Raw genomic sequence first — 144,179 nt, 5'->3', positions numbered from 1 at the left:
CGGAAAAGGCGGCGATCGGAGCATGTTATTATGTTGTCGGGAAGGCCATTCCAGAGCACTATGGAGTCGGGAAAAAATGAACTGCTCATTGCGGAGGTGCGGGTTTTAATGCGTGCGATTGGGTTATTGTGGCTTAGGCGGGATGACGTACGTGGGGGTGGCTGCAGCAACAAATGTCTTGGTGAGCGATAAAAGAAAGAGTGAAAGAGGCATAGACGGGAAATAACACGGCGAGTTGCTAGTGTTTGAAGGCCGAGGGATCGTGTTAGTAATTACGCTGGTATTTCTTGAGTACTGCGATGTAATGAAACGGGCGGCGCGATTTTGAATGGCTTCAAGGTCTGAGATGAGATACGATTGTGATGGATGCCAGACAGATGACGCGTACTCCAATTTAGGACGTACGAATGTTATATATGCCAACTTTTTTACTTCAGGTGATGCAGATTTTAGATTTGCTTCAAAACCCCTCGCATCGTTCAGGAAATTAACTAAAACCCACTAATTAACTTTTAATTATCGTAGCTGGGTGGTTAGTTCCAATTGGGAGTTTGATGCCGTGAACAAGACGATGTAATATCAGTTTTTTAAACGAAGAAAAATAAATTTCTAGACACCTGCAGCGTGAAGAAATCCGACGCTTTTTCTCGCACGCGACCAAAACTGAGCTCACGAGGAGCGCCAGAAGTATGGCGTAAGCGAAGAGTCAGCTGCTGACGTGTCGTAATGAATGCAGTGCCCAATTCGAAATGTGTGTGCTAACTTTCTTCGCTAGAGAACCTCGGCGCAGCTTAGACCGCGGCCAGCGTTATCGATTGCTTCGTCGTTCGAAGTAGGGAAAATTATAGGTAAATTGGTTTTTGAGGAAAAGAAATGGCGGAGTATCTGTCTCACATATCTCGGCGGACACCTGAGTCGCACCGTAAGGGAAGGGAGGAAGGTGGGAGTGAAAGATGAAAGAGAGAAAGAGGTGCCGCAGTGGAGGGCTCCGGAATAATTTCGACCTCCTTTTATTCATTTATTCAAAATACCTTACAGGGCCCAGAAGGGCATTGAGTGAGGGGGGCAAAAACAATAGATTAAGCAAATAGGAAGAATAAATTAAAAACAACGCGTGATACAAGGCGAAAATTAAACACAATTATAAATATACAGAGCAAAACGTAACTAAAAGACATACATCACCGCGAGCAACAAAAATTAAAATAGTAGCAAGAATGCATCGCATGTGTCTGGGGATCTTTAACGGGCATCTGGGGATCTTTAACGTTTATTTATTTATTTATTTATTTATTTACAATACCCCTAAGGGCCCTCGTGCGATACATAGGGGGGGGGGGGGGGGGGGGGGCGATACAAGCATAAAAATATGGCACAGGAATTTGAACAAAATACACGTAATAATGAATTAAAACTAGTAATGTACACAAATAATAACAACAAACAACGCAGAATAAAATACTCAGTAAATGCACATAATACAACAAAAATACCAAATCTGTTAGTCCATGCTTTGCTTTAACGAATGCTGAAACGATTGTGGGTTAACCTCAGTAGCTATGTGTGATGGCAAGTTATTCCAATCTATTATAGTGCGAGGAATGAATGATTTCGCGTAGAGCAATGAACGGCATGTGATGCGTTTTATTTTGTTAACGTGGTCATGGCGAGGAAAGACTGCAGGGTGTGGCAAAAAGAAGTCGTCGTGGAGGGTGGGATAGTGATACAGTTTGTGAAGCAAGGTTAGGCGAGCGAAATGGCGTCGACATGATAGCGGTTCCAATTCGGCACGTTGTTTTAATGCTGTGACACTGGTGAAGCGTGATTAATCTGAAAAGATGAAGCGAACAGCACGGTTTTGCAGGGATTCAAGGTTGTTTATGATGTAAGCTTGATGAGGGTCCCATATGGCAGAAGCATACTCAACTTTCGGGCGGATTAGCGTGATGTAAGCAAGTTTTTTTAAATGTGAAGGAGCGTGTTTGAGATTATGCCTAAGAAGGCCGAGTACGCGATTTGCTGATGCTAAGATTGTGTTAATATGGTAATGCCAAGTTAGGTCAGACTGAAAGTGAACTCCTAGGTACTTGTAAGTTGTTGTAAGTTCAACTCTATCGTTATTGAGGAAGTAGGTTGTAGCAATTCGAGTGGAACGGTTAGTAAACGACATTAACTTTGTTTTAGATGCATTTAGAGACATTAGTCAGGAAGAACACCAAGCCGTTACAGCGTCAAGATCAGTTTGAAGTGACTCTGACATCGAACAGCACACGGACGCCTCTTGCGTTTCGCCTCCATTGAAACGCGGCCGCCGCGGTCGGGTTCGAACCCGGGTACTCCAGCTCGGTAGACGAGCGCCTTACCACTGAGCCACCGCGGCGGGTGGAAAAATTATAGCCATCGCGGCGCTCTGCCTGTCTGGTTAACTCCGGACAGAGTTTTTTTATATTTTTACTTTTGCCACCAGCTTCGTGAAAGGGATAAAGGTACTGTTCTCTGACAGTGTACAGATTACTGTTTAACGTTAATTAGTGCCGGTGTATCGACATGCACTGTATTATTTCTGTGAAGCGTCTATTTCTTTTAAGGGGTATCGGCTTCATTGCTACAATAAATGAGAATTACTTCGTAGATGAAAAGATTCCAACTAAAAGATTGCAATTTTAGCACTAAGGTGCTCCGTACCGGCTGACTCAATACGGTTGCCGTGTGCTGGATCAGACACGTCCAGTGCTATAAGAAGTGCTAGTACTTTATCAGGAAAGCTTGTTCGCAGATGTTTAGCACTTTCTAGTTGTATAACAAACAGGAATGTATGAAATTTGCACCTTTTATGGATTTAGTTGGTTGCGGCCCCACTTGGTCACTCCAGGAAAGAACTAGCATATATGACTAAAAGGTTTTCACGTCACGTGTTAAAAATGCTTGCCATCCATTGCGATGCACAGTAGAATGCGGCCTGTGATGGAATTTACGGCAGAAATGAACATCTCTCGGGGAACCTTTTCAACTGATATCTTGATACGCTCCTTCAGGTCTTCGAGGTTCGTAGGCTCCGTACTGAAAACTTCGTTCTTAACGTATCCCCTGAGAAAGGTATCCAGGGGTGGCCATTCAGGTGATCTTGGAGGCCACGCTGTTGTTCACCTCCCCCCCCCCCCCCCCCCCCCTTGCCCAATTCATTGGTTGGGAAAAGTGCTCTCCAGGAATTGCACCGCGGAATGAAAAAAATTCGATGTGGCTTAGCTTGATTAAGCCCGTTAATTGCGAAAGCAATATCCGTACCTACGCCATGGTACAGCTGGTAGTGTAGCTGGTGGTGGTGCTTGTGGTTAGACTTGTGGTGATGCATCGGTTATACAATCCAAACCAATCCAATCCACTCCAATCCACTCCAATCCAATCTAATGTAATCTAATCCAGTCCAGTGCTGTCCAATCCAGTCCAATCCAGTCCAATCCAATTTAATCTAATCCAATCTGATCCAATCTAATGCAATCAAGGTGAAATGAAGGTCAATGGTGGTCACCGCCGCGGCACGATGGTGGTCACCGCCGCTGCACGGCAAAGGCGGGAAAGTGCAAGTAGTATTGCTTTCGCAAATGAAGGTTAATGGTGGTCACCGGCCGCGGCACAGCAAAGGCGTGAAAGTGCAAGTAGTATTGCTTTCGCAATAAAAAATGTGGCGGGGTTCCGTCATGCTGAAACCACATTTTTTTTCAACCAGGAGAGTGGGGTATCTCTGAGAGAAATTCAGGGACGGTGCCTTTTAGGACGCAGCCTGTGTACTTTTCCCCAACGAGGCTTCCGTCGATGAAGTAAGGACCGACGACACGGCCGTCATAAATGCCACACCAAACATCTGCTGACCATCTTACTTGGTGCTTGTGCTGGGGTAGCCAATGTGGGTTCTTGTCGCACCAATTATGCCCATTGCGCAATTTCACATTCGAGTGCCTGCGAAATTGGGCCCCGTCTGTCCAAAGCACTTTGAAAGCACGTCACCAAGTTACGCCATACTTCCGGCGCTCCTTGTACGCTGCAGGGCTCTAGAAAGTTTTTCTTCGTTTCAAAAACTGGTGTTACATCGTCATGTTCATGGCACCAAACTCCCAATTGAGACTACCCACCCTGATACGAGAATTAAAAAGTCAATTAGCGGGTTTTTGTTAATTACCTGGATAATTCGAGGGGTTTTGCAGCATATTTTGTCCTCCGGGGCTGAGACTGTGTTCCTAGGCCTATTTTTTGCTATATTGAACCTAAAATTTTAAGGAATTTTTAAAAGTGTTCGATGAAACAACTGGTATATATTGTTACGAAATAGATGACGAAGAAGCGGGCTGTGGCGCGGGACGGAGCGCCCGCGCTTGGCCCGCAGCCATTAAAATCATATTTCATCAGTCATCATGTCGTTCGGTTCCTTGGCTTGCCGCCACGTATCATTTGGTGGAGGTGCGGGGTCCATATCGTCATCCTGTCCCTGGAGCATTGCCCCCTTCTGATCGACTTGGTCGTCGGCCTAGGGGACATGGACTCCGCCGACCGGCTCCCCAGCTCTACTTGACCAGAACTGACCAGCCGCTTTTCCCCCGCCCCGTCCCCAGCCCCGAACATAAGACACGGCGACCAGGACCAGACCCGATATGACCCGACGGCGACAAGGACCAGACCCGTTATGGCCCGACGACGACAAGAACCAATACAGCACCCCCGCCCAAGCTGCACGGCGAATCTATAAACCTTGACCTTCGGCCCTGGGCGACCGACCGCTGGCCCTGAAGCTCCGGGGGCAACTCTTCATCAGATCATCTCATCCATCGTGGTGGCAAGCCTTTCATCTTCTTCTATCCTTTCTGACCATCCTCACCGTCAGCTCATGCTTCAGTATTCACGCAATCGATCGGGACGATCGCTCGATGGCCCCGGGTATTGTTACGAAGTAGATGACGAAGAAGCGGGCTGTGGCGCGGGACGGAGCGCTCGCGCTAGGACCGCAGCCATTAAAGTCATATTTCATCGGTCATCATGTCGTTCGGTTCCTTGGCTTGCCGCCACGTATCAATATAATCATTAGATAGCTGTTGATGTTGGTCCCGGCTTCTGCTCTCGCATCGATGTAGAAGTTGCGCTGGACGGGAAACGGTTGGGATGTTGCCAAGCATGACAATTAATAAATCCGTGGTAGCTGAATTACAGAGGAGTTCTGTGGACTAAGAAGTTTAGTAGGTGGAGCTTATTCTTCACCTCTTGGTCTCAGCACCGGATCACAACGTGCAGCAACATTAAATTCTGCAAGCATGCAGGACTCATGCATTCAGAAGATCTTTTTTCTTCTTCCGCATCGTTTTGTTGTATGCACTGGAATTGATGTCCTTACAGAAGTTCAGCATGCAAAAAAAAATGAAAGCAGCAGTAATGAGAATGCTGAGAAGAATGCATCGAATGAAAAGGAAGAACAGATTCTAGAATGAGTGCATTTGCGGGACGGACAGTTACTGATATTAGATGTTTTTAGGATATCAGGAGACGTATCAGCGTAGACGTATACTGGATTACCAGACGTACGCCTCCTTCGCACGCGCAGAGACATGTGTGGTGCCAGCCGGGGCCACTTCTCCAGTATGCTAAAAAAGTATATTGAAAGAAAAATTCAAGGCAGGCTGCGATGTTTTCGTCATGCCAGGAGAAAGGTCGAGGAATACAGATTTGAAACATGGTTATGAAGCTTATAGTTTGTGGGAAGAGGTCCCGAAGACGGCCGAGGAAGAGGTGGCATGAGAGGGGAAGGGTTAACTACAGGGTGCAGTATAAAGAGCTTATCAGAAAAGAGTAATCCCATACAAAGATGTGACAAAGCTGTAAAGACGAAGACTGTCCTTTGGACGTGTGTGTCCATCTTTACTTGAAGCCAGCCAGCCAACATGTGCGCCGTTCTGCCCAGCCCTTGCAGAGTAATACCCCTGGCAGACTAGCAAATTTAATGTCATTCTCATCGAATGACGTTGGCTCCTAATGCCATTAATCGGCTGCTACACGGGAACATTTAGTGCCATTAGGTTCGAATGTCATTCGCCATCGAATGAGTTTGGGGAACTCATTCGCATTCGATCTCGAACCGAATGCCTACTCTGGACACCTGATATGCAGCAGAAACAAGCGACGCGAAGAAATAATGAGCGCACTGCCAAAGTTAGAAACTGTATTTATTTAGTTCTGCTAAAAAAACGTTAATTTTGGTGTGAACCTGTTCACACTAGAGGCTCTTGTGGATAGCTATTACTCTCGGTCTCACCTGCAGCCAACCAAGTGGCGAGCGTGAAGCAGGGCCTTTCCCGCGACCGTCGATCATTTTGGGTTCAGTGTTTCTTGCCGGTTGGCGTTCCATGTTCGTTTAGCTCGAATGTGCTTAAAGACGTAACTGAACAGTTCACCTTTTGGAAGCCATTTCCACGTTCCGCGCCCCTGCGCGCGTCACCGGGTCAGCCATTTTGTTTGTTTACATTTATCGAATATGTGGTTGTGCACGTCAATGACGGCGTTTTAGTTTCAGTTCCTTTCATGATGAAGACGATCGACAGATGACACAATCCTTTTCTGTTTCTTGCTTGTTTAGGAGGGTTTAACGTCCCAAAGCGACTGAGGCTATGGGGGATGCCGTAGTGAAGGGCTCCGGAAATTTCGACCACCTGGGGTTCTTTAACGTGCACTGACATCGCACAGTACACGGGCTTCTAGAATTTCCCCTCTATCGAAATTCGACTGCCGCGGCCTGGATCGAACCCGCGTCTTTCGGGTCAGCTGCCGAGTGCCATAACCACTGAGGCGGCGGCTTCTGTTTCTTGCGTTACTGTGGTATTTCATGCGATGCTCCATTGTATGGCGTTATGAACAGCTGCTCTTCTATGGTAGACAACACGATGCTGTTCTTTGGCCTACACAAAAGTGCAATGCAGCGCGACATTTATTTTCTATACGACAAAAACGGTCACTAAGAGAGAAAGGAATGCGCCACAGCGCAAGGAATGTAAAATGCGCAAATTTTGAGCTTTGCTACAATTTGCAATATGAAAATAGGACTCTTTCATGACACCCGTCAGGAGCATTCGCATTATCTTCATACACCCCGAAGCCCCTTCCAGGTATTTACAAGTAGCCGTCCACTGCCTTAGAGTTGTTTTGGTGGCCAACCCTGCCCATCTCAGGGTTTTCATTTTTGCAATGAATGACTTCGTTATTGACAAAACGGTTGCATTACCTGAAGATTCCAATCTAAAGTGCAAACTTTGGTTTCGCTGAAGCACAGGTTTCTACCCTTGTTCCTATGTGCTTCAGCAATAAAGTGTAAAAGAGAAAAACGAATGCTAACAGCAGGAGTCACCGTTGGATATGTTTGCGAGGGAGCCTTGAAAGGCGCTGTCGTATTAGAGGGCGATTGCAGCCAAGCGATGCCATCACGCCGGTGTCGAGCATACTGAAGATGAGCGCACGTACTCGTGAAATGTCCGTTGATCCGACAGCTATGCCACACCATGCATATACGTCATTCGGTGTGTCATCTGGGCACTCTATGCTTTGACAGCAGCGGCAGTCTGTTGCCGCCAAACACTATTTATCTGGGGCAACGCTCTTAACTTCTCGTTCCTTTTAAGCAGCACTCCTTATCTGGAGTGTTTATTGACAGACGCGAGGACCGGTGCTTGAGCGTATTTGCATATGGCGACAGCTGCGGAAATTCAGAATTTACTCGTAAAGCCTGTTTCACATGCGAGCGAAAACGCTAGCGGTTCCAACATCTAATGCGAGCTTCATCCACAGCAGGAATGCCGGGAAAACGACGTTTCGTGCTTGGCTTGGCTAGTGTTCGGCTGAAAGCGTGCATTGTACCTCGAAATTGGAAGTTGCACCGCGATGCTCTCCTCTGTGCGCAGATTAGGTTATTTCAACACTGCCCTTTAAGGCAGAAGCCTTTAATGCCTCATCATTGTCGACAGAAGGTTGTCAGCAGAGGTGTCACGCTTTTCGATTCGTCGAAATAGTTATCACGTCAGAGTGCGCAGATTCGAAGTAATGAGGTCAATCACGGATGCCTGACGCTCCCTTGTGGAGCACACGACAACTAATAAAATAGTTGTCGTCCGCTCCGACAGGGGGTGCAAGGCGTCCGTGAGTGACCACATTGCATACCTCATTACTGCGAACAGAGCCATAGATACAAACGAACTCATCGAAGCAGAGAGAGAGTTGGGCTAAAAAAGCAGTCAAAATGTGTAGTTGTAATGTGTAGTCAAATAAAGCACTAGTACAGCACAAACAGTCTAGCAGTCAATGCCAAGCAGCGCGCCAGGAAACGTTTTCGCCTTGCAGCACTTTAGAGAGCCAATGTGCCCCCTGAATTTTTTCGCTTCTTCAGAGACTTAAACGCGAGTGAAAGTTCGCTGTTAGGCCGCTATGGAAACTTTCGCAGCATTTCTTCGAGGTTTGCCTCGAGAAGAAGTGTATTTTTAGCCGCCGCGGTGGCTCAGTGGCTATGGTGCTCGGCTGCTGACCCCAAAGACGCGGGTTCGATCCCGGCCGGGGCGGCTAGAATTTCTTTGGAGGAGAAATTCTAGAGGCCCGTTTACTGTGCGATGTCAGTGCACGTTAAAGAACCCCAGGTGGTCGAAATTTCCGGAGCCCTCCACTACGGCGTCTCTCATATAGCCTTAGTCGCTTTGGGACGTTAAAATCCACAAAACCAAACCAACCAGAAGTGTATTTTACCGCTGAATCCACGTTTTATGCCAAGCCTATTACGAAACCGCGTCTTCCGACTTTCCTGCGCCCCACCGTGGTGGATGAAATGTAGCGCCGCAAGATTTCCCTCTAGCTATATTGAGAAACTCTATGCCTCTCAATCGTGGTCTGAGTGAACAAAATCAGCTGCTGGCCTGGCTCGGCGGTTGCAGTGGTAGGCCGATATGACGACGGTGGTTGCGGCGCCCGCGCCAGCGAGGCTGAGCGTGTGACCGTGCCAGATGCGCCGAATGCGTCACGCTATCTGACCGCGATAACAGACGACAAGATACAAATGCGACGAGTTTTATTGGTCACTGAGAGGCAAACCAAGACGTGAAGGCCGCATGCTGTTTCTTGTGTACGCCGCATGAGAAGACTCCGCTTTGCTGATTACAACCCTATTGATAATATACGGCTACCGATTATAATGTGTGTTCGAATAGTTAAAGGTGCACTGAAGAGATTTCTAAGCTCGTCTTTTTATCATGGGTACTCGGATCTACGCACTCCGAGCGTTCTTTGAAACTTCGAATTATTGTCCTCTGCGACCGGTTTCCCTGATTTTAATCGGATTAAGCGTCCCGGTTCCCGCCTTTTTTTTAACTCATCGCTGACGGTAGGAGTCAACTAACACGTGGAGTGCGTTTCAACCAGTCGCGTAGCGGCTTCGCTTTCGCTTTTATTTTGTTTTTAAGATTTACGTGAATAATAGTTTCAGACGCAGACAACGCAGCCGCAAATTAAACCCACGGAAATAAGAATACGCGTGGACTTTTTGCATTACATATCACTCCGCCTATGGCAGAGCTGCCAGCCGCCACGCGTCTGGCTGAAAGACACTCCATGTGTTGGTTGACCTCCTCCTGTTTTCGGATGTGAGTAAAAAAAAAGAAGAAGAAAAAAGGCGGGAGCCAGGACGGTTAATTTTAATAGGCATATCGGCCGCACAGGACAATAATCCTAATTTTCTAGGTGGCTAGGTGGCTTCGTAGCCAATCGTAAAACATTTACTTTCAATAACCAAAAAAAAATATCAACGCTGCAGTTTCCTGACCTTGTCCATGAGCAAGATTAGCAGAACTGAAACAGACTACGCGCAAGCTCTTTCGATGCTCTCCTCGTTTGTGCGTCTTTATAAAGCTGCCCACCTCAGTCCGTATCACGTGCATTAACTATGACACCTTGGAATAGATCAAAATAAGAAAAATATGGACAAGAAATTATTATGCAAATTTGTGCCATTGCATAAATTATTATTATGTAATAATTATATAAATACCATATAAAAGGTAGGAACATAAACATGGAATAAAAAAATAATAAAAACAAAATAAACCCGAAGTCTTGTTCCCCACACCGAAAAAAAGGGCCAGGAGTCCTTGTTGAACCAGTAAGAGAATAGAGAAGAGAGAACCAGTAAGAGAATAGAACCAGTAAGAGGAGCTGAATGGAAAGGTTGTTGCACTTCGATAATGCAATTGTCATTCGTGCTGCCGCGCATTCCTTACTTCAGTAAGAGCGGGACAACATACAAAAATAACAGGGGTGGTTGAATCGAAATTCCTTCTCTATAAAGTCCTATGGAAGAAAAGACGATGCTCTTTTCAATGCGATCGGAGGAGGTGACTTTTTATACGAATATATACAAGGCTCCGGCGGTGGTCGCGGCAACAATCCTTTTGGTTTCTCGATTCAAGACGCAAGCTCGCCGCTGACCGACCTCGACACATCCACGGTTGACTGGGCGCCCTACGGCAGACTGGGATTAGCGAGACGATAAAGACGTCACGGGGATCGGCCGCGTAGCCGGTGGTCCACTTGCTCTCGGTTCTCGGTGCCGTTTGCGAGGAGGCATCTATAAATGGGGAGAGTACACGTGGAACCCCCTGACGCAGTTTGCGTGTGTGTGCGTGTGTTAAAGGTGCACTGAAGAGGAATCTGAACTTGTCTTTTTGCCGCGGGAACTCGATCTACACGTTCCTAGCATTCTTAGAAACTGCGACTTATTGCCCTGTATGGCCGATTTCCCAAATTAAATCGAATTAACGGCCGGCTCCCGCCCCTTTTTTTGAATTCTGCCTCCTACGGTGGGCGGAGTCGACCAACGCGTGGAGTGCCTTTCACCCAGTCCCGTGGCCGCTAGCCGCTCTGCCATCGGCGGAGTAATACGTAGTAGTCCGTAGCAGCAAATAGTCCGCGCGTATTTTTATTTCTGCGGGGTTATTTTGCGGCTATATTATCTGCGAATGAAACTATTTATTCATGGAAACTTAAAAAACAAAATAAAGCGAAAGCAAAGCCTCCACTGAGCTGGCTGAAAGGAACTTCATGCGTTGGTCGACTCCGCCCATCGTACGAGGCAGAATTCAAAAAAAAGGGCGGTAGCCGGACGTTAATTCGATTTAATTAGGGAAATCGGCCATACAGGGCAATAAGTTGCAGTTTCTAAGAATGCTTGGAACGTGTAGATCGAGTTCCCGCGGCAAAAAGACAAGTTCAGAATCCTCTTCAGTGCACCTTTAAGCCTTCTACCCTCTACGCTGTAGCGTGTCGCGGAGTCGGGTCTGGCCGCGTCACTGCTGTCTAACCCCGGGAGAACTTCCTCCAGCCATGTATGCGTAAACGCGAATTGATGTCCTTGCCGATCGCAAAACTTCGGTGCGTCACGACCTTGTCTCGCATAGCCTGTAGGAATCGTAAAAGTTCTCCAACTTGCTCCTTTTCAAGCACTCCTGCCAGGTAAATGCGTAAACGTTTATGGCGCTATAGAAATGTGCGCTAAGTCGCGCGACAGTTCAGTGTACGACGCCCGTGGCTTAGTGCACAAACAGGGCCGATCAGGGCGGTTTGTTTTGTGCGTAAAAAAATGCGATTTACGGTATGGGTTGTACGTACGATATTGAAAAGAACTGCTTCGTACAGGTAGTAGTAGTACTTAATACCAATAGTAGCAGTGCAAATAGTAGTAGCAGTAGAATAGCAGTAGTGTCAGCTATAATAACAGTAAGTGCAGTATAGTAGTAGTAGTAGAAAGATAGTAGCAGTGGTAGCAGTGGAAGTAGTAGTAGTAGTAGTAGCGGTAGTAGTAGTAGAAGTATAGTAGTATGGTCAGCTACAATAACAGTAGCTGCAGTAGTAGTAGTAGTAGTAGTAGTAGTAGTAGTAGTAGTAGCAGTAGTAGTATTGTCAGCAACAGAAACAGTAGAAGTACTAGTAGCATAGTAGTTGTTTATTAGAAACAAAAACAAATGAAGGAGGGTAAGAAAACGTGGCCGCGCCCCTACAAATGGCGGATCTCCTAACAGCGCGCTGCACCACTTCTCGCGCTCGGAAAGAGGTCAGCTGCGCGATCTTGGGCACCCGCTGGCATCGCTAGCACTGGGAAATCGCTTGACGAGGTGAACATTGGGTGTTCTTGAGGTTAGCCTTCGGCGTCTTGTACGTACAGTTTGTGCAGCACACCGCTGTCATGAGGTGAAGCCAACCTGACGAAAACGTCAAGGCGGCCCTCGTCTCACGTGCTTCAGTGCTGAAGGGGTGGTAAACAACATTTCCTTAATTATAATGTGACTATTCTACTTGTAGTGTACTGGTAACCGGATTCAACAGCTTAAAAAAGGCAGCGGCCAGTTCCAAAGCAACGTCTGCCGCGGTTTCGATTCGAAGAGATTGCGCCTATAGCAACGACGATAGCGAGAGGCGCGAGTAATCTGGCGGACGGCCCGTTATTGCAATCAGTACGTCACTGTATCATGGGCGCAATTATTGCTAATGAAGCAGAGCAACGGCACAAGGCCAAGGAAAGAAAGGGACAAACACAGCGCTGAGTTTGTCCCTTTCTTCCCTTGGCGTTGTGCCGTTGCGCTGGTTCACTAGATATGTCAGACCAACTCAACCACCAGTTCATGTTGTGCAATTATTGCTGCTTTTTAGGATTTAGATAAACTTACATGTTGCAATTTTTTTACATGCCGAATTACTGATATATTGAACAATTTTGCAATCGCGTTCTAGTTCGATGCTATCCGGGTTCGGCTATGTCTTGTACAGAATTGCCCGCAGTCTCCCTTCCACGGGATCAGCTTTCGAGTGCTAGCCTTACACGTACACGGAAAACTCTATCAATACTATATTTTTAGTTTAAATTCATTGCATGGCTCCCTGCGAGTATGTTGGTACTTCTCGGGGAGCAAAATATGCGTTCATTGGTGAGAAAATTGTATGTAACAGTTTTCCCTCTCTAAGATTCACATTCGTGACGTCAACACCTAAATGGACTCCACTATTCCCGTTGCTAAGTGAATGGCACTGTAACCTTGCCTCTTGGATCAGCGTCGAAAAAGTCTGTCGACGCGCCGCAGTTTACTTGAGAAATCAACCGGTGATGGCGATACCTGTCATTTCACTGTTTTTTTTGCTCTCTCTTTCTCTCTCTCTCTCTATTTCTATCTCTCTCTGAGCGACATTACCCCAAAACTGCGGCGTTTGAAGCCTCGGCGAGTGAAGAGTCCCCCCCTCCGGAAGCGCGCCACCCTCGCATCCACCTACCCATCTACCCATTTCTACCCTCTACAGTCGCGGAACGAAAAAATGACGGCGAAATAAAATTCAAAGGCACAGTTAGAAAGTGATCGACGCAAAGACGAAACGTACTACTATAGCACTACTGTTAATGCAGATTTGGCGCATTACATCATATGATTTCCCTCCAGCTTTCTGGCTCAGAATGTACACTTCGGCTTTCACAGATCCCCCAAATTCCTCAAAAATTCAGACAAGTTACTCCTGAAGTTATCCAACTTACCTGAAAGCGCGATTGAGGTGTCCACTGACTCAGGGAGCCAGTTATGCGCGTCTTAAACTTTTTCATCCTCAATGCTAATTTTCTAAATGTACACCGTCGTCATGCTCCGGTGCCGCGTTTCTGCAGCCATGTTGTCGACGCCAACGCGTATTGATGTAGTGCCGTTGTTCTTCCACTGTGTTGTCCCGCCAACGCATGCAACGCACATCTCTCTCTGTCGCTACTGCCACATACAGCTCAATGCGCGAATGTTAGTTTGATAATAGAATTAGTTGATCAAGAAGACGATGTGTAATCCACAGCGCGACAGTACACGCCAATCCCCCCATGTAGGTATGTGCATTATAAAGAGGATGAAGAAGAAGATCGGCTGCGTGTTCGGCTGCGGCGATTGCCTAGTGTGCTCTCGTGCAGTGGCCAGCGAAGCTGATCTGCTCGCACCGGCGCGGATTCGAATCGCAGTCGCGGCAATGTTTACTTTATTTATTTATTAATGGCTTGCCCAAGGTCATCTTCAAGGTCAAGCAAACCTGTGAACCAAATACAGATACGCCGGTTTTCCCTCGTGAAGTAATGCTTTCGCACTAAAAAGCGCGCAAAAGAACTTCCATATCAATAACTACACGTAACCACGTATATATCCACTTTGCATGCCGTCTTCGCGAAACGGCTTCGTACCAAGAATCCCTTCCTTAGTGTGAGGTCCGTCAATGGTCAAAGCAAACCTGTTCACTTCTTACAAATCCAAAAACGACGCAAAGGATTTTTCGTTCACCTCCTCACCATCTATCCGCTTCTGTTCTGTGCACGGCATGAACGCCAAATCCGGCTTTTAATGCGAATACCGGAGGGTGTGCATAAATTTTTCTTCAACCAGAGCTCGCGCGCTTCACAGGAAGGAACCAAATACAAACACGCCTTGGTGCCTCCGTGTACTGGCTTCAGTGCGCAGCTCGTACGCTTCGCCGAAGTCGTATATAATCTATCAAGAGCGTTTAGGCTTACTCTGGCGGAGAAAGAAAGTGCCGACTTCCAAGGAAAAAAGCAAGACGGGAGGCGGCATGGAACCCAGTATACGGGAACGCGCACACAAACAGGGATTCCCTTATCAGCTATACTTGAGATCGTATAGTCGAAACCGCCAAAGCAAAGTGCCAGATTTACGGCCAATAAAGAACCGCTGCCATCGGCGCAAGATAGGGGAGGTGTGTTTTTTGGCGCCCACGCCTTTTAGTCCTAAACGCGTCGCACTAAATTACCTCGGCTGCAAGGACGGGGTTGCAGCGGAGGCTTGACCGATATCCTCGTAAGCACGAATCAGGGGCGAAGCTTTTTGTTCGCACAACGTTTGCCCTAGTGCAGAGCTCAGTTGAACAATGACTACAGAATCTTCGGCATTACAACAGCGCAAAAACACGGTGGCTTTGATGCTATTGATGTCGTTAATCGATCGTTCCTCCATCAAATTTCCTTGACAACTTCAAGGTGATTCGTTGCTGTACATTATTATCAGTGCTTAAAGTCAGGGGGGTCTCGGGGGACTACGACCTCCACCAACAATTACGAAGGATCGAGACCCCTCGGGCCCGAATGTAGAGAATGCATAAGCCCGAAGCAAGCAACATTTTTGTTATTCTTCTTGTCATTGATTTTCCCGGTCTTCGAGGAAAGTGACTGCCTTAATGTCATTGACTATCGTCCGATTTCAGCGTACCTTTGTAACAGAAAACTGTGTCCATGTTACTGCCAGCTTTTTTTTTTGTGACTCCAAAAAAACGTTTTACGTACCCTAGCTAGGAAACTGAATCAGACACCTTGCCTTAAGCCGCAACTATTTTTGTTTTAAAACTCATGAGAAATACTTTAAACACTATAATACCCTTATATGAGAGTAAAAGGAAGCTGTCCTCTATCAAGTACACTAGAAGACCGCTTACTCATTTTTTTACTACTTTCTGTTTAGAGTGCAGACATGTACATTTCTGTGACAGAAAAAAAAAACCTCTTTCTTTTCCTGACGAGATCCATAATAGGCGGCAAGCTCATAGTTGACTACACATAGTTGTCTTCATGCGTAGCGCACAGAGCACCAAAACAACTTCATGGCGGCCGGTCATACATCCTGGTTTCTCTTGCACGACGGCCAGGCCAGCGCATCGCGAGCGAGGAGATTGAATCCGCTTCAGGTAGCTTTCTCACCGTTCACTTTGGAGAAAAACGGGGCGGGGATTCTGTGGTCAGCGTGCCGGTGTCAGCGTATGTCAGACGCTAGAGTGATCACCGGGGCTTCTTCTCCACGTCTTTGCTGTTTGTAGTTGTGTCGTTCAGCTAGAGTGATCGCCCAAGAGCGCGCGCACAACCGGGCTTATGCCTCCCCACCCGTGTTAGGCCTAACGTGGCTACCCCCGCATCCGCTGCTCCAATCAACAGTGCTCCATAGCCGCGCCCGCCGCTATCCGCTCTCCTTGACCTTGTTCGGGGCTACCTGCACACTTACACGTTCTTTATGCTGTTTATGCTCTTTCTAGATGTCTGAGCAAAAGAACTACTGTATATATTTCAATATAGCTCGGCCGCAATTAAGGGACAACCCACTGGCTTAGGAGGAAAAAGAAGTTGTTTTAGTACAAGTCTGCTGCTATGTTTCTGAGGACAGACTAGAATCTGGACACGGAAAAGCTATTTTTGGTGCGCCGAACATCAGAATTGAGCTCCTCAAGCGATATCTTAGTACACACGTATGTACTAACTGCAACTGAGAATTCTGTAGATAATTTCGCATTAACACATGCCGTCGTCGGAAGAAAAACACAACCCTCGAGCGACCTTTCAGTTTGGTCGGTTGAACCCTGGCCTATTTCTGTTAGCGTTCGCAGAAAAGAGAGAAGATGAAGCTTACACCCCTGTCACATGTGTGAATTTAGTGTCAGTTTTAAATACACACCATTACGTGTCAGAAGACTATTGTCATGTAGAGCGGAATTTTCGTGATATTCGCCGCAGAACGCACTAGCCTGGAAAGAGTGACTCGGCCCGAAGCACACTTAAACCGCTGAGCATGCTCAGCCTCCAGGAATTTAAATAAACCTGCCTGTAAAAGAGGCCCGGCGCAGATGTGTTATAAACGTATTAAAAAACTCTTATGACAATAATAGCGCTGGGCGCGGGAATATCCTGCTATTCTTTTTGACAGGACATCGGATATAGCTCACGCATGTTTCAACTTGTGATATATCTCAGTGAAGTATAGCGGAAACTGTTTTTATTGATAAAAAGCGGCTTTATGGGTGTACCCTTGTTACAGATAAAATAATCCCAGTCCGAAATTAGCGTACGCTTCTAAGAATTTTGTACGCGTATTGGGCTTAACAGCTGTTTGGGCGTATTGGGCTTAACAGCTGTTCGGAATCACACTCTAGTCATTAGTTTCGAATGCAATCATCAAAAAGCGAGCAATAGCTCTCAAATGATGCATGCGTTTTTTGTGGTGTGTATTATGGTAACATGACATGCCAAGTGCGTGGGTAGAGTTTCAGTGTGTAACATATGCACGAATGTGTCCAATAGTGTTATTAGTTGCGTCTTATAGCTTGTAATATGTCTCCATGTACGCCTATGAATAGTGAGCTTGACTGCGTCCAATGAGAGTGTCTACAACTTATGTAAAAGTGATCTCTGCTTTTAATCGAGACATCTATAATTGTTTCTAGGAGAAGCTGTAAACGCCAATCAACATGTCAAATATAGGGGCAACAACCTTCATCAAGCTTCTAATCAGCAGCTTTTTGTTGCTTGCCCTTTCATTTTTTTACTCTTGTAAAAAATATGAAATAAATTGAATTGCAAATTAGACTGATATGACGGGAAGCTGGAGCCCTAGATCATGTCAAAAAAGAGCTCACCGCATTGCTACTAGCCGATGTTCTTTAATTTTCGTGATCACTGTCATTCTGTTCCTTTTCTGTTGGTTTGTATGTACGTATATCCGTTCACAAAATGAATATGTAGAGTGCAGTTGTGCTATGTGTGTATTGTGGCTGTGTAATGTGTATTATATACAAGTGCAATATGTGTGTACTTATGTAAATTCGGTACTATTGCCGTTTATATGTATTTCCTTCTGGTATCACTGCTGTCGAAACTGTTTACTGTAGGGAGCTGGGACCTTTCGTCAGGTACTAGGTAGTACCTTTAGCCCCAGTCTCCACTCGCGATGACGAGAAATAAAGTTCAAGTTAAAAAATTGCCACCACTAAAAGCAAACCGTCTTTCTTTTTTACAACAACCGAAACAGGTTTAGTCACGATAATGTTCAAAACCCAAGTTTTGAAGAACGTTGGGTAAGAAAATAAATTTGCAGCGCCATTAGTTCTTTGCATTCCGTTCCATCTTAGTCGCACTTCTCGGTGCAGCTGCTGTAGAACTGCATTCTGATCAGTGTTGCAGGCGTTACCGAAAAAAAGTAACTAAATACGTTACTCCTTACGCTAAACAAAAAAGAACGCGTTACCGCCCGACGTTATTTACAAAAAAAGGTAACGCGTTACCGTTACCGTTACCGAAAAAAAAGTATCGCGCGTTACTTTGCCGTTACTCCATGGCCATAAATTTTAATCAGTGCGTCTTTGCTGTAACTGTAACCTGTAACTCGTCTTCTCTGCAAGGCTTCTCTTCCAAACAAATGTTCTCAAACCCTGAAGACACGCTCATATTCTTCAACCGAATGAAAACTCTGGATGGTCGCACTCTGCTTGTAACAGAGTCTAGGCAGGAAAAGGAGGGAGGCCGTCCTTTGTCACAGTGCTTTGGGGAGTGGGTTGTTCCTTGTTTCTGGCTAGGGGAGAAAGGGAGGGGGGGGGGGTATGACTATGAAGGGAGAAAGTTCGAGCGACAGTGATGTTGAGGAGAACGTTTTTATAAAGTTTAGTATGAAGCAACTCACTACTGTCCGCACATGAAAAAAGGCGCATTTCCTTCTTTCCCTCTACTTCGGTGCTACAGCCTAATGACTGCAATCCCCTTTTCTGTGCTGTACCATTGTACTCTTTCGACAGCTCTCTTGGGGCCATCTTGAAGTAAACGGGCGACATTCCTGAGTTTACTCAGAAGAGGGAACTGCTTCCACAAAGAATGCCAGAGTGTCGCCTGGGAACGAGACCATTTGGTTGAAAAACAAGCTTACGGAAAAGCTGACTTACATATTTCTGCAAATGGTCCATTGGTGGCTCGGCATGCGTCCACTCTTTACAGAGTTGTGTGTGTGAGTAGTTTGGGGGGGGGGGGGGGGGGGTGAATGCGTGTTCGTGCATTTTTTTTTGGTTGAGTGCGTCGTCATGGGCAGGTGTTTTCTGGCATGCCAGCGAGCCGCAACAAGTGTCGTCAAGAGCATCTGTAGATTTTTTTTGCAACATCATTTTCGGCATTTTTTTTTCTGAAAAAGAGGTGGAGGGGGATAATTGAAATAAAAAGTAACTAGTAACGTGACACCTCACGTTACCGGAAAATTTTAACGGAAGTACGTTAGCCATTCCAGTTCCGAAATGGTAACGAGTACGTAACTAAGTTACCGAAAAAAGTAACGCGTTACCGGTAAGCCGTTACTTGTAGCGTGTTACAGACAACACTGATTCTCATCAACTGCGCTTGACATTGACAAAAATTGCCGCACCTTTGTTCAGCTCGCAAATCTCTAGCAGTAGGAGACCGCGTTGCTTGTTCAGGCCAGGTCGTGCAAGGCCGGGCCTTGGGCCGCGCAAGAGCTCTTGGCATCGTGAATGCTTCACGATACAAAGACGTCCACCTCAGTTGTTATTCTCCCCAGGTTCTGTCTATCTGTCGGCAAGTGTAGGAAGCTTCCCAGACAAGCATCGGGTTACAGGTTGAAATTTATTCGTTCATATCGCCATCGGAATCAAAAGTCCCCCTTCATCCTTACACGCTACGCGGTTAATTGCCCTTCGAAGCTGAGCCTCGGGGCGGCGACACCTGCCCTCAAGCAATGTTCCTTCTTTCTGTCGGTGATGGCTGCAAATCAACATCGGACATGCACCCTCGCCACACAGGTGCCACCATCGCACAGCTGGTCCTCATCTCCGCCTTCTCCAATTCTGGGAAGAGCCGTCTTGCCGTCGCTGCTGTCATTACCGCCGGCGGCCCCTCTGACTTCTCCCCCAAGGTCGGGAGCGAACCTTCGTGTATCGCACCCGCGCAAAAACGTCATTGCTGGAGTCTTGACCAATTTCCGCCACATGGCGCAACCCGGGAGTAGCACAACCGTCAAGCCAACGACCTTCACGCATGATATTCGACCCGCGCCCCCGCCCGGCACACAAGGGGAGGGGGGGGGGGGGGGTCACAGAACTGCGCGACACCAGCGCTAATCCCTTTAGACTCCGGCGACGGCTCGCCACTGCGCACTTCACCCCACCACGTGTAAGTGGCTCGTCCCTGCCTCCGAACGCTGCTGCTGCTGCTCACACGAGCGCTCCTCGCCGCCTCGTCCTGCGCTGACCGGCCGTACCCGCGGGGGAACGTTCTTCCACTGAACCAAGGTTGGCTCGATGAAACCGCTCATTTCCGGTCCTCAGGCGACCTCGCGGTAGGCGCCCAGCATAACAGCCTGGTGGTTGTGGTTTGTTTTTTTAAAAAGAAACTCCTTTTTTAGGGTTAAGATCCATCCACCCCTTTATTCTGCTCTTCCTCTTCTTGTCTTGAGATCTCGCACAGGATTACACGTATTCTAACGAGGCTGTCTTCTCCTTCTTGCCCTGTTAGTTCTTCGCCTTCTTCTAAACCGGCCTGGATGACATTAAAAATCCGTCCTCCTTCCTACGCGGCTATTAGTGCAGTTTTAGCTTTATTTTACCATGTACTATACAGCGCGTTTACGCTGACAAAACAAAGGGCTTTGGTACTGGAGAAGGAAGCATAGGCTCGGATTGTCATCAAGCCAAGCTGTGGAACACGCAAAATCGCGTCCTCAAAAATGTGACCTGCAATCTCTATAACGCACCTCTTCATTGAAAACATCGGGATATATTCGAACAAAAACGGTGCTACGCTGTCTTTTACGTACAATTGTCGCCGCTACAGAGGGCAAAACGCATGTCTAGAACACGTTCTGAGCGTGTTTAGGGCTTAGCACGCGATAACTAGCGATAAGATTTAGATAAAAATGGTCTGGATGTAAACATGTGCAGTTAAACTCATAGAATTTCATCGTCATTTTTTGCCTTCTTGGTCGCAGCGGCTTTAGGAGCTGTGGAACACATAGTTTGGTTCTTCTAGGCATTTGTTTTTCCCTCTGTACATCCTCCTCTGTTGTATAGACACTGAAAGTCCCGAACTGGCTTAGTCCACCGCTTCGTGCTCATCACCATCGGGCTCTCTGGTCATCGCTACTTTCTTTGGCGCAATTTCCTGAACAAACCCGCGCGTAGTACACAAGGACTAAGGTGCATTCGGAGATATTTTTCCATTAGGCCGGGCATCCGCGACCCGACTTTCTTTGGCCAACGCCGCGCGCACAGTTCTGACGCCCCAATTTCGCCCCTGCGTGCGCCATTATTTCGGAAGCACGCACTTGGCTTGGCTACACAAGGCTGCACTCGGCTCGTCCAGTCAATCGTCAAAATTGAATGCGCGTCTCGAGCGGATGACACGAAAATTGAACGGGGGGCGTGGGAGAGCGATTATGCGTGCGTGCCTAGCGCGGAAGCGGCACGGCGGTTGGCAAAGTTTGTTCCGAGATTGCACGAGGTTGTTGCTTTTACATAGGCATTCTAGCGACAACTCGGGAGCATTAGCCAGCAATTGCACTCTCTATAGGCTGGCATCTTTCAGAGCTTCGGGCGGTGAGATAAATGATGGCGCGGGAAGTTGTCAGGGTTAGTAAATACGGAGCGACGGGTCTTTAAGAATGGTGGGCCCAGAAAAAGGAGCCTTTTGCCTTAGCTGGAATTTGCCGCACTTTTTGCAGCCATACCAGCTCTAAATTACGAGAGACGAAACTTGAAATGCGCTTTTTCAAACGATGCGCATTCGCCAGTATATAGAGACGCCTCGGTCTGTCTTTTACACTACATGACTACACCCAAAAGCGTTGGAGAGCAACGTAGCTAACGCGAAATGAAATCTTTTTTTTTTAACTTTTGCACCTTTGCTTCTGTGTGCCCCTTCAGCAATCAATGCAGGAATCACAGGTGGAATTAGAAGAAGGGGGAGGGGGGGGGGGGGGAGAGCACGGCATCTCCTAAACGGATAGTTTTTCTGAAGAAAGCCCAATAGATCAATTCATTTTTTTTTTTTGCGACGAAAACAAGTTCAAGAATGCGTTGTGGAAGTGGGACCTTAAAAGACAAACTTCAAGAGCTGCCCAAAACTGCTCGCCTAAGAAAGCCCATGTTGTGATGAATTCTTTGAGTTTGTTCCTCCCTATCCGTCTTTCTTAATCGTCTTTGTCTTCGCGTTTGTCGTCATTCATTCATTCATTCATTCATTCATTCATTCATTCATTCATTCATTCATTCATTCATTCATTCAATTGTTCGTTCTTTCGTTATTTCGTTCAGTAAGTCAGTCAGTCAACTTCAAACAATTAGATGCTTAATACCGCATCGATAATGGCGGCGTGTGGACTTGACAAGGTCGATGGGATAATGCTACATGCCAGATTAACGCTCATGCTAATGCTGCATGAAAGTTAGCAACCGATTAATGGTGCTTAGAAACCTAACATACCGATGCACGACATTGCAAATGTTAACCTGCAATTACCGTTTATTCCATTAACCGCCAACTCATTGGCTGTACAAGCGTTCGTCGGTGTAATGAAGGACGCGTAGCAGCGACTGCGTCGCCTGGAGGTCGGCAGTGCCAAAGAGATGCCGCTGCGGCAGGCGCAGTCAGAGGCAGGCATGCATGATGAGGCGAAAACCTTCGTGTCTCCGCAGGAGTCCCTCGTTCCAGCTTCAGCCTGCTACAGCTGTCCGTGGACCAAGAACAACCGGAGACACGCCGGAGACTCAGCGGTCACGACTGACCACAACGACGCGGGGTGCCTCCGGGTAGCGAGGCTTCCATCCTGCTGGCCGGTCGGCGGCAGCGGCCAGTCGAAATTGGACATTGCGCCGGTTCGTCGAAAAACGAAAGGAAGAAACAAGAAAGACGAATGATGGCCGAGAGCCGCTATCGATGGCAGGCGCCGGCGCGCGATGGGCTTTGACAAGGCGCCACCCGTGAAAGGACCTGACGCGGCTGTAGCTGGCAGCGTCCCTTTCTGGCGCGATGATAATGCCAATGTGCTCAAACACACCTGCACTCGCAAGATGCTGGTTTCAATCATAGTTCTGTGCAGTATAGCGAAAGAACGAAGAGTATGACTTTGCACAACGCCAGCCTGCTGCATGTAGCATGATGACCTTGTTTACGCCTGACTTGAGTGGTTGCTGCTGCGGTACTGCACCTTTACAAAAATGGTATACAGACTTTCTATAGACACCATTTAGACTATATAGCCTTCGTATAGATATTTCCTTTTGTCTATTAATAGCCTATATAGTGTCTATAGAAAAAGTGTGCTGAGAGTGTAAGGCCATAAATCTGTAGTTTACGGACAGTCTATAGGATTATAGGAGTTGCCTTTAGAAAGTTTGTAGGCACAAAAGTTCACGGACGATAGAGGCTCTCTAAAGAAATATTTGTAAAGGTGATGTGAAGTTCGCTGAAACTTGATTACTTTCGTATTTTGTAAATAGTGTACAAAGCTCTACCCTGTCCTTTCTTGCTGTCGCTCCCCTCTATACTTCTCCTCACTATCCTCTCCCTTTCCCTTTCATTTCCGCCGGCTGCAGCTCGGGTGCTTAAGATATTACATAGCAATTGCCGCGGCCGGCAACACTCTTTTGCTTCACTTTTTTATTTATTTATTTATTTTTAAATAAACCACTACCACCACCACCATCCAGACTCCAGCACAGAGTGTACGGAGCGAGACTTTGAGATGTGCACCTGTCCCGGTCGAAGTGTTACCAAATAGACCTTTCCACAAATTCCGCCGCGCCACCAAGCGGCCGCGCAAAGCACTCTGGGAAAACGGAGCGCCGCGGCGCCCGCGGCGCCGCGCTCGCGTCTTTTCGTCCGTCTCTCCGACTGCGCCTGCTCACCGGAGAGCCTTCCTCTGCCATCTCGTCGCCATCGCTGTTTCTTATACCTGTGCTACATGGGAACGTTCGAATGACATTCGAGAACTGGAATGACATTCGGACTCGACGGACGCGCGCGGACGAAGCCTTCCAAGCGCATTCGAAAGCCTCAGCTCGTTTTCAGTGTACAACGATGACGACGGCGGTGGTCACACTGCTCCGACAACGACACTATCACGGTCAACAGCAGCATGTGATTGTAGTGAAATATCTAGTTTACTATAATATGATTGCAGTGGGATGGGACACGCTTTTCACGCCAACGACACCGACGAATCCGATCGGCGGACGGTCAGCCTTGTCGGCAGCTGAGCGAAAGCACGGTGATGAGGCGGCGGTGCAAATATGTTCGCGCTTCTAAATGAGCGAAACGAACGGCCATATTTCACATGTGCAAACCTGAACAGTCACCAGCGATAAGCGCTCGCCAAATTAATTTCAGTCGACGATGACTCCCTTCCCTTCCGCGACGACTAGGCCTAGCGAGTCCGTAGGATATGATCTGTGATTGCGGCGGTCGTGATGAGCGAATCACTAGCTTTAGCGAATGAAAATGGTCACCGAGTGTAGCTTTGGCAATAGTGACCTGAAATTAATTATTGCTTACATCGCTGGGCACGCATATGATGAACGTGAAACGCCGGTGTGACCGAGACTGCCGAGCCGTGCTTTACGGCCAGCAGCAGTCGTCGCCGTCGCTAGCTTGTGGATTACAAGTTAGGCCGTTTCAATTAAAGCGAACGGTCGCCAAACATACTTCTGCATAAAGTAGTTTAAAATAAAGTACTGGTCACGTCGGAGGAAGCCGGGACAAAAAACGAGAAGCGCCGGTCCTGCGCGATGTCAACAGCCCGCGGTTGTTAAGTGTTTCTCAGGCGTGCGATCGCATCATCGCTTCCCACACATTATCGCACTGCGTAAACAAGCACGGCTACAGCCGGTAAAAAAGAAAACAGGTTGATTAATAGAACTAAAGCGCCGATTGCGTTTTATGTCATGAGACCGAGTACTAACTGTTCGTACGCAACCATGCAAACAACAGTATGAGTGCAGTTGTCCTCATCGCCGCACTCCTGGGTAAATTTCATGCTGACGCGGTAAATGTTCACTGCTGTAATATATAATCTTCAAGCACTCCCTTAGATAGAACACGAGCTATTTGCTAATCATGACACAGTTGGTTGACACAGTAAGCGTGACACAGTCGGATGTTGCGTGGGACTGGCGGACTGGCGCACATGGCGGACTGGCGCACATGGGACTGGCGGCGGCGCGCGCGTCCCTGTCAGGAAGGCGGGGGATGCCCGACAGCTCCCGCTGTGCTGCGCGCGCCGTCCCAAAGCAGTTTTGGGCGTCCTTACCGAGCAAAAAATGGCACATGACAGCAGCAGGACACATTGCTGTGTTGTAGGATGCAATAATACATATATAAATTCGCCTCATACAAGGTTTTATGGATTTACAACGCGACACTGGGAGACGGCCCACCCTTCGCGACGGGCAATACGCGCGCGCGGTTTCTGGCCAAACAATGGTCAAACCCGTGCGGAAGACGCTTACTTGACTCATGCATTACCTCCTAGACAGGTTTTTTACCCATGGCAAATTCAGCAGACTCGGAGGAATGGCAATGGCTCTCTGGGAACCCTTCCCTCTTCTTGCACCCACGTTTTCCGGTCATTGACTTGGCTGTCAACGATATGTGGGCTTAAAAAGCCACGCCGAAACTCGCCCGTAGTCACACCTTAGGAAGGAGCCCAAATTTTGCGCTGCAAATAATCGTTTACCTTAGTTCCAGCTATGTGCAGAATCCTTGCTCGCTTCCACTGCGCCTTGACGTCCAGCGTCTTTATCGACAGTAAAGGCACGTTTTCAGGGGCAACGGCAACACGCTCCTGATAAATCTTTGCCTCCACGTCTGAACGACTGGGTGATAATTTAGTACAATAATCATACATCCTAATGTCGAAGAGTCAGGGCACTTGTACTAAATGCGTAGAAATTAAACAAACCTTGCAATGAAATTCCACTTTCTGAGCACAAGCTTTCTGCAAGAATCCTGCATGAAACAGCCGGGATACTCCTTTTTTCCAGAATCCCGGTCAAGAAGTTTTATGTTTTCGGCAGGAGTTTCAGTGCGCACAGGCGCTTCGCCGCAGCTTGCATTCTCTTCTGCTTGCAAAAGCTCATTCATTGGACATCTCATATCACCAAAATACTGACGCACGTGTTGTAGCGATAATGGCCTGGCAGTTGCCGAAAAAAGAGAAAATATGAGTGGCAGATTACGCAATGGGCACATCATTTCAAGGCGTAGTTTTAACAGTATATTCAACATCGAACACCGAAGGTGCGGCAAACGAGAATGTTATGAAGTCAAGTTTTCGCCGTTCGCTCAGAAACTGGAGTTTTCTAATTACCTTCAATGTTATACCGCCTGGCCGTCTTTGAAAGTTCAGGGTAAGCCTTCATAAAGGCAGGAACACCCCAGGCTTGCGGGTGGCTCGTTTTGGAGAGCGTTTCACACCGCTCCAAAAACACGGTAACGGCAGCAGCTTGTTTACATTTGCCTGCCTTGCAACTGCAGCTCGCGGCTGCAAGCTGTCTACTGGAAGATAGCTACATAAAAAAAAAAATGAATGAGAGTGCAGCGCTGAAAGGCATTAGATAGAAATATTTCTTAGCGTTAATTTGATCGTTTTCGGTGGCGCAGTGATGCTTGTCTGCGCAATGCACCGGGCTGCTACTTCGCTCCGTCGCACGACACCGCCTCTTTCGCATTGTGTACATGGCCTGCTTCAAAAAGCTTCGTTCCTTTCCTGACGTTCGCTCCTCGAAATAGTTTTGCAGCCTCATGAATGAATAGGTCGAAATCCCGCCTCGACGAACAGCGGCAGCCGCTAGCAGACGCCATCCCTTCGAAGTGGCGGGGCGAGCCTTCCTGACAGGGACGAGAAACTGGCCGCACGGGGGAGCTGAACGCAGCCTCGACGGTGGCGGTGCCTGGCGGGTGCAGGGTGCCCCTCGCCGCTCATGTGCCCATGGTGGTGGTGAATAACTTTATTCATAAAAGCCCCCCCCCCCCAAAAAAAAAAAAAAACGAAAATTATGCAGCACCATTACGGGCGGCCTTCAGGCTGCCGGTTGTGGCGTCCTGGCCGTACCTAGTCGCGACGCCCTCTGCCCCGGTCACCAGCCGAAGTTGGAGATTCGCATGTGCCCATTGCTCTGCGTAATCACAACAGGCGTCCGTTCCGCATACACTCGGTGTGGAAAGATCATGGAGAGACGATCCATGTATCCCTTGCGCCCGCTAGTGTTGAAATGCGTACCACATATTTTGTGGTGTTTCAAAGGCTTCCACAAGGTAAATCGCCCTTGCGAACCTTGCCGATTTATCCTGCGCATTCATTCTAGCTTCAGCTTCTTGTCCTTGGGGAATACGTGGTATGAAATGTTGATGCCCTTTCTCGTGTTGTTACTACAGCCGGGCACGCAGCACCTTTGACCGCCACCGCGATTCTAATCTGCAGACATGTCGAATGTCTAAAAAAATCCCCACATAATTGCAGAAAGACTAAGAGATAACCACCACAGCAGTGCGCTGCAACATTTACAACGCGCGTGAGAAGACGCACAACGCCTGAACACGGCGGAACAACACAGCAACACGCTTGACAGCAGACGACGCGAACGGCGACCGCTCCTTTCTCCCATCATGCTTTGCGCGGATCCGCTAGGGGATGCCGCGGCGCTGCAATTTGTGGAAAGGTCTATTCGTGGAACCGCGAACACACGACGGAGGCTCAGTGGCTGCTCTATTGTTGCCGGCGGCACCGCCGGCAGAGCGCTCGGTCTCCGTCGTGCCTCCCTACCACAGATACTTTCTAGCGCGCAGCTTTCTGCAGTCGTCGTCTTTGCGGCCAGTGGATGTTTTTTTTTAACCTTCTCGTTTCCCTGCTTGTCATTCATTCGCTCTGCTCATGTACATAGCTTACTGTGAGGACGCATGTGTACGGTGGCCGATCGGTGCCGCCGGCAGAGCGCTCGGTCTCCGTCGTGCCTCCCTACCACAGATACTTTCTAGCGCGCAGCTTTCTGCAGTCGTCGTCTTTGCGGCCAGTGGATGTTTTTTTTAACCTTCTCGTTTCCCTGCTTGTCATTCATTCGTTCTGCTCATGTACATAGCTTACTGTGAGGACGCATGTGTACGGTGGCCGATCGGTACGCGATGCGGGGCCAATTGGTCTATGACTCAGAAGAGCTGTCGTCGCCACTGGGCGCTTGACCGCTCAGCGACAGCTTTCTTTCTTTTTTTGTAAAGAACCTGGAGTGATTGTTCGCGAGGCATACGTGTGCCCCGTATGCACGTGTGCGGAAAGGAAACGTAGAGGAAGGCAGATGTTCGGAATGCAGTGAATTCTGTGCTGTTGTATGTGTGCTCGGAACCTCTCCGTTCCCTAGTATTTGATTAGCTGATATCCTTTCCCCAGTCTTTAATTAGGTGACGGAAGCTTTATTTTCCTTTCCCTAACCATCGATTGGTAAGAAGCATCGCCTGTTTTATTATTGGTTGCTGTCCCCGCCAAGGGCGGAGACAGAAAGCTTAAAACTCAGCGCCCTCGGTTAAGCGGGGGCGGATTTCGTCTAATCAACGGTTCAGTCATGTTGTAAATAGTTTTCCCTTGCTCGTTTCTTCTAGTTTAATCATGTGTAAATAAATAGTTAACCTTCTTTTCCCTCCATCGAGTAATGTGAATGTTTGCGAGTCCGAACCATAAATGCATCAAGAAACCCGATTTCATCATCATCAAGTGTTTCCTCGGGTCGCCACGTGAATGGGATCTATACTGGCGCAATCCAGACAGGATTGCAACTGGCGCAGCCGTGAAGGGGGAACTTAACTGGTGAAAAGGAAGAATTTTCAATGGGTGCTCTTATCTGCCTTCGTGAATTGTTTCTAAGACATTATTTATTCACAAAGGAAAATTGGGTCACTGACCAAGTCAAAAATGAAAAATGACGTTTCGGGTCCCATACGGGGCCCTTGTTCACAATAAGGCTGTCACAGAAGAAGGGATGGTTATATACGCTTCAGAATCTTCTGCAAACTTTTCACGTAGATATGATGTAGCGTGCCCTGATTCTTGTTTAGCGTGTTTGCCGTTGTCTGGATGATTAGGGATTCTAGATGTAGTCTTGCAGATAGGTTTCTTTCCGTCGCCAGGATTTCCACCTCATCCCAGCCTATCTCGTGGCCAGTGGATAGCACGTGCTCTGCGACTGCATTTTTTTTTTTTTTGTAGCGCGCTTGTTTCTGACTACAGAAGAAGGGATGGTTATATACGCTTCAGAATCTTCTGCAAACTTTTCACGTAGATATGATGTAGCGTGCCCTGATTCTTGTTTAGCGTGTTGGCCGTTGTCTGGATGATTAGGGATTCTAGATGTCAGAAACAAGCGCGCTACAAAAAATCTCTGTAATCAATTTTTACCGAGAACAATAGTTTGACGTAGTCATCCTCAATGTCTTTTTAAAGATATACGCGCGAAGTAAAGAACGGGTGAAAGTAAAAATTGAAAATAAAGAAATAAAGTAAATAGGAACACACTGCATTCTTCTCATTAGCTATCGGTCTTGGGCACCTACCTGTCAAGTCTTTTCTTTATTTTTTAAAACAAAATAAGATTATGTAAACTTCCAGGGCTGGAACTAGCAACGATAGGGCTCGTTGAACACTGCGGGTGATTTGCTAAGCAAAGAATTTTCGTCAGAAAATAACATTGGCAGCCATTTTTTTTTTCAAAGAAGAACTAAAAGAAATATACAGTACAAATAAAACTCTCCTCCTCCTCATTTAGCCCGCCCCCTCCAACTACACTTCCAAGACACGTCCTTAAATCCGCCCCTGTTGCCATCAGTTCCGATGCTGCAACATCGGACCCTCATCTCTCAAGACTCAATATTCGCACTGCGCGGAATTGTTGACACAAGGTGCGGGAAAAGAGGGTCAGCAATTGCCAGGCAAGAGTGAAGGGTAAAAAAGAAACAAGACGGGGAACAAACGAAGAGACGAAAGCGAACCAGCCGTAGATGAAAGACGAAAGACAGAAGAAAAGAAAGGAATGAAGAAATAAAGAATCAGCCGTAGGTGAAAGAAAGAAAGAAAGAAAGGAAGAAAGGAAGAAAGAAAGAAAGAAAGAAAGAAAGGAAGAAAGAAGGAAAGAAAGAAAGAAAGAAAGAAAGAAAGAAAGAAAGAAAGAAAGAAAGAAAGAAAGAAAGAAAGAAAGAAAGAAAGAAAGAAAGAAAGAAAGAACATGCAAGGCCAAGGCGGCGAGCCGTCGGAACTCCCCGCGTTCGCCCAGTCCGGCGCAAGCTACCTGGTGCGCGAGCGATGGAGAACGGCGCGGACAATTGATGGGCATGTCATGCTCGCGGTGGTTCATCTCGGCACAAAGGCGCCGACCGTGGTCGACGGCGCCATCACGCACGGCGCTCGGCATAATATTTTAGAAGAGCCGGGGTTTCAGACAAATGACCGAGCGAGAGCATCGAGCGGGAATGAGAAATGGACGCTCAATAGCTCCCCGGAAAAGAGGCGTGCGAAGGATATTCACGTCGTCACTTCGTTTTGCTACGCAATCTGTGCCGGAAAGGACTAAAAGGGGTGTATATTCTAAGCCAAGAATGGAGTAAAAAATTCAGGGGGGCACTTTGTTGACCTAAAGTGCGGCGAGGCGAAAGCCTTTAGCGCGGTGTTGCACTGATGTGTGGTTAAGATGTTAATTAAGTACACAATTGTTTGTGAATCTTAAATGATGGAGACACTGTAGGGCGTTTGGGAGGCATCCGTCTGATTCGACGTCTTTCTGCAAACACTCTCCAGCGTCCTAGACAAGGAGAACTACATACGCGTTGGCAGGAAGTAGCGTATCTATTAGCACGCTCGGCTGCGGAACGGAAGGATGGTGGTTCGAATCCCACCGTGCACAAAGCTTTCCTTTCTGGTCTGACTAGAAAAAGCGTGACACCTCTGCTGACAACCTTCTGCTGACAACCTTCTGTCGACTGTGATAAAGCATTAAAGGCTTTCGCCGAACTTCAACCCTTCACTCAAATCCCGCGCCATTCCCCGCGAGTACCCTCGAATACCCTTCCCCTTCGCCTCTCCCGAGTGGGGTCGGGGGAATGGCGGGACACGCGAGGAGGCTATTTAAGGAGAGCCCGACCGTCGAGGCAGCCGCTTTTTTTCTGTCACGACGACCCCTGACTTCCATCGTGCCCCTGAACCACTGCCACGACGCCCACCATGTGAGTGTAAACCCCTTTATTCTCATACGACCTGGCACGAGTCTCAGTCTGTGCGTCCTCGCGCAGAGGAATCGCCCACAAACAGCGGCTCTCAACATGGAGCTTTAATTAGCACCGATGTGGACGATTTATCTGCCGATTTTGGAGCGTGCAGCCAGACTCGTGGCAGGCGCTCTTTGTTTGGGACCACGCCGAACCGCTATGGTTAGCGCGTAGATCAGGCGAAATTTTCGCGGGGTAGTGACTTGTAGAATGTTTTAAATTTTATTAGCGGTTTCATGTTTCTATAGTCTTCGAGCGCTTTCTGTTGTATATTTTGTGTGTTTGTAGAAAAGACTGTGTATGAATGCCTTTGTCTGTTTGGTTGCCGCCGTGTGTCGTTAGCCTTTGAGACCGGACATCTGACGCGGGCTTGAAACAGTCGCGCGTACGGTACACTCTCGCCTCCACGAGTACATACGCGCAATGCAGGAGCTCTGCAAGAAGGTATATCCGACGGTAACCGACCAAGATCAGATTGCGCGTGTGATTAGGCAGTGCCATCACGCTTCAAGCCGCATTTGCGGGACCGTGGTTTTAAAAAACCTCGAGGTCTAAGCACAGGAGACGAAGGCCGTGCAGGCGGATTTACTTGCCGAACTGCGCTACCAGCCACACCCGAGGCCGGCCGAATCGCTAGAACAGGGATGAGCACCTGAGATAAAAGCCGAGGCTCCGTAATGAGGGGCCGGGGCGCAGAGGTAATGGCCGTGCAAAGAGGCAGGCGGAATTCCCTGCTATCCCTCGCGCGCTTGAACCGTAAGCGTTCGAGCAGCGGTGTCGCGCGGTCCTCAGAGGCCTTGCGCCGAGCGAGCGCCAGGAAGGCGCGGAGAGAGGGAAGAGTCGTCCCCAACAGCTTCGTGGAACGTGGGATCTCCCGTGCACGCGGCGGGTGAACGACCGGCAACCCGCTCGGTCACGTGGCACGCGAGTGCAGAGCTAGGCATGAGCAGGGACACGCCAAAAGCTGGCGGCGATAAGTGGTAGCACAGGCCTTTCACCGTCGGCGGAGGGGAAGTAGGAAGTCCTGGAAGAGGGTCGATGCCACTCCGCACTCGTAGACACGGACTCAACGCTTTCACTGGTCGGTGACGAGGTGTACAAGACCTGCCGGATAGGTAACGTCCGTGTCAGACCGGCCGAAACCCTTTAGCAGCCAGCTGGGAAGGCGAAGGCAGAGGGAGCAGTGCGTCTCACGGTGCACTTTGACGGCAGAAAGCGAAGACATCGCTTCGTCCATCTGCCTGCCTTGTCAATACCAGTGATTCTGGGAAGGAATGTCCTCTCGAGCGAAGGCATTGTGCTCGACATGGGGAGAATGGCTATCGCTACAGCCCGCTCGCCCACCTCATTCCCTTCCAAAGCTCACCCTTGCCCGGCTGTTCTGCACAAAAGGCGGGTGTCCACACCTGTGCGACAAAAAGGCAGGGGAGCTCCCTCGAGGTGCTGAAAGACGGTGGCCGATTAGAAGCAATTATCGCGTCTTCCTCAGGGCCCAGTAGTCAGCGCCGAAGGCTCGCGAAAACTTTACTCCCGTTTTCGGATTGCTTCACGGAGAAACCGGGCAGAAACGACTTGCTTCATCACGAGATTGAAACGGGTGATGCGCGCCCTTTCAGGTGTAACCCTTGGCCGTTAAGAGGGCATAAGAGAGCTTCTCGACCGTGCCCTTGATGAGATGATTGCTGTCGCTCTTATAAAAATGGTGTATAGACAGTCTATAGACTTCTTATCGACTTCTTACAGCACCGAGAAAGATTGATCGGTGAGGCTGTGCGTTGATTATCAAAAGCTCAACTTATCAAAAGCACGCTTTCCAGTCGCTCGAGGCTGTGATGTATGCGTTAGGAAACATGTACATCACAGCAGGAAAATCTAAGCAGAAACACATTCTTGATACTGGGGGAAAATGTTCAGAGGGAGACGACGCTGTGAACTACATTACATCAGTTATAGCTGATTCATTTAGGAGTGACGACAGTTTATTGTCCCCAAATTATGGGGCAACACAGGAAAGCAAAAGAAAAAACAGCTTTGAACTGAGCAGTCTTTACAGGAACCAGGCGGAAGCAAATATTCCTAAATGGATATCCGCAGGGATAAACGAAATTCCAACAATCTGATTAATGAACTTTGCCCAAGAAGCAAGGAAACTGATAAAAATGTTGGTTTGGTTTGATTTATGGGGTTTAACATCCTAAAGCGACTCGGGCTATGAGGGACTATTAAAGGCAGAAGCCTACGGCGCCCGTAGGCTAATTCCCCCCCCCTACCATGTCCGTCTTAAGTCCGGAGGGGTTAGGAATGGCGACAGCGGGTCGCGCGCTTCGGATGCTATCGAAGGCTGCGGGAAAGACCGCGACCGCCTTGTCGGGGACCAAGGGTCGGCGACCGTCTCCCATTGAAGAGAGATGACCTGTCAAGTGGCGGTGGAGGACAGTAAAGCCCCACCTCGATGGACACCTCCGGGGCGTACACGCGAAGCGCCTGCGCGCCCAGCACGCGCCGCGACGGGCGTCGAAAAGTGGCATTCACCTCCATGCTCCTGGGGCTGGCTCGCTCCCCCTCCCGAGCCGACTCAAAGAATGTCAAGCCGTGAACAAAAGATGGTTGGGGGGCGCTGAAAGGACGAATTAAACCGCGAAGAAGAGTTCGGGGAACGCGAAGCTATGAAGAAAAGAGTCCCCGAGAGCCCCGCGGTCCTCCGATTGTTGTCAACCGGACCCCGCTTCCGACGCGCGCTAGCGCGCGCGTCGGAAGCGGTGCGCCCGTTGGTTGAAATTTCATTCACCTGCGGCAAGGCTTTCATAGGCATACAGTGCATTGCATTAATGACCGCGCTGGAGAACGTTTGCGCGTTTGTTTGCATGATTTACGCATTTGTGGGAGCACTGCGCGCAAAGCAGACAATGCGAGCCACGATTACATGAGATAAAGATTCCAGACAGACGCTGTGATACACACTACAACGCTTCGTATAGCGAAAAAGAAGAGAGCGTTTCAATAAAGCTTACTGCTATAGGTTAGTTGGTGATGCATTTTTTGAAAGTGAGGGTAGTGCTTTAGGGAAGACCACAGGTCATGAGAACAACACGACAGAGAAGAACCCTATATTTTCCGCTCCAAGGTTCATATTTACAGGCTTTATCTCAACACATGAACTCAACGGAGCGGCGCCAGCCCATTAAGTGCAACTGTCATCGATCCCACTCTCTTATCTACCTTCAAAGCAAGTAACGAGAAGAACAAAACGTACGAACAAAAATTGACCTGTGAAACGGGGTGGGACTATAAGCCATTAAGCTGTTCTTTATATAATTTTCTAGGAAATCGCGATTGGCAGACTACAACATTATCGAAGCATCGCCGATGTATTGCTCTGCGTTTCTGTGTATGTGCAAGGCCCCCAGCGTAAGGTCTCCGTGAGCTTTGACTGCTGCATTTAAATGGTCGACGCAGCCCAGTTGTACGCATGTGATGTGATAGAGCTTGTCGATATGACATCTGGAAAGCAAAATAAACCGGTTGTTAGTAGCGTTCTTCTCTTTGTGCCGTCCTTTCACCCTGTGGTCTTCCTTGATGCGCTACCTTCACTTTCAACGAAGTGAGTGGGTTAGCCATAGGATCGTGACGCTCTTTAACACTCACTTGTTGCATCATCCACGGTTTGCTAGAATGGGCGTTGTTTAGGGTGGTTCGTACTGCGCATGTCTCGATCCTTCTTTGTATTTTTCTGGCCTGGGCAGAAAATGAAGTCAGATGAAAGTTAGAGCTTGTTCCGTGTCCTTCTCCTTCATGTTTGTCTTTCTCATGGGATTTTAGCTTCCTGATTATACCTTATACTTATGCTGTTCTCATAACTAGCGCCAAGGCGCCTTAAAAGCAAAAGAGGGGCCCGTCGCGGTGGGTCAATGGCTTTGGCTATCGGCTGCTGACTCCAAGTTGGCGGGACTGAATCCCGTCTGCAATAGCCGCAATTCGATGGAGGCGCATTGAGAAAGCACGCGTTAAGGAACCGCAGGTTCCCTAATTAACAGGAGTCGTCCACTGTGCGTTCCTTCATAGTCAATATACACCCATAGGAAGTTTAGACCCCACAAAGTATCACAATTGGGTTATTTTGGGACCTGAATAACGGTACCCCAACCTTGCTACAAATCGGGACTGAACTCTCAATGGATAACATCACCATCATCATCAGCCTGACTAAGCCCACTGCAAGGCCTCTTCCATGTCTCGGGCCGTCGCGGTGGCTCAGTGGTAATGGTGCTCGGCTGCTGACCCGAAAGACGCAGGTTCGATCCCGGCCGCGGCGGTCGAATTTCTTTGGAGGAGAAATTCTAGAGGCCCGTGTGCTGTGCGATGTCAGTGCAAGTTAAAGAACCCCAGGTGGTCGAAATTTCTGGAGCCGTTCTCTACGGCGTCCCTCATAGCCTGAGTCGCTTTGGGACGTTAAGCCCCATAAACCAAACCAATCTTCCATGTCTCTCCAATTAACCTTGTCCTTTGCCAGCTGCAGCCACCGTATTCCCGCAAACTTCTTAATCTCAACCGCTCACCTAACTTTCTGCCGTCCCTTGTTAGACTTGCCTCCTCTTGGAATCCACTCCGTTACCCTTATTAACCCTTTCAGTGCCAGGTTTTTTTACTCACATCTGCACACCCCCTGCCGGGTTTTTTTGCATGTTAGTTTCCTGGAAATTTTTTGCTAGTAACGGACTAAAATGCTCTGCAGGACATGTAGATATGTTTATTCAGGATAATCTTATAGATATTAGTTGTAATGAATCAAATCTTCCAGCAACAAACTGGCCTGTCGAATTTCCTCCTTTTACGCGGATTTTTCGGTGGCAGGGGGACTTCATCGCTGTCATCACTCGACAAGGCACTTAGGTCGGCTCCTTCCTCGTTCTCATTATCATTCGACTCCGAATTCACAAGCAATTTTGAATTTCTTCGTCCGTCAAAGCGCGGACGGGTGTGGCACATAGCCTCATGGCTGCTGTGCGCAGACCAAAACGAAGTGACTCGGATGTGAAAACATGCGCGCCATCTGTTGTTTAAAATTTATCCTACAAAATCTATGAATTTACGGAGTCTCTCCATAGATGGCGCTACATGTTTGCTTAGTTTTTTTTTACACAAGTATTATCGGGAGCGGCAGGGGGCGAGTTAAAAAGCCAAAACGAGTTAACTCGGGATGGGCAGGGGGTGTGCATATGTGGTAGCCCGAGTTATCTCGGGAGTGGCAGATTAAGGGTTAAGGACCTGCGGTTATCTTGCCTTCGCATTAGATGGATAACAAGGCACCCTGAAATACAAGAGGCGTCGTGTTTACGTTTGGGAAATCAGAAACCTGTGGTTTGCAGCGCCACCTGCACTCGGTCCTGCAAATTACAGGCTGATAACAGTAATGAAATCTCTACAGCAGCCGGCCGAACTGAATGTTTGTGAGTTGCAAAAGCAGATGTTTCAAAACTACCGCAGGGTTTTTAGATAACGTTGAACTACCGCGACGTCATTGGAGCAACAGGGAAGAACTGCGTGAGTAGGCGGCAGGACCCCAATAGAGCACAGGAAACAACACCCCAATACAGTAAAAAAAATCGATCCTATTCTTTGCTACACCTGGACTAGCACACTGCTAAATGCATGCGTGGTGGGACGACTTTTGTTTTCATGCACTGACGCCGAGCGTTTTCAGTAAACGAACCTGTATGCACCCTTTTGTTATGCGTGTTCCGTGGGTGATCGACGCCAACATCAAACGACAGGGGCTTCCATGCTGGAGACGCTATTAATGCGAACGCATTACTAGGTTATGTCGGCAGGGTCGTGTCATCAAAACGTGTCCGCAGCAGTTATGGCGTTCTCAGAACAGGTAGGATGAAACGAATGTTGTAGTCGATAGAGGATGATGTTAGGATTATGCGCAAAAGAATTGATGTCAATGGCATGATTAGTTAATTAATTCGAGTCGAAAATGTCGGAAAACTGTTGAAATAGCGCGGACGTCGGTATAGTGAGCGGATGGGAAAACAACCGTGGATGGCAAAATAGAGGAAAAATAGGCAACGGAGTGAAAACACAGTTTGAAATGGATTGAAATGTGTCTCATGAGTGATAACTAATCGAACAAAAAGTTTTGATTGGCAGACAGTAATTAAATAATTAAGAGCAAAAACGATTGTATGGTTGAATAGGCTGATGGGGATACAGTGGGTGGAAGGGAAATCAGCGTTAGCACAAAATTTTAAAACCAAAGTGTATGATTGAGGTGACGGAATGTAATCAGAGTAAAATTAATTAGCTTGGTAATTCATTAACTAATCATCGAATTATTAATTAATTACCATGGTGCTGACCGAAGGCCAGCTGACGTGCCCTGTGACGAAGCAAACAGGGCAAAGGGTATCACAGATGAGCAAAGAGAGACGACGAGTGTCGTGGAAGCGTCAAAGCCTTCGCATTCTCCCAATGTGGGTTGCCGCAGTGATCTGTAACGTTTTTGAAACAGACCCCGACGAAATGCAAGAAACACTTCCAAATTAAAAGCGCAACGCTTGCTGAAAGCACGAACATAAACTAGATAAGTCACAGGCAGACCTGCGACGCTGACAGTTCTTTAGTAAATATTGTATGATACTGGCGATAATAAAGAAAGTGCTGATAGGCGAGTTATCATAGTATTTACTGGCACATGTATGTATAAGGTTTGGTTTGAATGCCACTCATGCATATATTTTTCTGCCTGTGTTATATTTTATCAAGTTTTCTAGTGCTGGCGACGAACGGACGTGCAAAAATTCACAGATAAGAAGGGGTGAAACTAGCCGCTAAATGGATTCCTGCATTACCGAGCAGACGGCGTAAGCTGACGTCACAAACGCCATCTGTCTCGCTCCACCACAGGTTGTGGTAAGCGTCGCGATATGCTGTCGCCCGTATTGCATCCAGCGCACCACGTTCTCTGTGTCTAGAGTATTTCTCTGATAAGATTGCGACAAGATATAATTTTACGGACATATGCGTATACGTAGGTGTATTCTTTCCATTAGCTTTCAGGGTTTCAAGCGCCACTCCTCTCGGAACTCCCGTCTTCGGAACCTGTGGACGAGTAATTTCCGTCGTCGACCTCAGCGCCGAGAAACAGACGGCAGTTCCAGTCTGCAGCGCAGTTCAAGAGCGAGGCGAACTCGAACAGGTTTTCCCAAGACGTTCTACGTGGCGCAGGGCTTTTGATTCCTGCTGAACCATGAACAACAACGCCTCCATTGCAGCCGAAAACTGGAAGGGCCAGTTAAACTTTGAGACGACATGCACGTCTTCAGGACCCCTGGACAGGTGTGGCCTCATCTCAGAGCTGCCCTCATGGAACCGCGTCCTGTACGGACTCGACTACGAGCTTTCCGAGACCTGTCCTGGAAGGCTGAGCCTGCGGTACGTACCCCACGACCCCATTGATAAGGACCGGATGACCACCGTCTCAAAGGACTCGGAGGCGGCCTTCCTGATTTCGTGGCTTGTCGAACACCACAGCTGCGTCGATGAGTTGGGTATCATGACCACCTTGTCTCCTAAAGAGCCCCCTGTCCCTCTTCGCCTGCGGCGTCCGCCAGGAAAGGGCATCCGATCCCTCGAGCTCAGTTTGTGCACTGCCGACGGTCCCAGCTTCTACATGGTGGACGAAGACGTGGCGGCACTTCGCGGCATCGAACGACTTCACTTCAATGACTGCGATGCTTCGGTCCTGTCCAACGCAGTCAGTCTTCTGCGAAATAACTCGAGCTCTCTCAGAACCGTCGAGCTGTCCTACACCACTATATCTCGGGACATGCTGGACGCTCTGCAGCGGCTAGAAAAGTGCGAGTCAGTGACGGCGCTTTACTGCACGGGCAACGAAGACACCTTCTCAGAATGGAACACGCTCTGCACAATTCTACGCAGCTTGACCACTTTGAAGACGCTCACATTTGCCGGCGACCGCGATGAAGAGTGGAATTTCACCGCCATTTCGAATGCCCTGAAGACCTGTGGTACCCTGACGAAGCTCGACCTCGCTGCAGATGCTGTAGGTGAAAACAGCTCCCCGAGAGCATTGTTTGCTGGCATTGAAGAGAACACCAGCGTGAAAACACTGCGAGTCGAAGTTGACACTTTTGATGCGGACTGCGGGAAAGCCTTGGCGTCGGCTCTGTGCCGAAACACTTGCCTCGTCGACCTGCACTTGGCTGGTTACGTGGTCGATAATTGCTTGACGCAATTGGCCAACGCCCTGTCCCAGAACACCACGCTGGAAAACTTGGATGTCAGTAAATCTGAATTGGAAGTGAATGGAGCCTTAGCGATTTGCGACGCGCTTTCCACCAACAAGACCCTGAAGAAGTTGGTGCTTCCTGGATTCGCGGCTTCCGATGTGGAAAGGTAAGCCAAGTTCAGTATACACCACCTTATTATTTGCGCAGAAAAGAGCGTAAATTTTCACATGCGGCAAGCACTTTTGCCAATATTTTGACATCGTATAGCGCACGGCAGCTGATTTGCAACATTGTGGGAAATAAGCCGGCGTATTTGGTACATTATTTGCATAAAAACAGCGCTTGTGTGTTCTCTCTTCTTGGTCTCGTCTACTGCGCTGTTTTTATGCAAACATTGTGGGGTTTAGCGTCTCAAAGTGGCGCATATGTACTGTGAGGGACGCAGTAGTTGAGGGCTTAGCATTATTTTATACCAGCTGGGGTATATCTGTTTCCAGAGACCGCACAACACACGGGCACTTTTTGCTTTTCGCCTTCATCGAAACGCAGCCGCCACGGCCTGGCTGGAAGGGTATGGCTTTGGGATCAGTAGCTGAATGCCAAAAACCACTGAGCCACCGCGGCGAGTAGACCCCGATATATTGCGGCGATAAAAAAAAAAATGCGAACGGCGAAGCGCTTGGGCGCTTTTTCAGCGTTACATGCAAGGCGTCATGGAAAAAAGGTCATGGAGCCAGGCAATTATAGCATCTGATCTTCCCTTCTATATTTTAAAGAATGCTCCGTATAAATGCTTATAAATCAGCATAAATGCTCCTTTACTTTTCAGCAGCTATTCTCTTCAGTAGACTTGATTTACCATGCATGTCAGTGAATTCGGATTTCATTTCACGCTGCAGTATGTGCGCGGCGCGCGTCACTGCAATTAGAACGGTCCTGGCGAAAGTGTTCCCAACAGGATGCTGCTGCTGCTACTCAAGGCTTCTGTTGAGGCTCGCGTTGTACTATCTCGACGAAAAGAAACGCAACCGAAAAGCGTGGCCTTCCGCACAATCACCGAAGCATAGCGCCGGCCCGCTAGTACGCGGATCCGTGTCCCACTACGATATGCCTTGGCTGTAGCTAGGCAAATCGGCGCTTTCAGTCGGCGCCGCCGTGGCGGTAGAATCCTGTTCCTACCGGCTCTACACGCACCCCGTGTTTGTTCCGAGTGCAAGGCGTGACTGGCGGATAAGCTTTCATTGTCATTATGCCAAGCAAGTGAAATACACAGCACGCTTTCATGGTGTCACGATGACTGCGTGCAGCCGAGAATTGAAGCGTTAAGTGCGAGCCTGATCATCGCTACTTCCTTGGTCTGCATCGGAAAAAAAAAAGCTTGAAGAAATAGAAATGACGATTGGAAGTGGTGCTACACACGCGCGTGCTATTCTATGGCGTGGCAGTTAAGCTACCGGCTTGAGTCTTTTCAGCTTGAATAGAAAATCATGCAAAAAGCCGCCGCGGTGGCTCAGTGGCTATGGTGCTCGGCTGCTGGCCCGAAAGACGCGGGTTCGATCCCGGTCGCGGCGGCTGAATTTCTTTGGAGGAGAAATTCGAGGCCCGTGTACTGTGCGATGTCAGTGCACGTTAAAGAACCCCAGGTGGTCGAAATTTCCGCAGCCCTCCACTACGGCGTCTCTCATAGCCTTAGTCGCTTTGGGACGTTAAACCCCATAACCCAACCCAACCCCCAAAATCATGACACGAGCGTCGGACACGGACAGGATCGAAGTGATCGTTTTCTGCCGCCAAGAAATTCTCCAGAGAAGAATTTTGGAGAATACCGCAGAGCTCTTTCGACACTGAACAGAGTTTTGAAAGCCTACAAAACTGAAATAGACTCTCGGACCTTCCTCATGGTTCGCGGCCAAGCTCCGCGACCGCGGAAGAAAACCTGTTGATTATTGCAGCCGCCGTAGACAACCCTTTTTTAACAGCCGAGCGGATCTAAAACTAGCTCGAGCTAAACGTTGATGTTCAAGTGGTTCCACAGCGCCTCCACGAAACGGGCCTTCGAAGCAGGACAGCTCAAAGAGCCTTTGCTTTTAGATCACCACAAAGCCGCCCGTCTACAGTCGCACAGGGGTGGGGGCAAGATGTTGTTCACAGACCATTAAAGCCGATGATTTGGGTCTCCTTATACGACTATATGAACGGTTCACTGCAGCTGAATACTCTAATGTAATTGAGCACGTTGTCCCGCCTCATGTTTTGGATGGACCATTCCAGAATGGGCTGTCTTATTATCAGCATGACCTTTCTCCAATTCGTGCAACACGTTCCGTGGAATCCTTGCTGGAGAACCTTGCTATCTACGTAATCCTTCGTGGTTAGCAAAAGGAGCAGACATAAATCCGACTGAAAATGTATGGGGATTTATTAAATGGCGCTTGTCACGACTGCAGCTCCATAAAATGAACAAGGACTCCCTTGGGCTGTTGTTCACGCCTTGAGGGACAGACTTCGCGGCACTGAGCTATAGCCACCGAACTGTTCGCCTCCGCGTCAAGGCGGATTCTTTCCGAAGGCGACTTTAGCGAATATTATTAATGCAAAGTATGGTTGGCCCGAGCAATCCTGCTTTCCGATGAGTTCAAATTTTGTGCCAGCTTGCGCTTTCGTTTGAATTGTTCCTCATATGTTAGGCTAACAAATTTGATACGGTCTCGATGACATTCACGTTTCAGTTCTCTTCTGCACGCATTCATCGTGGCAGCATGAAAGCGTGCCGTATTTTACTTGCTTGGCATAATGACAAGGAAAGCTAGCGCTACGGCCGCGCCGACTGAAAGCACAGATTCGCCTAGCGACAGCCAAGGCATATCGCAGTTGGACACGGATCCTCGCACTAGCTGGCCAGCGCTAGGCTGCGCTTATTGTGCGGAAGGCCATGCTTCCCGCTGTTCGCGTTTCTTTTCATCGCAATAGTACGCAGCTTAGCGTAAACATCTGAACTTCTGTGCATTCCCTTGAACGCCCAGTTTTTTTTTTCCAGTGTGCAAGAAATTCCGATAAGGTCGAAAAGGCCCGCAGCAAGGAACGGTATAGCGTTTAACGACACAGTGTAGGCATGGACGTCAGCTTATCAGTTGCGTTATTTTTGCGGTAATACCTGACGCCTTTTTCGGCAATTTTTTCTTTTGCTCTGCCTTGTCTCATTATCTCTCCGCTGGTAGCTGCGCTGCGGAAAACTTAGGACAGTCTAACTGATTAGTGCCTAACTTGTCCTCTTCTGGTGTCCAGCTGTATTACGCGTTCTGGTGATTGAGCGTTCTGCCCTAGACCATGCTTGAAAAGCTCTTAGCGGGATAGTTATTGCATCTTCAGTCTTGAAGAAATTGTGCTCCTTGTTTCACTGAGTGTTCTTTTTTCACATTTACGAGGATTTCTTTCCTAAACTTCCTTCATGAAGCTTTGGTTACTCCGGTATCTTTTTGTCGAACTTACGCCATCCTCCCGCTTAAATTATCTGCAAAGCTTATGTTCAGGCGGAGAAGCTTGTTTTTTGTCCTCTGTCCCACTGTCCTGATGATGATGATGATGTCCTCAGGCTCAATGGCGCATACCCACGGCGGGAGATTGGTCCACTGTCCTCTGTCCCACGCTCCGCCCTACTTCTTTTCCTTCTCTGTCCCATACTGTGTCCCGTTTTCCTTACAGGAAAACACTGGCGGAGAAGTTGGCACATGGTGACGGCTACAAGCGCGTGGTGCTGCCTTTTCTGGAAGAGTGCGACATGCTGGCACTGTCAACTCGCCTGGAATGTCCTACGACGTGTCCCGCGGAGATCGCCGACATTGACTTTTGCGGCCTGTCCCATGACACCTTGAAGCTTTTGTTCGATGCCCTAGCCTCAAGCAACTACGTGGAGGCACTTACCGTTTCCATCGAGCAGGATCCTCAGGACAAAGTAGCCCTCCTCTGCGACATGCTGATGTCCAACCGGTCCATCAACAACCTCAACATCGCCATCATGAAGGACAACGGGTCGATCATCCAGCCACTCCTAAACGCAATCCAAGCTAACGAAAAAATAAGCAAGCTAAGGATTTCCATCTGTGCCGCCGAAATGGGCGCTGCCTCGGCAGTCTCGGAGTTCATCGGCCGTAACAGAACAGTCACAACTCTCACGCTCTGGATGGGAGGACTGAGCCGGGACGAACTGGTTGAAGAACTCTCCCGCGGGATGGCGATCAACACGACCATTGTGGAACATGGAGGGGCAACCTGGGACGGCATGAGCTACCTAGTTTTCGAAGCGATGCAGAGGAACCGGGTTACCTTGAATCGTGCTGCGGACTTCGTTCTGGGGAGCCGAGAGAGGCGGTGGGCGAAAGCCTTCGAACTTTTCTCCCGGACACCTCGCCTCGTCACTCTCGTCATGGAAACTTCTGGACAAAACGAACGGCAGGCCTTGGAGGCAATAGCCTCGGCAGAGAAGTTCTTGCGTGACAATTATCTCGACTCGGCCATTCTGCGGTGTGCAGCCCTGTCTTTAGAAGAACGCAGCTAAATTATTTCACTGCCCAGTGCCGCGGTGGAATCGTTCGTCTCAAGATCTCCAACGGCCACAGCTAGTTTCAGTTTCTGTGATATCTCGGCCAGAGCTTCAATTAATAGTTTCTAATATTAAACGAGTATTTGAAGCCAGATCTGAGTGCACTGTTGTCTGAACATCTTTCATCTACGATAAAGTTGGGTGATGTATGTTTCTTGAATAGCGCTGCTACTATAAGGTAAGCCTTCCCTCTAGATATGGGAGATTTGATTCTTTCAGTGCCCCACGCAGGACTGTTCTTTGCCGGAAGGGAATTTATTATACGGCATTGCGCAATTATCTATGTTCAGTGGGTGCACCAGCAGAAGGCTTAATCAATCTGCTTTACTCGAACTTGAATGCTACTTGCATCCCTTTCAACAACAATAATAATCTCTTTATTTCCATCAGTGATGGAGGTGATTGCGGATTAACGTCGCTTCATAGGCAAGCGACTTGACTAGAGCCCGCAGCCTCAGTTGCAAGGCAAGCAACGATTGAGCTGGAAATAGATATACATAGCAATTCACTTCTGATGAAATATGAACAAAGATAGACAAAAAATGCAAATGCTTTTAAATTATTGAAGACAGTGATAAAAAGTTCACGTAATGTTCGTACATGCGATGTATAAAAACTATCTGATTTTTGAAAAGTGTTGAAAAAGTGTCGGTAGTGTGTGATATTTTTTTTTTGTAGGATTATTGGTTCGCGGAGTGACCACCTTCCACTGTTCCCTGTATCTTGCGACTTAAGACTGTTTGCTTTACATGAAAGTTACGGAATCTCTACACGCTCGCGCTGCCCGAATTTTACCGGCAGGTAGTACCTGAATCCTGGACCACGAATTTACAGCTCGAGGTGTACTGCATGTTTCAGGATACGAGAGGAATTTAACTGTTTAACCCGAACTAAAACGTCTACTTACACTTACACTTACCAAGTCCTCGCCTTAACAGAAAACACCTTCACCTGTGCAGGTAGCGCACAGTATTTTATCAGTATTTTATCAAGACATCGGAAGCCCTAGGGCTTCGCACTCTAACTACCGTCAAGAGGTTCGTTGCAGTTTTCAGATATTCATTTAAATTTAGGTACCACCTGTATGGTACCTTGTGCCTAAACTGGTTCTTGCCAAGCCGGATCGCCATGTTCTAGCTTTCACAATCAGCTTCAACAGCTATGTTCCGTCGGCTTCTCTTGCCCGGTGTTCAGAGCTGTGGCTTAAAACTTTCATACCAAGGGGAATAACAAAATCTTGCAAGAAAAAATGCGCGGCCGCCTGCGCTTTGCAGGGTCACTTGTAGTTAGGCTAGGCCCTGCAAATTGTAGGCTGATAACTGCAGCGAAATTTCAGCGGAACGAACTGACGACTTTTATGTTGAAACAGCCGGTGTTTTACAACTTCCGCGATGTCCTCGGAGCAACAGGGAACGACAGTGCGGGCGGGCTGGCAGGACTGCAATATCCCGCCAAGAAATAAACAAAAACTAGGGGTGTGCGAATATTCGAAATTTTCTAATACAAATCGATTATTATAATTTTACTATTCGTATTCGATTCTAAATCCAAGTATTCGTGTTGTTTCGAATATTCGACCCAACGCGAATATTCGTACCCAGCCGAATATTCTATTGCGAGCACCGGCGTTCATTTCGGTCCGCAAGTCCTATCGACAGAGACATAACAATAAGGCGGCGCCCAGAGCCAATTGAGAGGGCATTTTTGTGGCTGTAGAAGTCGCTTCAGCTAGAAGGGAACTAACTACTTCTGCCTGACCATGTGGAGCAGCCGGTTTTCCTTCACGACAACCTTTTATGTTCATCCCAGCAACGCGCTTTTTTGCTTATGGCAAGCTAGCCTTAACCAATTCTGAGTACTAGCCATCTTCTCTGATATTTCCACTCCTCTAAGAATAATGTTCGACACTTTGATGCTTTTTGTGCAGCCACACATATCTTTTGGGTTCATTTAATCACTCATAGTTGAACTGTGATGTTCTTGGGTGCTCAAATAATGTTTTGTAGTGGTTAAATGCGTCTGTCCTTGATTATTCGATATTCGATTCGATATTCAGAACCAATTATTCGTATTCGATTCGTATTTGAAAAATTTGATATTCGCACACCCCTAACAAAAACACAAAAATTGCGATCTCGTCATTGCTACGGCTGGACTAGTCCACTTCATAAATGCATGCAGGTTGCTCTGTCTTTTGTTTGCATGCATAAACGCTGAATGCTGTAAGTAAACGAACTTTTATGCATTCGTTTTATTGTGTGCGTTCCGTTCCTTCGCTCAGGACGGCGACCAAGTGATCAGTGCCAACTGCGTGCTGGAGACGCCACTGAAATTGGTGGTCGTCGCATCTTCTCGTGATCCTGTCGCCTCTTCGGTGCGTTTGTCGTGACTACGTTCCTCGTATCCGAGCGCCGCTTTTCTCCCGTGAGCCCGTCGCTGTGCGGTCCTGGAGCTCATGACGCCGTCGCTCTCATTTCACCGTCGGAACAGCCGTCATACTTACCACAGGCACTGCGCGAAGTTCGTGGGCCTCCGCAGAGCGACGCGCATCTTTAATATCCTATCCTTTCAACGCCCTTCTGTCTGCACGTGGCGCAAGCGTTAGTCAATTGACGGCACTTGTCTCTTCTTTCTTCAAGCGGACTCACTTGTACCTATCTTTCTATTCTGCGCACTGCTTTTTCGCATTGCGCGTTGATGCATTGGAAGGCGCGTAGACCAGGACGAAATGCAAGAAACACTTTCAAATCAAAAGCACAACGCTCGCTGAACCGCAGATAGCTTACGCACACATAAATAAAAACTAGATACGCTACTAGCGCACCTGTATCGCTGACTATTCTTTTGTACATATTGTACGATACTGACGACACAAGAAAGTGGTAGGCGAGTTGTCCGAGTACTTATTTGAACATATATGTATAAGGAATGGGTTTGAATTCCAATCTTGCATATTTTGCTACGTGCATCATATTTTCTCAACTTTTCTTGCGGTGTGCACGAACAGACAGAAATTCGCGGATTGGAAGGACTGAAAATGCAGACGTTAAATTCATTCATGCATAGCAGCCGAGAGCGCAAACTGACGTCACAAGTCATCAGCCTCGTTCCACCATAGGCTGTGGCTAGCGTAGCGATGCTGTGTTGCTTGTGTTTCTTTGTCCGCTGCCACGTTCTTTATGCCATAAGTACTCCTCTGATCAGACTTGGATAAGGTATAATTTTACGCATATAGCTTCAATTGCATCTGTGCATAACATGTGCATCTTTCCATTAGCTTTCAGGGTTTCAAGCGCTACGCTTTTCACAAATTGCGCCATCGAAACTAGTGGACGAATAAATTTCGTCGTTGTTTTCAGCGCCGAAAAATACGATTAAATCGTGTGCAGCGCCATCGAAACGCGAGGCGCGAGCTCGAACAGGTTTTCCCGAGACGTTCTTCTACGTGGCGCAGGGCTTTTGATTCCTGCTGCACCATGGATAACAATGTCTCCATTACAACCGAAAACTGGATGGGCCAGTTAAACTTTGAGACGACATGCACGTTTTCACTCAAAGGCACTCAAAGGCAATCTTCCTGATCTCGTCGCTTGTCGAACACCACAGCTGCATCGACGAGCTGGCATCCGATGCCTCGACATCACTTTGTCCACGTACTCCAGTCCCAGCTGCTACTTGGTGGAGGAAGCCGTGGTTGCTCTTCGAGGCATCGAACAACTTCACATAAGAGACGGTATTGCTACGGTCGAGTCCAGAGTAGTCACTTTTCTGCGAAATAATTCAAACATTCTGAGATTCGTCAAGCTGTCCTACTCGAATCTGTCTCGGGGCGTGCAGGACGCCCTGCAGGGCCTGGAAAAGTGCGAGTCGATGACGGTGCTTCCCTGCACAAGTGACGACGACAGCTTGGAATCTAATACGCTGACTGCAATGCTGCGGAGCATGGCGACCACGATGAAGAGTGGAATTTCTCTGCTACTTCGGTCGCCCTGAAGGGCAATGTGACCCTGGCTGCTTTCGTCCTTACTGCTGATTCTGTAAGTTAAAGCTAGCTCTATAAGTGAATTGTTCGTTGCCCTTGAGGTGAACAATAGCGTGAGAACGTTGAGAGTTAAATTTGTGTTATTGATGAAAGCTGCGGAGAATCCTTGGCATCGGCTCTCTGCAGGAATACTTGCCTCGTCGACCTGTGCCTGCATGCGCGTCATGTGGACGATTACTGCTTGATCCTCATGGCTGATGCCCTGTCCCAAAACACCACGCTGGAAAACTTGGATGTCGGTAAAGCTGAATTTGGTGTGAGCGGAGTCTTGGCGCTTTGCCACGTACTTCACACCAACAAGACACTGAAGGAGTTAGTGCTTCCTTAATTTCCGGTTCCCGAGGTGGCGAGGTACTACGCCAGGTTTGGTATACGTCGTTTTATTCTCTTTGCGGAAATGAGTGCATGTTAGCATATGCTGCTGACAGTTCTGTGATTGAGGGGGTAGCGCACGGAAGGTGATTTGCAAAATTGTAAATTGCTGGGCTTAGCGTTGTGGGGACGCCTTCGTCCCCTGCGTTCGCTTTCCCTCAACTCACTAGTTCCCTGTGGTTAGCTTCCCCGCAACGCACTCCCTTTAGTGGGGTTACTTTTAACTAACAGGGGAGGGCGCTCGCGTCGCAGCGACAGCAGCGGCACGGATGGCGTGTTTTGCCGCTCGCGCGCGGGGGAAGGCTGTTCCCCTCAGCTCGTCCCGTCCGGTCTCGGAGCTTCCCTTTGCCCTAGCGTGGGCGAACGTTCGCTCGTAACCGTGCTGGAGAGTCGGACATCCTCGATTCCTCAGTGTATTTTGTTGCTAGCTGGCGTTATTGTTGTTATAGCAATAAATGCCTTGTTTGTGTCAGCCAGTGTGTCGTTCCTTTGTTCCCGTAGAGCACGGCCCGCCGTGGTCGGCGTGCGCTCGGTAGCGCTCGCGACCACGGGGTGGGGTCCGCGCGGTTTTGAACTATGTCAGCCGCGGTTAAACGGGGAGAACGGATTTATCTCCCCCATTTTAAACCCCACAGCGTCTCCCAGTGAAACATGTGCTGTGAAGGAATCAGTACTTAAGGGCTTCGGATTAATTTAGGCCAGCTGGGCTTATTCAACGTTTGCAGAGATCGTACAAGCACACGGGCACATTTTGCTTTTCGCCTCCATCGAAACGCATCCGCCACGGCCTTGCTGCTACTGCTTTGGAATCAGTAGCCGAATGCCCAAAACCACTCAGCCACCGTATCGTGTATACCTCCGAAGTGTTGTCGCCATAAAAAGAAATGCGAAGAACGAAGTGCTTGGGCGCCTTGTGACGCTGTACTATCGCGATGAAATGAAACACGAACAGCGGAAAGCTTGGCCTTCCGCACAATCAGCGCAGTCTAGCGCTGGCCCGCTTGTACGAGGATGCGTGTACAACTATATGATATGCCTTGGCTGTCGCTAGGGGCGTGTATACGCCCGAAATGTTGTCGCGATAAACAGAAATACGAAGGTAGTAATTACTCATTGACGTCCACCCGAGAACCCTTCGTCAGTGTCACTCCGAGACGCTGTACTATCGCGATGAAATGAAACACGAACAGCGGAAGCATGGCCTTCCGCACAACTGCGATAAGCCTTGGCTGTCGCTAGGCTTTTTTTTTTTTGTTCGTTCGCTTAGAATGCACCTCGAGCCGTTAATTCATACCATGCAGCAGCCAAAGAGAAGCCAAGCTAGCCGAGAACACTGATTTCAAACGCTGATTTGATATATTATGTCCTTTAAAAGCTCGGAGGTCGCACCCTCATGTAACATTCGTCGTCGGGTTATACTCGTTAAATTTTGATGCCACTCTTATCACAGTAGCACAAATTAAATGAATTCAATACCACATCTTTATAAAGAGCATCGAAAATTCCAGAACACTGTGGCGCAAAGACTTACCACTGATTGTCTTGACGTCACACTTTGTCTATCGTGACCCTTCTTGGTGCTCTCATCTGTGCACATCACCTGACCCCTTATGCAACCCTTATGCGATTGTCCGAAATGTAAACGGGTGGCTTTGTGTTGATCCGAAAGCAAAGGCTTCCTTTGGGCTGTCCTTCGAAGGCCCGCTTAGTGGAGGTGCTGTCGAACCACTTCAGCATCAGCGTTTAGCCCGAGCTAGTTTTTGATCCGCTCGGCTGTTAAAAAAGGGTTGTCTAAGGCGGCTTCAATAATCAACAGGTCTTCTTCCGCGATCGCGGAGTTTGGCCGCGAACCATGGTGCGCGAGTTTACCTTCAGTTTTGTAGTCTTACAAAGCTGTTCATTGTCGCAATAGCTCTCGGGGTATCCTCCACAATTCTTCTCCGAGGAATTTCTTGGGGGTACAAAGCGATCACTCCGGTCCTGTCCGTGTCCAACGCTCGCGGCATGGTTACTATTCAAGCTGAGAAGACTTCAAGCCGGTAGCTCAGCTTCTGCGCCGTTCACACGACGGTCCGTTCGCCCGCGGCCCGCGCACTACGTGTTCATGCGTCAGCACATTGAGAGGCGCGCTGGATAGGTGGTGGAGTGCGCTGGCCGCGGGCGAACGGACCGTCGTGTGAATCGGCCTTTAGAGAATAGCTCGCGGATGTGCAGCATCCCTTCCAATCGTCGCTTTTATTTCTTGAAGCTTTTATTTTTTTCGATGCAGACCTAGAAAAAAGTGACGATCAGGTTCGAACTTAACGCTTCAGTTCTCTGCTGCACGCAGTCATCGTGACAGCATGAAAGCGTGCCGTGTTTCACTGGCTGGGCATAACGACCAGGAAAGCTTATCATCCGCCAGTCTCGCCTGGCACTCTGAACACACATGCGGTGCGATAGCGCCGGTTGGAACAAGATTCTAGCGCTACAGCAGCGCCAACTGAAAGCGCCGATCTGCCTAGCGACAGCCAAGGCATATCGTAGTTGGACACGGATCCTCGTACCATCTGGCCGGCGCTATGCTTCGGTGATTGTGCGGAAGGCCATGCTTTTCGCGTTTCTTTTCATCGCGATATTACTTTCAGGGTCGCATGAAGGCCGTATATATTGCGATTGAAACAAGAATAGCAGAACGAGATCTTAGTTCATGGAGACATGGAATCAGGCAATTGATCTTCCCTTCCATATTTAAACGAATGATTCGCATAAGTGTTCATAGGGCCCGCAAGCATTTCCCTTCCAGCAGCTATTCTTATAGGTAGACTTGTTTTGGCATGCAAGTTTGCGTATTGGAGTTTCATTTCACGCTGTAGTGTGTGTGCGCGGCGCGCTTCACTGCAACGAGAGCGGCCCAGGCGAAAACATCAGGAACAGGAAAATTCCGCTGGGGCTTGTTGAAACGGGCTGTGGTAGCCGCACAAGGCATTACAAGTTCTCTAGAGGGTGTTGGCATTACCCCTTTACCTTGGGACCAGTGGGCGCCGGACGTGCTGAACCTCCCGGCACGGCGACCTCGGAGGGGATTGCATGCCCTTTCTGGGAAAGGGTCGGGACGGTCGTGGTGGGAACAGGGTTGCCAGTTAGTGTTGTGTTGTTGACTTGCCGTCCATGGAATAAATGATGGTTGTTGTGCTGCAGAAAAAGAATGTGTGTGATGGCGAGTGATTAGTAACGCCGATCTGATCACTTCGTTACTACAAGGTTCGCGTTGTACGCAGCGTAGCTTAAACGTATCATAGCTTAAATGTAAGTATATTTCAACTTCTAAGCATTCCCTTGACCACCCAGTTTTTTTCCACTGCGCAAGCAATGCCGACCAAGTAGGAAAGGCCCGCAGCGAGGAACGGTAGCGTTTAACGACAAAGTGTAGGCATGAACGTCAGCTTGTCAGTTGTGTTATTTTGCGGTTAAACGCGCTGTTTTACGCGACAGCCCGACGACGTGCCCCGAGGAGATAAATGGCATTGACTTTTGCAGCCTCTCTGACGCCACCATGAAGCTTTTCTTCGATGCCCTAGCCTCAAGCAGCTGTGTGCAGGCATTCACCGTTACCATCGACAAGAATCCACTGGTGAATGTGGCACCCCTTTGCGAAATGCTCATGGCCAACCGGTCCATCAGTAGCTTGCACGCAGATGACTGCGTTGTGTGGAGCCCCTCAGTCAGCGAATAAGATGCTCGCGCTTTGAATAACAATCTAGACAACATACACCAATGGTGCATCATGTGGAGAATGATGCTGAATTTAAATATAGGCAAACATGTTTCTTTCACTCCTAAACGTAATCCAATAAACTCGGAGTACTGTTTAAATTCTACTCCTTTGGAAAAAAATTTCCGAATTCAAGAATCTATGTGTGTATTTAGGACAGGACCTTTCATGGAAAACTCATGTTGAATATGTAGCTGTCAAAACCAGGATCTTGAATTTCTTGCGAAATTTCCACAGAGCCATACGTACGAGGATCTCACACCGCGCTGACATATTCAAGGATGGGTCTAATGTGTATGAGGTACAGCACTTTTACATTTGCTGGGATAAATTGGTAAATTGGTTTTTGAGGAAAGGAAACTGTGCAGTATCTGTCTCACATATCTCTGCGGACACCTGAATCGCGCCGTAAGGGAAGGGAGGGAGGTAGGAGTGAAAGAAGAAAGAGAGAAAGAGTTGGTACGGAGTACCCGTGTTCGAACCCGACCGCGGCTGCCTCGTTTCGATGGAGGCGAAACGCAAGAGGCGCCCGTGTGCTGCGCGATGTCAGTGCACGTTAAAGATCCCCAGGTGGTCGAAATTATTCCGGAGACCTCTACTACGGCACCTCTTTCTCTCTTTCTTCTTTCACTCCCACCTTCCTCCCTTCCCTTACGGTGCGGTTCAGGTGTCCGCCGAGATATGTGACAGATACTGCCCCATTTCCTTTCCTCAAAAACTAATTTAGTAAATGTAAAAGAACGGCTGTAACTCATACACATCAGACCCATTCTTGAATATGTCAGCGCAGTGTGGGATCCGCGTAGAGAGAGAGAGAAAACTTTATTTACAAAGGAATTCGGGGCACGCCCCAGGGTCCCCTCACGACCCCACTGCACTCAAGTGTTTATGTTCCTGAGGTCCATAACACTGGCAGCACGGCCGGTGGCGATGGTCTGCACGGCCGGGTCCTCCGAATGCAGCAGGGTCTCCCAGTCCTCCCAGGTCTTGAGGTTCTCTAGGTCCCGCGGGGGAGGGTCCGCCGGGCAGAGGGAAAGGATGTGGAGGGAAGAAGCGAAGGGTTCTGGGCATAGGGCGCAAGCAGGAGTGGGGAAGGAGGGATGATAGTGGGTTAGGGTAAGGGGCGAGGGGAGAGTATGTGTTTGTAATCTGCGCCAGAGTGTTGCGTGTCTGTTATCTAGGGAGGGGTGGGGCGGGGGGTAGAGCTGGCGAGAGGCTCTGTATGCCTGGGTCAGCTCACTGAATGAGTGCATGCGATCCTTCGTGAATCCCCGATCCGAGGCCACCTGAGCCCGGTTTAAAGAACCTCGGGCTAAAAGGTTGGCGGCCTCGTTTCCGGGATTCCCGGAGTGCGAGAGTCATTAGCGACAAACCAGACTGCACTGTTCTGTATACATGTTCTAAAAGATCTGATAATGTAGCCACACGTACGCGGATCCCCGCCCCGCCAAGTGGAGCTACATTATCAGATCTTTTAGAACGTGTATACAGAACAGTGCAGTCTGGTTTGTCGCTAATGACTCTCGTTTTCAGCACACTGTTTAAGCGATAGAGGAATCTTTTGATCGGTAACTTTTTATTATTAGGTGCCTGCGCAATAAATTGGAAATGTTACACCGAATCTGTTTCGACACAACCGGGATTGATAAAGATCTGTATATTCTGCCACATTTTGTATCCACACGTTGTGATCATGCTTTTAAGGTACTACAAATTAGATGTGAACTTTTAAAGCGTATCTGAATTGCTTCTTTCCACACGTCATGTCTAAGTCGAATAAACTGCCTAAAAACTTGGTCGACTGTACATCTGTGGAAGCGTTTCATGTATTTATTCATAAGTTGATTTTATCCTAAGACTGCCTGAAATTCAATGCACGCAAAGTATGCGAATGTTTGTGTTGTGTGTATGGCTTTTCCATGCGGCTTTCGAAGAGTCCCATCATCTGGCTATGGCACTTGAAATTTATTAATTTATTTACAATATTCATGATGGCCCTCGTGCGAGGGTATTACAAGGGAGGGGGGCGATACAAGCATAAAAATACCGCACAGGCACTTGAAATAAAACAAATAATACATTTAATAACAATTATGGAATAAAGCTAGTAAAGTACAGAAATAAAACAACAAACAACGCAGAATGAAAAACTCAGTAAAAGTATAATGCATAATACATGTAATAACGAAGTGTGGAATAAAGCTAGTGAAGTACAGAAATAAAACAACAAACAACGCAGAAAGGAAAATTCAGTAAAGATATAATGCACTTAATAAAACAAAAATACGAAATCTGTTAGTCCATTGTTTGCTTTAACGAATGCTGAAATGATTGTAAGTTAACCTGAGTAGCTGTGTGTGATGGCAGGTTGATGATTTCGCGTAAAGCGATAAACATCACGTTATGCGCTTTATTTTGTTATCGTGGCCACGGCGACTAAAGACTGCAGGCTGTGGCAAAAAGACATTATCGTAGAGGGTGGGATGGTGATACAATTTATGATGTAGGGTTAGACGAGCGAAATGGCGTCGACATGATGGCGGTTCCAACTATGAATCTAATGCTTGATTTTGTTGTACGTCCCCCCGACAATAATGCCCTCGGGCGCTGCAGTAATCGTTGAACAAATAATAAATAAACAGTCTTTTTGCTTTACATGCAACGTCAAGGAATGTGCACTGGCCCCTGCTTTGCCCGAAGTTTGCCGGCAGGTAATAACTGCATCCTGCACCACAAATTTACAGCCCAAAGGGTACTGAATGTTTTACGATACGTGAGCAATTTTTTCAGCTGTTCTACCTCCACCATTACTCAATCATCTGCTCAAATTGAGTGAACCGTATTTTATCGGTTTCGGACAACATGGGAAGGGTTTGTTTTTTATGTGCGACAAACGGTTGCGTCACAATTTTTGTACGAATGTTGTCGAGAAAAATGGCGGCACATTGAGGTCGGTCAGGGTGGTATATATAGACGAACGACATGTATATGAATGTCTGAAATAGCGCCGATCGGCTTGCTGTGTGCGTACTTCCGGCTGCTTGATGACGTCACCCTATTTTTCTTACCATCGCTGGGGTTCCCTGTACCATCTGCGAGTACAGACGCTAATACACGCCGCCGGCTTTCCTCTTTAGCGGGACTTTCGCATTAATACATGACGATGATTTGTATCCGGCTATTGATTTCCGCGAAATCTACGCAGTTCTGATAAGTCCTATAACAACTTCTAAAAGCTGCACACCTTATTTATTTATCTACATCTTTTTTTTGCAGCCAAAACGGAAAAGCGTTGCCAGTGAAGTGCAATAAGCGCATTTCCGATGTCTTTTTTCGGTTAATGTGTAGCTAGTCTGTTAACACCTCTCCCTATTACCTGAAGAACAACAAAAAAAAAAGCTAGACTGCGAACGTCCTGAGAGAAAAAAAATCGTTACTGACAATAGAGTTAGTAAGCCCCACACCCCATCACACAGCTGCCAACTTTTCTCCATGCATTTTTTTTTATTTCTTCTTAACAGAGTTTCCTATGTACCCCAAGTAGGCTACTTAATTAGAAGTCAAGTTACCGAGAACTAAATCTGTAGCTATTTACAAGACATACACTTTGCGCTCTCGGTCCCTACTTTGCATTCGCAATATGAATACACATCTGCCGGAGTAGGACCAACATTTAGACATTTAGACAACCGCTTCGAAGGCTCTTTAGCGCTCATGGGCCGGCCCGGCCTCGAAAAGTGGTGCAGCCATTGGCACTACTCAATGGTCATCAAAACTCCTTCAGACGTCCCATGGACATCGAAAACGTCCACAGGACATCCATGGGAGTTTTATTGCACATTGGGCAGACGGCATCCTGAGAGCTAAAGTAGCTGTTTGGGCTTGTTGGTCAGTGACCATGGTTAAAGAATGCAGCGCGAAAAGAAAAGGACAAACGAAGAAGTGGACAGGACAGCGCCAGTCCTGCACTCTTTTAATATGAACTCGAAGCCGTACAGACGCGCGCACACACGCCTACACACATCTACCCATCGTGTACCACGTGTGTACCACTCTCAAGGTTAGGTTACTTGTAAACATAAATACCCCCGAAAGCAGAATTGGCAGCCGTCGCCGTAGCTCAGAGGTAGAGCACCGGACGCGTAATTCGGAGGTCGTGGGTTCGGATCCCACCGGCGGCATGTGGTTGTTTTTTCTTCTGCTTTTCTAATCAATTATCATTAAGCGATAACATATTCAGTAATATTCTAAATTGATCAACACCCCAAAATAAATAAATAAGTTTAAAAAAAAATCCCCTGTGCCCCTTGGTTTCTGTGGCTGTTGGCTTCTCTCATATTTATAACGAGCCCCTCATTCCCCTTCCCTTGTTTGCTCATGTGTGTTAGTAAGTATGCATGAGTAACCAGCAGCGGTGCTCCATTTCCAAAGGCACAGTGAACTCTTCGTGCTTGCCATAGTGACCTCGCCTCGGGTAATCCTAGAACCCTCCGCGGCGAATAACCTCGTCGCAAGCGTCAGCCCCGGATGTCGATATCAAGCCTCCATAGCTGCTCCACGCAGTGAAGTCCTTTCGGAGGCGCTTGACAGTTTCCTTCACCTCTATGTTCTCAGTTTCACTCTCGCTGATTTCGCGTGCATTCTTGAATTCTTCACACTTTCTCCCTCCCACTAGCTAAAAAAGAAAAGAGGTGAAGCGTCTCGTACACTGCCCTTGTTTTTGGGGATGTTAACTTGTCCAGTGTGTTTCGTCTTCGCTTTATACATTCTGCGAAGTTGGACGTCGCCCCAGAAGGTCGTGCCTGCCTGTGCTGTCTGACAGTCAGAGAAACGCACTCTCGCTCAAATTTATATACACGGGAACACACACACAGTCACGAACGCACAGACCCGAACATGCCCTCACTGCCGCCATGGCGGTTTTCTTTTTGTTTTCTTTGCGAGCCGTCTACAAACACGGTGTTTTATGTAATACATTCGGAAGCCACCAAGCTATGGTACCGCCGGCGCAGAAATATTTAACGACTTCAGCAGGTTTCGGGTTGGCGCTTCCAGTGCTGTTGGTCCGACGCGGTCGTCGACGAGGTGGTGTGGAAGGCGGAGAACTTTGATATGGAAAAAAGTTTTCAGAAAAATGCAAGGGTCTTCAGGGTATGCAGTAGTCTGGGGGGGGGGGGGGGGGGTACAGGGAAGGAGGTAGGGGCGGCAAGGTGCGAGTAAGAAGGAGACTGGAAAGTTACACTTGCATTACGTTCTCCTCTTGAAAGAAAATATAAAAAATACTAAGGAACAAAGCCAAACAGAAAGTCTAAACAGAGGTATGCGTGTTTATGGCGTTTGGTCGGAAGGAGCTGAAAGTGAAAAGGGGCAGGAAGGGGGGCAAGCATGTGTGAAGATGAAAGAAGGAAAGAAAGAAAGAAGGAAAGGAAGAAGGAAAGAAAGAAAGGAAGAAAGAAGGAAAGAAAGAAAGGAAGAAAGAAAGAAAGGAAGAGAAAGAAAGAAGAGAAGAAAGAAAGAAAGAAAGAAAGAAAGAAAGAAAGAAAGAAAGAAAGAAAGAAAGAAAGAAAGAAAGAAAGAAAGAAAGAAAGAAAGAAAGAAAGAAAGAAAGAAAGAAAGAAAGAAACGGGAAAGACGGAGCACACGCCTGGAAAGTCAAGGGGTGAGGGGATTTTTTTCAGCATGTGTACATAAACCTGTTCCACGCCGGAGAGCCGGTAGAAGGAATAAGGACCTGTGTGGGAGTGGCGGGCTCCAAGACCACACTGCAGGAAGAACTTCAGCCGCTGCAAAACCAGAATGTAAGGACGATGAAGAACAAGAAAATAGAAAGAATAATGGAGAGGAGTACGAAAGATAGGAGCGAAAGGGCGGAAGATGTTAGCCTCAGTGCAAGGAGGAATGTCAGGAGGAACGAGTGGTTCCTGCCGGCGAAGTGACGTCGGCCTTACTGCAGCAGGGAGGGGCAAGTGTGTACGTTCATGTCGAGTGTGCGTAAGTGTTCCCGTGTGCGCCTTTGTGGGCGGCAGACACGATATAGGAGTCGGGCAACGGGTTTATCGGACGCCGGGAGTCCTTCCAAGCGTGAAGCCAGACTGGGGGATGTTTATATTGTTTTTCTATTAACGTTACACCGTTGAGCACATGTACAATAAAGGTTCATACCAACAAGTGCAACCCAGCCTGACTCCCCTTCTGTGGTCTCGAGTGGGCGTTTTACTTCTGATACGCGGTTATTTTGGAGGCCGTTGGTTCCAACTACCTGAGATAAAGCCCTTCAGGGAAACTACTGAGCAGACTTCTCCACTTAAAAATCTTTTGTGAAGCTGAGGCACTTGCTTGAGTAATCGATTTCATTGTAGGCTTAGTAAGTTTTAGTTGTCAATTCCGCTGTAAGAGTAATACTTCTCTGTATCGTTAAGGTCGCCATTAGCGTTTCACGTGTGACAGAACAATTATCTTCTACATTAAAATGGTAAGACTCATACATGTATACGTACTGGTCGCGTCAAGCCCCACCTCACACACAAAACCACGCAACCATGGGAAGCGCCGGAAACAAATATTAGAAATAAATGTGGCCTTATCTGGACAGATTTGCGCAGTTCTCTAGATAACCATATCTGGCAGAAGCTCATGTATGGCAATTTGTGCGTATACTGTCATATATATCGCTTCATCAGTGAAGACACGGTCAGAAGTGATTGAAGAAGCCCGGGGAACGAATACATCGATAATGCTAATAAGTTTGTGTTTTTTTCCAAAGGTATTTGTACATCACAATTTTTTCAAGAGGCGGCTCCGCCGTTTGTTTGCTTCAGGAGAGACGCAAGTTATACGGCCCTGGTGCCTACAGGCTGCGCGACTTAAAGACCGTGAGTTTTCAGCAGAAAGAATTGACTAAACTAGTGGGAATATTAAGTAACTAACTTCCACAGGTTTTAGAACTTAAACCTTTTGGGGGATTAAAGTTCTTCGGATCCTGGATATCCTTGAAGCATCGCGAGTGTCGTTAGTGTCCAACTATACATGTCTCAATAGGCAACCTTATGGCATCGAGATATTGAGCGACGTTTGTGCATGTAGGCGGCTGCTTAGTTTTTGGGGCGAAGCCCCAACGCTTTCTCTGCTGGAGCTTCCTTCCAAGAATACTGCCGTTAAACTCGTTGCTAAGCACCAACTTCTCCGAATGCCCCGCACTCGGGTGTAACACAAAGGGCTTTAACAGAATATGCATATATGTCCGACATTTTGGAATGGAATATGCTACCAAACTCTGCTGTCACTTCACAATCACTTAGGCAATTCTTAGATAAGCTGCACAATGTTCCACCGTCTACATGAAATATATGCCAGACTTTTATTATTGTATAAGTGGCCAACGCTGTATGTACCGAATTTTGTGTTCATTTCATTGTTTGTGTCATTACTGTTTTTTAAACCACATTACCCACTCCTGTGATCAGAGCCGACAGTATAAATAAATGAAATGAAAATGGATGATTTTCGATAAAAGTTTTGAAAATTGGAAAATTGGAAAGGTGGAAATGTTGAAAGTAATGGTCCACTCTTATGATATGTAGCAAAATATATTTTTTAAATGTTTTCATCAATCGTATCGAATAGTAAAGACTGCCGTAGAAAACCAATGGGGAACGCTTTTGATGACAGCAAGAACGTTAATAGAAAAAAAAATTTAAGGCTGCCGTCGGGTGATCTGCGGATGTATTGATTATTTTAGTGAAATCTTACGTTATATGAAAAAATTGCGTTCGTAAACGGTTTCCCTGTTAAAAATGCTTTTGTACAGAATTGTTTGGTATGAGCGTATGAAGCAGAAAATTCCCGAGGCCTCCTGTCGGACATCTGTAGAATGTTATCCCGAAGAGAATGAGTGGAGTTGTGGTGGGGACTAAGCCTTGTAAGCCTTGGAAACAACTGCGGTCGCAAAGGTTGGGTCTGTACAACTGTTACCATTACTAATTATTTGCCACATGAATCCTGGGCCAAGAATTCAGCGAAAACTCTGGGAACACTTCCCTTCTTTCAGCCTGCACTTAAAATAACGTGAACCGGAGCGTACTTATTACATATTTTCCGCCTACTTCCGCAGTTGATCCAAAGCGGCCTCATTATCAACCAACAACAGTCACTGGGTTGGTTCTCCTTGACCTGCTCTTCTATTCGTAGCTGAATCAGAACACCACGACTGATTTTGCAGCGAAAGCTACATTGGCCACGAACTTGCGATTTCGCTGTGGCGGTGCTCCGAGGAGATACAGAGATCGACCTTGAGCTGTTGCCTAGCAACCGCCGCAGCTGGCCAGAACAACCTAGCGGACGCCGCGCTCTCGCCGCTCCATCTAGCATGACGTCACACCGCGCGCCTCGCCGCGGAGCCGCCGCCGCCGTTTGGTATGACGTCACACCGCTTGCCTCGCCGTTGCGCTCGCCTCCGCTAGCTTCGCCAGCTGTGTCGTATGCCTGATGACATGTCGGAACATTGAAAAGGAGTCCAACCTGGACTTGGAATCAAGATTAACCAAGGCTAACCAAGCTATGCATTAGTTTTTGCTACGTATATCCTGGCATAGCTGAGCTAAGCCACTGCCAATTCTTTAACCCAAGCATGCATTGATGATTTCTTATCTGAAAAATTTAGTATTTTCCCCCTTTTCTTTCTTTACTTTTAAGCCTTTTATGGATTCCTGTTACTTCTAAATACTTTCATTCACTTTAAAACTGCGCTACATATATATCGTTGATGTGCTTCCGGTTGTGCTTTAGTGATGTTCGTGTTTCATCGTGTATGTTACCTGATGTATAAAATTTGGATGTCGGTTGTATATTTCGCAGTTTTTTTTTTGTACGCGAATTATATCGCATTTTGTTCACGATACAAGTCGGTATCTGTTACTGCCATTCGATGTACTGGCTTCACAGGCCTTCCTCAAGTTGTGTATAAACCTTACCCCTTAGGTGACCATCCAGTTCTAAAAACAAAACCTTTTGGCTTTCATTTGGTTCTAAAATTGACACTCGACCTTCATTCCCGCCCTGAAACCACGCACGCGTACACAGGCTGGTACAAAAGATCGAGCAGGCGTGCTTGTACGCAGCCTCGTTCTCACGTTGCGTGACGTACAACACCCCACTAGGTCCGTGTGAATGAATGAACGGATGGGTGAATCGACGTCAGGCCGCTGCATCAACAGCACAGCGGGGACTCCGGGCACGTCGTACTAATTCACGCGAAATACGAGCGGAGTGTGATGCCCTCATGTCTCGTCGTCTCGTTAGCGCCCGCGGCGACCTCAAGCGGTGACCGCCGCCAAACGAAACTCCACCACCGAGCGCCAGCATTCGCAACCACCGCGTATCGGGTGTCTCGCATGCGTCCACGAGACAGGTCCCTGATTGATTGGTATCGTCCAGACGGTTATCGTTCATTGCGAGCCGATACATGTTGCCACCACTCGACTCGCTGTCGTGGGAGAGACAGCTGAGACGCTGAGAAATTAAGAGAGGCAGATGGGGAAAAGAAAACAGCGAGTATAGGGGCGAACGAATCTTGTTTTTAACGAATGAAATCGAAGAACACGTGGGTGTGGGTACGTCATTGGGACGACGCAACCGGAACTTGCGGGCGTTCGTTTTATTTGTGCCCTTTCGCCGTAGTGTATGCAGTGTACTGACGCTAGACGGCGCCACCGTTTCCCACCGTTTGGACTCCCCGTTCGTCAAACCTGTTGTGCGCCATGACGCTAGATCCTGCAACGCCGGACTGGTGAATTCCCACGCGAAGCTCTGTAACAGATTCTGCATCTGCTTTAGGTGTTTTACTTTTATCGTAGAGACACGGGGCATGCGAGCAGTGATTGAACGCTGGGAGGGTTGCATCGAGAGGTGTAAAATAAAAGGAGTAAGGAGGGTAAGAAAACAGAAAAGCATTTGGAAGCTTGGTAAAGGAATACATCTACTCAGGGCAGGTAGTGGCCGCAGATCCAGACCACGAGAATGAAATAGCTGCGAGAATAATAACTCTGGGGACTGCATTTGGTAGGCACTATACCAAGTCATGAAAATCAACTTACCAGGCTCTATCTTGAGTTCTCAGATTTCTAGTGAAGCGTTTCACAAGACGAGTTCCATAATTCCGTATGTTTTCCGCATGACTCCGTCTATACAGACTCCCCAATGATCACTGGGCACATCTCAATAAATTTAGCCACCTGGGCGTCCTGTGCTCGTCCTGTACGTACTAAGACATGTGGAGGACGTCCAAGGCAGTTTGTGCTCATGGTTACGGACAGTGCATAAGGAGATGTCGAAATTCATACGACTTCGTATGGTCTCATCCACATCACACGGAAATCACGTGGAGACTGTTCGGGAAGGGGATGGTGTAGAAATCATACAGGGAACGTATGAAAACCGTATGGATTCCCAATAATTCTCCGAATCGTATGTTTTCAGTGTTCCCATGATTTCACATGACATTTTACATGTCCAGTTGAGATTCCATTTGGTCCACCCCACTGGATGATCCAAATGGAAGGGTGATGATTCGGACCAGTGGGTAATTCACATGAGGTTTCATAGCGCAACAACGAAGGGATAATAAACAAGCACTAACAGGTGTTAGAGCTTGTGTCTTGTCCCTTCGTTGTTGCACCGTGGAACCTCATGTGGATCCAATTGGAAGGGTAGAACCCGTTGGACTAGGGAAACCACTAGGGATACCCATTAGGATTCATGAGTTCAATTAGCTGAACCACTGAGTTCATTTGATTCCAATTGGAATACTCAAAAGGGCCCACTTTTTATTGCCTCGGGAGTTCATGATAACCCAGCTGAAATCGAGGCGAAAAACATGGAGATGGGCAGTGCATTTAATGCGATGAGAAGATAACCAATGGTCTTTTGGTGTACGGGTGCAGATTCCAAGGGAAGTCAAACGCAGCAAGGGCAGCAGAGGTTCACAGGGGCGGATTGGATTAGGAAACCTGCGGAGATAGAGTGGTCGCAGCTGGAGAAGAGCAGTGTTAATTAATTGGAGGTTAGTGGGAGAAACCTTTGCCAGGCCGGCAATGGATGTAGCTATGTGTCGTGTCCGGTCGCTGTGTTGAATGCAGCGAAAGACGCACACGGTACTTTTAGACTTCGTTTATTTAGAGCCGATGAGGGTGCGACCAGCGTCGACCGAGGCAGCAGCCGAACTGGCCGCCCGAAGAAAGGAGGGAGTGGAGAAGCGTCCACGGGAGGGAGTGGCTTCCCAGAACAGGAGGAGGGTGCGGGGGCGCACCGTGGGGGGGCATCCGGCGACCGCGTGCGACGAGGGGCAACTGTCGTGGTCGTTAGGCGAGGGGCAACTGTCGTGGTCGTTAGGAGGAGGATGAGTGGTCGTTAGGAGGGGAATGCGAGTGGTCGTTAGGAGGGGGCGCACACACACAAAAGCAATAAGGGGACACAACACTTCCTTCCCCCTTAGAAAGTTGCATGGTATCGTGCAGGGGGTCGGCGCTCACGCGTGGAGGCGCGCTGGCTTTGTGCGCTCGGGGGAGAAACACTTGTAGGCTGGCTGTTGTTCGCTGTGTCTCCTGGGTCTGTCCTGGGCGAAGTCTCTTCTTCCGGGAAGAGGTGCCAGGCTATGTGGGAAAATGGTGCACGTGTTCTCTCCGCTGGCGGACAGCTCTCAGACGGCGTCGTAAATCTACGCAGCTGGTTGAGATGTCGGCGTGCTACTGTGCCATGTATGTTGACGAGCCAAGAGCGCAGGCCTATGCGTCTGACAATTGTAGCTTCCTCCCAGCGTGGCTTTTTCAGGAACTGTCGGGCGAGGACGCGCTGCCCCTCATTAAGCGTGCCGCAGCGCGGAATTGCTTTTTCTTCCCGGAACGTCTCTGCCTTTGGCTCGGGGAGGATGGCTGTGAGCTGGGTTCGCATTTCACGCTCGAACATCATTTTCGAGGGGGTCTCACCTGTTGTGCTCTGAACCGTCGTGTGCTGCTTGAAGAGAAAGCGCGCAAGGCGGCGCTGCAGCGAGCCTGTCTGATCTCTTTCAAGGGCGCGTTTTAGCTCGGCTACGTAGCGCTCGGCTTGTCCGTTTGTCGCTGGGTGGTAGGGGGCCGATGTAACTGATGAGATCCCGTTGTCGCGATAAAACTTGAGGATCTCCGCAGACACAAACGGTGTTCCGTTGTCCGACACTACCTTGCGCGGCAGGCCGAACGTTGCAAATAGTGATCGGAGGTTGTCAATGACTGCTGCCGAAGTCGTCTGTCCCATTTGCCTTATCTCAAGCCACTTTGTGTAGGCATCCACGACCACAAGGAAAGTGCAGCCCTCAATTGGTCCTGCAAAATCAATGTGCAGTGTGTGCCATGGTGTGTCTGGCTTTTCCCATTCTGGGACAGGAGCTTTCGGCGGGGCGCTCCGGCTGCTCTGGCAAGGCTTGCATTCTCGCACCACTGTTTCGATGTCGTTGTCAATGCCAGGCCACCACATGTAGCTTCTGGCACACTTTTTCATTGCAACGATGCCCCGATGTCCGGCGTGGATGAGAGACATAGCTTGTGCGCGTAGTTCTCTCGGCATCACAACTCGGGACCCAAATATGATGCAGCCGCGATGGGTGCTCAACTCTGTAGCTCGCCTGCGGTAAGCGTCGAAGTTGTCCCCTTTGAGTTTATGCACGTTGCCTTGTTGAACAGCTGTGTAAACTAGCCGGAGAGCTGCGCACTTCTGCGTAGATGCTGCAACTGTGCCTGCTGTAAGCGGAGGTTCTGGCAGTGCTTCGAACATCAGAACGTCTCCTGGTGGAAATGGTTCGTCAACAGTTGCGTCTAGTGGCAGACGGCTTAGCGCATCGGCGTTTTGATGTTTACCAACCATGTTCTGGCTCGGCGTCTGGTGTATGCCGCATATCATCACGCCTAGTGGAGAAAACCAGTTTCTCCCTAGAAGGCTTGATCCTGTGCCCTTCACAACAAGCAGAGGTAGCGTATGGGTCTGGCCGTTGTAGTTAACCTGCACGTTGGCAGAGCCCAATAGTGGCAGATTCTGTCCTGACCACGTTCGCAGGTGCGTGTCGTCTTGTTGCAGGGCGGGTGCGTCAGATGGCCATGAAGTTCGGAACGTGTCCTCACTGATCAGAGTACAGGCTGCGCCGGAGTCCACCTCGAACTTAATCAGCTGGTGATGTACGCTTACTTCTGTAAAAATCTTCGGTCGCGTGCCGAGATTCATGGTGTTCAGGTCGTACAACACAGATGGTGTTGCTGATGTTGTTCCATGGAGATCAGATAGCGGCGTATTCTCTGAGGCGTTGACGCTGTGATTAGGCTGGGAAGGTGACTTTATCTTGGCAAGTCTCCGTTTCGTAATGCATGCTCTTTCGATATGCCCTCGCTTGTGGCAAAAATTACACGTGGCTGACTGGAATCGACATCCCTGGGGGTTGTGTTGGTCGTCACACCGCCAGCAGCGTTGTGCCTTTTTGACCGATTTTACAACAACAGAAGGCTTGCGCACCTGGTTGCTTGTCTGGTGTACCGGCTCGGTGTTCCGGCGAATCCCTCTCTGCTGGTGACCGGCGCTCTCCGCTCGAACGGCGATGTCGTAAGCTTTGCTGAATGTGAGGTCCTTCTCAGCGAACAGGCGCTGCTGCAGTGACTCGTCACTCAGTCCGCACACAAATCTGTCGCGTAACATCACGTCCAAGGGAAGCATGGTGGTGTTAGCAGAAGAAGCTGCGTCTCCCTCCTGCCCGGTAGCTGTTGTCGACAGCGTTCCAAAATTGCAGTCGGCAGCGAGCTTCTTGAGCGCGGCTACGTAGGCGCTCACAGTTTCTCCTCCCAGTTGATCTCGTCGTTGGAAGCGAGCCCGGCTGTAGACCTCGGATGGCCTTGGGTCGTAGTGCTTTTGCAGCGCTTTTACGATGTCGTCGTAAGACACTGCCGCTGGTGTGCTTGGCTGAATAAGGGCGCAGACAGTATCGTAGGTCTGCTCCCCGCACAGCGTCAGCAGGTTGGCCCTCTTCAAGGCTGGGTCTGTGATGTTGTTAGCTTCAAAGTAGAACTGAAGGCGTCCAACCCACGATGACCACGATGAGCCGTTGAACTCTGGTATCTGATTGGGAAACCCTCGCGCAGCCATGGCTTGTCAATAGCGTTGCGTAGCGCGGGTCGAATCCACTTTCTCGTCGCCACTGTCGTGTCCGGTCGCTGTGTTGAATGCAGCGAAAGACGCACACGGTACTTTTAGACTTCGTTTATTTAGAGCCGATGAGGGTGCGACCAGCGTCGACCGAGGCAGCAGCCGAACTGGCCGCCCGAAGAAAGGAGGGAGTGGAGAAGCGTCCACGGGAGGGAGTGGCTTCCCAGAACAGGAGGAGGGTGCGGGGGCGCACCGTGGGGGGGCATCCGGCGACCGCGTGCGACGAGGGGCAACTGTCGTGGTCGTTAGGCGAGGGGCAACTGTCGTGGTCGTTAGGAGGAGGATGAGTGGTCGTTAGGAGGGGAATGCGAGTGGTCGTTAGGAGGGGGCGCACACACACAAAAGCAATAAGGGGACACAACACTATGCAAACGATTACGATGCTGTAGAATACATGGGTCAATTGTTATAACTGATTGTACATCTGTCTATTGACCGTGAGCCCTAGGAGTGACACCATTTGGTGGGGTAACAACGACGACGTTCATGTGACACTCAGCAATACCAAGCTATGGTGCACGCGTCCAGTGTGAAAAGAATTGAGACTAGAGCACAAAATTTATTACTTCCACATCGCTTGTGCTTACGTTCGCGGTCCGTGGCTTCTCACGCTACATCAAAGCAACATACACCAGTGCCATTGCCATAGGATGAAGGCTTGGGCATGAGGCAGTGACGGAGCCAAGGGGCGGCCACAGAAAAATCAACCGAAAACTTCGTTCAGACTTCGTCATATGATAGGGCCTATGCAGCCCGTTTCGGGATCCTTCGCTGCGGGACTTGTATTTTGATCATTTATTTTATTTTTATGCGATAGCACTTGAGTTATCACACCAAAACCCCGCCTATGTCCGAGACAATTCTCTGATTGGTCGAAAGAGGTCTCGTGATTTTATCACGTCATCACAACCTGTCTTAATGGGCCACCCTGATTGGTCGATAGATGTCACGGGACCTTCTGACGTCATCACAGCCTGCCCACTCTAGCAAGTGGCAATTCATGATTGGTTGAGGGAGGTGAAACTGACGCAAACACATACAGAACTTGCAACAGAAGCTTCGACAGATTAGTGCAGACTTACAATTTTAAAGGTACCCCCGAAAAGATTTCGGTGGTCATATTCAGTGTGACACACCTGTACAGGTGGTCGTTGGGAGTATGCATGTTAAACTTAAAAGCTCTGTGTGGACTCTATAAGTTACTAATTATTTTTTTAATTGCTGCTCGCAGCCGATGACGTGAATGGGCAGTCTGGGCGAGCCTTCTGATTGGGCGAGCCCAATTGAAGTGGACGGGGTGCAGCCGCGACTTGTTTTACTTTTTTTTTCTGGCGTGTAGGCGAGTGTGAAGGGATAGGGGAAAGGAGGAGCATCATTTTTCATCGCTGATATTTCGGTATTAATGAAGCTAGCTTAGAATGTTTGCGATGCGGTGATGTGCATTGAAATGTCGATCGCTGGTGCGCTTTTCTCAACATCAGTGAAGGCCATTCATGGTCCCTTTAAGGTAAGCGTCCCCATAGTTTTTATGAAAAGAAATGCCACACAGCAACGCACCTACATACATTTTAATCCTGCCCTCTCTTCTCCTGCTTCTCTGCGCCACCTGGCATCGTCTATGCAAGAGGGACAAGCTGTGACGTCATTTCGTTGGACACCGTTGAAAGTCACGCAGGGTTTTGGGTGTCGCTCTATTTATTTTTATTTCATTTACGGACATACTGTGGACCACGGTTAGGTCCAAGCAGGAAGGGCACTTTACACAGTAATAAAAAAATCAAGTAAAATGAAACAAAATACAGACCAATGCACATGGCAATTCCCAACATAAATGGCACTTACAACATAGAGAATTTCAAAAGCGATAAAACATTAAGACCTACGAGGAGCTCTGAGGTGTAATACCAAAGATATACCAAATTTGCAAGGAACCAGTCTATATAGAGGGCACATGAAACATCGAGTAGCCTGCAGCTGAATAAAAAAATTGCGACTTATAAGGAGCTACAAGGCGTAGCACAGTTCAGAAATACATGCGCTTGTCCATGGAGGTGCAATTAGATCTGGAGTCAGCGACGGTGCGAGAGAAAAAAAACTTATAGAAGTTTGTTTGGGCAAAATATGGTGATAATAAACTATTAGGTAGTATTGAGTGCTTCTAGTAGGCTGTGGAATTAAATATTGGGACGTGTCAAGTCCAAGCTTGTTGTTAAATAACAAGGAAAGGAATTCTAAATGAAAGTTTTTTCGCCGCATTTATAGGCGCGGTATATCGTGAGTTTGAATTCCGAAGGAGAATCGGATTTCAAAAATTTCGAGAATACAAATCTGACAGCTTTCCTTTGCACTTTTTCAAGTTTCTTTATATTCGATGTAGCGATAACTGCCATCGCTGCGAAAAAAAAAACAATAACACCCCTATATGGTCAAGTGGCTCACGCTTAATGAAGAGAAACTTGTGATAAGTTTATTACTTATACGAAATTATTTTAATGCATCCCACAATACGTTAGCATGCATGATGACTACGTTGGAGAGAGTGCACATCGGGCCGAGTATACGCTATGGTCTTACGCTTTTAGTCTTGCACGTTTGTACTAAGCTAATTCTAGGCTAGCAGCTGACAAGACTATAGCTTAGCGGTACAACTGTACCGCGCAGACGGTGGCTCCGTTCTAGCAGCAATTTTTCCTACAGAGGTTTCGAAAGCTGTATAGTTTCCGTTTTTAACCATATAGCTTCACTCATCTGAATTCTAACATATGTACCGGATGTTTGACCTAAGATGTTCTGCCATTAAACAAAAATAGTGTTTTTGAGTTAGAAGAGCGCTTTATTCGCCATAGTATTGTCAGCGGTGTATAGCCTATCCGAATACAGCTAACACTAATATAGAACTCTAATAGTGTGTAGTTAACTTTCTAACTCTTTCTGTTGGTTTCCAATCTATAGATACGCCGCCGCGGTGGCTCAGCGGTTATGGTGCTCGGCTGCTGACCCAAAGGACGCGGGTTCGATCCCGGCCGCGGCGGCTAGAATTTCTTTGGAGGAGAAATTCTAGAAGCTCGTGTACTGTGCGATGTCAGTGCACGTAAAAGAACCCCAGGTGGTCGAAATTTCCGGAGCCCTCCACTACGGCGTCTCTCATAGCCTGAGTCGCTTTGGGACGTTAAACCCCATAAACCAAACCAAACCAATCTATAGAGATACTCGTAGCCCACCACATGTAATATCCATATTAGTGTTAAGTTACCCTCGGCGCTGTGGCCGTACAAATTTTGGCAATTTCGCCAAGTTGCGTTCACCGGAAGGGTTGCTTTGCCTACCAGCTTCTCGAAAGCGCGTGTATTTTGGCGCGAATTCGGCAAAATTTGTTGGGCCACCGAGGGTAGCTGCGTTTTCGAAATTCTAAAAGCTGCTCCCTCACCGACCGGTCTCTCCCCATTACTGTTACCTCTTGCGCTCAACGACGTGGATGTGCAGCAGGAGTAGAAGATGTTGCAACACTGGACATTTCTTCGACACATTTTGTGGCAGCTTCTAAAACATAAATAAGGTTGGAATTAGTAAATCCTTGGAATTATCTGACACCCAAAGAACAATTAACATGGATACAACTTTCTCAAACACGGTGACGTAATCCTGCAGGCAGGGAAGTCCAGGAATCAATTGATAGCACGATACTCTTAATTACGAACAGCTATAATTAATCTTACAAGAACTCTGCAAGGCACAAAGATTGCGACAGTAGAGCCTTAAAATAGCACAAAAAAATGCACCTCACAAAAAAATGGTTAGTACTGCGCGCATGGGACACGACAGGAGGACGAGGAACAAAAACGGCAACACAGAGGCAGTTTTTTTTCCTCGTTCTCCTGTCATAACCCATTCGCGCAGTACTGACCTTTTTTCTGCAATGAACCAATTAGCTCTCAAGAACGTTTCACTTCGCACCTCACACGCTGACCTTTGAAGTCGTTGTTGCGACTGAAGAAAGGATGAAAACGAAAGTGCATGGGCATGGATGGATCTAAATGGGATGTCTTTGGCTTTCAAACCTGTTCGTAAGTACTGCATGCTTCTGATTGGGTCGGTCTGTTTAGATTTTGGAGCCATTCGTTCAAGTGGCTTTTGCACTGATCATGAGGTGGCAGAGTTCAACTCCTGAAAGAAATGTAGCCGTCGCTGTATGAAAATATTCTACGAAGATCAGCCTGTATCTGCCAACAAATGCGGTAACCGAATCATGGTGTTGAGCATGGCGAAACTTTTACAAAATTTGTTTGCTAGAATCCAAGACAAACGAAGCGAAAAGAAAGCTGTCTCACAACACCTGTGCGCAGTATCTACAATAATTACGCAAATAATGACCCATGTTCTCTCGGCTAAATCGTCATCGGATGTTCTGAAAACAGACTGCGAAGATCCTTCAGAGGAAATTTGAGGATGTCCTGAGGACATTCTCAGGCAGGACACGAGGTCTATGTGAGGACTTGTTGAGGATCAGTAGAGGACATCCTCAGGACAACACAATGTCCTCAAAAATTAATCCTCAGGACTTCATTGGTGTTGTCTGGCTGAATTATCGAACTTTTCCTCGAAATTTACTTTCATGATTGCGATGCACCAACTTTGTCAAAAGTAAAGCTGTCCTGTTGCCCTTGCTGCTTGTCATGCTGTTGTGCGTCACCGCTCCGTAGCCAGCCTGCTTTTTTCGCAGTCACATGAACTTTGTTACTTTTGGAAAACACGGCACATATGTGTACCGCCACTGTCATGCTTGAAACAAATATAAACTACTCAACTGTTAGCAGCTTAATTGCGAAACCGAAATTGCAGGCTCTACAGCCAACAGAAGTTGGACCATGCTGCAGCTGCATTGCAATGGCCACAAATAACAGCGTTGCAGTCTTTTCTACCTGCATAAACACTTCTTTCACAGTGCAAAACTTGACATTGCGCCGCAGCAATTTTCTCTGGGACGTAGTTACTCAAGCGATGCGAGGTATGAACGAAATAACATAAATAAACCAATCTTTACCAATTACGAAACCGAAACTTACATCCTCTCAAAAACGTCAAAACCCACAGCGCCAGTGCATCGCCCGTCACTGCCTCTCGGTCTTTTTTACTTGCAATGGAGTGTCGTTTGCACTGTGTGATCCCGTTAGCGGATCGTGTTAATTTCAGGCCTGCGTGGACACGATGAGTGCCCGTTGGACTCCGAGAAGAGAGATGATAGGCGGCCCCACGATAGCCATCCGGTCGCTGTGCCCGTTGATCCCATAGATGGGTTCCCAGACGCTAGAGATACTCCGACAAGGGGTCTGGGCAAGTTTCACGGGAGGCTGGTTCTATGATCCCAGGCAGGATCATGAGTCCAACATTCTGCACCTCTATTTGTGGCTCTTCCTGGTATGCCTGCCTTTCTCGCTGTACATGGTAAGGCCATCAACTTACGCCGTTTCGCAAACATAGCCTAACGCGTAGGCAATGTGTGCACCCATGGCAAGGAGGCTACTCGTAAACCGTACGCGTGCTAGACCTCGTATATGTAGGCTTGATGTCGTCCGATTGTTTCACGTTGCCGGATATCGGCGCTTATATTTCGCTAGCTAAAGGCAAAACGTTGTTTCACGTACGACAGTGATGGTAGACCACTTGTTGCGACTCGTACCGAGCGCGTTGTTTCGGGATAGGTTACCGTCGCGAGTACCGTCGGTGGCAGATGAGACGTCGTGAAAGAAAGTGTCTCTCGATTTGCCATCACGCTGACCTTTAGTAGCTTATGTGATTTGCTGCGCCTCTGCTCTTTCTGCTTACTGTGTTTGCGCTGCAAAGTAGGCGTTGAGGTGTTATACACTGACGTATATTGGCCTCTGGCAGCGTGTCATTGTTCCAGCTCGTTGACTTGAAGCGTTGACGTTCAACCTTTACTCCTGCCTACCTCGTTGGTTTTGAATGAAGCCCCGTCGTAAAGGTCGCTGCTTATAAATAGAGGCGTCTTGGATACTGGTTGCGGGAGTTCATTGTGTTCGTGCTGTGTGCTGTAATTTCCATTTGTTTCAGTGTGCAGAGTGAACTGGGGTACGAATAGCTGATGGTACAAGAAGCATTAAACAAACATTAAGATGTTTTGTGTAGATTCCAACAAAACGTTGTTGTGAAGTGCGGTAGTGAGACGCTTAATGCAGACTTTTTGCAGCATTGGAGTTAAGTCAAGCACTGTGTTGTAGTAATCTCAAAGAGAGTGTCATGGACACTTGTCTATGTGCACTTATTGTGACTGTGTAGTTAAAGGTTGATTTCTGAATGCGTTGAACAGAGAACATTGCTTTACATCGAATTATTAGCAGCTGAACTTTCATACCTCACCTTTGTTGGCATCTGAACGAGTTATTGAAGTGACCTGAAACATCAAATTGTAGAAAGATGAGAAGAATTTAGCAACATGTGCTTTGCATCGGTATATGACCATGTAGATAGGTGAACGGGCATTTGTTTTATATCAATGGTGATGTTGAAATTTGGGCTGGTTGGTTGGCTATTGTGATCAGAACAGCGCTTTCCTGAGTCCATTCTTTGCTAGTTGTGTATTGTTTTAGTTTGTGCGCTGTTCTGCTCATTGTATCTCTGGAAGCTGAGAAACAAGATCACTTTTACCTTCGAGAACTATGCTAACTGTGGTAGAGAATGAAATTAGAGCTTTTGGGTTTCTCCAAATTCAGCTAGATTGAAGAAATGAACTGCTTGATGCAAAATGTGAAGGTTGCATGATGATCAGTGTCGAAAAAAAAAATGCATACATTATTGTTTATTTATCCGTTCTACCTGATTTACAGCTAGGTCATTGAGTAAGATGATGGATTGCAAAACGATAATTACACAGAATGCAATGCTAACAGAACAGATGCTTAAACAAAAAAATATGAAGAGTTGCAAGGTACTACACGTAACAAATGAAACACGAACAAGGGAACTGATATGCCAATTCAAAAACACAAACTTATTAGCTGCTAAAGAGAAAATACAACACTGATTAACATGTCTAAAGAACAGTCATCGCACGTGCGAACTGAAATTAATCTTCTCCAGTATTGAGCTTCTTCTAAGATCTCAGTTTGCTTTTCACGTTTCGGTTGTCTTGTTCGCATTTTATTTGTTGCTGGTAGTACATACAATTATACAAGAAATGTAGGTTGTTATGAAATCATGCATATAAAAGCAAGAATACAAAATAAAACGAAAACAGTGCACTGATCTGCACAGTGATCGATAGTCATTTTGTCATCATATCTGTCATAACATATCAGTACTATAGTCAACTCTGCAAAAAAAGACAGCAGCTAGTCAATACTGTGTGTCGTTATTATGTGTCATGTCTGTATAGTTAGTATGTCAGCTAATTGATTAAATACTGAGCAGTCTATCATGAAATGCTTGGTGCCCTGGTATGGAAGTGACTTAGTTGGTAAGGCCATTCCAGTGTTTGATGACACGGGATAACTCTGAAGGGGTCAAAAGTTTTTGCTTTACTGAGAAGGAGCTTGAAAGGAAAAGTACCATAAACCCATGTATACATGAAGGGATAATTAACCAAGTGAATTAAGTTTAAGTTTAGAAAATTTCAGGCAAGCAAGCAGGGATAAGTAGCATAAAGAGAGAAAAAAAAAAGATAACTGGCCTACCAAGCAAAAAGATACGAACGGCTTGCAAAGCTATCGACTCATATTCGACTCGATAATTCAGACTTGAAGGGAACCTGAAAATCAATTTGATTTTTCTTTTTCAGATGCATTGATGTGATTATTTGGATTCTTAAATATGATAGAAACATCTTTTGCTGCATTTCAAGGTTTTGAATGTCTGGTGCGAAATGTCCGTTGAGGAGAAAATTATGTAATTTCTGAAGCACAGAGAATCTAGAGCTTCGTTTTTACTGAAATAAGCACCTCTGTTTGTTGGTGGGACTAAAGTTCTTTGCTTCTTTGTGAAATATGTGTAAAGCCATTTGCATTTTATGACCGCCACCGTAAGACGTGCTCACGCTGACTCTTGCCATTTGGAGAGCTCCTCAGGAAATTGCATAACTTTTACCATACTTACTAAATCACTGCACAGCTTCTCAAAGTAGCTGAGAAAGGCAGTTTTGCGTCTACTGAGGCGGAGTACCCGGGTTCAAACCCGACCGCGGCAGCCGCGTTTCGATGGAGGCGAAACGCAAAAAGTCACCCGTTTGCTGTGCGATGTCAGTGCACATTAAAGATCCCCAGACGGTCGAAATTCTTCCGGAGACCTCCTCCACTGCTCCTCTTTCTTCCTTTCTTCTTTCACTGCCGCCTTTATCCTTTTCCGTTTTGCATGGTTTGGGTGTCCACCGAGATATGTGAGACAGTTACTGCATGATTTCCATCCCTCAAAAAGCAATTTTTTTTTCATCACACCTTCCATAGTGCCGGTGCCTGCAGTTCTGTCTTCCATTATATTGCACAAATTTTCTATTTCTGGGTCTCTCGAGGTGAACCGGAAATTTGAATTAAGAGACCATGAATTGATGGGCACCTTCTGTTAATGAATCGTAAGGGATTCAGTCTCGTAGCTGATTTCATGAACTGAAAGTCAGTTCATTTCAATTTTCGTTTTTCAGTTTCTCCAGCCAACAATGCCGGTGTGGCTCTGCTACGCTGGTGTTGTGGGCGCCCTTTTCGCGACGCTCAAGATCATCAACGTGCGACTCCACCAGATGTTCGACAGTGGAGAATGCATCGAGGAGTCAAGCGACGACTCGAACCGATCCGTCTCCGTTGATCACACGGGCCAGGGTTCACAAGCTCATGGCTCGAAAAAGTAAGTGCCGACCACTCTGTGAGTGCATGCCTGAATCTCTGCATTTTTTATAGCACTCGATGTAAGGGGCAGTTGTTCCTTGGTAAAAACTGTATTCTGGTTTAGTATTACATGGTATGGCCACTAAAAACAGTAGGTTCTATGACAGAGAAACTCACCCGAAACTACGGAGTTGCTTGTAGGTTTTGCATGTACCCTTTTGAAATGTAACATTCCATTTGGAGAATTATTCCTTTTCAGGGAATCTACGTTATGAAATGGGCCTAAAGAGGAAAGGGAATCTTTGGAATGTTTTTAGGGAATTGGTTGAGTTAGCAAGCAAATGAGGGAACTTTTTAGGACAAAAGATATCAACTGGTTTGATAAATTACCGCTGTGAATGTGCAGCATCGGAATTGGTTGAGTTAGCAAGCAAACAAGGGAAATCTTTTTTGGCAAACAGTGTTATAAATTTGCTTGATAAATTACTGCTGTGAATATACAAGGGCGGAATTGATTGAGTTAGCAAGGCAAACGAGGGAAATCCTTTTGGGCAAGAGGTGTTATAAACTGGCTTGATAAATTACCACTATAAATGTATAAAACATCGCAATTGTTTGAGCTGATAGGCAAATGAGAGAAATCTTTTTGGGCAAAAAGTGTTATAAACTGGCTTGACAAATTACGTCTGCGAATGTACAACATCGGTGACACTACGGATATATATGTTGTCTGCCGATCATTTTTTGTAAGGAAAAGAAAGCATTTCCATTTTGTGTGTCTCATGTTTTCTTACATTCAGCATCTTTGAGGTTGTCTTTGCAGTGGGTGCAAACATGGGGCTGTCTCTAGTGGCACGTTTCTCATGGTTCCGTGACATCAGAATGTGCAATACAATGTGCCAGTCAACTTAGTTGTTAATTCATAGCTTAAAGCTTCAGTTCGGCAACCTGTGCAGCATTCTAACTCAAACTGTATCGTTTTTCACTTCTGGAAGTTGCATCCTCGAACTATATGATAGATCGGCCGATTTGGTAGTCATGTTGAGCTGACAGTAGACTGAATTGCTAATGTCACATGGGATACGAGTTTTTGCTAGTCATTATGTGCTTGTTTCCTTTCCTGTCATTTAAAGATGCATTCTAATCGAATAAATATTGAAAGTGGATTCTTAAAACCTTTCTCTTTTAGGTTTTTAGAGTGGTCAACTTTTCTCACGGTCAGCACTAATTGAAATGTGGAGCACTGAATAGACTGCAGAGGCACGTGTGACAAATGCTACTTGGCTAGTCGCTGCACTCTGGCCTTCATTAATTCCTATGAACAGCTCGAAACGGTAAAAAAAAATACCGTGAAATAATGCAGGGATTTTTCAAACACCAGCAGGGAAAAATGCGTGTAGTTGGGGTTTTCTGGTTCTAATTCAGAGTATTTCCTGTCAAGGCATGTAACACCACTGCATGCACTCAATATTGATTTCCAAACCTAGAACCCCCCGTAATATGGTGGATAGAACCGATTCCTGCGGTTCTATAGAAGCCTTGTTAGATGGTGCTATAGAAGTTTAGGTGAGATCCTGGTAGAAATGCTGAAAACTGGGATACTTTTTCACCCATGTTGAATGGAGGGAATCATTAATAATCACCACCATAATCAGCTTCTATCACATCAACAGCTCTGCAGAACTTTTTCTCGGTGATTTCCAATATGCCCTGTTCTGTGGCAGCCATGGTCACCTTAGCCCAACATACTTCTCTTAGATATTCCTTCCCTGCGGACACACTAAGCTACCCAAAGGGACCAGTGGCTATCTCAGTAACCAGTAATAACAAGATAGTTACCATTGCTTTAATTGCACATCAAGGTCAAATGTCAAAAATGTGGCCCTAATAGGATCTGACCTGAACCAAATTGAAAACCGCTGAAGTGTCAGTTCGGAAATCTGCTTTTAACCTTGTACGCCTTGCATTTTAGCCATAGTCTTCAGCGTAAATGAGAGTCCGTGTGCCCAAGTCATCAACCTGTTAGTGCAATCATGCCCTCTGTCGTGCCTACATGTGTGGTGGTGGTGGTTTTTGGCGCAGGGAATCGGAGCACATTGAAATGGCCGTCCTCAAACAGCGGCAGGACGAAGAGACGCCGCCCGTGCAGTGCAGCTCACGCAACTCCTTCACCGATGGAGCAGTCCAGTCCCAGATCGCGAGTGGCGCCGTGGCTCCGACCAGCTCCATGGAGCTTCTGGGACGGCTGGCACGTTCTGACGACTTCGAGATGAAGTCACACGGCGTCTGCGGAATTGGTGAGCGAAGGGAAAGTTGTGCAGCGTTGTGCAATTTGCATTGCCTGTTCGAACTGCTCTAGGCTGTCTTCTAGAAGCAAAAGCCCTTTGAGTTGATTTGATATCGTTTTTGTGAAGAAAAATAACAATTGTGTTATTGTCAAGATTATGATGATGATAATTATTATTACCCATTTTAGTGGCTCAGGGACTTTGGCATTTGCCTGCTGAAGCCAGGATTGTGGGATCGAATCCTAGCCACTTAAGCTACATTTCTGTTGAGGCAAAATTCAAAATGTCAACCTTGTGTCGTGTGATTCAATACTTGTTAAAGACATTAGGTGTTTTGGCTGCAGAATTTCAATTTACGTTATTGCAGCTGCGGAGTAGTAAATATAAAATTATAAAAGTGTGAAATGGGTAGCGTAATGGTAAAGTTCCTGCTAAAGAAAAGGGCCCCTTGATGGGATCTGAGGCTTGTTGTGCCCGATGGAACCCATGATAGCAACTCGAAGAATTTTAATTTGAACAAAGGAAACAGCAGTTTTCTGTTGCTTTTGATTAAGGGTCGACAGGTATTTGGATAGCTTTGATTTTAACCTTGCATGAGCCCCAGCTTCAAAGCTTGACGTAAAGTGTTTGTGGTTTGGTTTATGGTTTGTGGGGGATTAAGGTCCCAAAGCGACTAAGGCTATGAGGGACACCGTAGTGAAGGACTTCGGTAATTTCGACCACTTGGGGTTCTTTGACGTGCACTGACATCGCACAGTACACGGACGTCTAGAATTTCGCCTTCATCGAAATTCAACCACCGTGGCCGGGATCAAACTTGCCTCTTTCGGGGCAGCAGCCGAGTGCCAAAAGTGTTTTTGGAGATATGTATTGCAGTAACTAAGGTATTTAGCAGCACTTGCTTGTCAACAGTCCTTCAAGGTGGGTACCTCATCACATTTCACATTGGAAATCATGGCTCTGGGGTTTTTTTATGCGTGTGACAGATCTTCAGGTGGACGTGCATCATCGGAACAGTTCGGGGAGCTCGGGTGGTTCTGCCTCGGGAAAGCAGGAGCGGAGTTTCCATGGGACCACCTCGACAACTGCAGGTCTGGGGAGTCCGGAGTTAGGGCTTGTGGACGAAGTTCTCAAAGAAGGTGAGCCTTGGCCACTGTGTTCACATGCTAGTAGGCAGGAAGAAAAGAAAACGGGAGCAGAACATACACAGTGATATACACCACCCCCATGTACCTCAAAGCATGATTGAGGTGTCCACATGCCTCAAAGAACAATTGAGGTGTCCACTGACCCAAATAGCTAGTTATGTGCCTTTCCTTTCACGAAAAATCAAAGGAGATTAAACCTTCCACTGGTTTTGAGAAAAGGAAAGATGCATAACTGCCTCAGTTTGTAGGTGGATGCCACAGCCTACTCCCAGCGTGATTGAGGTGTCCGCTGAGCCAGTTACACTTGCTACTCAGGGGTTTCACACACTCATACACACCACTGAAACACAAGACCCAGGGAGTTGGTTAGAAGTGCTTTTGCACTAAAAATCTGAAAAGGACTGCGTGGCATTCCTTTTAGGTGGGCTTTTAGCTGACGACCTGACTTCAACAAGTCGTCACTGGAATAGGTAGTTATGTGCATTGCTGGTCTTCCCCAAGCATTTCACCAAGCAGTGTCATTGCCAATTTCCGCAGTGGCATTGTTGTAGGGCTTGTAATAAAGGGGGGAATTTTGTGCTAGCTGACTGTTCAGGCAGCATTGCTCGTATTCCTGAAGACTGTTCACCTGCAGAGAGGGTGTTCATGGCAGAAAGCAAAATTACGCTAGAATGGTGCTTGTCAGAAAGAGAAATTACTTTGAGCTTACGTAAAAAGAAAGAAGAATTTTTGTCTTGACTTTCTCTAGGTTGAGAGCATTGCAGTGTGTGTACACTTGTCAGGTACAGAAATTGTGAACGCCATGTATTAATCTGGAAATCTCCCAGGCGGGCTGAAGTCCTGTTATGAACCATATTCATCAGTGCCTTCTATAGCTGGCTCAGTGTGATGCTTATGCAATCCTTTGGATGTGTCTTTTATAATTGATGCAGTTTCAGATCTGAAGGCTGGCGCTGTTTCTATGCTACCTGCACCAGCTGGTTTGTCAACTGGGGACGAGCTCGGTGAGTGTGAAGCTTTTTGACGTCACCGGCATTTCTGATGAGCCCATCTTTGTTTATTGCTTTGGGAAGTGTTGCAGGTTTCTGTTTCTTGGCTGAATGGAAATGTATGGTTGATGCATAAATGCACATTCACCACCACGAGCAGGAAAAAAATTTCTTTTCAGTGATTTCAGTTCTTTCTTTATGAGTTTAGTTGATTTGAATTGAGATTCATTTGTCTAAAAGAAACCATTTCTTCTGTGAAGGAAAGGATGAAGTTATGTTACGTTAAGTTATGTTGAGACAGAAGTGAAGAACTCCAGAAGAGTTGAGACAGACTGTTGCTTGTTATTTTTTTTTGTTTGCTGTAGCCGTAGCCTCTGGTTCCTCTACCTCACTGCACCCTGACAGCCACCGTCGAAGCCAGCATCGGCGTCGCAGTGGAACCGGCTTCCTCTCCTCCGGCTCTTCGTCCGGCTCGCTCCGCAATGCCACCGGGTCTGTCGAGCTTGCCTTCCTCTCGCAAGATCCCAGCGTCCGCGCTGCGGAGCTTGCCCGTGCCGCGCAGCAGCGGAAGAGCAGCCACGCGCTTCGCGGCAACGTTGAGGACGCCGACGGCAACTGGCTCGTGCGTCGTGCCCACAGTGAACTCGAAACCAGCGCCGCCGAGAAGCAGCGTGCTGCTGTGCCGCCGTCGCATCCGGTGTCCCTCGAAGCCATCCGCGTCGGCTCTTCGACGACGGCGCCGGCGTCGAACGTGCGGCACGTGCGGAGGAGTGTAGAGTTCTCAAGACCCCCACTGGCTACGAATGACAGCAGTGCGATCAGGACTATTGCGGAACAGCCAGCCGCGGAGACGCCGGCTAGTGCTTCTAGTGGGTCGAGTAGCGTCAAGTCGTTGGTCAGGCACCGGTCACTTGACGCTGCGACGTTGAGACAGCGGCGGGGTCGCGGAGAGAAGAAGAAAGAAGAGGAGAGTGGTGCTGTGGCGTCTGGTAATACGGAGAACGCGGGTGCGGATCGGTGTTTTCCGTCGACGGACAGTGTGTCGTCGGCGTCGGGTGAATCTGACCGCAGCAGCAGTCACTTCACCGTCATCTACAAGCCCCTGGATCCGTGCAGCGGAAATCCGCAGGTGAGATTGTGATGCCATGCAGTTGGCGTCATTAATAGTTATTTAATTTTTTTTCACATTCGTTTCGTGAAAGCAAATGTGAAATAGATTTACATGGCAAAACATTGAAACATTGATGACTAGGACAGTTATGTGCAATTTGATTAGAAAGCGAATCGTGGCAGAAAATAGTGCTGATTCAGCTAATGTGATGGGACTGTCAGCTGTCATCTTATCGACTGATGCGTTTTTGTAAGACTGCTGAATTGGTTTTAACTGTTAATTGGCTTAGTGTCACTTGAAAGTTATAACACAGGTACAAGAATAGAAAGTGCGAAAATTCACATAAATGGTGTGTATCTGAACTTCAAAGTTCAACCTTGTGAGATGTAATTTTTTCGCTTACTGTTACATCGCCCCTTGGTGTCGGCTTTCACATGCCCGTGTAAATTACTCTGTGTTGAATCAGATCAACTATGATGCCGATGATGCTCTAATGTGCACAGATTCATGCATGCTTAGAGGCACCGTTTGTGAAATAGCTTATCATTGGCTATCTTGCCCCTTTGCCCTTCAGCTATCTTCAACTTATCATCCAAAAGAATGTCAGTAAGCCTCTTACTTATCCTCAATGTACTTTTATCTTTTTATCTCTGAGTAGCTGGATGTGTGTGTTCTCTCATTGTTCGGTTATCTCTCTTATCTGCCAGTTACTTTCTAAGCATGCCTGCGACACTACCCCTTTATTGATTTCCCACATTTCGTGGTGGGCAGGTATCTGGAAACAGGAAACACTCCGCCTGTTTTAGGGCTGCCTTAAACCTGCTACATGTTGATACGAATTTGCGGTTTTTAATGAAATAGCAGCAAGCTGTGCCAGAATACTATTTCAGCAACCGATAGCCTCTGCAAATGTGAAGAGGCTGAGAATATGTGACTAAAAAGTTAACCTACGGAATCCAACCCCATCCCATTCTGCTTTTTAGCTCTTTGACATCTAATGTCAGTATGCAGCGTGCGCGTTTTGCACTTCTTTGGAAGCGTTGCCAACACTGTGCCATACAAACACGGTGAACGCACTTGGAAAAAAATTGCTTTTAAAAGGCTCAAATAGTGCCATATTTTGGTTCTGCTATAGTTATTGGGCTCTCATACAACAACGTCATGTGTTTCATAAGTTCAATGTTAGACAAGACCTTGGGTATGATTTCGGACGCGCTCTGATTCATAGATCGCTTCCACGGATCTCACTTGTGCTCGCTCAGAAGCGCTGTCAACATTAGCGTTTTCAATTTGTTTGTACTGTAGAAACATGTTGATTCGAACTTTCAACGTAGAAAGTCAGTTCATGTATATAAGAGTTATGATTAAATTTAACCACTTACAATCACAGGGTGGCATTCTTTATGGGTCGCCATAAGTGACCAGATCATGCTTAGGTGCACATATTATCCTGGCTTTCCCTAACCGAGTTTCTTCACTTGGAGCACATTTGAGGACGCTGACATCGCAACACAGGAGCGAAGTCACATGCCACTTTTCATATCTCACAGGCTTTATTTATGGATTTATGGGGATTTTAACACCCCAAAGCGGCTCAGGCTATAAGGGACGCCGTAGTGAAGGGCTCCGGAAATTTCAACCACCTGGGGTTCCTTAATGTGCACTGACATTGCACAGCACACAGGCCTCTAAATTTCGCCTCCATTGAAATCGACCTCCGTGGCGAAGAATGAACCCGAGTCTTTCGGGTCAGCAGCCTAGACCCATAACCACTGAGCCACCGCGGCAGCTAGTTGATTTATTACTATTCCCGCATGCTAGTTTGCAGGGAAAAGATGCATACACGATATAACTGCACAACTTCTTTTCAAAATGGCAGAGTGTTACTACTTCCCTTAGTGAGAACTGCTGGCAGGGGCCTGAAATTTTCTGCTGGACTGAGGCATTCCTCTTGTCAGTAATGTTTTTTTTTAGTGTATATGACAGTTTAGTGAAATGTACTAGATCTTATTGTCATTACATTTCCTGTAAAATAAAAACAAAAAACAAGCCTTGTTTTCTATGGCAGCATTACTCCACTGTATTGGTTTTTGTTAAGAATCTTTTTGTTAGAATGCTGGCTGATATAGATGATAGCCGAGCAGAATGTGTCATTTCACGTTTCCGTTTTCCCACTGAAAGGACCACTTGGCTTTATGCGGGAGCTATGCACAGTAGTCTTTATATTTTTGTTGTTTTCCTTAGCCAGTCCATTGTATTGGAAGTTTGGAAAGTCCATTGGAAAGTTTGTATTCGCATTCCACAGAATGTCCTTAAGTAGGCTGTGAATTATATTGGCTTAGTATAGTATTTGGATGTCGTAAGTGCAGCAGTAATTCATTTGTACAGATATTGGCAGGCCTAGCCTTCTCTCACAGTGTACTGTATGATGTGAGTGTGCGTTAAAGGAACCCCTGGAGGTCAAAATTATCCGGAGCCCACCGTTACGGCGCCCCTCAGCCCTGGGTATATACAATAGGTGCCAACAGTCTTTGGAACCAAGGAAATCATAGGAGAATATTTATATTTTAATTTTTTTTGTCCGAATAGCAAAAGTGCTTCAGTATTCAGTAAATAACAGATAACTTGGCATAAGTTAGAATAATGTACAACATACCTTACCACTGGTGAAAACTGATTCCTTACCTCCATGTGTAAGGTGCGGTGATTTCCTGTCTCTTAAATTGTCTCCTGTATTATTCTTTTATTTGTAAAACAATAAAAGTTAAAAAAATTCTCATATTTACCTTGATTCCAAAGGCCGTCGGCTTCTTTCGCACAGAATTTACAAATTTTACACTTCACACTTGTGCTGGTTATGGAGCGTTACAGCCTGTTGACGCTAATTGGTTGGTTGTTGTTAGGCTTGTTGGTGGTGTCTTTTCATTTCGTGCTTGTGAGGGGCTTGGGTCGAACTGGTTGTTTTCGTGCCAGCTCTGTGACCTTAAGAAAAACGCTGCTCGGCGTTTCCAGGAGCTTGACTTACCTGAGCAGTATCCCGGCTGGCTGGAAGGGAACCCGAGGAATCCAGATCCACTGCCGTCCCCAGCCTGTTCGGAGCGCAGCAGCGTTGCTGGCTTGGATTGGCTCTTTTCAGCAACCACAGTGCAGCCAGCAAATGAGACGAAAGTGCTGACTCCACTCGGTAAGAATGGAAGGTTTTCTTGTTATATAAAGAAAGAAGGCGGCTTTTTTTTTTCTCGCAGTTTTGGTAACGGTTGTTTCTGTTACGGTAGCCCAGCATCATCATCATCAGCCTGACTACGCCCACTGCAGGGCAAAGGCCTCCCCCATGTCTCTCCAATTAACCCTGTCCTCTGCCACTTGCGGCCACCGTATCCCCACAAACTTCTTAATCCAATCTGCCCACCTAATTTTCTGCCGTCCCCTGCTACGTTTGCCTTCTCTTGGAATCCCCTCCGTTGCCCTTCAGGACCAGCGGTTATCTTGCCTTCGCATTACATGCCCTGCCCAAGCCCATTTCTTCTTCTTGATTTCAACTAGGATGTCTTTAACCCGCGTTTGTTCCCGCACTCACTCAGCCCGCTTCCGATCTATTGACGTTACACCCATCCTTTTTCTTTCCGTAGCTCGCTGCGTTGTCCTTAACTTAAGCTGAACCCTCTTTGTCAGCCTCCACATTTCTGCCCCATAGGTGAATACAGGTAAGATACAGCTGTTGTATACTTTTCTCTACAGCCGCATTTTATACATAACTCGGTGCTTACAGTTAGAGCTTATGCCTCTGGTACTTCTCATTGCAATGCTTGAAAAATGATGGCAACAAGAATGGAATTACAGTGAGGATTAGAATTGCACAATACTACGGTAACATGTAACAGTTTTTCAAAGCTGCTACTTTTCTGTGGTAATGTCGGCGTAGAAGGTGTTGCAATGTTATGTCACGTAATTGCGCCTCCTAGAGCTCTGAATGATAGTCGTGTCTTTGTCTAGAATACATACAAATGATATTGCTTTGAAACCTGGACTAGCTTCAATAATCTTCTTTCATGGCAGCCTGCATGTGATGGTGCAGAAAACTTCATAAGCAAAGTTATTACCGTAACATGCTGGGTTGTTTTGTTTGGATCAGCCTTGTGTGCGTCATTTTTGTTGAGCTTAACTTTGGCGTACCATTTGTATGGCTGTTTGTTTTTTCTATGATTGTAGTTTAGCTCTTCACAAAGAATCCGTATGGGCAGAAAACTCAGCTCCTGTTTCTTAGTTTTTTTTTTTGTGAGGGCTTTAATGCATGCATGTTATGACTTTAATTTTTCTGCCAAGGACTAATGCATGAAGCACAACGTCCCTTGCAAGTCTTGTGAGTGCTGGGCCTTTGGTTTTCTATAGTATGTCCTTGTGGGACAGCGTACATTGCAGTGGCTTGTGGTGGGGAAAACACACTGAACGCTTTAGAATTGAGGCTCCGGCCACACATCTATTTGGATAAAGCATAGCACGGTACTAGATAGTTAAACACAGTAAATTCTCAGTGTACATTGATGGGTGCAACTTAGAAGGTCACATTGAGAAAGTGAGTGATCAGTGGCTGATAAACTGTTTGGGTATTATATATACCATATTGGACTGCTGTGCTCTTTCATGGATGAATCAGAAAGGAATGAGTTTTGGTGTGCTGATTCTAAAAACCACAAACCACGAACCATTTCTGAGGTGGCGACTTTGAAACCTCAGAGCTTAACTTCTATGCTAGGCAGGATCGTAATTTCACCTTTAATGCATTCCTTGGTGTCAAGACAAACTGGTGGCATGCATTTCAGCAAGTTTCCTGCAGTAAAATTTCTTAAATTCTTTCTCCAAAAGATTTGCATAACACATTGCATAAGTGCTCAAGGGCTTTTTTTTTTTTTTACATGAAATAAATGACATATTTGGGATGAGCACAAAAAGTACATTTTCCCGACAGATTGGATAATTGCTACTTGATTAATAAAAATTTTTTTTCAATGAGTCCTTCTTGGAGGTACACTGGTAAGTACAGGACACTATTCGAAGAGTGAAGAGTAGCAGTAAGTTGGCTAATTCTTTAAAAATTTGTTGAAAGTTGGAGCAGTGCCCCGTACTGTGAATGGGAGAGCTAGCAGCACTGCTTTTTAACTTTTGTCAGAGCGGATATTTACATTGCTTTAATTTTTAGTATTTACAATTCGTTTTGTCGAAGGTCACTCCCTGTTCCTGCAGTGCTGCTGCTTTGTTCAACTCTTCCGTTTTGATGGCTCAACTCTTCGAAACTGTTGCCCCACGTTTCATGCCCAGAGTATTGCAAGGAGCAGGCCGAACTCAACAAATCCAACCATCTGCGTGCCGGTGGTGACACCGCGGAGACGTGTCTCGTCGCAGCGGCCGGCGGAGATGCGGACTCCGCTCTTCTGCCATGGCAGTGCGAGGACTCCGTCGCACGGGCCCGCAGCGGATCGTCGGAGCAGAGCCTCTCCGACGGCAGTTCACCGTCATCGCCGGATGAGATGACGCCGCTCGGTGCTTCGGGGCGTCTCTCCACTGCCCTGGGCGCTATTCCGAAGCAGTACATGGAGGATGCTAGAGGTGAGTACAGTGCTGGACAGAGTAACGGGGAACGCTTGTGCTTGAAGGAGTATAGACACCTGATTTTGGTGGCATGTTTTCTTCTCTACAATGATGTGGAAGACACTACTATGCATGAATCACCATGTGGTATTCACTAACGACCTCTAAATAATTTATGATCGAATTTTTCTGTCATGCTGTTTCGGTATTAGTTTCAACAGCCAAACGGCATGGAAAAAATTGCTGCTGCATGATTTTAATTAACTACAATGCTAAAGGCAGTCTTCCTCAAGAGCCAGAATGACAAAGAACGTGGAAGCGGCGATTATATTGCAGTTTTTTATGCCTAATGTGACCTTCATACTTGCGTTACTGTGACATCATAGCCATCGTTTGGCTGTTGAAACCGAAACTAAAACAGCGCGAGAAAGAAATTCAATTATAATCATTTAGCAGTCTTAGGAGAATACCATGCAATAATCTATGTTGATAATGCCTTAGCGTCCTTACCAAGAAGAAAACACGTACCCAAAAGTTAGGTGTCTATACTCCTTTAACTGTCCTGCCTAATTGCACACACTCTAGGTGGACCCCATTTATAGGCAGTACACAATCTTTTGGTGAACACATGGTTTTAAGTTTTTTTGTGGCTGAGGCAGCTGTGTTATGTTGAAGGCAAAATGCAAAAAAATTCTCATATTCTGAGATAACAGTGCACATGTGAAAAAATAAACGCCTAAATTATTTTTGGCACCTTCACTGCAACCTGCCTCAAAGTCCACACAAAGCTTTGATGCATAGATATTCACTCAGTGGGGTGTAAGTTGTTTTGTGGAAGCTCTTCATGTGGAATGCAGTCATTAAAAATGTGTTGTCTGGCCCATGCGGCCTGTAACAACAGGCAATGTTGGTTCGGTTGTACTTTTTGCATATTTTAAATGAGGCCGTGACATGCACTGGACACAGTAAATAATTTGGGAAGTACTCCAGAAAGATGGTATTCACTAGTGGGTGTAGGCAGTTTCCTTTTATTGAAGGCTTTTATTTTGTGCTCTTCAGGATCTTGTTCAGTGGTAAACCTGTTGTCAGCGGTGGCGATAGGTGGCGGTTGGCAGGTGGCTGTTCATTTTATGATTGGTCATGATTGGTTGCTTGGGAAGAGCAACCTGGGCCTGAACAAGCCCTACCGCTGGCAGCACCTGCCATCGTAGGGCAGTGGTGCAGCGGTGTGCCAGGAATGGTATGAGGACTCCCAGTCATCAATGGATGTAAAATCGAGAATGACCAATTCCGCATCATACCCTCCGAGTAGAGCTTAAAGGGGCTCAGAAACACAATCTTAGTTAACTGTTTTGCCTGTTGATTGCATACAGTGAGTTATAATGGTGCTATTAGCGTCGGTAATACCGCGTATGTTCCATTTTTTAATATTTTAATGTCCTCCCAAAAACAACTCTACGGCTCTGATGGTGTCGCCACACAGTGGCGGGTTTTTAGCCGCGGATATGACATCACCTGGCCCGAGCTTGATGATCGGACAAACAGTAAATATACTGCAAATTGTGTGAATAAATAGAGACACATTTTGTCACCTGTCTGCGTTTTATATTAGATCAACGAAAACAACTTGTTTGTCTTAGATAAAAGCCCTGCAAAGCAAGTAAAATAAAAATATACCACCAGGGGCACTCTGGCATGGAAACGACGCTGCCAGTCTCAGCAAGAACAAATTACAGAGAGCAGGCAACCATGGAGTGCAAACTTCCGCGACGTGCTCTGGCAGGCTGTTTTGATTGGTTGCGCCTGGTGCCGTCACTGGGAGAGCGAAATAGGAATGGGAAGCCCCGCCAAAATCGAGTTGAGGGCTGCGTTTTGTTTGCTTGTATTTTGAAATTTCTTCATCGAATAACTCCCGTTCCTGTGCATCGATTCCTGTAATTCTTTTTAAGTCAGCATCTGTGTGACATAAAGAACCCACCTGAAGTATAGCCGGTATCCCCCCCACGCAGTGTTTCGCAGTCCCTTTAAGTGTCTTCTCCAGTTTTTATAGCTTACTGATGGCACGAAGTAAATGGTAGTTAAGCAAACACGTGCCTACCGGCACAAATTTTAATTTTGAGTTTCTTCCCTTTGAGTTTGATGTTGTAGTGAAATTAAAGAAAGAATTTAATGCTGTGTCTTGCTAGCCCATAGCCAAGGCAACCACTTGTAGGTGCAAAGCTCTTCGGTAACCCGAATGTACTGAGAAGCATTCACATTTCACTTATCCACTCTCTTTGAGTGCTGCATTTACTCAGTCAGTCACCGCGACCTTTTCTCGTATAATAAGTCTTGTCCACTTACTAGAATCCAATGTTGCACTATTGTAAACAGTTTCACTGGTTGGATGTTGCAAGTAATAAACAAGAAATGCTAGCATTTTATGGAGCCGACTTACTTTAACGAAACAAACCAGGGTCAGGGCAGCCCGCAAGCCTTTCTGGTAGCTATCAAATGGAATGATGCGTTTTTAGGCCAGCCACTTCTTGATTACATGTATTTCTGAATGTTTGGCTGACATCAGAATCACTTGACAGCACCTTATAAGTATGAAGGAAAGTGTATATTCCCATATTGGTGGCATGCTTCGAAATAGAAATGTGAAAACAGGATTGATACAAAGTTGTTGAGAGCTTAATGGAAAGCTAGAATGAGGTGTGTAGCAACACCGAGGACCAAATGTGTTTGTCAATCCGTGTTCAATGGAAGGCTTTCATGTGAAGAAACTTTGATTGCCTTGTGGTTCTGTCTGTTTTCTTATTTTTTTTCCCTATAAGTGCTTGTATTCGATAATAATCGACTTTGACTCAAAAAATGCAGGCGACCAATCGTATCCGCCGGTGCCTGGGTCGTTCACGCGGACGACAGTGCGTTCATTGCTGAGTCGCCGCCTGTTGGACATCCTCAACCTCAACGACCCCCAGGAGTGCGAGGCGGAACTGCAGAAGCTGAAGAGGGAATTGGACATCTGCCGTGAGTCTACTATGCATTACCTCATTCTTTGGGGCTCATTGGCTTCAAACTGAAACCAGAACACTCTAGTTACCCGACTTTTTCATAAACCTGTTGTTGTGCCATTAAACTTGAATTTGTCAAGTGTAATGGATTGAATGCAGTGGCTAGCCTCATCAGCTGAGACATTGTAACTAATATGCCTGTGTGCTGTGTGATATCAGCCCACATTAAAGAACCCCAATTTATCTAAATTAATTCGGAGCCCTCTACTTTGGCGTCAAAATGTTGTAGCACATGTGTTGCTTCTCTTTAGATGCCACAATTTACAATTATTTTTTGCTCAAAATTCTATGATGTTCTTTTTTTTTGTCTTTCCTGCTTTATATTGCATCCTGCAAAGTCATTATTCTCATCGTTCATCTCCAGGATACCTAACGCTGCCCTATGAAATCCCTTTTCTTGGTCTTTGTGCTTTAGCAATGTGTTGCATGAAGGTCTTTTCCTTAGTGTAAGTTTTCAAACACTGCAGCTTCTAAATTGTTGTTTCTTGCTCTTTGTTTCTTTCGTTCTGTCTTTTGTTCTGTGAAGTCTTTTTGGGTGCCAGTTACTATGACTCAGCAATGTAACTGGCATATTGTCACGTTGTAGTGACGGCAGTCCAGTGGTCAGGAAGACACCAGAAAGACTTGCAAATGAAGCTCTTTATTTGGGCTGACTTGCGCCCGCAAAATAACTGAATCACTCGGTGGCTGTGTAAGCAACACGCGTGCTCGTCAATCGTCGAACTACGAATGCCTGCTGCTCATGGCATTGTTGAATTTAAAGGCGGCTAGGAAACTTCGAGATAACAGGCCGAGATCATCTAGACTAATCTAGAAACACGTAGATGCAGCTCTTCATGGCTGTGATCAATCGAGATTAGTCCGGGCGCTTCTCGCGTCACGAACAAAAACGATAATACCCTTTTCCTGCGGCCTTGCGCGGACACTACAATGATACGCGGCAATATATTTAGAGTTTGAAGTATTCAGTGATTGTATAGTTCAGTTGCTGTATTTACTCTAAGCACCCCTTATTTTTTCACGATTGCGATGCTCAAAGTTTATTTGTCAAAATATTCACACAAAATAGGCACAAACAGGGCTTGTGTCTGGTGCTCGTGTCTCGTGCTCAGTCACTCTCACGGTCACTGGCAGTGAGCGTGCTCGGCATCAGCGTGGGTGCAGCTCACCGAAACCCGCTGAAACACGCACTAAACATTAGGCTGTCAAATGCCGGCTTGAGGAATAGCACTACTACAAAGTGACACTTGCGACCTAGCAGACGGGAACGCAGTCACAGTTGTGGCACAACAGCCCAGTTTCTATTGCTTGGGGTTTTATGGAAGCTTCAATGGGAATGGCTCACGAAAACGTACTAGCCGTTAACGTAGTGGCAGGATACTGCTTACTGTGTGAAAGTATGAGTTGTATATGTTTGTTAAAAATGTGTCGGAACGGTTCGATGTAGCGAATAACTCATCCTCTCATTGTTTAATGTATTGAGGTTTGACTGTATTGTTTTCAGCTGTTAGGATGAAAAAAAGCGACAACAAACAAGCAAAAAAAGAGTGTGCTGGTGACTTTTTTTTTTTCCAGGGAGGCTCGCTTCCAATGCTGAAGAGGTGCCACCAAGCTTCTCGCCACCTTCTTCCAAAGGTGACCCAGTGTTTTCTCAGACACCTTTCATCACTCTTGTGCAGTCTGCATTGCAGGGCTGTCACTGGCATTAATGTTATTCTAGTTCCATTCCTCTCTGAGTAAGCAGCTTATTCACTTCTTCGTTAATGATGTATCCTCAGGGTCTGCAATCTGTTGGGCACCAGGCTGATGTTGTCTTCTTGTTTGTAAAAAATTACTTTTTATTGTGATAGCACTTATAGTTGGCATTTGCCGCATTTAGCCGTTGTGTGTTTGTTTGTCCATATGTCTGTCTATTTGTATGCATGTATGTATGCATGCATGTCTGAAGTCTGTTTTGTGGGAGACTGCCCCCCTTCCCAGGTGTGCGTGCACGTTCACAGATGATAGTTCAGTTTGTGATTGTTTGCAAGACGTTGCCTGGGAAGAGCAACCTGGGTTGCTCAAGCCCCACCAATGGCATAAAGTAGAGAGTGACCAATTAATTCCACATATATGGGCATTAACAAATTGTTGCTATCTGAACAACTTCCATGTAATTCACATTCACAGTCTTTCTTCGTTAGTTTTCATTGCTTGTTGAAAATTGATTGACTAGCTGTGAAATTTCTGTGCAACTTTGGCTCTCTGAGTTTGGTGGCATTTGCGGGTTTGCTGCAACCGAGTCCTGTGACCACGGATGCTCTTGTTATGTGACGTTCAGTGTGTTGGATTTCTAATGCACGTGGTCTCTTATGCTAGCCCTAATGAGTTTCCAATAAATGAGTTTCTAATAGCCCTTACGCTCATTGCGACTGTCACTTTGCCTTTGGGCTAAGTGAGTTTTAGTCAAAAGAGCAGCTGCACTTAATCGTCTGGGCCTTTTGCTTCGTGTACATTAATGTGCAAAGGCCCTAAAGTTAGTGTAAGTGTTGTAAAGCATATTAGATAATGCAGCATGGTCTGTTTCAGATGGTGCTTCATTGTGTTGATAAAACTTTCAGGAGGTTGGTTTCTGGCATGTGCAGTTCATGTTATGATATGTAATTACAGCTCATGGTATGTACGAGTTGTTAGGGCCTTTCTTCATCTTTGCATGCCTCTGGTCACATTCTGGGGTGTAATTCTTAAGGAAGTGATAAATTAAAATTACATTTTTGGAAATGCTGCTCCAAATGTTAAATAGTTAGGGCCTTCCTTTGGCATTGTTGTGGGCCTATGGTTCCAGACTGCTGTTTAGTCCTCAAGAATTAAACAGTTTTTAATGGACTGATGAGTTCAAAACATAAATTCATTTGAAATTGGCATTGATTGAGTGAAATTATAACGGTACTGTGGTCGTGCCCTTCCTTAGCAGCGCCTGCTTCGAACCGCAAGCGCCCCAAGCTGGCCGCGACTCGCCGGAAAGCCAACTACGGCACCTCCGAGTTCCTGTCCCTCCTGCCCAACAACCCAGCCCTGGCTCAGGCCGAAGGGTAAGCTCATTCCATCTTTCCTGGTTTTGCCAAATGCCATTGTGAACCCATTTCTCTAAATGCCCTTCCAAAAAATACTCTTCAGCACCTGATGTCAACCTTAATGCACTGTCTGCAACGTTGTTGCAGTGGCAGTACTGGTAAGGTCAACATATAGAGTAGAATCTGAGTGATACTAATTAGTAAAATCCCCTGGGCAGAGGCATAGTGCACAGCGTACAGAATTCCCAGTGGTCCAAACAACCTCCCATGCCACTTAAATGTGAGCACATGAGCTGCAATTGCACCTTCAAGCACTAAATGCTGCTCGCACATTGCCGGCGCACGTTCGCCAGTTTCGCGTTATGCGCCCTGCACATTGCCCAAGTATGGAGTGAGTTTGGGGTGTGCAGCAGTAAACAAATCCAGACCGCTGTAAACAGATTTGCGGCATTGTATTTCCCACGTGTCTGCATGAGGATTTTGTTTCGAATTATGCAAATATTGCTTGACACGAAAAATTCAGGGGGCACTTTGACTGTCTAAAGTGCGTAGAGGCGGAAGCGTTTTCCGCACCACTTTGACTGCCTATGTGGAACTGGTGGCGTCACATGTAATTGAGTACTAATTAATAAGTGATGACAAATCACTAATTAATGGTTAATTACTGATGTGTGCCCGAATACTAATTAACTGCTAATTAATTACGCTTAAGCTTTGCCTTTAGGAGTGGAGTGCGACAGCGTGTTGTAGGGCACTGCCAGGGAGTCCATGGAACACCACCACCCGTTCCTGCAATGCCTTGCCCTTTGAACGTTTTTTGAGGAAAGGAAATGGTGCAGTAATTTTCTGTCATCTCGGTGGACACCTGAACGGCACCATAGAGGAAGGGAGGAAGTGGGAGTGTAAGAAGAAAGACAAAGATGGCCCCTAAGGAAGAAAGTGAAAATTGTATTTGAGGAAAGGAAATTATGCAGTAACTGTCTCACATAACTGTCTCACATATCTCGGTGGACACCCATCAAGATTCAGGGGGGCACTTTTTTGACCTAAAGTGTGGGGTCACTGATGTGTGGATGGACACCCAAACCTCTCCATTCACTAGACGCGCCTTTGTTCATTCCAAACCATCGAGCTGGCATGGCGGAGTGGTTGCGTGCTCGTCTCACACTCTGAAGACTGGGGTTTGATTCTGGAGCTCGACCAATTTCTTACTCGGTTTTATTTATTTATATGGCCTGACTGGAAAAGTTAATTGGGCTAACTGAGTAATTAAGCTATTAACTAAGCTCAGTCCCACTTACTTGGACCATCACTATACGATCCCTTCAATTGGTTGCCTTATTACTAGCCAAAATACAATTGGCCCCGTTTGAAATTCGCGCACTGTGACGTCACGACCGTTTGGACAAACTGAAAAGCATGACATTTCTGTCGACAACTGCTGCTTACAACGATGAGACATTAAAGGCTTTCACCTTAATATTCTTTGTGACCAAGTGAGGTTCGTATACCATCCAGATTCTGTTGAACTGTACTTTCTGAAATGCAACGTGACCGTAATTTTCCGGAACATTCGGAACTGACGCAAAGGTGCGGGAGTGATCCTGGTCGATGAACTCAACAAAAAGGGCAGTCCATGGAAAGCAGCACACTGGCCAGAGCTTGGGAATCGTTTTTGCACGCCCCTGCAAATAATTAACTGCTTGTACTGCACACTCCAAAACTAACAAGTTGTCTTTCTCAAGTCCTGAATATACTATATACGGGGAAAATAATAGTGTTTCGATGGAAACAAAAATAGCACGTGAAAGGGTTAAAACAAAAGTTTTTAGGTATTGGCTTCTGCTGAACACTTCACATGAGTTCCCAGCCTTGGGTCTTCATGACCATTGTTTTCCACAAGAAACAGACCCTGTCCTCACCTCATGCATTGGGTGGCTAGGGGCATGCATTGCAGTGGCCAACAGTGAATTAGTTCATAGCATGATTCAAGGCATGATTCAAGGCATGACTTGTGGCTGCTTTGTACATTTTGGTGTCGGTGGCAAGAGGTGTGTGTGGACAAGCGTAGTGTGTGAACGTGACGGCAGTATGACTGTGACAAGCGGAACATGACAGATTCGCAGTTTTTCAAGCCGTGGGTTTTTCTCAGCAAAGCGAGTTTTTCTGTTAAGTTTTAGTATTTTTCGGACTAAGATTATTGGGACCGCTTTTTCGTGCCCCACCGAGTCCGAAAGATTGGCCATCGACTGACTGGCGATGCTGCTCGAATGTGTCGCGTAGAGAGAAGGACGAAGAGTCGGCAGTGGCGGTCGCCGGCTGGACTCCGTCGGGCCGGCGTAGCTGCACGGACCGGGGTCCACCCGCCTACCTCCTGGCGAGCATCCTGTCGACGCCCGGCACACACCTGGCCATATCACACGACGACACCTCGCCCGGCGCTGTACACTGCTTCCAGGATGAGCACGGTGAGTGAAGGCTCTTTGTCGGCCATTTGTGAGACCGGGGTATGATGTACTGGCAGCTGCATCATCCTTATCATTATTATCAGTGCCATCATCTGGCACGCTGCGAGCAGGCTGGCAGTCAGTCAAGAACAGTGTTTATGGCCGATAGGAAACGGGTTTATGAAGAGACAGGAGGGTGACATAATAGGTCACGATGCTAGGTCACTATCAGCGTGACGTCAGAGTGACTCAGCTCTGCTACACACGCTATTTATTTTTTTTTGCTAATTTATTTAAGGGGATACTGGGGACGAATCCGGTCAATAGTTATTTTAGGTAAAAAGTCAGTTCTCCTTGGCGATATTGATGTTTTGTCCAACACCACAAGACACATTTGTTTTCAACAAAATTGAGTTTGAAAATCTTCCCAACACTCATTTGAAGCTCATGATCTTGGGACTAACCCTTTGAGGGTCGAATTATTTTGAAGAAAACTTTCCCAGGTGGTCAAATTACTTTATTGCGGATCTTGAATCTACAAAATGTATATAATCGAGAATAAATAGTAAAAAAAAAATTAGGAACAGTACTTTGGTGACAGCATCACTCAAAACTGGAAAATGTTCAATAGAATAGAATAGCAACAGTGATAAGCAAGCTAAGAGCAGCACCAATAAGATAGAAATCAACTTTCGCCGCCTCTGCAGCAAAACAGTGCCCACAAAAAGAAAACTCAAATTTCGCGTGACTCCGTTGCGATCACGCGGCGAAACCAAAACTACAAAAGGGGTGTTACCGTAGTCTGTGCCGCCGCGCTAAAGCTAGACATAAGTTCTGCTTATCTCCGTAAGAAGGCAGCACAAAATTCAAACACTTCCTGTAAGTCCTAAGAGGTGGCAGCACCCCCCAGTGAGCACGCATTGTTCTTTTGGCGCAAGATTTCAAACGGAAGATCGAAACCGTACCTGTACGGCAAAGACCTTGCGGGACAGAAAACCGCCGCCGTACATATACGGCAAAAAGCTTCAAAGGGCTAAACAGGACTTTGTCGTCTCTGTATGGAAGTTTATATTGATGAAGGCATAGCTTTGTTAATGTGCGTGCGAAAAAGCTATCTTCACACATTAAAGTTTGCGTGCAAAAACTGCCAGAGGTGGCAATGACGACTGCGCTTTTTATTTTTTGGCCCTTTCTTAGTTTTGAAAGCTCCATATTCAGTGGCAGTGATGTCTGTGTCATTGGGACAACCTATTTTGCTGATACAGGCCGGCTTAAATTTGTCCTAGACATCTTTTTAAACACACTGGAGACGCTTTTCGAGTCCACACAGGAGCGGATAGTACAGGAAATGCAGGTTTGTGTACAAAACGAAGTGCTAGTTCCAGCAAAAAAATTTTCGCAATTTTAAAATAAAAAGGAAAAACACGAATAAATGAAAAAATAAAAAGTTTGAAGTCCGCTGAGGGACGAAGGCTGTTTGGTGACCTGTGAGTACCCCTGTTTGTGCGCCATCCATGATTCATTAGGGACTCTGTTTCTTGGCTGATTGTTTGAATTCTTGAGAGCACCTTTTTTTTTTATGGTGTCAGCCCGATCGCTGAAAGGAATCAGCAGCTATTGGCTCTTCATGTTATATACCGTGCTGAAGTCTTTTCCTCACAGTGATTTCAGTCATTTATTTATTTATTTTATTTTTTTCAGCCAATGCTGCTCTCATGTGACCATGTAATACCCCTGTCACACTAGCAAATTTAATGTCATTCGAACCTAATGGCATTCGATACATCGAATGTCATTTGGTCTCTTTTGGTGCAACACGGAAAAAAATAATGTCATTCGAAAATGATGGTGTCGACTATCGGTGAAAAAAAAATTAGTCCAACTGAACGACATCAGCGCGCATAAAAGATGTTTGAAATTGTTGTGCAGTGTTTCAAAAGCGGGTGAGAACATTTGTGCGCCGTATTATAAGCTTAAAATATTATTTGCGGCCACTCTGCACCACTTTAGCCATCAAAAGCGAAGCCAAGTACAAAGTCAACCACAAATCCGATAAATGTAAACAAACAAAATGGCTGACATGGTGGCGCACGGATACGTGCGGAGCTTGGAAATGACTTCCAAAAGGTGAACTGCTCAGTTACGTCTTTAAGCAATTTTCGAGCTTAACGAACATGGCATGCCAACCAGCAAGAATCACGCATCCCAAAATGACCGACGGTCGCGGGAAAGACGCTACTTCGCGCTCGGCCGCTGCTGTAGGCTGCTGAGACTAAGAGTAACAGCTATCCACGACAGCCTCTAGTGTGAACAGATTCACACCAACATTAACTTTTTTTCAGCAGAACTAAATAAATGCACTTTCTAGGTTTGGCAGTGTCCACATTATTTTTTCGCTTCGCTTGTTCCTGCTGCGTATCTGGTGTCCAGAGTACGCATTCGGTTCGAGATCGAATGCGAATGAGTTCCCATAACTCATTCGATGGCGAATGTCATTCGAACCTAATGACATTACATGTTCCCGTGTAGTAGTCGATTAATGACATTAGGAGCCAATGTCATTCGATTCGAATGACATTAAATTTGCTAGTGTGACAGGGGTATAACAACACACCTCTAATTTTTCTTCACAGGCCTGTCTTTCTGGTCTTTGTGTAGTCATTGCTTGTGTGCTGTTAAAGCTTCTGCATTCCTACTGTGCACGGGGTACCTTATCTGCATTTGTGTGGTGTGTACTTACATGAAAAAGTGAAAAAAAGGTTTGTTCTTGGGTACAACCTTCCATAGCTTTGCATACTTCTCTCATGTTTCAGGGAACTGGCAGACGTACACCTTTGATGAAAACAGCACGGGTGTTTCGCGGGGCCTCGAGATGTCGCCCGACACCAAAATCTTTCAGATGATGTTCGACAGCAAGTGGTGAGTCTCCGAGCCACTGAGACTCTTCCGTGCTGGTGCTTTCAGTGTAGTGGTTGACAATGTTGAATCCCGTTCATTTCGAATACAGTCGATCCCGGATATATAGAACCCGGATATATTGAATTATTGCCTATATCGAACAGATGTAGAATCCCCTTGGGAATCTCATGCAAAAGTATAGCAATTTGTTTACGTTTATCGAACTCCTGTGCACCCTATATTTGATATATCGAACTCCGTGCCATGCCGAGCCCCCGCAAGTGCGCTTCTCCCAGTATGCGCCACCCTGGAAGTGGGCTTCTTCCACTAGCGCGCGCTCCTGCAAATGGGCTTCTCCTAATGAGAGTTCACGCGGCGCTGGCCTTGGACAGCTGCGCTCTTAGTCACGTGATGGGAACTTTGTGGGGGGTGTGAAAGGAAATGGGAATGGCCATAAGGAGCTGGGAAGAGGGAAACCGTGCTGGCCGCAGGCCCGCAGACGCCTAATTTCTGATGCTCACATCGTGACTGACATCATAGATACCGAGGAAGCGGACCCGAGCAGTGACGAAGATTGTGCGAAGAGGCCCAGCCGCCATGCACTGCGGCTGAACTTGCATCCGCATTCAGCGTCATTCGTCGCTGTTGTGGCGCAATGGAGGGCACTGGACTTTCTCATTTGGATACTATCAACAAGCTTGAGGACAGCTTAATGAACTGCATGGTGCAGAGGAAGAGGCAAGCAAAGCTCACTGACTTTTTTCTTGCGAAATAAAGCGCGCTGATTGTGGAGTTGTGCTTTCGTTTTTGTGGACTTAAGAGGAGTAAATCGGTAAGTTCCCACTTGCTACGATCACGGGAAATTGTCCGAGATTTGCGCAATTTTAAAATAAGCATCTAATAGACATATTTTATATTTCGAATTATTGATATATCGAACTTTTTCGCGATCCCCTTCGAGTTCGATATATCCGGGATCGACTGTATAATTTCTTCCTGAGCACTCAGCTTAGTGGTGCTGTTATACTTGGGTATATTTTACAGTTACTTGTGATTGACCTTTTTCTTGCTCTGGATGGACCAGCATGCTTTCTGTGCTCAAGAAGTCAATTTGGTCTCTTTAAAACTATATTTCACTTAATAGGCAATGAGGAAATGTTTTGTGCAGTCCTTGCATTGCAACTGCTGGATAATGTACGTAATGCTAATAAGTAATGCTACCATAGTTTGAGTGCCAGCTTTTATTCAGCTTGGGAAAGCATTTAGGGTAACAGGATAGCTTTGCTACTCAGTCATGATTATAATGCTATAATAATAATAATAGACACTTTTAGTTGGCCATACGGAATGGGCTTACGTACGCAGGAGCGTTGCGGGTTGCGAATGCGCATGCACAGAATGTTCTGTACCACTAGGCCGCTTGCGTACGGAAGCACGTATCGTGTCGTTGCGTGCGTGCGGTTGACTTTTATTTCGCACACTTTCGCCCAAGCGTAGAGGTATAAGTGATTACTAGCCCCGGTTTTTCAGATCATTTGACAATTTTCAAGCTCTTAGGCCTAACTAAATGCCCCGTGTTTACCTCGCAAGAACGACACCTGGCGAAGCAGTTGTCTAGCTTTTAGTCATTTGTTACATTTTGCTCTATTTGCATAGTTTTTATTCTTGGAACGGAAAAGGCTCGCAGTGCACCCCCCCTAGTTATCAGTAATTACGGATGAAAATTTCTTCAACACAGCATTGATGTGCTTTGGCGTCTTGTCACTAGATGGGGCTACCCCTTATGCGTGCCCCTGAGGGACGCTATGGCACAGCCAGCTAAAAGTGTCGTGCTTACACTATATACAGCGTACGCAACGCAGTAAGCGATGCATGCGCAAGCTTACTGCGTACGCCCAACTAAAAGTGTCTTATGAGATGACTGCTTGGTTATCATGCAGGGAGACATCGTCACACAGCAGCTCCAGTTCGTCCAGTTCCGCAACAATGCTGGACAGCGGCAGCCCCGCCCCCGCCCACAGCACCTGCCCAATCACGCTGGGCTTCAGCCCCGCCCCCGGCATGACCCCATGCGTCACATCAGAGGCCTCGGCTTCCTCCGTCGCCATGGCGACGAAGCTCCGCCCATCCTCCCACCAGCAGCCACACCACCACCGGTCCCACCACCCTCACCACCAGCAACAACAGCACCAACAACAGCTGCAGCAGCTCCCTTCCTCTTCTTCCTCCGCTGCGCACCAGTACGCTCATCAACCTCGACATCACCACCACCATCACCGGCGCAGCCACCACAGCAGCGGTCAGCACGGACAGGAGGCGGCGGCTCCGTCCACTCTCGACCTCTCCTTGCCGTCCGGAGCGGGGGCGGGGCTCAGCCTGAGGCGGGGTGCCACAGTGCTAGAGAACCGGTATGAGCTGATGGGCGGAGCCATTGAAGGGGGCGGGGCTTCGCGGTTCGACACCTCCAGAGGAGCCGGGCCTGTGCTCCTGGCGGAGTCCCTACTCAGCCGCATGGCCATGGCAGCGGCCAGCAGTGGCGTCGGCGGGGCCGCGACCCTGTCGCAGACTGCGTCGTCCCAGGTGAGGTGACTCGCTTTCGGTGGCGGTTCATTTGCTGCCCGGCAAGTAGTTTGCGGGATTAACACCAAGTGTACACTCTGAATGGGCTTCAGCATGCCCCAATCCTCCCCATCATCACCCAAGTGAAGTCCTCAAGGGAACTAAATCCAGTCATAATGATTTCAAACTACAATGAAACCTCATTCGACTCGAACTCGCATAATCTTGAAACATTGATCAAATCAAACGTCTTACTGCGACTTTCATAAAGGGCACATTCGGTGAAACCATGTTGTCGATGTAATCAGCACATCCACAAAGCTGTCCAAGGTGAATGTCCATCATCACTATGTGTGGAATTTCAGTCTGTGTCATCTCCATGAAGAATCTGATGAGGATTTTTTTTTCCTTCATGTAACATGAGTCTTGTGTCTATTTTGTTCTCACCATCATACTAATTTGATGTCCGTTATTTTGAATTGTTTTTTTTGCCTATGTGTATATCTGCGCAGTTCCGCTGCCTGTCGGGCTCTGCCACTCAAGCCCTATGAGGCTTTGGCAGGCCGGATTTCTGTACATTTTTTTTAATATTTGGCGCAATAAAGTATTATTATTATTATTATTATTATTAATATCCACCACAAGCGCAGCCACAAGTTACAAGTGGTCACAAGCCAGGACCGGGCTTGCTGCTTGACTGTGACCGTGCGTTATGCCTACCTTACTTTCATGCCCCCTTACACCTGCGCGCTCAGAGAAAAATCGTTTCAGCGGTAGAAAGATATTTTTAGCTGTCCAAGGTGAATGTCCATCATCACTATGTGTGGAATTTCAGTCTGTGTCATCTCCATGAAGAAGCGTGCACTTACAGAAAGATAGCACTTCAGGATCAAGTGGCACTCCTTCATATGCCTTCAAGACACAGTACCAGTTGTAGAAGCCTTTGTGGTTGTGATTGAAAGGCACTTGTAAAGCACAGCCTTCAGTGCTACATGGTACACCCATGTGCGGTGTCCTATTGCTTCTGCAATCCAAAATGATATATTTGCAAGACTTCTAGCTTCTTGTTGGAATATCTGTTTTTCGCATGGTCTTTACTGTTCCTAAGTGCATTTTTTTGGGTTGGAAAAATGTACTTGAATACAGGTAGCTCCTGCCCCACTTTTCAGTCTATTAAAAAAAAATGGATGGGGTGAGTTGACTTAGACTTGAAATGAACGTGGTACTTGAGGTGGTGCTGTGTCATATCCCTGCAGGACACGGAGCTGGACTCGACGTGCCACATGCGGTTTGTGGGTAGCGGCACTCTCCGGGGAAGCAAGCCGCGCCACTACTACCGGTTCCGGCTGCTCCCGTGCAAGTCCATCAAGGTCGGCTTCGACCGGCTCGCCCTCATCACGGTTCTGGACAGGTGAGTTTGATAGTGTTGGGGAAGTTAGAACAAGAAGCAACTGCTGGGAGAATGTGTTTTATATGTTCTCAATTCAGGTGGAGCTTGGTTCAAGTGCAGCTTGGTTCATGTTCGCCTGGGAGTGCCTGGGAGTTCATGTTGGGTTGGGAGTTGGGGGGAGGGGGGTGGCAGTGTGGTGGTTATACCCCTGTCAAGTGGGCAAGTTAAGTGCACTTACAGAGGAGTGTCACTCACTATAAGTGCACTTTGCCGAATGTAAATGCCGCATATGGAGTGTCACTCACAGAAGAGTGCACTGGGGTTAAAGTTTATTCACGGAGTGCATTTTGCTGGTTGAGTGCGTAGTCTTGCTGGCAGCTGTTTCAAAGACACAAGATCTAACGTTTAATGAACAAAAAGACAAAATTCTTATTTTAGCTGTTGAACAGCTTTGAGGAATTAATCAGAGCTAGAAGAGAAACAGAACAGAGGAACGAGAGATAGTAATGTGTGCAACTGTCATCGCTAGGCATGATGCAGCACTGTGGTGGTGCCATTTTAATTCAGTTTGTATTTGTGTTTATGAGCCAGCTGGTTGGGTGAACATGTGGTGACCGTGCCAGTTGTGTAGTGAAACATCTGTGCAGTGTCGCTGACACTTCCGATCACCCCGAACTCGTTGTTTTCACTGCTTTCTGCTTCACTGTCACTGCACACCTTTATATTTGCTTGTAGTCAGAATTCTGGGTAGGCTAAGGACTTGACTTGGCCAGTCTTTACTTTCAGTACCTGAGTAATATGAAAATGTAGCATTCTTCATTCTCAGAAGTTGTTTAAGCTTGTTTTTATTTCTTTAGCCATGTCAAACAGTCAATGAAGATATGTTTCGTTTTTATCTACTTCGAAAAATTCCGCTCATTTTCTGTCGCCATTTTTTTTTGTGCTACGAGTGCACTCGGCTTTCTCATTCGTTTGGCACTGCATAGGCTAACGTGTCGCCTGAAATGCTGAAGTGTTCTTCTTTTAACCCTTTGAAGGTTTTTGCCGTATGTACGGCGGCGGTTTTCTGTCCCACAAGGTCTTTGCCGTACGGGTACGGTTTCGATCTTGCGTTTGAAATTTTGCGCCAAAAGAACGATGCGTGCTCACTGGGGGGTGCTGCCACCTATTAGGACTTACAAGAAGTGTTTGAATTTTGTGCTGCCTTCTTACGGAGATGAGCAGAACTTATGTCTAGCTTATGTCAGACTGCGGCAACACCTCTGTTGTAGTTTTGGTTTCGCCGCGTGATCGCAACGGAGTCGCGCGAAATTTGAATTTTCTTTTTGTCAGCACTATCTTGCAGGGGCTGCCGAAGTTGATTTCTATCTTTATTGGCGCTGCTCTTAGCTTGCTTACCACCGTTGCTCGCGAGGCATTCTCGCCTTCTGTGGCAACGCGCCTACGCGGTTTCAATTCCGCCGCAGGATCCCAACGGAGTCGTGCGAAACATGTTTTCTCTTTGTGGGCACTGTTTTGCAGAGGCAGCGAAAGTTGATTTCTATCTTTATTAGTGCTGCTCTTAGCTTGCTTATCACCGTTGCTCTTCTATTCTATTGAATATTTTCCAGTTGTGAGTGATGCTGTCACCAAAGTACTGTTCCTAATTTTTTTTTACTATTTATTCTCGATTATATACATTTTGTATATTCAAGATCCGCAATAAAGTAATTTGAACACCTGGGAAAGTTTTCTTCAAAATAATTCTACCCTCAAAGTGTTAAGTGCACTTAACTTGCTCGCTTGACAGGGGTATTAGCATCTCTCCTTAGCGCCAGATAAGGGTGAAAAAATCTGCATGGTTGTCTTGGTTTCTGCACTGGATAAAGGTTAAGACTAGTTATGTTAGGTTGTAAAGAAAACGTGATATAACTGACTCACCCTGGATAGAAATCAGGACCATGTTGTGATGGAAGGAACGGGGTGGTAAGCGTTGGAGACATTGGTTAACTGTACAAAGAGGCCATATGTTGTTGGTCGGGCTGCTCCAGCAAAGCCTTGCGGATGTTCTGGAACTTATTTCTAGCCATTGTTTCTGCTTGTGCCTTGTCCTAGGAACCTGACGGCGATGGAGAACATCCTGTCCGTGGTGCTGGCCGTCCTGGTTGCTGTCTTGGGGGCCCTGTGTCTCTCCCGGGGTTTCTTCCAGGACATCTACAGCTTTCTGTTCTGCTTTGTCATGGCAAGCTGCCAGTACTGCCTGCTCAAGGTGAGTACCCTGTCCGATTTGTTTAACAAATAGTAAATATACCGATGTTAATGCTTGTTATTTACCTGGGGCTGCTGATGTACTGTGATGCACAGTAGAATCTCGATGATATGAAACAAATGTTAGTTTCATTCGATATTCAAATGGTACATCACTGATGGCATGTCATCAGTGATGTATCATCCATACATATCTCATGATATCATATCATCATATTGTGTCATATCAGATATATGTATATGTGTTTATGTATGTATATATGTATATACATATATATACATATATATACATATAGTATGCATATGTGATATGATGCGATACGCTACACGATGATACAATATATAATGTTGTATCATATATATAGTGATGTGTGGGCTGCATGGCACTGCTTAGTGATTATGCTGGTATAATGTTTAGGGGAATCCCCCAAGGTGGAGTAGATTTGTAATAAGGGAGTAATTACTCTTTGGCATCCACCCGAGCGCAGCCATACGGCTACAAAGGAAAGCTATACAGCTTATAGCTTTCCTTATAGCTTATAGCTTTCCTTATAGCTGTATAGCTATAGCTATATGGATGCCAATGAGTAATTACTCCCTTATTAGTGATTATGCTGTATGTACTGCATGACGGGTGATCATGATGTTTGCAATGTGAGGGCAGGGCTTAGTGCTCGCGAGCAATGTTGCAGTCTCCATGTTCGGAACATCGAAATTCTGCCAGCTGGTCACAGTGTACTTTGCCAGGGAGTTTACAAATTCATATCATGCTGAATATCCGCCATGATGTATGTATCATCGAAATTCTACCGTACTGTTAAAATACCATGTTAGGCACTTGTCTGGAATGCAGTGATTAGAGCCGATGTTTAAGGTCAGTGTTCTTTTGGTGATGTCTGCCGAGTAGTTTTCTTTTCTTTTTTTTGATGAATTATCTTTGTTGTACGTACCGAAGCTCGGCATGGAATGGCAGCTTTAATTGTTAATGCTGACCAGGCCTTCTGTAGGTCAGATACTACCTAAGACTCAGCCCACATAAAATGAATAGGCAGTTCTCATGGCCGATTTTTTTACATGGCAGTTTGTCACTGACAGTGCAGAAACTGTCCAAAACCAGCAAAACTAGCAGTGCAATAAAAATACAGAGATATGCACTCTCTCCGCTTATGTTTATCAAAGCACTGCAGGGGTGTTTGCTGGCATGCATCTCGGGTAGTTCCACAAGGTCCTGCTTCGAATGCTTTGAAGCTGTTGTCAGAGCCAGTGCTTTGTTTCTGGAAGGACCATTGACACATTAGTTTCGCTATGCATGTCTTCTTCTCTTTGTTTTTTTTAATGTGCTGCCTTTTTTTTTTCCTTCTCTGTTTCAGAGTGTACAGCCAGATGCTGCCTCACCAACTCATGTGAGTTTGAATGCTCATAACCTTTGCAGTTTTCTTTAATGAGAGGTCTTCTCAAGGTGGTGTACACAACACACTGACAGGCAATGAATAGGAGGCAGGGACATTAAACAGCCACCGATGATACTACTGAAAAAATCCAAAGTTTTGCAACAAACAAGAAAAAAGGTAGTAATACTTAAATATATTGCACCCGATGTATTTAGTACACGAAGTTCGTTACAGTTGAAGCATTCTTCCGTCTTACATTGCGAAACTGCTGTTCAATGCACATTTCACACTCACACGAAAAAAAAAAAAAAATGAGTGGCTACACGTAATGGGTAAAATATTGTGAAAGTGGGAAGGCTGCGTTTGTTTTTGTTTGTTACCGGGATAGGTGACAAGTTGTATAAGTGCTCCACCCAAGTGCACTGGTCATAGATTTCCTCGTTATGAAGCATTGAGAGTAGTTATTCATCCTGTGGCATGCATTGAACGTTATGTCAGCAGCATTTGCTCCCTTAGGTGGTTAAGCACAGGTCTTCAAAGAGATGGTCAACGATCTGGTTTTCACCTTGGTGAGCAGTGCACACTGTTTTTATTCACTTGTGATCAGTGATGGGCTGTGGAATTTTTGCGAGGTCTTGCATTTTTGTTTGAGGAAAAACTGTGAGATCCTACGAGAATAGGGGTATTGTATGAGATTTTGTGTCAGCTTGTACGATATCAGATGATCTCTGCCTGTGAACGTTAGATCCTCAAAGAGAGACGGTGTGTATGGCAGCAGCATGTTAGGGTGGGGGAGGGGGGCTGTATATTATGTGCTGGACTTGGTCCTCAGTCCTGGTTCCATAATTGGTGTGTTCATCAGGAGTGAGACAGTTATTGAACCTTTTCTTTTCTCGAAACTAATTTGCAGTTTTCATTTCCTAGCACCGGAAGGGCATGGGACTGACGTGATCCTCTGGTGAGAGGACGTGGGTCATGCTTCTCTCCCGATTTGTTTTTCTCTTTTTTTTCCCCCCAGGGCTACAACCGTGTGGTCTTGTACAGCCGTCCCGTGTACTTCTGCCTGTGCTGCTCGATGCTGATGCTAGTGCAGTTCCTGATCGACTCGCGAGTCGAATACCCGCATGTCACGCTCTACGGGGTGCGTCTCATCACTGACGCCGCCGTCACCTGGGCGCGGAGCTTCCTCATTGGTGAGTGAGGGGAAGCATCACCCTTTTACGTTGATGTACGCTGAGGAATGCGAAATTTGAAAGTTGTGGTCGTAAACATGTGTTGATGTAATTGTGTGATTGGAGTTATTGATTAAAGTTTTATTATACAGCTGCAAATTATCTCTCTTAAAGTGAGGCCTCATTTATGTGAGCTTTCCGTGTATATCTCTTTTTGTTTTTTCAAGGCTTGTTTTGAGTTGCGCACCACTGCATGTATGCTGTCATGATTGATCGAGCATGTAAGGAGGTGTTTGCTTCAAATTAAAACGAGTTGCGAGTCATTCTTTGTGTCTTGTCTTTCCTGTGCGCACGTTTTCAGTTATATGTATCTGTAAAGTTTGCTACACAGGTGCTTTGTAGCTTTTGCATTACAATAACAATGATACATGAAGACAGTGGGCAGTCACTTCATATTGTTTTCTTATTTGGGTTTGGAGGGGGTGTACAGTTGTGACCAAAACTAAAGGGAACAAAGTTCGAGCATTCATTTATTGATTACTTCATAATAATATGTGACAAGCACAATTCTTTCTGTTTTTTTTAGCTAGTTTTCTTAGCTTACAATACCAAAAAGCCGTTCTCAAAATCAGTGGAGAAATAACTGGAAAGTTCGCAATCTTATACAAAAAAATTTGTTCCTGCTAATATTGCTCATGACTTTACTTCAACTCAGCTCATGGGTCTCGCCTTTGAAGTAGAAATCTCCAAGGAAACAGAGATACACATTGTTAATACACTGCTATGCTTGGGGCAAACATTTTTGTTGACTGTCTTTGTCTTTCGTATGCATTTTTGCCTGCACAGTCTTCATCCTGGCCTTCCCTGTCACCTTCAGCCTGGGCTTGCTGCCTCAGATCAACACATTTGTGACATACCTCTTGGAACAGATTGACATGAACCTGTTTGGTGGATCGGGTGAGTAGGATTGTCCCATTTTGAAATGAAAGCTTCACTATGGGACCGCGGGCTTCAATTGCGGACCGTGCACATTTGACCTTCAGCTGAGTTAGAGGTCAAACCATGGTAGAGCCATGGTGCATAGCCTGGTTCTACACCAAGGTGGTCTGCAGGCTTAGAGGTCAGATCAAGTTTGAGGTTGGTCCACACCAATCTCAAGGTCAAGTCAAGGTCAAAGTCAAGGTTGGATATATGGGTGGTCACTTGAGTGACGTCGTGATAGCCATAGGCTTAGAGGTCAGACCAAGGTTGAGGTTGGCCCATCCCAATCACAAGGTCAAGTCAAGGTCAAAGTCAAAGTTGGACATGTGGTTGGTCACTTGAGTAATGTCATGATAGTCACCTTGGTGCAGTTTCAGCGTAATGTCATTTTCTGTTGCTACCGTCTTTAACTTCTAGTATACATGCAGGGCTGAGCAGACCTCGCTTGCTGTTCCATTTTCTGAATGTTGCCGTATTTTGGAGAGTAGAGTTTTTGGCAACAGAACATTTACTGCTTCCTAATTGGATGTTCAAGTAATCCAGTGAGCATCGCTTCTGAAGATGATTTCATATTAACAGATGTTTGAGGGAGCACGCGGCTTTGAAATCCCAGAAAATGGCAAAAAAAAATTAGTTTCTTGAAAGTTGTTGTATGCACTTCTATGCCCCGTCTTTTACGCTGTGTCGAAGTTTCATTGTTGAATCGACCGGGAAGTACTCTAAAAAATTGTTTCGTGAACCTTGGCAGCTTTGCATTGTGGGGAAACGCTCGAACAACAGAAATTTTTCTCCATTGCAGCTTTCTGCCTGGGTACTCGCCTTGAGAAGCAGATTTTTATCGTGACTGTTTTATCTGTTTTGAGTCCGTTTGTTTCGTTGCACTCCTAGGACTATGTGCTGGTCAAGATGTTTTTTTTTTTCCAAATTTGTGAATTTTAAATTTCTTGCGCAAAATTTTCTCCTCACTCTTGATATGACAGGGCACGCTGAAGCGCCAAAATTCAAAATCAAAATTTGTGCCTTTTGAAGAAAAAAAATTCTAGCAATGTCTTGACTTGTAGCACGCCAACAGGAACGCAGTGAATGCTGAACGAGCCTTCTACTGCATTTTTTTTAACTCTGCACCGTTTTCACAAGATTCCGAGAAAAACCATATTGTTGCCCCATCTATTTCTTGTCACGAACACCATGACTGTACATAAGAAAACATTTTTCTAGGATATAACAGTGAAATTTTGCGAGAGTGTTCATGAAATTATTTCTAATATGTTCAGAAAATTTCGTATAAGTACATCAAGAAATAAAATAATTTTTGTGGAAAGTTGCATCACCTCCTTAGTGGAGGACCTTTGATTTTTTTCACTGTACGAACATTCTAACTTGTGATTAAAAATTTCTGTTAAAGCACTTATAACAGCACCAGCCTAACCTCATTTAAGCCATGACATTGCTTGAAGCATGATTGGGGCTTTCGGGTGTCAGACATTAGAATTCGTCGCCCTTCAGAACGTTTAGTTGAAGGTCATCACCTCGCATGCTGCACTGAGCTTCGGCCCAAGCTCTAACGTGACTGTAATGATTGTCGAGCTTGGTTTGAACTGCACAAATTGTGTGCTTATAAAGGCACTGTCCACTCACTGGTCAGCGGCAGTCTTTGCACATTGATGGGGATAACCTGTTAGGGATAACCTGTTAGGATAACCTGTTAGGATAACCTGTTAGGGATGGGGATAACCTGTTGGGGAGGTGCATGAAACATTGCGTTTATAATCCCTTATCTCTTCTGTGTGTGACCAGCGACCACTGGCTTGGTGTCTGCCGTCTACTGCATCTCGAGAAGCCTGGCGTTCGTGGTGTTCCTCTTTGGGCTGGCCTACGTGGCTTTGAAGGTAACTAGCCTTTTCTGTGTTATTTATAGTTCCATAACCGAACCGCTACTGTAGGCTCGTTTTCTAGCCTCGCATTTTACAGGCTTGCACCTGCTGTTGTTATTAACTTGTTTCCTTGGTGGTTAGTTATCTATTACAATTGATATTTTTGGAAGTGATTTGGCATTGGAATTTGGAACTAGGGTGTCTGAACCTGTGGGATTGTTAGGCTTAGCAGTGCAAGAAACTTTTGTGGGCAGTTTCTACGTCAAACACATCACAGTGTGGTAATAGTGAAAGAGAAAAAGTCTACAGCGCTTATCTCTTTACTATTTTATTCTTCAACATCAGAGCACACTGATTAGGGCTGCCTCTTTTGGCTGCTGCAACAGTTCTTACAAAAAAATTGGCTTTGCATCAAATTATTGGTAGTTATTTTTTGCTGTCTTCATTTAACCCTCCTGAATTTTTTTGTCTTTAAGCTATTCGGTCGGTTCACAGTTGTGAAGAACACAGGAACACAATTTTGCATAGAATTACAGAAAGGTCCTAGGGATGATATAGGCATTGTGGTAAAAATTTAAATAGCTGCTTTTCGCCTGACTTGTATATTGGATCGGTTACCCTCCCATGGAACTTTTTTTTTTTTTTTCGAAAATGGTACTTAAGGCCTTTAAAACCAGTGCTACCGTTCATCAGCAAACAAAAAAAAAATTCCTTGGATGATTAAACCAGACAGAGAGAGTGAGAAAACAGTCAGTGTCAGAAATTATTGGCTGCTAGAGGTTAAGTGTACTGTTAAATTCTATGTTGAATGTTTTCCATGTGCAGGCGTACTATGGAGAATGCCGTATCGCTTTTGAATAGCACTGCTGCTTCTTTATGGATTCATTGTTACATGACAAAGCTTTCATTACCATATTTTTTTTTTTTTATTGACTGCCAGTCCTTTGCCGCGGTTTTTCAGGAGGGCCACAACCCATCGCAGCACATAATGTTCTCACTGTTCTGTGGCTTCCTTGTCACATCATGTTACCTGCTAAGTAGAAGCGCCAGCGATCCTACCATCCTCTGGTGAGTTTAATGAAGGCTTGATACTATGAGAATATGATTTGAACTTTATCTTTTCATGAAATTTGAAGTTTTCTTTTTACTTCTCAGGACCTATGCAGAATTCTGATTAGCTCTGACAATTCAAGACACTTTATTTTGTCATCATACGGTTGATTTTGTGTTGATTGACCTACCAATCACCATCACGATACCGCCGTAATAACCCTTGGCTTCAAACCACCATGGCCAATGCTGAAAGTGAATTAGAGATTTTTAGAGCAAAAGCTCTATTTCGTGACCGCAGCTGCAAAAGTCGGGCCATTGCTGAAGCCTTGGCCTTGACCTTGAATAAATAAATAAATAAATAAATAAAACAAATATTGACACAACTGGGATTAGAACCCTTGGCGGCATGAACCGATAAGCTTTGTTGGCCACTACACAAGAGCACTATGCTATTGCCGCAGTCAATCACGCCTCGTGTTAAACTGCAACGCACACTCGCGCTGTGCATTGCACATCGTTGTCTTCATCAATTTCTATCTGTAGTGCCAACACATCAGATCAGCTTAACCTCAGTCAGAGCTCAACCTGAGTCTAGTATCGTTGCCAGACATACCGACGACCCAGCAAAGCAGAACCATGAGCCAATAACACATGCTTTTGCACGTCTACTTGGTTTAACTACTTTAAAATCCTACTATTTTTTAAAATGGCTTGGAATTCATTTAGATGGAGCTATGCCCAGAAATGCTGTTTTCAACGTTGAGATGCCTGACCACCACTGTCTGTGACATTTTGGGTCCTGTGACATTCTGTGTTGTGTGTTTCACCATTTTGCAGGAACCTCATCAAGCGCCACTTGTGGGCGGAGAATGCGCCGACTGCCAATGCCACTGACAGTGCCCCTGAATACGTGGACCCGCTGCCTGCAAAGCTGGAGAAGACATTTGTACGCCCCACATTTCCTACTTGCTTTGCAGGCAACAATGAGAAACGTTTTTTTTTTCTTTTTTCAAATATGCATGCCGTCAGTCGTGTGTTTCTGTTTCTAGTAACTGAATTTGCTAAGGTTATGTTAGTATTGATGTGTATAATTCTTCAAAGAACCAGATTAATGAGAGGCGGGTGAAGATCTTAGCATTCACTGAGAGCTCATACATTCATTCATTCATTTATTCATTCATTTAATCAGCAAACAGATATGAATGAATGATGAACAGAGATGAATGAATGAACTGAGAGCTACGAGTTAAGTTGAGGATTTTAGTGAGTCTTAGCAAATTGTGACCTGCCGAGAGACATTGCTATGAGCAGCCACCGATGCTTCACTTTATGAAGACACTGACTTACTTGGCTGCATTATTTAAGGAACTAGGTTAACGAAAGGCCAGTAAATATCATAATGTTGACTGATAGCTTTGCATTCAGCTTGATCACTTTTATGGGTGTGACGAGTTGTGCCTGTCCTAGTTGTATCGCTGTTAGTAAATTTCAGAGCTTTGCTCGAGCAAAATCTTTTGATTTTAGCCAAGAGTGACGCTAACGAAAGACAAGCAGGTCATAGTTGCGTTGACTGAGCACTTCTCTCTCACTGTAGTCATTTCTTTGTGAGTAGAGTGCGTTCACTGGAAAAAAAAAATGTTGAGTTACTCAAGTTTAACTTGAGATATCTGTTTGCTGATTGGACGGAAATTTTCATGGCCTTGTGCTTGAGAGGTGTGTCCTGATTAGAGGTAGCCATGCCAAGCCTCTTTGCTTTGTCCTTGCAGAGGGCCAGGCTACGGACGGATGCGATACACTGCGTCTTTGTGGCAATCTTCGTGTTTGCAGTCCACGTCAGCACCATGTTTTCGGCACTTCAGGTGAGTTCTGCTAAGCTGAACTTGCTTAGACACCTCCATTCTGTCATATTAGGATGCTTGTTTCAGCATTTAGTAATGTAATCTACTTTTTCTGTTCTTGAGGTTCCTAGTGATGAGCGAACCTTTTAGTTGCTGTGTTAGACCTTCTTTTGTGCAGGTGTGAGAAATTTTTCGGTGTTTTTCAAATGGAGACATTCTTATACGTTATTCAAACTGTATTGCAAAGCCCAGATACGCAACTGACTGATGAATATACACCTCGCTTGATTTTATTGCACTGGCTGCTTAATTTGCAACATCACTAGGATTTTTTTCATGTGCTGAGTTTTTTTTTTTTTCAACACAAAAAGTACACAGGAGCAGTAGCCATTAACAGCTGTCATACCCTTTCGACGTCAACGTTTTCCTTGAATCAATGTGATCCAGAGGGAAACCTGGAATAAAATAATCTGCAAAAGCATAGCAAATCAAAAAACACGAAAAACTTCGCTGATTGTGTGCTAATCGCATTATAGATTAGCATGCTTGATTGATCACTGCTGCTTACTTTTTTGCTTGAATGATCGTTACATGCTTTTAGTTGCCGTTATGTTCTGGCATTGCACACCTTGATGTTTTTCAACATCTTTCTCTGCCATTTATATCTACGTTATGTGAGGCAAACTAGTAGTAATATTAAAATGAAATGATGAGATATTCCACTGAACTCATTTACTTTGAAGCCGCCGCGTTGGCTCAGTAGTTATGGCACTCGGCTGCTGACCCGAAAGGCACGGGTTCGATCCTGGCCGTGGTGGTTGAATTTCGATGCAGGCAAAATGCTAGAGGCCCGTGTACTGTGCGATGTCAGTGCACGTTAAAGAACCCCAGGTGGTTGAAATTTCCGGAGCCCTCCACTCTGGCGTCCCTCATAGCCTAAGTCACTTTGGGATGTTAAACCCCATAAAACCGTAATCTATGTTGAACTTCAGGTTTATGCAAACTGAGATTTTGGTTCCATCATCTTCAAGTCTATTCAAAAGTCTCTCAATAATTTAAACTGAAACAAATCTTTAGTTCCTGTTTCAGTTCGAATTGCCGAGAGTCGAGTGTAATTGAGAGACGTGGGAAGAGCGGTGCTGCTGGCTAGCAAGCGCACGCTGTCGGCGGCTTAATGGAGCAAGTGCCAAAAATAGAGCCGATTGTTCATATAGTCAAAAATTGTTTTTGTTTGTAGCAACGGGTGTGCTGCTGGTTTGCAAGCACACACCATTGGCACCTTAAATGGAGGAAATTCCAAAAAGGAGCCGATTGTTTATGCAGTCAAACATTGTTTTTGTTTGTAGCAACGGGTGATGCAATACATCTGAGCTTCCTCGTATCTCTCTCCTCTGAGTTTTCTTGTATCTCTCTATCTCTCGTCTGAGCTTCCTCGTATCTCTCTCTCTTGCCATCACCTGGCCTGGAACATTCATGACTGCAGTGGACACCTGTACTTCATAAAAACCCACCCCTTATGTAACACCCCGCAAGGGGTCTTTAAGGAAAATAAAGTGATGTGATGAGTGATGTGACCCGTTGGTGATGAATCGGTTGTTGTGCCGTGATGCATGCAGCCCTACCTGGAGATGCTGCTGCACGGGACGGCCGTGGTGTGGGGCCTGCTGCTCCACTACTGCCTGCCGCAGCTGCGCAAGCAGCTGCCCTGGCTCTGCTGCGCCCACCCCATCCTCAAGTCGAGCGAGCACCAGCAGTTTGAAGTGCGCGGTCAGTGGAGAAACCCTCTTCTCTTCTCCTCTACTGACCCACTGTGCTCTCACTCGTGGGCGCATTTGCCCGGCAAAGAGTGGCAGTGGGTTTACACCTGCACTTTTAAGCACAAGTATGCCTGTATGGGAGTAAAAAGGGAATAAGCTGACCTCTAGCGCGCTCTTTTGTAAAAGGGGGCGCACTATAGGACAGTTTACTCTTTTTTTTACTCCTTTCTGTTTAGAGTGTGAAGGGACACTGAGGTCAGATTGAAGGTATCTTCTGATTACTGCATTCTAACAACAAATACACCATTAAGGGAGTAAAAAGGGTTTAAGCTCTCGTGTAGTAACGAGTGCCCTAGATGACGGCTTACTTTCTTTTTTACTCCTTTCTGTTTAGAGTGTGAAGGGACACTGAGGTCAGATTGAAGGTATCTTCTGATTACTGCATTCTAACAACAAATACACCATTAAGGGAGTAAAAAGGGTTTAAGCTCTCGTGTAGTAACGAGTGCCCTAGATGACGGCTTACTTTCTTTTTTACTCCTTTCTGTTTAGAGTGTGAAGGGACACTGAGGTCAGATTGAAGGTATCTTCTGATTACTGCATTCTAACAACAAATACACCATTAAGGGAGTAAAAAGGGTTTAAGCTCTCGTGTAGTAACGAGTGCCCTAGATGACGGCTTACTTTCTTTTTTACTCCTTTCTGTTTAGAGTGTGAAGGGACACTGAGGTCAGATTGAAGGTATCTTCTGATTACTGCATTCTAACAACAAATACACCATTAAGGGAGTAAAAAGGGTTTAAGCTCTCGTGTAGTAACGAGTGCCCTAGATGACGGCTTACTTTCTTTTTTACTCCTTTCTGTTTAGAGTGTGAAGGGACACTGAGGTCAGATTGAAGGTATCTTCTGATTACTGCATTCTAACAACAAATACACCATTAAGGGAGTAAAAAGGGTTTAAGCTCTCGTGTAGTAACGAGTGCCCTAGATGACGGCTTACTTTCTTTTTTACTCCTTTCTGTTTAGAGTATGGGACACTGAGGTCAGATTGAAGGTATTTTCTGATTACTGCGTTCTAACAACAGATACACCTGTAAGGGAGTAAAAAGGGTTTAAGCTCTCGTGTAGTAACGAGTGCCCTAGATGACGGCTTACTTTCTTTTTTACTCCTTTCTGTTTAGAGTGTGAAGGGACACTGAGGTCAGATTGAATATATCTTCTGATTACTGCATTCTAACAACAAATACACCTGTAAGGGAGTAAAAAGGGTTTAAGCTCTCGTGTAGTAACGAGTGCCCTAGATGACGGCTTACTTTCTTTTTTACTCCTTTCTGTTTAGAGTGTGAAGGGACACTGAGGTCAGATTGAAGGTATCTTCTGATTACTGCATTCTAACAACAAATACACCTGTAAGGGAGTAAAAAGGGTTTAAGCTCTCGTGTAGTAACGAGTGCCCTAGATGACGGCTTACTTTCTTTTTTACTCCTTTCTGTTTAGAGTGTGAAGGGACACTGAGGTCAGATTGAAGGTATCTTCTGATTACTGCATTCTAACAACAAATAAACCTGTAAGGGAGTAAAAAGGGTTTAAGCTCTCGTGTAGTAACGAGTGCCCTAGATGACGGCTTACTTTCTTTTTACTCCTTTCTGTTTAGAGTATGGGACACTGAGGTCAGATTGAAGGTATCTTCTGATTACTGCATTCTAAAAACAAATAAACCTGTAAGGGAGTAAAAAGGGTTTAAGCTCTCGTGTAGTAACGAGTGCCCTAGATGACGGCTTACTTTCTTTTTACTCCTTTCTGTTTAGAGTATGGGACACTGAGGTCAGATTGAAGGTATCTTCTGATTACTGCATTCTAACATCAAATAAACCTGTAAGGGAGTAAAAAGGGTTTAAGCTCTCGTGTAGTAACGAGTGCCCTAGATGACGGCTTACTTTCTTTTTACTCCTTTCTGTTTAGAGTATGGGACACTGAGGTCAGATTGAAGGTATCTTCTGATTACTGCATTCTAACAACAAATAAACCTGTAAGGGAGTAAAAAGGGTTTAAGCTCTCGTGTAGTAACGAGTGCCCTAGATGACGGCTTACTTTCTTTTTACTCCTTTCTGTTTAGAGTATGGGACACTGAGGTCAGATTGAAGGTATCTTCTGATTACTGCATTCTAACAACAAATAAACCTGTAAGGGAGTAAAAAGGGTTTAAGCTCTCGTGTAGTAACGAGTGCCCTAGATGACGGCTTACTTTCTTTTTACTCCTTTCTGTTTAGAGTATGGGACACTGAGGTCAGATTGAAGGTATCTTCTGATTACTGCATTCTAACATCAAATAAACCTGTAAGGGAGTAAAAAGGGTTTAAGCTCTCGTGTAGTAACGAGTGCCCTAGATGACGGCTTACTTTCTTTTTACTCCTTTCTGTTTAGAGTATGGGACACTGAGGTCAGATTGAAGGTATCTTCTGATTACTGCATTCTAACAACAAATAAACCTGTAAGGGAGTAAAAAGGGTTTAAGCTCTCGTGTAGTAACGAGTGCCCTAGATGACGGCTTACTTTCTTTTTTACTCCTTTCTGTTTAGAGTGTGAAGGGACACTGAGGTCAGATTGAAGGTATCTTCTGATTACTGCATTCTAACAACAAATACACCTGTAAGGGAGTAAAAAGGGTTTAAGCTCTCGTGTAGTAACGAGTGCCCTAGATGACGGCTTACTTTCTTTTTTACTCCTTTCTGTTTAGAGTATGGGACACTGAGGTCAGATTGAAGGTATCTTCTGATTACTGCATTCTAACAACAAATACACCTGTAAGGGAGTAAAAAGGGTTTAAGCTCTTGTGTAGTAACGAGTGCCCTAGATGACAGCTTACTTTCTTTTTTACTCCTTTCTGTTTAGAGTATGGGACACTGAGGACTGATTGAAGTATTGACCTGATTACTGCATTGTAACATCAAAAGAGGCTAATTTCACTGGAAACAGCTCATAAAAGCTAGGAAAGGCCAATAAACGAAATCTAGGTTTCACAACCGCAGGCTGTTCTCACAAGCTTACCTCAGTGGTATTGATACTCGCTTCTGTATGCGGATCTCAGGTTGGATCAATCGCCATCTGCGTCCAGCCGGTGATCATGGAGTCCGTAATTCACTCGACGTCCTCATCAGCATCATGAGCTCAAATCGAAAGTGAGGAAAGAAATGCATAATCCACTTTCCACGAAAAAATTTTTCACAAGTAATTATGTCTTTTCGATCTGAGCAAATGTCCACAGAACCATGAAAGGAAATGAAGGAATTTTACTGAAAACGATAATTGGATGGATTTGTCCTCAGTGCTGCTTTGAAGCTGTGACGAAGGCAAAAGTAGGCATATCAGTGCATAAGATGCGGTTGAAGGCACAGATGTGTGACATGTAAATGGATAACAATGCAGTGATTAGGCATTTCATGCCTCCACACTATAGGTTCAGTGTTTCAAGTGCTGCTTTGTTTCTGCCTGTAGAGCCAGCCCGGGTGATGTGGTTCGAGAAGCTGCAGGTGTGGATGTGGTTCATTGAAAAGAACCTCATCTACCCGCTGCTCTTCCTCAGCGCACTCAGCACCAGCACGCCCGACATCATTGGCCGCTTCGGCGTTGCGTGAGTCATCTAGGCTGTTTGTGAAGTTACTTTCACAGTTGAGCAGTTAGATAAAAACGGTCCCTTTCCTTGTAGGATGGCGAGCTTTTGTTAGTACCACGTATTGTTCAGTTGTTGGTGGGACAGACTTGTGCTTCAATTTTAAAGCTGCAAGCTCGTTTCGTTCTTGGTGTTGTGTCACCCGTTTCTTTGTTGTGCTTGCTTGTTGCGCGACATGCTTGCTTTGTGGCGCACAAATCATCATCATCAGCCTAACTGCATCCACTGCAGGACAACGACCTCTCCCATATCTCTCCAATTAACCCTGACCTGTGCAAGCTGCGGCCATGTTATCCCCGCAAACTTCCTAATCTTTCTCTGCCCACCTGACTTTCAGCCACCTCTGCTATGCTTGCCTTCTCTTGGAATTCAGTCCGTTACCTTTAACGACCATCGTTTATCTTGCCTTCGCATGATGTGCATGCTTGTTTTCAGCTAGGATATCATTAACTAGCGTTTGTTCTCTAAGGGGCCTCTGAAACATTCCTGTCTAGACGTTACATTTTTTTTTAATGCTATTGTGAAGGCTGATTACTTCATATTTTTTTTCCTCTCGAGGACGTTCTCAACTTCTTTTGTTCCCCCCCCCCCTGCACAGCGGTGGCTGCCTGGTGCTGGTGGTGTGTGGCCTCAAGTGCCTGCGGAGTGCCTTCAACGACCCGTCGCAGCACTTCCTCGTGCTGCTGTTCACGACGCTCTTCTTCAGCTACGACTACCGGGGACCCAAGGAGCCCTTCCTCATCAACTACTTCTGCTGCCTGTTTGTCTTCTCCAAGGTGACCTCTCTCTCTTGCTTGCCGGGAATAAACTTTAAAGTCTGACACATTTGGAGCTGTCAGAGCTAGAGTGTTGTAACCCTGTGCTTGCACTTAATGGGACGCTGAGAACAAATTGAAAATGTCCTAGACTGATCGATAACCTCGTTCTAATTGCAAAGAGGCTACGTTAATTGAGAATGTAGTTCCTGTAGAGAAGACCTATAAAAGAAATGGGAAGGCTGCTCGCTATCACCAGCGGTTTTTACAAGCAAACTGCGTCGACGTCAGTGTGCTCTGCGACGAATTTTCTTGGCAATGGAGCCAAAGTTGCAGAGCCGGGACATGCCTTCTCTTTCTACGGAGCAAAACAAATATAGTCCCTAGTTACAGTTATTAGTTTCCTCTTGAAACAGTATCCTGGTAACGCTTGGTATTTAATGCATACTTCTAATACCATAAAAACCCTGAATGAAAGCAGCATGAAAATTTTCACTGGTCAAAGGCTAGAGGTGATCACTTCAGCATTCTTATTTTGTCAGACGTTTGGGTCATGGAAGTGTTCTTAGGCTTATTTTAGCATGCTTTCTTGTTGCCTCATATGTCCCTAGAGCACTTGGAACTAGTTTCGCAAGACCTTCATTGGAGTGATAGATATGTAGTAAGATCGGCTATCTTGCACTGGTTGTTAAGTGTGCTGTGCACTTGTCCTTTGTCTTTGCAGGTGTATGAGTTGTTGCTCAAGATTAGCTTCATCATCACCTACATCGCCCCATGGCAGATCACGTGGGGCTCGGCATTCCATGCTTTTGCTCAGCCCTTCAGCGTCCCCCGTATCCTTGGAATGTCGTTGCTTCCATGGTGTGGAGCAGTTTTTATTAAGCCTTCAAACTCATTGCCACAACATGGAGTCTATAAAGTGCAGAGCTGATTCGGACTTGCCTCAAACAGGTTCTCTAGTCACACATTGGCTCAGCCACACTTTCAGTCTTTGTAATCATGTGAATCGTTTGCGCTTTCACTTAATCCGTTGATCCCTGCCGCGGTGGCTCGGGTTACGGTGCTCGGCTGCTGACCCGAAAGACGTGGGTTTGATCCCGGCCACGGCGGCTGAATTTCTATGAAGGCAGAATTCTAGAGGCCCGTGTGCTGTGCGATGTCAGTGCACGTTAAAGAACCCCAGGTGGTCGAAATCTCCGGAGCCCTTCACTACGGCGTCCCTCACAGCCTGAGTTGCTTCTGGACATTAAACCCCAATAAACCAAACTTAATCCGTTGAATGACTCTGAGTGAATTGAAAATTGCACCATAGCCACTTTTGGCACGCATTTGAATCACCAGGCATTTTCATTGCTTTTCACCCTCGGCATGCATTATTTTTACCGCACTTGAATCACCAGGCATTTTCATTGCTGTTAGCAATGTCCTCTTTGATTACCATATTTTACATTATTGATCTTAAACTATTTCTGCAGTTAAGGAGGGACACTACCCAAAAAGTGAACTTTGAACCGCTTGCTCGATTTCATTGAAAGTTGCGAATATCACTGCTGGGACCACCTCTGCCAAATTTTATTATTCAGCGGGGGGGCTTGTCTTGAACATTGTAGTGCTTAAAATAAAATAGGATGATTTTCAATCATGTGAGTCTATTTTTCTCATCTCCTGTTTCTGCAGTAAACTGTCAGCTTAGAAAAACTATCATTCCAATATTACTTGATAATATTGGTATCGTAGCAGGTTTTCTTGAGCGAAATTTTATGAGGAACACAACTGTGTGCTCAGTTTGTCTATTTTTTCCCTTTTTCACACTGAAAAATGACTTTTAAAAAATTAACGTAAAATGAAAATCCAATGTCATTCTTTGTATGGTATCATTTTTTCAAAATATAGGAGAACTAAGCAAAATAATTCCATAGTTGTGTGCTCTGGACATTCCCAATGCTACATAACACAAGAAATTGAAAAAATTACTCTTATTTTCAAACAATAGTTTTCCTAAGGAAGCATAGTCATCCTTGGCACAATGGTTGCATAGCCTGCTTCATATTTATTCTAGAGTAATCAAATTTGGCAGAGGTGGTCCCACCAGTAATATAAACTAGCCCCACAAGTTTCAATCAAATCGAGCAAATGGTTCAAAAGTTCACTGTATAGGGTAGTGTCCCCCCTTAAGCTAGAAAGCCTGAAGCGCATTTGTGGAAGCTGAACGAGATGCCTTCTTTCAGCTTAAACACTGGCATTGCAGCAGGCAGAATTGTTGTCATTGTGTGCATGCCATTATATTTAAAAACAAGGCTGATGTCTGGCTTGCATGCCTTCATAGTAAAACATAGCTTCAGTTTGTTTTCACATACTGGCTGGGCTGTTGTGTTAATCTTCCTTAGCTTCAGCCGAACGCCTGCAGATTCAGCCATGCTCTTTGTGCAAGCCATCATCTCGGCAATTTTGTCAACGCCGCTCAGCCCTGTTCTCGGGAGCGCCATTTTCTTCACCTCATACGTCAGGCCAGTCAAGTTCTGGGAACGGGACTACAAGTGAGTTAGCCTCCTCTTACTCTGCAGTCTCTCTTTCTTGAAACTGGGCACTATAAACCCTCAAATTTGTTTTTTCTGTAAGCATTAGTGAAGTTGGTTCAAGGCATCTTTTTTTTTTATTCGCAACAGCACGAAAAGAGTGGACCATTCCAACACACGGTTGTCTTCGCAATTGGAACGAAATCCAGGTATGCTTATCTTCTCATTTCTTTGGGTTGTTTTTGTCATTTTAGGTTAAGCATATGTCTTCAAAAGGTTTGCCTGGTGAACGGCGTGTTCATAAGAAAGCTCATTAAGCCGTTACGATTTTGTGGACTAGGCTCAAGAATAATTTTAGATGGGAATTGGTAAAGCCTGGAATGTCTGTTGTGAATATTAGCTGCTTGTTAACAAAAATGGCAGAGGTTGAATGTAGTTAAACCTAGTAGACATGCAAAAGCATGTGTTTAGCCTGATTGGGTCGCGGTTTTGCTTTTCCGGGTCGTCAGCACATCTGGCAACGATATTAGACTCAGGTTAAGCTGATCTGTTCTGTTGCTGCAGATGGAAGTTGATGAAGACAACGATGTGCAATGCACAGTGCAAGAGTGGGTCGCAGTTTAACACAAGGCTTGATTGGCTGCAGTGATAGCATAGTGCTGTGGTGCTCTGACCAGTGAAGCTGATCTGTTCACACCACCACGGGTGCAAATCCCAGTTGCAGCAATATATATTTTATTATTTATTTGTTTATTTCACACCCAGGAAACTTAACTTAGTGTCGCTGTTGCCAGGCAACAGCTCAAGACCCTTAAGACCAGTTGACAAGATTCATGGTCGGGGTTGGTGAGCTTACAAGTACTTTTCCACTAAAACTGTCATCGTAACAAGAAAAGGGTGTGGGATAGAGCAGGGAGTAATTTGTATTGTTTCTTTTTTTGTCTTTTGGACATCTTGTCGTCGAGTGAACTTGGAGGCGTTTTGGAGTCTCTTGAGATGTGAACGGTGTTGTGTAGGTGAGGTATGTTACAGTAGTGTGGGCTCTGTCGGTGGTTGCAGGCTCGGACGACAACAACCTCAACTCCATCTTCTATGAGCACCTGACGCGGTCGCTGCAGCAGTCGCTGTACGGGGACCTGGCGCTCGGCCGGTGGGGCAACGTGACGCAGGGCGACTGCTTTGTGCTGGCCTCGGACAACCTCAACTGCCTACTGCACATCATCGAGCTTGCCAACGGCCTCGTCACTTTCCAGCTTCGGGGCCTGGAGTTCAGGGGTAAAAAGCGCCCCAGCTGCGATGTTGTTTACTAGTACAGTATGAGATCCATTGTTAAAGGGAACATGCGATCGCGTGGCCTCTGCGCTTCACGAAGCCCTGCTGCCTAGATGCGGCGAGAACAGGTGGCATGAAGCGCATGCGCGGAAAGACCGGCTGCCATGCATACTGCGCATGCATCTTGTGCTGACAACTCCCACACTCGGCGGCAACACTCCGCGAAGCGCAGAGGCTACGCGATATCATGTTCCCTTTAACAGTGGACCGTACTGTACGTACTCACTTAACCACTTGCAGTGGTGGTTTTCCTGTCTGTCGCTACTCAAAAGTTCCCGGTGACAGGCACCTGTCATGAGTGGTTATCTCTGCGCATTAATAAGTCTCGATGATGAATGCCTTCAGCTCTATCATTTGCTGCTTACTTAGCACTTCACTTGATGTGCACCTGTTATAACTCACTTTACCCTTATATAACAGGTTGCACATTTAAAGGTTTTGCACATTTTTGTTGCTCTAAGCCTTTCACTGTTCACGAGACAATACTCAGTATGAACTCCTGTTTCTCCCGTTTCGATGGACACGAAATGTAAAAATTTACAGGCAATTATTTCAATTGATGCAGTGGGGTCTGCGCTAGTATAGTGCATTTACAGTTGTTTGAGCTAGCCAAATACGAGTCAGCGGCGACCTTCACTGAAACTATATGCAGCTTGCGGCGAAATCACTGCCCTCCTTTCCACTCTCCCCTTCTCTGCCAGAGTGCTCTACACTGGGTGCGGCAATTTCCTTCTTTTCACGTTGGTCCACCCAATCCTCGTCTACTGTGCTCTTCTTTCCACTACAACGCCGAGTTTTTGCAGAGCGACGCTACTGATGCTAGAGCCTTAAATTGCCTGTGTGCTGTGTAATGTCGGTGCAAGTTAAAGAACTCCATATGGTTAATTACTCTGGAGCGCTCGACTACAGTGTCCCTCATAGCTGATAAGTCGCTTGAGGGTATTAAAGCTCAAAAACCATGCCAAAAAGTGTTACGAGAGAACCGTTCAAGGGTCCCCCCCGTTAACGTGTTTCCCCCTTACAGGCACCTACTGCCAACAGCGTGAGGTGGAGGCCATCTCGGAGGGCGTGGAGGAAGACGAGGGCTGCTGCTGCTGTGAGCCGGGCAGGCTGCCCCACCTGCTGTCGGCAAATGCGGCCTTCGGGCAGCGGTGGCTGGCCTGGCAGGTGGCAGCCGCCCGCTACGTCCTCGAGGGCTACTCCATCTCCGACAACTCGGCCGTGTCCATGCTGCAGGTCTTCGAGCTGCGCAAGGCACTTGTTACCTACTACGTCAAGGTGCGTGGCCGCTGGAGCTATCTACCTGTGCTGACCTTACCAGCCCAGCCCACGCAGAGGCCTAAAATCGTTTTTAATGGCTGGCATTAGAGTGCCCATTATTGCAGAAGGTACCCCGCGTTGGCGGTGTCGGTGTGTGAAGCCCCAATTGGCAGGAAGCAATGTGGAGAGAGGGGTGGGAGGCAACAGGGGCAGAAACGTGGAGGATAACAAAGAGGGTTCAGCTTAAGTTAAGGACAACGCAGTGAGCTATGGAAAGGAAAATGATAGGTGCAACATTACGAGATCGGAAGCAGGCGGAGTGGGTGAGGGAACAAAGGGAGTCAATGACATCCTAGTTGAAATCGAGAGGAAGGAATGGGCTTGGGCAGGGCATGTAATGCGAAGGCAAGATAACCTGTGGTCCTTAAGGGTAACGGAGTGGATACCAAGAGAGGGCAAGCGTAGCAGGGGGTGGCAGAAAGTCGGGTGGGCGGGTGAGATTAAGAAGTCTGCGGAGATGCAGTGTCCGCAGCTGGCAAAGGACAGGGTTAATTGGAGAGACATGGGAAAGACCTTTTCCCTGCAGAAGGCATAATCAGGCTGATGATGATGATAGTGATGGTGAGCAGGACACTGCAGTCTTCAGTCAGAGTTGAGGGGTAGGGGAAGTGAAGAAGGGGTACGGTGTGGCACACGGTGATTGATAGACTGGATCACGCCACCCGTCCATACGGTCTGAACCAGTCAGCAGCAGTGGGTGCTCCACACGGGGGAGGGGGGAATACTAATACTAATGCGTACTCAGCCACATGAATCACATTGGTCATCTGTTAATTTTTTTTAACTTTTTTTACACAGCTGTTGAGAGCCTGTTGGATCCTGTGGCTTTTCTCTAAAAGTACCGATTTCCTGAGAATATATTGAACCTTGTTGACGAAGTAATCGGCACCTCCACATATGCTAATGGAGTTCTGCATGAAGTTATTGGCACCACCGCCACATAATTCGATTCGAATGTGCATGCAGTAATAGCACCACAACATCTGGTAATTCACTTGTGCATGATATAATCGGCATCACCACAAGTGCTAATTCAGATGCGCATGATGTAATCAGCATCAGCACATCTGGTAATTCAGATGTGCATGACGTAATCAGCATCAGCACATCTGGTGATTCAATCGTGATTTACATAATCTTCATCTCCACGTGTGATAATTTAGATGCGCATGATGTAATCATCATCATCAGCACATCAGGCAATTCAGTTTTGCATGACATAATCGCCATCACCACATGTACTAATTCAAATGTGCATGACGTAATCAGCACCAGCACATCCAGTAATTCAGGTGTGCATGACGTAATTAGCACATTTGGTAATTCTGTTGTACATTCTGTTGACAGAATTCGGTTGACGTAATTGCCATCACATGTTCTAATTCTGATGTGCATGATGTAATCAGCATCAGCAGATCTGGTAATTCAGTTGAGCTTGACATAATCGCCGTCAGCACATCTGGTAATTCAGTTGTACATGACATACTCACTGTCACCACATGTGCTAATTCAGACGTGCATGACGTAATCAGCACCAGCACATCTGGTAATTCAGATGCGCACGACGTAATTAGCATCAGTACATCTGGTAATTCAATTCTGCATGACATGATTGTCATCACCACATGTGATAATTCAGATGTGCATGACGTAATTGGCACCAGATGTGCATGACGTAGTCAGCATCAGCACATCTGGTAATTCGGTTGTGCATGACAAAATCGGCATCACCACATGTGCTAAATCAGATGTGCATGACATAACCGGCATCAGCACCAGCACCACATGCTAATTAAATGTGCATGAATCAGCACCATCACATAAGTTAATTCAAATATGCACGGTCCTGTTGTGTTTCATTTTCAGGCCATCGTCTACTACACGGTCACCTCTAGTCACCTGGAGGAGTGGCTTGCCCTGCCCGCCGTGAGGGATGCACTTCACCCGACCCTGGACCGCAACTACACGGACGTGGACCCTGTCTTCAACATGAACATTGACGAGGACTATGACTTCCGGGCATCGGGAATCTCGCGGAGCTCCTTCTGCAACGTCTACCTCGATTGGCTCCAGTTCTGCGTCGCTCGCTCTGGAAAGGTAAATGAAGGTCACTTGCTCTTATACTTAAATTTAGAAAAGTTCGAAACAGGCACGCATTTGTTGCAAATTGTTTATTTATTGCTAGCACTGTTAGAGTAAAACAAATGGAAACAGTAGAAAGACTAAACAGAGACGTGAAATAATACCTCAAGTGTAGCTGTCTAGTAAATAAGGTGGACATCTCTCGGCATATACTGAAGAATGATTCATTTTGTGACTTAAGTTATTGCATGGTCCCATGCAGTTTGGAGGACAGAGGTGTGGGCTGTTTTAGTTTCTTTTTGGTGCAGTTAGGTTACTGCACTCGGAAGTTTGCGAGCTAGAGCATTTAACGATATTGTATAGCACTGTGGTAACTGTGTTGTGGATCACAGTGGACACAGAAATACGGGACCTGACAAATCTCCAGTGGTTGGATGGATAAATTTAAATGATAAAAAAAGGCAGCTGCAAGAAACCTTATCTTCGGCAGATAGCAAGCACGTTTACTAATATTAAATTGGGAATTTATTAACACAGTTTCCTACCGATTTTTTGGACTTGGCAGAACACGAGAAGTGCTCTGAATAATTGAACACTCCAAAATAAATCTATGAACTTCAAGAAATCAGTTTCTTGCGAATAACCGGCTTCAGAAATTGTGAATTTTGCTGTTTCCTAAGTTCCTTTTGCAAGGTGCAGTATATGGTTGTATTTTAGCCGGTCTCCAAACGATCTCAACAGTATGGCTGGCATTTACTTTAGTCCGAAATATTGAGCTTCTTGACTCCACAGAGTCTGAAATATCGTTTGTGAATATTATGTACACGTTCCTATGGGGCACCTATTCCTTCCCATTCTTTTCAGAAGAAACCTGTCAAAGGAATTTATTTTGAACATTTCATATTTACTAAGAGGGAGGACTGGCTTTAGGGCATGCATTGCAGTCACACTCGGACAGATCTTTTCAATCCGCTTTTGGAACAAATGTCTGACTTAAGCGCACGCACTCGCTTATTTGCTTGGAGACTTCTGAAACATTTGTTGAATGTGGTTTCTTTTGTGTATGTCTTACAGAATCTCGAACACGACCGTAACTCGGTCGTCGTCTCGCTGTGTTTCTCGCTGAGCCTGCTGGCACGGCGAGCCCTGGGGACTGCATCTCACAACTCTTTCTCAAGGTAGGTTAGTGATGCGTCGACTCTGACTGCATTTCACTCTGATAGCTCCTGATTTATATTACAGCCACATTGCTTTACGCGTGTCTAATAAGTTGTTGCAGTAAGGGCTTCGTTCTGCATGATACGGTAGTGTGCACATTTTAGTTCACAAGGTTGATGGTGCGGACTGCTTGGCTCTTCACGGTAACAAAACAGTGCAAATAAAAAGACAAGAGACATGGAGAGGCTGTACACAGGGCTGGCTTATCTAAGAAGGAACTTGCGTACAGTCATGAGCGTTACTAGAAGGAAACTTTTTTATGTGTGACACTTGTCACACATAAATAATTTGTCTGACACACAAAATGTTTATGTGCAACCGATAAAAAGTTTATGTGTGATGCATAAAAAGTTTATGTGTGACAAGCATACATTTTTATGTGTGTCACACGTTGTCACACACAAAAACATCTGTGTGACACATAAAAAGTTATGTGCAATACATAAAAAGTTTGTGTCACAAGCATAAATTTTTATATGTGTCACATGTAAACTTTTTTGTCACGCATAAATAATTTATGTGTGACACATGCAAAAAGTTTGTGTGGCACAAAAATTTTATGTGTGACAATCATCAATTTTTATGTGTGTCATACAAACTCTTTTGTGTGATTGTCACACATAAAAAACTTTGTGTGACACATAAAAAGTTATGTGCAATACATAAAAAGTTTGTGTCACAAGCATAAATTTTTATGTTGACAACCATAAATTTGTATGTGTGACAAGCACATAAATTCATAGTAATCAATAAGTGAATGTTCCAGCCTTGTTCCCTCTCGTATTGCTCACGACTGCACATGGCAAGGCCTGCAAAACGTCATTCTGTTCATGTCTGTTGCACGCTCATCACGCTTTTTTTTTTCCATCCATTGCACATCCTACAGTGTAAACATAAGTGCATATTCTGAAATGTCCATTATTAAACATAGTTGATAGTGCTGTTTTGTTACCATTTTCAGCTTGTGGTTGGGAACGCTTTTACTCGGAGGAAACTCTCACAAAACTACTCTGTTCTTCAGACGTTTATAGTAACTTTGCCTGTCTGCCAAATTTCTTTCACCAAGTCTGGCTTTTGAGTGTTCCAGCCAGCCAGCTTGCACACTGAAACATGCAAGCAGTGTTGGAGCGCTACCCTGATACAATTGCATTCCTGATTTCTTCAGCAGCGTCGACCTTCTGCTGTACGGCCTCCACGCGCTATTCAAGGGCGACTTCCGCATTACGTGCGTCCGGGATGAGTGGGTCTTCCAGGACATGGAGTTGCTCCGTCGGGTCGTGGCCCCTAGTGTCCGGATGGCCCTCAAGTTGCACCAGGTCAGTGCCGGTGTAGCTGGTGCAAGGAGGGGAATGTCGCGACAAGTGAAGGATGGCAGCATGACAAAGTTGGTCCTGGGCTGGGTATTCTTGCAGAAGCCATTGCCTGTTATGTGTTAAAAAAAAAATATAAAAATATGCTTAGCCTGGGCATACTAGTTCATGCCACTCAGGACATGAACTGCAAAGCATGATCAATGAGTTAGACAGATAGAGCAGAACGGTGGGTCTAAAAAGTAACATGCAGAAAACCAAAGCAATATTCAACAGCCTAGCAAGGGAACAGCAGTTCGCAAATGGTAGCGAGGTCCTAGAAGTAGTAAGAGAATATGTCTGCTTAGGGCAGGTAGTGGCCGCTGATCCGGATCATGAGAGGGAAATAACTAGAAGAATAAGAATGGCGGAGAGCGCATATGGCAGGTTCTCTCAGATCATGAATGGTAGCTTACCAATATCCCTCAAGAGAAAAGTGTACAACAGGTGTATCTTACCGGTACTCACCTATGGGGCAGAAACGTGGAGACTAACAAAGAGGGTTCAGCTTAAGTTAAGGACAATGCAGCGAACTATGGAAAGAAAAATGATAGGTGTAACGTTAAGAGATCGGAAGCGGGCGGAGTGGGTGAGGAAACAAACGCGGGTTAATGACATCTTAGTTGAAATCAAGAGGAAGAAATGGGCTTGGGCAGGGCATGTAATGCGAAGGCAAGATAACCGCTGGTCCTTAAGGGTAACGGAGTGAATTCCAAGAGAAGGCAAACGTAGCAGGGGGCGGCAGAAAGTTAGGTGGGTGGATGAGGTTAAGAAGTTTGCAGGAATACGGCGGCCGCAACTGGCGAAGGACAGGGTTAATTGGAGAGACATGGGCTCTCAGAGGCCTTTGCTCTGCAATGGGCGTAGTCAGGCTGATGGTGATGATAATGACTAGTGTGTCAGAAAAATTTAATAACACTTCAAATTTTTCCTTTATAATGCGCTTTTTTTCTGGGTAATCAGTTGTCATCCTATGCAGGTTAGTCAAGTCTCGCAACTTCTCTCACTTTCTCAGGACCACTTCCTCTCCGCGGAGTATGATGACCATGCTACGCTGTATGAGGCCATCAGCAATTATGAGAAGAACCTGGTCATCTCTCACGAAGCTGACCCGGCGTGGCGGAATGCAGTGCTGTCAAGCGTCCCGTCACTTCTTGCTCTGAGGTAAGCAAGACACCGGGGTCGCCAGTACTTGATGCTTCGTTTTCATCAACATCAGATGCGTTTCGGCGAGTTTCGTAAATTTCCCGATTTAATGTGTGAGCTGCGTTTTTCCGCTGAGTATTGATAAAGCTACTCATTTTTATTGTGCGAGTAAACTGTTCTTTCTCTGAATTAAAAGCTGGCCGATTTGTTTTGTGATGTAATTGAAAAAAAAATGAAACAAAATGCAAATTTGGATTCTGTTAGCTGCAGGTTGTTTAATGTGTGATGAAATTCACAATGTGCTGACATAGCTTTTGACACTCATGAACTTCTTAGAACTCAATGTTCAGTCGTTAACCGCAGTATGGTTTCCTGGTCACCTGTCAGGTTTGCCTAAATCTGACGAAAATGGCAAGCCTAACTATTGTAAGATACAACTTAACAGTTCATAACACTGGCCATGGTTCGCGGTGACCTGTAATACTGCGCTGGCCAGTTACCACAGTGAACAAAATCAGATTTTTTGAAGTTTGACTAGATCAAACAAGCCAGTGGCATAAAAATGATTGAGCTCATAATTTTGTCTCATGCTTAACGTCTTGTTTTGATAACAAGAAAAGCTTTTACAACGGACTACGTTTTTGTCACGAAGGAATTCTGTTCAGTGGTCTTGAATGTGGGTGGAGCTTCACTGCATTCTGAAGTTATATCGGACTATAAGACAGTTTTTATTTCTCCCTTTTTCTGGCTTTTATTCTACCACAGGCACGTCTTTGATGACAGCTCAGACGACTACAAGATCATCATGCTCAACAAGCGGCAGCTCAGCTTCCGCGTGATCAAGGTGAACCGCGAGTGCGTTCGCGGGCTTTGGGCAGGGCAGCAGCAGGAGCTTGTGTACCTCCGGAACCGGAATCCGGAGCGCGGCAGCATCCAGAACGCCCGCCAAGCCCTGCGGAACATCATCAACTCATCATGTGACCAGCCCATTGGCTACCCGATCTACGTGTCGCCGCTGACGACATCCTTCCTGGAGACATCTGAGCAACTCTGTGGGCTCATCGGTGGGCCCCTGAGTCTGTCGCGGTTTGGCGGAGCCCTGCTGGGGTTCTGGAACCGGTCAGTGTCTTTTTCTTTTTGTGTGTGTGCATTAGCTCATGCTGGCGGTTCTCTTTTTGAAGTCAAAAGAATAATAACTGGCTGTGTATTGAAACAGGGTGCTAAAAGCAGTTAAGAGTAAATATATGTAAAGGCTTGTAAGTTTGAATTTCAAGGGACCGAACAAAATGTTCATCCGAAAGTTCGAATTATCGAATGACCCCGAAAAATACTTTCAAGAACTGCTTGCATCACGATAAATTACTGAGCTATGGTTGTTTTGCTTTTGAGATGAGAACAGCGCGTCAATGACTGTCTTTTACATCCTCATCAGTGCTTTGTTGCATGCATATTGTTGAGAGCGTCAAAGAAGAACTGCTCCAAAATTCTAAGGGCTTCCCTGGGTGGACGTTCACCTCTATCATGGCGCCGTTGTACATGAGGAGGCTTCACCGCACAACACATGACAACGTGTAGTTTCTGAAGGGTGGAATCACATGGGCGAAGGGAGGAAAGCGCTCAGTTGTTAGAAAAAAAAAGGGGGTGAAGAAAACACCAGCGACGCACCAAATGGCCTCCGAAACTGCATAGCCGTCCTCTTTTGGGTGGCTGACACTGGCTGCTTGAGCCACCATCGCTGTGCGCTGGCGCGAAGCTTAGTATAATGAAATCGAAACTGAGCGGTTGGATTGTTCTCGGAGGTGGCGCAATTTGTTGTGCTTGCTGTTGAGCGCACGTTTGAGGCTCGCGATTGGCTCTGCAGCGTGGAATTCAGGTTCTGAGTAGGGCTATTTCGATGATCTCTTGCCACGCCTGTCATATCTGAACACATCTCCCTTTGGGAGCCTGTTTGAATTAACCGGTGCAAGAACCGCAGCGTCTGAATTAGCGAGTTGAAGCTATAGACTTACATGGACGCTGGCTGGGACTCAGCGGACAGTTCGAGTGATCCGGATTTGTAAGCACAGGTAAAAGTAACAAGCTTTTACTGTGGTCCCAATATAAAGCAGGTGAAAGGAAAAATTGGAGTTAAGGCTTGCTGGGATTTAGGCATTCAGGGAACCCAAAAGAGACTCCTAGGAACCTAAAGGTTCCATGGAACCCAGTTTGAGAATCCTTGGCCTGTCAGGCAGTACCGTAGTTTGTGGAACACTTGACAAAAGTCGATTATATGTAGTTCATTTAGTCTCTAATTTTAATCCTTGATCTTTGTTGTGTGTGGAATCGTTAGCAGTGGTACAATTTGCTGCAAGATATTGCACATGCATCTAAATTCCGCTACGGAGGATGCCTTTAAGGTTAGGTTGCTTTTAAGTCTCTTCACTCAGTTCACTTCTTTGACCAGCAGAGCAAATATGAAAGTTGGCATTTTCGCGAAACATGACAAGTTTCTTTTAATCAAGTTTTTTTTTTTTCACTTCATTTTGACTTTTATTGAATTGTGCCGGCGCATTTCGCACTAAATCTTTATGCTTGCATTTCTAAATTTCCCAACACAGCAAAACCGAAAAAAAACTTTGGTAAGTGTCACGTAAGTCTAAAGTCATTTCCACTGCCCATGCCAGCTTGCCGTCAGCAGGCTGAGATTTCGTTCACAGCACTTGATGCAAAAGCTGGCGAAACTGTGATTCTATTTTGTTCAGAGTGTGCCTGTGCTATCTAAGATTTGGCAGTAACGTAATGGCATCTTGGAATTTCGGATGTTTCGGACAGAACAAAGTAAAAGGCATTTACAGAGGAATGCCATTTCCTTGGCATATTTTGTTTTGCTCATTGTCTTGATGCTGTTTTGCTGTCCCCTAATTCATCTATAGATTCTCAAGCATGTCTCGGCATGTAGTTAACAAGCATTTGCGGGCTTGAAATTTTCCAGCTGGGTTTTTTCACAGAGCATAGTATTGAGATCAGACATGAAAGTTGTTCCAGGTGTGGAACCGCCATTCATATGGAATGATTTTCACCCTGTGGCAATCAACATCACATTAAAAAAGAAAAATTATTCGCACCTGTGTTGGCAAGATCTGCATCCTGACTGGCTGTGCGAAGGTTGTAGCATAGTCATCATCATCATCATCAGCCTGACTACGCCCACTGCAGGGCAAAGGCCTCTCCCATGTCTCTCCAATTAACCCTGTCCTTCGCCAGTTGCGGCCACCGTATTCCTGAAAATTCCTTAATCTTATCCGCCCATCTAACTTCCTGCCACCCCTGCTAAGTTTGCCTTCTCTTGGAATCCACTGTGTTACCCTTAAGGACCAGCAGTTATCTTGCCTTCGCATAGTATATACCGACAAGCCCAAGTGTCAACATGACTGGCTGTCTTAACGGGTCTGTTTAGATGTGGCTCAGTTGATTTTCTGTTAAATTTACTTAATTGTTTCTTGATGCCAGCCTCAAGATACGGTGCGGTGAGGGCTGTTCCAGTGGTGGCACTGCCATTCAAGACGACGCAATCTTCGACTACACAATGACGGGCTCCCTCTCCGGAAGCATCTCAAGAGGTGAGCATGGCTTTCCTTGTCGTCGTACCGCTCTCTTGCTTCCGCACGCTTCAGACTACCTTTTTCTCACTGCGCTTTTGCACACGCCCTTTCCTCCTCTCTCCAGGCACGCTTTTCCCCCACAGGCAAGTCTTTCCCTCCCCCCCGCTTGTGTTGCCCTCGTGAGCAACGCTTTTTGACGTTGCGCTTCCCAGTTGGAGAGTACCGCTACGCTAGCCTGCATCGCAGTGCCACGAGTGTGCAGTGTGTGTTGATTGGCTCGTGCGCACGTCTTTTGCGTGCATTTCTGGCTCCATCCCAGGCGTCTCGGGCAGCGTGCGATACCAGTTTGTCCACCAAGTCGAAGACGACGTGTAGCTCTGCTCCCGCCCCGCGCCTGTACTCTTTTCGTTGTAGGTGAATCAGAAGTTTTGGTGAAGCAGAGTGCAACCTGAAGGCAAGTCCACATATATAAGTAGCGCTGAGCTGAAATTTAGGCTTCGTTTTGGTTTTGTTCTAGCATTTTTGAACCCTTGTGTGTGTGTGTCTCTTGTTCTACAGCGAGAGCTGTTAGTGGCACCAACCCTCTGTACAGCGATGTCGGCGTAGATGTCCGCACAGTAAAATGGGCTTGGTAGATGATGGGCAGGACTGTAGGGTGGCAAATAATAGTCTTACGCTACACCACATGTGTAATGCTGCTTTCCTTTACTGGCATTGTTTTTGTCACATGTAGCACGGCACAACAGCTATTGCTCGGTTCTCACATTATGCAGCATTGCATAAATGTTTGTGAGTTTTGCTGAACGGGTAGTTTGTGCAGTGTGACATGGTGCACTAGCAACGTTGTGGCATTTTATCAAGGGCTGCCTTCTTTGAGTTGGACTTTTTATTTTGTAGGCTTGGGCTTTGTAGAGTACCCGCCGTAATGGCGCAGTGGATTTGGCTCCTCAAAGATCCACCTGCTGTACATAGTGGTGTAGGTTGAGGCAACACTCCTTTTGTTCTCTTTAAACTATCACCATGTGATTCTGATCTGCTGGCCCTAAGGTTAAGGGCTGGAATCCCAACCACGGTGGCCATGTTTTGATGGTGGTGAAACGCAAAAGATGTCCATGTGCTATGCAATATGAGTGCATGCTGAGAATCCCGGGTGGTTTAAGTTGATTCAGAGCTACCCACCCTGCTATCTTTCACAGCCCATGAGCAGCTTTGGGACATTAAGCCACACATACCATACCGCACCATGCTATTTACACAGCACTGAACTTTTCACTCATAATCTCCTTCTAAGGTAATTAAGGCTGGCTGGTACAAACCATAACAACTGTGGAGCAACCAACAATGCATTCATTGTTTAATATCAATGCAAGGAATGTTGCTGACTTCACTGCAAACGCTGATGCAGTGAGCATGCTTAAGGTGAAGAGGAGAATGTGGTTGGCAGAGGTCGTATGGAAGCACAAGAGACAGTGTGAATGTGAAATTCCCACTTTTTTCATTCTCTGGCATAGTATTGCGTGGTTAAGCTCTGGTGTGTGGGCGCTTTGTGCTTATTGAATTCCCTTTTGCTTTATCGATTTTTTTCACAGTGCTCAAGGCTTACCCAATGCTAGAGTACAAATGTTTGCAAGGCGACAAGAGGCTAGTTTATTGCATTGTTATTCAGCTTGAATGCACTGAGTGGTTACAAGGATGCCATGAGATGACTGACTGTACAATAGCTGTACATGTAGAACAAATTGGCATGCAGTTCACTACAATGTTCAATAATGTACAGTACAATGTACATAGGAGTACAAATGATTTAAAGTCTCCTTCCTAACTAAGAGCATCGAAGCAGTGCTGTTGTGTTTTAATACAGTTTGATTAGGATTTTACTGATTGGTTTTCAAGATTGCAGCAACCCGATTTCTGACCTTCAGTGTAACTGTTTGAAACTGTTTTCTTCCTTTATGCATTACGAGTGTCCGCAGTTCAGTCTGTGAATATGCCACATGTTTGCAGTATGTTGCATATCCATGGGGAGCGCAACTTGTTCAGAGCGTATGACTTCTCAGTTTTTGCTTTGCAGGTAGGTTTCTGCTGGTACAACTGGGACGGTGTTATCTAAAAGAAGTGAACGACTTTGTAGTGTGAAGAAAGACTGCTTGTAGTTTACCACAGCAGTGGCCTTAGGGGTCTGACCATTTGCCTTGTATGTGGGAGGTGTGGGATTCGGTTCCTACTGCCACCAGGTATCCACCAGTTTTCCAGTCGGTACAAGCTTTCCACTGGCATGGTACTCGGCTTTTCTGGGATTAAATGATGGGGAAGACAAGTCTTTGACGCTACCCCATGCATACCATCCACATTAGCCATAGTATTCTCGGACCAAGCTGTACTTGCACCATAAAGAAATGAAATCTTCAGTCATCTTACAGTTAAACTAAGGTCGGCCTTCACTGTCTTCAGTGCCTTTAACTGTGAGGCGAGAGACAAAACCCGAGTACCTCGTTTTTGTGTTGAACGCAGCCCGCCGCAGTCACTCAAGTGGCTCCCACTCAGTGAGCCATTCGGCGACCGAGACTGGCAGCAGTAACGGAGGTGGGAATAGCGGTGGCATCGGCGCCGGCCTCGACCAGGGCAGCCGGAGCATCGGCCGGACGTCAGCGTCGAGCAGCATCGGCCGCGGAAGCACTTTGAGCAGCCTCGGTCGGAACAGCACCAGTTTCACGCGGACTTCGCTCAACAACCTCACGGTGTCGTCGTCGCTCGTGTACAAGCCCAGCGGGACACCTAGTGGGGGCGCTACGATTCTCGGCACCACGCCGTCGAGGCAGCAACCGTGCGTCGCGGAATCGTCTCTGACGGCTCCGTCGGGACCTTTCTTGGTGGATGTTGTGAGGAGGAGTTCGGCATCAGCAGTTCCGCTCTATTCCGGAAGCATAGCGGCAAACATACCCAGTCTAGCCGCGAACCTGAGCAGTCTGGTTAGCGTTGCCGGAAGTTCTGGTGGTGTTTCGGGAGGTATTGCTACTACGGCCAGTAGCGCCCTCTGGGAAACGGCGACGGTCACCGGAGTGCCATCAACAGAGAAAGTCAATATCTGACACTTGCCTTTGAGCATTTTGAGTGTGCACTCTAATGTTACCAGAAGTTCTGGTGGTGTTCCAGTAGGCATCGCGACTATGGCCAGTGGCGCCCTCTGGGAAACATTGGCAGTCGCGAGTGCGTTGTAACACAGAAGGTTAATACCTGAACGTTACTTTTGGATACTTAGTCTGGTAGGTTTTTCAGAGCACGAACTTGGCATGTTTCTTCTGTGCAGCAGAAGGTCTTTGTCTCTGTGGACATCACTGCTACTGTTAGTCGCCCTCTGGGAGAAAATCAGATGAAAGGTGACCTGGACGTTGTTTGTATGGATGTTCATGCTCGATTGACTGCATGAGGCAGAATATTTGCTCTTTATACATTTGTGCTGCCTTTGATTCAGGCTTGTGAAAGGGGGACTTCGAAAGCTTTGTCACAACTCTTTTTGTTATTTTACAAGTGAATTAGATAACCTCTCCAATCTGTGAACCAACGCTACCGGTTTGGAGTCGGTCGTTTCTTTCAAACACTGTTGGCGGATGAAAAGAAATGCACCTTGAGCGAACCTCTTGAGCCTAGGTTAAGAGAAAGGCGTTATTTCCTGCCGACCGCAAAGTTCTCACAGTTAACGTCCACATTTTTTTCTCGTATTTCATACGCTGCATTGCCTGTGATGACTGCCAGCATGCCACAGATGCCGATGGTGCAAAGCTGCTGTACTCAGCAAGACTGGATTGTTAACCTGGTATTCAAAGTTGTATTATTTGTGCACTATCCCTTGTTTCTTCTTACTTGCTGCCTTCTCTTCGAGCTGTTTGCCAAAAGTGCATGGATTGACATTGTGTTCACTGACAGCAGCTGTCAGTTGTTTAAGCGATCAATGCCTTTTCGGCCATCAACGTCTCCTACTACTTAAAAAGCGCACTGTCATTTTGCATGGTGCTCTGATGGTTCCTTTTCACCCCGGCCATTGCTGTGTGCGAGTGTGGGTGCAACATTCACCTTCTCACATGCTCCTCAAGTCGTCACTGTAAATAGTACATCCTGTTTTATACAGAAGCCTAGTTACAAGGCTTGACAGCGCAACAGTTTGCATTAGTACTTGAAATGTATTCCTTCCACTGGATAGTGTGAATCCTAGTGGCCTCAATTTCTTCCGTGGTGGTAAAAATGTGACTGATCTTGTTAAGCAGCTTTGTTTTTCACACCTGTGGTGTTATGTTGTGAGACTTCGGTGATACATGACAATGGTGCCTGCTTTTGCTGTGAACATGCAATCCTAGTGTTCCTTGTTTTGTAACAGCAGCATGCACGTTTCATTGCCTTCTTTTGTTTTTGCTGAAGAGTTGGCTGTATCCTTGATGATGAACTTTTACGTTGTCTGTCAGGGTTCCTGTGCCACTGTTTTTTAACATGCGCAATAGATTTTTTAACACTGCACGCAATGGCAAGCATTTTCTTTTGCACTCCAGACTTGTTTAGTCGTTAAAATGACGGACAAATTTAGATCTTACGGAAATTTCTGTTTTCTATGAACTCTTAGTGTCAAGTCCGTTGACATCAAACCTGAGGAAACTGTGTTTCTGATGAGTTGTATACAGCATGTAGAGTTTTTGTTGGCTTTATGAAAGAGAACCTCTTGAAAACAAATCGAAGTTAGTTTGTCTCCTAATGTAACGAAGAAATAGCATGTGGCTTAGATTCTGTGCTAGTTTAGCCATTCAAAACAGAAAGTGAATTCCTGGTAATAAATGCCCCAGTGGTCATAACTGTATATCAGATTGTTTAAGGGGGGACGAGGGTCTTAAAACTGACCTTTTTATTTATGGCTAGAATCTCATGAAATTTTGCACACAGATGCATTTTTCTCTTCTGATTCCAAAAATGTACCCATAATTAAGCTGGTGGTCTTAGATCAAAAGTTATCTTCAATTCTAAAGTGTAATTAGGTAATTTCTTACGCAGCTTTAATGAATTTTCTCATTGCATTTTATTGTTTTTAACTGCATGAATTGATAGCCAGAGAGTTCCTGTACCCGATGACATTCTTACTTTTTTTGTTTAGGCCACGTATAAATAGCAATTTACAATTAGCTTAACGAGTCGCAGTGTCAAATACTGCGACCTTTTACTCTCGACATAGCATATCAGGATGACATGCCTTTAGAGAAAAACGAAGAATGTCATCGGGTATGGGAACTCTCTGGCTATCAATTCGTGTAAATAAAAGCAACAAAATGCAGTGAGAAAGTTCAATAAAGCTGCGTAAGAAATTACCTAATTACATTCTAGACTTTGTAAGATTTATGACCACCAGCTCAATTCTGATTACATATTTGGAATCAGAAGAGAAAAATGCATCTGTGTGCAAAATTTCATGAAATTGTAGCCATAAATAAAAAAGTTAGTTTTAAGACCCTCGTCCCCCCTTAAGGGAACTCATTTGAAGAACTAGCTGGCCCTTATAGCCTGGCAAATTCTAGTGCTCGCCTGGACTTATAGCTTTTGCTGAAACAAACAAATCCCTGATTTTCTTTTTCTGTTTCTCTACAGCTGATTTCATTTTTCTGTGGTCTTGAGCTTATTTCCTTCCGAGTGTTTTATAAATAGCACTCTAGCTTGAATTCATGCATTAATCAAATATAATTAGGTTTTTCAATATAGTGTGCTTTTATTGCCTTCTCTTAAATTATTTTGAGGCACAAGCTTCATTAGTAGTGGTACTAACTGTCATTGCAGCTGCACTAAGCACTTGCCGTGTTGATTTTGAGGAAGACTTATCTAGGTGCCCAAGCCACAGGTTGCAGAAATATATACCTTCCAGCTTCAATGTCTATAGTTGGTAAAGAAAACTGGTTGCTTACCTTTGGTGCTTACATGTTACGAACAGAAACTCGCTAGTCATCCTAGTAAACTCGTGGAGAACACACTTAACAGTCCCTCCCCTCCCTCTTTAATGGGTACCGGTTGTAAATATGTAAAAAAGGGGTTTGCATTGGACACATTTATTTTGTAAGGCATCCAGTCGGCTAGCCAGGTTCTCCAAGCATGTGATACACAATTTACCATCTGTACATAATGTGTTTGAACTTTTGTCATTTGTGGCTTCAGTTCTTAAGTGTGTGTATGTGTGCGCTGTTGTTGATCTTGTGTGGGATGGACTCGGAAATTCCAACTGACAAGGTAACCACAGTTGGATATCTGCGTCAGAATTGTGTGCTACTCCTAGTCTTGTGAGGGAACCATCGTTGATGCTACACATCTTTATATTGTACAGGTGACTCTCATGTGATTGCTGTGTGCATTGAGGAATGAAAGGTGTGAGATTCTTGTACCATTTGGCATTTTTGTGCTGATTTGTGAGCCTTCGTTTACAAATGGGTTTCAGAGGGTCGGCGTTTTTTTTTTATTCTTGCATACTTTGGGGTCAGTTTGAGAACTCGAGTGCTTTTTGTATCGGCTATTAAACCATCAATGCAAACTAGCAATCTTGTTTTGTTTTTGTCATTTTTTTCGCCAAGCAGGAAAAAAATTAGTGGATGCTTAGGCAGTGCGCAGACCGGTTTGGTCATAGCATAAGAATCACGCTGGGCTTGCCAAGCATGACCACACATGTTCCACACATAATTGAAAGTGATTAGTCCTAAGTTCCACGTCCCGTAGTTTGAATTTAGCACGCACCTCTAGTTCACGGAGCGCCCACGTGGCCCCCGAGGGCGCCCTGCGCCAGCTAAATTTAGCGGCAGAATTCTGGCGCAGAACTCAGTGCAGTTGTAGGCGTTGCCAGACCAGCGGCACCGACCAAAGCGCGCATCAACCTGGCCAGCCGAAGAGCTCCTTAATCTATCCCTAGAGGGCGCCACCACGCCCGCTAAATTTAGTGGCGGAACTCTGGCACAGTTGCACGTGTTGTCAAACCAAGTGTTGCGGCGCACATCAACTTGGCTAGCCGACAAGCTCCATAAGTTAGCGCATTATGCAATTTGACAAAACGCGTAATTTGCTTGCAGTGAACCTAACTTTCAGTCTTCCAAGTCTCTGCAAAAAGCAGTGATAAAAACGATGACCATCGGAGCAACGTGCAAACTCCGCAGTTAGTCAGCAAGAGCCTGTTGTATTGTTTACCTTTAAAAAAACCTCATGTAAACTGTGCAGAATGCGACTAAAAAAACAACGAATGTTCTACGTGTGTGCATGACAACGAACTAAAAACTAGCCCAAAATTCTGCGCAAATGAACTTCAAAGAGATGGTGCACTTAATATTTTCTTTGTAAGAGTTGAGTGCTCCTGTAACAGTTGTAGTGTTTAGAAACACGGCAGAACAGTGAGTTGTAATTTTTCTATAAGGGCCCATGCCGCTTCCCGGTTAGTAAGTCAGGTCTGGAAACCCCGACTGTTGAGACTGGACCTTTGCAGTAGCCTAGGGACAATGACTCAGATGCGTAAGCTTGCAACTACGGTTTAAACCACTGAAGTGGTTTTTAAAAAAATCACGAACAGTTACGGTAACGGCTTATTCCAGCGAAATGCGGCGGCCCGACCATGCCCGACGTCGATCATCTGCACATTCGGCTTCGCGCATGGTAGGGTCTTGCCAGCGGTGACGCTTCGTCTTGCGATCTCGAGCATGACGTTCATCGGACTTCTCCGACGGCTGTTGCTGCCGCTGGGCGTCTGCTATGTCACTGTGTGCGCCCCACAATGGCGCATGGTATTTCTCTTTTTCATGGAGTAAAAAAAAACAACTCCATTGCTTCTTCCGCCATCAGCTGTGACGTCACGCTAACCGCAGCGCCATCGCGTGTTGGGTACGCCAGCCACCAGCTGTGCACTGCTATTGGATCTACTCAGCTATGACGTCATTACGTGCCAGCTACGCACTGCGGACGGCTTTCATTGAAACTGGCCTGGAAAGGCTCCCTATAATAGCTTGCGCTGTGGAAATCGCTGCCGAATCCGCTCTGCGCCGTGTTTCGATAGCTTGTGAAGCCACTCCTGCTGTCGCTGGTTGTCCGTGGTCGAAATTATCGCTGTTTGCATGTGAAGCCGATCGCGCTCCCACCAATAGACCATGGCGGCAGTGGATGCTTTGGGTTATCATTGCTTCAGCTCACTCAGGTACGTTTACGGAGTCCGATGACGACGCTCAAGCGCCGTTCAAAGCGCCCAGCTGTAGAGTCTGGATAAGTTTTCTGGGTATCACGATCCTCCTCTCCCGCCATCGGATTTAGAAGCTGCATGGCTGCCCCCTGACGTTTCCAGCGCAGCAATCATCCGTGGTTCCCTGTGGATCCTCCTTGGTTACGTCGTTATTGTAGTGCTAAACTGCACACAGTTAATTTCGTCACAGTTAATTTCGTCACAGTCGGCACAGTTAATTTCGGAGATATCGGGAACCCGATCCGCGATGGCTTTGGCACTAGCATCAGCATCTCTTTGCAGAGCGTTCGATCTGCGAAAAAAGGGAAACGGTAAGTTTGGTAACTCGTTGTAGTGGCACCTTGCGCATGTAGCCGGGTCCTATAGAGGAAAGGTTTGGTTTATTGGGGTTTATCGCCCCAAAGCGACTCGGACTATGAGGGACGCCGTAGTGGAGGTCTCCGGAAATTTCGACCACCTGGGGTTCTTTTACGTGCACTGACATCGCACAGTACACGGGCCTCTAGATTTTCGCCTTCATCGAAATTCAGCCGCCGCGGCCGGGATCGGACCCGCGTCTTTCGGGTCAGCAGCTGAGCGCCATAACCACTGAGCCACCACGGTAAGGCCAGAGATTTTGAAAACCTGCACCTGCAGGTCTATGGCAAGTCGCTGCAAATGTCGGTGCTTGCTGATATGCCAACACCGAGCCGTGGCAGCCATACTCCAAGCACTAGGAAAATGAACGTGGTACTCTGAAAACTTATCCAGCGACTCCCCCAACGACGTGTCGTGCTCCATCTGTAGAGCCTATGCTCAACAACATGAACATTTCGGATGGCTGTACAGCCACCCACAGACTTAACACGAATGACAGAACGCGTGGCCTGGACTGCCGTCAGCGCCACGAAGCGATGGTCATTATGACTTGTTTAGCTTCGTGTTCGGAGTCACAAACATTCTCGCACCCCAGGGAGAGACAGCCTGTCCATGAATTTAACGCCGCTGCACTTGCTCATGCGCATATCGTATAGGGTGCGGTGTTCGTTTGTTCACCAGGTATAGTAGCGCATTTCCCTTGTTTTTTTTTTCGTCAGTCTACCATGCGTATCCATGAACCGTTGCGCGTGCCACAGGCTCCTTCCTTCTTGGTGACCATGAGAATGCGGTAGTGTCGTGTACACAGCTGCTACCTGTCGCCGGAAAGAATAAATGGCGGTTTTCACAGCTGAACTTGGTCGCTGACGGTGAGAATTAAGTGAAAAACAAATCTCTTTCAAGGGGACATGGAGCAGAGTTATCTGAATACAAGATCATTTCTCTTGTTTATAGTTGCCTGAAGTGCCGAAAAAAAAGAGTTGGTGGGCGAAGCGACCGATATATATATATTTATGTATTTATTTATGTATACGCCTAATATATACCGGGTGTCCCAGGTAAGAGTATCCAATTTTTTAAAGAAGACTGAATAGTCTAGGTGAGTGAAACGAACTGCGGGCTTTTGAGAGTCGTGCGGCCTAGTCTGCGAAGCAGTTTATTTTTTTATTATTTCCAAATACTGCAGCCAGCAGTGCTTCCCAAGCAGGAGAGGGTTACAAAAAATGATTTTACGAAGAACGCTCAAAAGTATTAACTTTAGAACGTTCAACAACCAAAGCAGGCAGGCGGTTCCATTGTCCGACTGTGTAAGGGAAAAAGATTTCTGGAATTGCTTTGTCCTGGCACAATACAGACTATTTAGCTAACTTGTAAATACTGCCTGCGGGAAAACAAATGTCATTTCGGAAGTTGAAGATCCTCGTGAGTAACAACAAACTGAAATTTTTAGAAGTACCTTTTACGGAGATTTTCTTGCTGGCTTGAAAAAAAAAATCTCTGCCTCTCCCGTAAACGAGAGTAGAGTAAGCATGAAATGTTTACGGGCCTAATGTCATCTCGGTGGACACCCGAACCGCACCGTACAGGAAGGGAGGAACGCCACCACCCGTTCAGCGCGATGCCTTGCCATTTGAACGCAAGGTTTTTTGAGGAAAGGAAATGGCGCAGTAATTCTCTGCCATCTCGGTGGACAACCGAACCGCACCGTAAAGGAAGGGAGGAACGCCACCACCCGTTCAGCGCGATGCCTTGCCCTCTGAACGCAGCGCTTCTCCCCCGGGCCCCTGTGCGCCTGCGCGGCTTTGCTTCGATGCGCGAAGCCCCTAAGAGATCACGTATGAGAACGAAGTGTAACGTGGCACTTATGTGCTTTCTGCACGCGTTATTCTGAAATCGGAAATTATAATTCCGTGCATTATCAAACCCCCAGCTCCACTGATATCTTGATAAACATTGAGAAGGCACTGGCAGCAGTTATTTTTTGTCTCGTTTGGAGACCAACCGGCGCTTGCATGCCGGTCGCGTAGGAGGGCTTAGAGAGTCTCGTTAAATCTCGTTAAGTCTCGTACGGTGCCCGGATGTTCTCGTTTCAGAGCCCGGATGACTGGAATTCAGTGCCCGGATGAGTGGATTTCAGTGCCCGGATGAGTGGATTTCAGTGCCCGGATGACTGGATTTCAGTGCCCGGATGACTGGAATTCAGTGCCCGGATGAGTGGATTTCAGTGCCCGGATGATGGCTCTCGGTCTCGGCGTGACGTCACCACACTGCCGACTACGGGAGCTAAAAGCATTTCATGCTTAAAAAATCTCTGCCTCTCCCGTAACCGAGAGTAGAGTAAGCATGAAATGTTTACGGGCCTAATGTCATCTCGGTGGACACCCGAACCGCACCGTACAGGAAGGGAGGAACGCCACCACCCGTTCAGCGCGATGACTTGCCATTTGGTTTTTTGAGGAAAGGAAATGGCGCAGTAATTCTCTGCCATCTCGGTGGACACCCGAACCGCACCGTAAAGCAAGGGAGGAACGCCACCACCCGTTCGGCGCGATGCCTTGCCCTTTGAACGCAGCGCTTCTCCC

General features: G+C 46.3%; 2 protein-coding genes and 1 pseudogene across 8 annotated transcripts; all 3 read left to right on the top strand.

Moving 5' to 3' along the window:
• The first annotated feature begins 38,390 nt into the window (after positions 1-38,390).
• Positions 38,391-43,948, top strand: LOC149330198 (uncharacterized). Its single transcript, XM_089559390.1, has 2 exons — positions 38,391-39,559; positions 43,096-43,948. Exons 1-2 carry the CDS (start codon positions 38,391-38,393, stop codon positions 43,946-43,948), a joined length of 2,022 nt encoding a protein of 673 aa, XP_089415516.1.
• Positions 43,949-47,469: 3,521 nt separating this feature from the next.
• LOC149330197 (uncharacterized) lies at positions 47,470-52,122 on the top strand (annotated as a pseudogene).
• A 19,383-nt stretch (positions 52,123-71,505) lies between these two features.
• pcx (pecanex) lies at positions 71,506-139,567 on the top strand. Of its 7 annotated transcripts, XR_016285664.1 has the most exons (39): positions 71,506-71,817; positions 75,023-75,222; positions 77,286-77,500; positions 78,478-78,630; positions 79,572-79,643; positions 79,994-80,757; positions 83,752-83,923; positions 86,056-86,343; positions 89,185-89,337; positions 90,957-91,016; positions 92,332-92,452; positions 94,718-94,902; positions 97,695-97,800; positions 99,720-100,359; positions 101,595-101,749; positions 103,823-103,976; positions 105,346-105,378; positions 106,385-106,559; positions 107,385-107,495; positions 109,317-109,408; positions 110,355-110,461; positions 111,284-111,392; positions 112,213-112,305; positions 113,901-114,051; positions 117,537-117,672; positions 118,310-118,487; positions 119,191-119,299; positions 120,874-121,003; positions 121,133-121,191; positions 122,042-122,257; positions 123,339-123,592; positions 125,501-125,731; positions 126,791-126,894; positions 128,100-128,250; positions 129,299-129,447; positions 130,195-130,548; positions 132,919-133,028; positions 133,330-133,464; positions 135,522-135,659. XR_016285664.1 is itself a non-coding variant. In XM_089560802.1 (38 exons), the coding sequence occupies exons 1-38, from the start codon at positions 71,665-71,667 to the stop codon at positions 136,097-136,099; spliced, it is 7,215 nt and encodes a 2,404-aa protein (XP_089416928.1). In that variant the 5' UTR covers positions 71,506-71,664; the 3' UTR covers positions 136,100-139,567. The 7 variants fall into 7 exon arrangements, 6 of the variants coding, with proteins under 6 accessions (XP_089416928.1, XP_089416930.1, XP_089416927.1 ...); XM_089560802.1 differs by lacking the exon at positions 133,330-133,464 and having other exon boundaries at positions 79,578-79,643; positions 135,522-139,567; XM_089560804.1 differs by lacking the exon at positions 133,330-133,464 and having other exon boundaries at positions 92,335-92,452; positions 128,103-128,250; positions 135,522-139,567.
• Positions 139,568-144,179: the final 4,612 nt, after the last annotated feature.

The sequence above is a fragment of the Amblyomma mixtum genome, chromosome 9 (genome assembly GCF_055824585.1).
Source record: "Amblyomma mixtum isolate Tamu chromosome 9, ASM5582458v1, whole genome shotgun sequence".
NCBI classification, from domain to species: Eukaryota; Metazoa; Arthropoda; class Arachnida; order Ixodida; family Ixodidae; genus Amblyomma; species Amblyomma mixtum.
Note: the sequence above shows the minus strand (reverse complement) of the source record. Positions and strands in the feature narration are given on the sequence as shown.

What these genes read in the sequence shown, in the direction of transcription:
- pcx (XM_089560799.1), top strand. Translation starts at nt 71,665, where the DNA reads ATGGGTTCCCAGACGCTAGAGATACTCCGACAAGGGGTCTGGGCAAGT. An exon ending in GAAAGTGCTGACTCCACTCG is followed by an intron (nt 83,924 to 86,055) that starts GTAAGAATGGAA and finishes TTTCATGCCCAG; the next exon opens with AGTATTGCAAGGAGCAGGCC. An exon ending in CTCGCCACCTTCTTCCAAAG is followed by an intron (nt 91,017 to 92,331) that starts GTGACCCAGTGT and finishes GCCCTTCCTTAG; the next exon opens with CAGCGCCTGCTTCGAACCGC.
- LOC149330198 (XM_089559390.1), top strand. Translation starts at nt 38,391, where the DNA reads ATGAACAACAACGCCTCCATTGCAGCCGAAAACTGGAAGGGCCAGTTA. An exon ending in GCGGCTTCCGATGTGGAAAG is followed by an intron (nt 39,560 to 43,095) that starts GTAAGCCAAGTT and finishes TTTTCCTTACAG; the next exon opens with GAAAACACTGGCGGAGAAGT.